This window comes from Hermetia illucens, chromosome 4 (assembly GCF_905115235.1).
Source record: "Hermetia illucens chromosome 4, iHerIll2.2.curated.20191125, whole genome shotgun sequence".
Classification (NCBI taxonomy): Eukaryota; Metazoa; Arthropoda; class Insecta; order Diptera; family Stratiomyidae; genus Hermetia; species Hermetia illucens.
In genome coordinates this window covers 116642327-116750478 of record NC_051852.1, presented here as the reverse complement: position 1 = coordinate 116750478, position 108152 = coordinate 116642327, and the positions used below count along the sequence as shown (strand labels likewise).

The following is a 108152-nucleotide window of genomic DNA, read 5'->3' as shown; positions in this document are numbered from 1 at the left end:
CAAAGTGTTGCAAGGGGAATTGGAATACTGCGAGAGCGGTGGTTTCCAATGAAAAAGTGAGAGCTGCTATAGCGTCCTTTGAACACTAAAAAGCACCTGGCATGGATGCCATTTATCCCGCGATGTTAATTTATTTAGTAGAAGTATCATCTTTCATCTAATAAACCATGTATCAACATGTATAAGGTCGTGGGTATCTGCAAATCGCAAAATCGACAATACGCTCGCGACATTTCTTTTGACCTGTTGCGGTTTGCCCTTTCCACCACGCGACCACCAAAATCACTTGCAATGACAATATATAGTAGTCTTCAGTGGGCACTTTACAGGTTTTTGTGTCAACTAGTTGCCAGAAGGCATCTTTCCCGGCATTGGGTCGACCTGTCTGCGATATGTATGTGGTAGAGGAACTATTTTTCCGACCATCTAAACGAATATCGGGCTTTATCACCCGATCATCATCTATGTTTGGGAAGCTCTATATGAAACAGAGCTTTGACTTCTGAACCGAGGCTGAGAGTTGTATAGTATGTGTGTTTGTTTGAGGTGTTTGGATTGGGCTACTAACCGGTCTGTAGCTTCTTAGGGTGGTAATAGATGGCTGAGTTGGTTGTTGTTAACTGGCTCTGGTCCTAATGAAGAACGGGTAGCCACGGTAGGTTGCTGGGTGGGACCTGGAACCTCAGTTTACACATGAAGGATTTTCTTCTTCCATTCATCCGGATAGCTCAGTGGTTAGAGCACTAGGCTGTCATACGGAAGGTCGCGGTTCAAATCTCACTGGTGGCAGTGGAATTTGCATCGTGATTTGACGTCGGATACCAGTCGACTCAGCTGTGAATGAGTACCTGAGTCAAATCAGGGTAATAATCTCGGGCGAGCGCAATGCTGACCACATTGCCTCCTAGTGTACCGTTACGGTCTTGAATGAAGTGCTCTAACACACTTCAAGGCCCTGATCCAATACGGATTGTTGCGCCAACGATTATTATTATTATTATCCATCCATGGGAGTTTTTGTATTTGACGCATCGGCATGACCAAGCCTCTGGTAGTTTTGACACTGCATGATATCTTTTGCTCTAACAGCTTTAAAGGACATTATCGTATTGAACGGAGCGTGAAACTTAGAGAGTTTGGCAGTTTGAAAGCATGGTTTGAATGTATGTAACTAAGAATAGATGCAACTCTTTCTGATTTGCGACGTGAATAGCTTGTTTTGTAAAGATGAAAAACTCTATTATTCCTGGATGATTTAGTTTTTGTAGTATCTCGTCATTACAGTAAAAGTTGTCTAACCCATCTGTTGGGGAAGTATATGTGAAAAAAAGGGTGGTTACCTTGTTCAAGGATTTTTTCTTGTCGGGTTATATTCTTCTCTCATTATGATCAGCATTTGAGTTGAAGTGCGTCTAAGCATAGCTTTGGGGTGGGTTTCTAACATTTGTTGGGTAATCTTTTTGTGACTCGGAAGGCGAACCTCTCGTCCTTTTATACCTCGCGGAACATTCCGGAAAGGTGCGCGAATATTTTCCTAGAAAACTACTCTGTCATCTCGACAAGATCTCTTTATTGATGTTAGAGGTATCTGTTATTAATCATACCAATTAGATATCCGTCTTACTGTTATACAATTTTGATGTCCTGATTAATTGCCAAATGTACAGCCTACCTTCATCCAAATCGAGCAGGCGGCGCGAGGTCTCAGCTGCACATTAATGAAGGCAAGACGAAGTACATGGTAGCAACGGCAGCGTATAACTGTGAGACTGTTGATAATATCTTCTATCTAGGGTCGAAAATCACAACCGATAACAGCTATAACGATGAAATCGGTGCACGGTTGTTGGCAGCCAACAGAGCCCATTTCAGCTTACAAAAGCTGCTTCGCTGGAAACTTCTCACCATAGGGTCAAAGCTCTTACTGTACAAGACTATGATCTTGCCAGTCCTTATGTATTGCCCGGAAACCTGGGTTCTTAGCAAAAAAAAAGATGCGAATTCTTGGCCGTGTTCGAGAGAAGAATCCTCAGAAGAATTTTTGGCCCTCTACATGAGGATGGACGATTCCGTAGCCTACACAATGACGAAATCTATGAGTGATACCATGACCGTCCGGTTGTGGATAAAATCCGGCTCAATAGGTTATAGTGGGCGGGTCACTTAATCCGTATGGCTGAGGATGATCCAGCCCGGAAAGTCTATAAGGGCAATATCTATGGTAGAAAAAGAAGACGAGGCAGACCCTGTCTGAGGTGGAGCATTGGCGTGGGTCGAGACGCCAGACAGTTTTTAGGGATATCGAAGTGATGGACCTCCGCGCAAAACCGGGATGTCTGGAGTTCCTTACTAAGGTAAGCCTAGACCGGATACCATTTGTTGCGCCGTTCATGATGATGATGACTAATTGTCATTACATCGATTTAAATTCACGTCGCACATATTTTTCCCAAAGTGGTTTTAGTCACAATATTTTAGAAGTAGATTTATGTATCATATACCATTTTATTGTGCAACTATTAGTGAGACTGAGCATATGGTAGTTTTTGTTTTGGAGCTTTTGTAAAAATGCTTTTTAATATTTGTTCAAAGCTTTTATAAACATTTTATAATAAATTTCTTCAGCTGTCGATAACGAAGTCGAGTAAGAGTTGCAGACTAAAACATAACATAAATGCATTTCTTAAAAATATAATTCATTTGCATTTGTGGAAGGTATACATATGATCTTTCGTACAATAAAAGGATTAGCTGGAAGAAAGGAGAATTGGAAGAGCTTAGAATGCGGATTAACGTTCTAAGGAAGAAAAGTGTATTCGTGTATTCAAGAGCAGAAGTCGGAAACATGACACGACTTTCAAGGATAAATATGACTTTAATATAGTTCATTATTATATATATGAATGTACACAATTTCAGCAATGTTAGAAAAATTGGTAATATAATTCCGAACTAGATGCAACCGCATCATATGTATCTAATTGTAATTTCTATTAAGTCCCAAGACTGGATTAAGTAAATTTAATTGTTGTCTGTATTTATTTTCCTTCAAAGTAACAATTATTTCGCAGGATTTGTAACAGTTTTTATTTCATATTTCATCTGATTATAACCAAAACCTTAGACTATTTATATATTTAGTCATGAATTAGGCTTTTTCAATAGATAAACGTCGGAATATCTATTGTTTTACCATTATCAACATCATAATTTGAGGTAGTCTCTCACGTCAGGGAGAATATATTTGGGCTTCTTCATTGCTACCTTCTTCAAAAATATGGTTTTGAAAGTACTGCACAACGTTAATTGTTTATTTGCCATTCGCGATAATGAGGCCTTGCATACAAACACCTTGGGTTGTAAAGATAGGAATGCGGGACATACTTTCGGAGATTTATTCGTTGCATTCAAATAATATTTGCGTTGAATTTCATATCAGACAGTATGTACCATCAATGCGTCTATTGATAAGAAGATATTCACATTTTTGATTGTCATCCACGTCTGTAGAGAGGAAATCCGGCCCCTTTATTTCAATAACGTCTCTATTCTACGACTATTCTCTCGTGAGAATTCTGGAACCGGAAGGATTCAAGCCTCCTTCATTCATAAGGTTTCCTTGGAAGTGAAAATGGTGATAATAAGCCTCTAGTCCACTTACATTCTTGAGATATGAAACCTGAATTGCTGGGGGACGAATGTTTTACCATGCGATCAAACAACACAGTGAGGTCAGTGTGTTACATTTTTAGAAAATCTAACTCTATGGGCAGCCTCGTTCCAAGGAAGAAGTTTGGGCAACTTCTCAAAAAAAGGAAAACTAAAACTAGAAAAATTTTCTGGAAGCAGACTCAAGTGTTTCAAGGCATCTAAAAACAACTCATTCTCAACGTTCTTACATGTGGGATAATCTGGTATATCTACGCCATTTGAAAATTCAATCTGCCCGGTTTTTCGAAGTTTTCCTTGAGACTCGGACGCAGACAAAGAGGTTATTGCTAAACGCGCATGGCTTTCAAACACTTCTGCTCAAGAATGAACAACGAAAAGAAAATTGGCTGAATCGCCCCAGACCTGGAGTTTTCCCAGGCAGCTAAATAACGGAGGCAAAATTTTCAGTCTGAGTCCGGAGCTTCATCCTATCACTCTGGCTGCCGGTCTACGTAAGGATTAGCATAGATTTCAGTAAGTCTCGTTGAGCATGAAACATTGACTGCGAAACCCCCCTTAAGTTCATCCTAGAATCAATCAGAAATTTTGCAGCGATATAAGTTATAACAGAGGCCATGCTCCTACGACATTTGCTGGAAATCGTACTATTACCAACACAGTTATAATAGGTCAATTTGTAGTTTCTGTGCAAATTCAGGGCTATGAATATCAGTATGACGCGAAAGTGGATATTCTCACATATATATGCAAATATTACATGTTAGGTATTAATGGGACAAATGTTCACCCAAATATTTCTATAAAAGAAATACATAAAACCTTTCTTACCTGAAGCATCCAGCTCACGGTTTCCCGCCTTGTTTCGTTTGTATGTAGCTAAAAGATCAAAATATATTTTCCCACATTTCGAAATACCAAGATATGAATATTGCAGGCATAATTACTACGTTCACTATAAACAAACAAACATTGGGCATTGCTGCTTTCTGCGTAGATACATATATACGCGCCGAAATTAAACAGCGAATAAATGTATGAATATTTCAATATTACCGCTTTACTTCGTTCGAAAAACGTTTATATTATACGTCTCCACGCAACGAATTTGAATATCGTCCCGTACTGATGGTTTGTATGTACATAAACAGTGTTTTTCAAAAAAATCGGACAAGCTGTATGCCTGCCGACTTCTCATGCAATTCTAAAGTATCTAGTATTTTTTTTTCATTTCCTAACGGAAACGGTTTAGTGGAGTCAAGCAATGCACTGAAGAATAGACTGACGCGGAATATAGCTCCCTGGGGCCAGCCGGTCCTTCTCTGAGGGTGATCCGATTCTTTCGATGGTGATATGTGGCTCTCCAGGAGTTAAGCCTCTTGTCTACCAATACCGTCAGTGAGTGGTGATAGCCACACACTGTACGAAGTGACCCTACTATTAACAAAATGGTACGGATCTAGGCTGAGGGGTCGAAAAACACCTTCCCAAATCAAGGGTGTCTTGCGAAGCCTGTCCATTGGACAGTTTCCAGTCTGCGGTAACTGAATACATTCAAACTGGGCCTTACCGATTCCTGGTCGCCTCAGTGAGTATGTTTGACCTTACCCTGCTACTGCTATGGTAAACCCAATATTTGTGGGAAGCTAAGCGACGGAGGATACTGCAGAGTGGCTTAGGACTATAGTTCCTAACGAGCAGAATTGTCGACATGTGCTGGGGATGATATACCAAGAGCACATATGGTGACAGCTTCTCTTCCAAAAGCCGCAACAATAGAGACTAATGATCTCATGAGCCTCCTAATCGTTCAGAATGAGGATCTCCATATGCGGTTATGGAGAGTCTTCAGAAGCAAGGTGGAAGGTGATATTGAGGTAGACTCCTCACTATCCGATTCTTGAAGGCATTCAAACTTCGAAGTTACCATATCAAATATAGATTTGGCAACATATTTGTGCACGTGCACAGGGAAAAACCAAAGAAAGATACTTTGGAGAAGACATCGAGTGGAAAACTTGACGAGCTCCCCGAAAGGCTCTCGGAGGCCATTGAAAGGGCAAGTTCCAAGGATAACATGGAAATAGTGCTGGCTCAGGGGCGCTGGGTGTACCGGAGGCGGATTTGTGGTCTGCAAGGAGGAAGCATGCACTGTTCTTGTGGAAAACCAAGAGTTTGCGTCATTTTTAAACGTAATTTAGAATTTACATATCTTTGAGTGTTCCTGACTGGAAATCTTGTGGCTATCCAAATCGCACTGGAAGCAGAGGGGAGCACTATGTGCGTCACCCCATCTCCGGGGTGGAATTTTTTTTCGAAATCGATTAAATGGTCGATTCTAAGCAAAAAATATTTATTGAAAATTGTTCGTACAAGTAGTATTTTTCGAGTTATTCATGTTCAAACATGTCCTGTTTTCATCGAAAAAAGTTTTTTTCGTAAATAATTAGCTGTCTGGAGCTTCTGGTTTCGGGACTTTCCGGATAGGGCAGTGAAAGTAAATCCAGCACTGTTAGTGTGTCAGGCGACATCTAGTTCGGTGCCACCGTCGGCGCAAATCACGTATCCTAGATGTAGAAACTGATCAACCCCTTCGCTGCTCTGTCCATTGATGGAAATAGGGAGAGTGCTATGACCCATCAGGCTATAACGACAGGGAACACGCAGATACTCCTCCAATTGTTACACCCAAAACGGGTCCCTTTCTTTGGGATCTTAACAATCATCCCCTTCTTCCACTATCCGGGAAAGGTCTTGAATTCCTAAGATTTCCGTACCCGTGGAAACAGCAAGTCAGCAGTAACTGCATGTGCAGTGATAAAAAACTCTGCTGGGTAACCGTTAAACCCAGCGGCTTTACTCCATTTGAATGCATTGATGGTTGGACTAATTTCTCTTCTGACTGCCACTTCATCCACATGAGGAGGAGCTTCACCGGATGTGATACAGTTAAAAACTGTCGTGAAATGTGTTCTTTCCATCTTTTCAGCTTTTCATCATTCTGGATGAAAAGTCGACCGTTGACGTTCTTCACAGGAGCATCGAAGGATTTACGACCACATGTAAGCTCTTTCGCGATGCATTATACATTTTTGAAATCATTGCGATCTGCGACATCTTTCGCTCCCCTGACCACCGCAATAGTAAATTCTTTCTTGTACACTAGGCTGAACTTCCTGGGATGTCGGAGTTTGAGCGCGTCACTTCCGTCATCACTCGCGGCGGTCAGTAGAGCCTTCAATCCGTTCCCTTCATCCATCCATTTCCACGATCCTGCAGTCAGCCAGATCTTCTGGCATCCCTTCACCGCAGAAAAGATTATTTCTAATGGTAGCCCAATGCTCATCGATATTTTCATGCGGTTTACTCAGTATCTCTACCGTCCGGTCTGCAAGATAGCTCTGTCGGACGATAGATGGGTCATACAAGCGGTCGATGTTAAAATTGGGGAGCGCAGCTCCCTAACCCTGTAAGAAGTGGTGGACGCAACACACAAGCGAACTTTATCGACCATCAGATAGTGATCCGTTTCGAGGCTGATGTCAACGTCTGTCTCTCTTGTTACGCACATCCGGGAAACAACTCCTAAATCCACTTTGCAAGTGGTCGATCTGATTGCTCGTACGGCGGCGGCCAATTGATACTCAACTGCCTCCGTTTTGGATAGCCAAAGGTCGTTGCCATAAGGTCAGTCACTATTGGAGGCGTTATTGATGTTTCAGTAGCATCAGTTTCAAAATTTACAGGTTGCTGGACCACAAATTTCTATCGCTTTTGTTCGCCTCTTGCGACAAGCAGGGAAGATGTTGAGTGTATTCTTATACCCCAACTGTGAAAATTCATGACATCCCCATATGTGGACAAATAAAGTTAACTGTATTTTAGAAATTTGGGAGTAAACCGAAGAATTTTCTAATGAAAAATATAAAAACTGAAATTTAGTAATCCTTGAACAATTTTTGGAATTATATGGATTCCTCAAGAAGCCAACAATTACTAGTTTTCCGTCAACGCAGGTTTCAGTCGTTGGTGAAATTTGCGCCTGAATAAAATACTTCGTGGCTTACGGACGCTCTCAAGCAGCACACGCAACTGTGTGTGCAATCATTCGTTTTTGTGTCCACTCCGTAGTTTCGCAAAAGGTTATGGTGAATCATGCACGTCACCTCACCAAGCTACGTCTAAACTTGCGTCCGGCATTAGCAACCTTACACAATAAGTATTTCACTAGTCTAGCGTCAGTCAGAATGACAAAATTATGGCAAGATGATCGTCTAAGGTATTATATTTTTATAGCAATAACTGTAGGACTGATAAAAATTCAAATTTTTAAATAAAATCGGGCAATCCGACTGAGTTTAATGCAGTTGCCATTGTCTTATTAGTCGAAACAAGATTTCCGATTCGGATGTTTAAATCCATTCGACAATGACTCTCTTTTGACGTCTTGTTTATACTAAAATATTAATCCATAAGTTTTTCATCACTCCACTTTCGATGGATTGGCTTATGACAAACTGATAAAATACTGATGTCAGCCTATTGTCAAAATCTTACACGTGTTTAACTCGAAACCACATTTTCAAAGTTTCAAGGAAGCTCTCGCTGAAAACTATTTATCCGATTAAGTTGGAAGTTTGGTTGCTTATTCCTTATTCTTCCATACCGATATATGAAACCGCAAAATTAATTAATTTGATTAAAAAATGTTTTTTTTAACTATAACTTAACTGACATAAAAAACAATAGTTTCGGAAATAAAAGTTTTGTATTTTCCATTTTAAGATTTTTAAAAAATATTTTCATATTTGAGGTTCTATATATTATGACAAGCCTGCAGAACAAAAGGCTGTGTGCTTCGCTTAGTGACATTGTCCTTTCTTTAAGGAGTCTACTTAGAACATAAAGAATACAAATTAATTAACGCAAACTAAAAACCAATTTTTTGATATTTTTTAAAATTCCATTAAGGTAAGACATTGTGTTTTTCACAACTACGCTCACTTGATCAGATATTCCAAAATACTTTTTTATAAACTGTGTCAAATTCTTACTTTATAGCAGTATTATATTTGTATATATTTGCATATAATGCTTAGTCCTAAGTCTGTACAAATATAGGATCGAGGATAATAAACAGGGTGCGTATGGACAATCTAAGAATAAAACTAATTATTATTAGCTTTTACTTTGGACAAAATTTAATGAAATTTCATGAATTTTTTACACAATATTAACATATTATATATCTATAAAGTCATTCAATAAAATTTCCATTAGCTACAATAACTTCCTCGATCTGTGCCCGGAAACGATTGCACGCCGGAATCAAATGCTCCTTATTCAGAGAAGAATTGGTGTTATGAGGATGCTTATTGGCTTCATGCTCAACTGCGTCCTATATGTAGTAATCCAGGGGATTTAGGTCTGGGGAGCTATGCGGCCATAAATTCAGTGTCATGTGGTCATGGACATTTTCGGCCCTCCAATCTTTTGTTGCCATCGATTTGTGTGTAGGAGCAGAATCTTGCTGAAAGATGTATGGGTTGTCGCCGCGTACACTATCAATCCAGGGTTTCACTATTGTCTCTAGAACCTCGATATATGCAGCAGAATTCACTTGAAGTTCTTGAGTAAAGAAGAAATCATACCAGTGGCTGGAAACTTCGGGTGCATGACAACAGAAACTGCTGTAGAGTGGTCACATAGCCATTTGTCATTTCTGCGGTTGGTTTTTCAGGCACTGGAGGATGTTTAATTTTGTTTATAATGCGTTTTGATCGGATAACTCGCTGTTCTCGTGTTTGCTACGGCATGAACTGTCTTCTGCGCATAACGTAAGATTTATACCGGAGACCTTCGTGGACAACTTGGATTGATTTTGAAGGGTCCTCGTCAACGATTGCTTCCACTAATTGAATAAACTGTGCAGATCGAACAGTGTTTGAGCATCCCTCTTTTTTTTTTGCGTTTTGCAATAGATTCTGCATCACCACCTGACGCTTCCAAGTCACTCACATTATGAACGAATCAACGGGCGCAATTAAGATAATTTCTAAGTTAGTGTCATTTGCACATATAGCGGCGATATGCATGTCTCTTCATTTCTTGAGTTAAGATGTAGTTCTCCATGTCTTATTTGAAAAGGATCAAAAGGAAAAATAATGGTTTCGGGAAGCCATAGCCACATGTATGCATGTCCTCAAATACCGTACGCACCCTGTATAAAAAGGACAATGGGAGCAGCTACTGCCGGCTAATTTCTTTGTTTATACTCACTGCGGCACACAATATTCTATCCGATGTAGCTTTCGAAATATTTCGAATTTGAATCTGAAATCTTGCCAGTACATTTTCAACAATTCATATTTTCAAAATATATGAACAAATAAAACGGTTCTTTCAACCCGCCGCAATGTACTACTACCTCAATGTTTGTTTTAATGTTAAGTGAAAGGAACACAAATTAATTCTTGTAAAATTTAAGGAATTAATTTCAGCTGAGGATTTGAAAAATCGATTTTTTATTGCATTAAGTGTAATTATGTGGGAATACATAGTTAACATTTTAAGTCGGTCCAAATAAAATTGACTGACGATGATAACTGATAATCGTTGAAAGAGCAGAATTCATACTGTAAATAACCTCAAATTGAAACTTTAAACGCGTTTTTCTACAAATGATATGTTTGAAACCGACGATGATTCAATATATAACAAATAGGACTGAAAATTTAAAAAATAGTCCGGCCAGGGCCATAAGTAACACCCAAAATAAAGAAAAGTCCCCCATCAATGTATATGAATTAAGGGCTCGCGCTTCGGGTATGAACGTTTTGTGTTCATTTTATGTAGAAAACTTCTATCCGTATATAGCTAGAAATCCAACATATTCATATTCCTTCATATAACAACTACACAACTACAAGATATGCATACATATTACAGCATTGATATTATTCTCACCCTAAACAAACAAACTGCTTTGTACCGAATGCTGTACATATTCATCCATATATAAATTGATCGTACTTATATTTCCAGTTTACTTCATGCACAAAAGTATACATATATAGTACATATGTTGAAACGGCTGGTTTAATGTGCAAATGTATCTATCTAAATATAATATATAAACTTCATTAGCGCATATATATACCTACATACAAACATATGTCTGTCTGGAGTAATTAATGTTGATATACTAATGACTAAAAAACTTAAAATAAAATGTTTCTTTGTGACCCCCCATTCACGTGAGCTCATTTTGTTGTGGTATTGACGAATTGATATTGGATGATGACGTCATATACGTTGTAGAATGCACGAAATTCACAACAAATGGCAAAGTTTCTCCCTCTATAACTTTAATAATAGTTGGATTTTCTTCAAATTTGACCAATTTGTGCCTTATGTTGTTCTTTATTCAAATTTATTTAACTAAATCCATTGACATTTTTGGGTTCAAATGATCCAGTTCGCTACAATGTTGGTCACCGCAAAACAAAAAATACATTTTTTGGCGGCCATTTGTAACATTACTATATATAATAATATTTTTGAATAAAAAGAAATTCTGAAAGTTGTTCAATGTAAGCGCTTTAATATAATTTAATGATGGTGGGATGGATGGAGGGTGGGGTGGTTTTCCACCGACTGTAATACAATTTAGAAACTTATTGAAATGTCTTTTGCGTTTCTTAAGGGGGTCATCCTGTGTGACGTCCGTTTTTAAGGTTTTGTGTAAAACGAAACCTTATTAAAATCGGTTGACTGTCTGTGTTTAACAACTTACATCTCAGAAACACTTACTCCCATTGATACGAAATTTGGTGAAAGATGGGAAATGCGAATCCCATTACATGCATGGAACAACATAGTTCCACGTTGAGTTCAAGGGAGTCCTTATACATGTAAAAGGAGGGTGTAAATTTTTTTTTCACCGAGTGTAGTCGTGTGGGGTATCAAATGTGAGTATCATACTAAAATGAATGGTCCGAAAAACTAAATGCATAAACATTTCGAGTTAGGTACAAATGGGGTGAATGGCCACTCAAATGTGCTTATGTAAGTAATACACAAAACCTTTCATACCTCAATCATTCAGTTTCCGGTTTCCTGATGTGTTCAAGGTTTGCACTTTTTTTGTGGCGAAATGAAAAGATGCAAAGTTTCCAAATTTTTGCTATATACTTATTACCTCTTAAATTATATGTGTAATTTTTTTTATTAAAAAATATGGCACATATTATATGTAAAAAAACACTCAATTGATGCTCATGATTCTGGCTGATTGGTTTATTTCAAATAAAAAAATCGAATTGCATTTTAATCTATTGGCGAATGGCTATCGTGAAAACTAAGTTTTTTTGAAAAATTTAAAAATTCAATTTTTTGCATGCTTTTGAAAATTATAACTCAAAATCGCATGTTTTTTGCTATTTTTTTTTGCGGACAGAAAACAGTTGAATAGTGTTTAAAAATTCTAGTTCCAACGATACCCACATATGTGCTGAATCTTCCATTAAAATTTTATTTAAATCCATTCAATCATTTTCAAAACATGATGGGCACCATTTAAAAAAATCCAGTTTTGAGAAAAACGCGTTTGAATGCATATGCTCCGAATTTCGACCAATTGCTTTGCCAGTATATTCTACCCCTGCTCTAAATTAAATTTATGTAAAATAAAAAAAAACCATTTCTTGAAACCGTCACAAGGGATGAGTAGTTTTCATTTAGATCCTAACTCAGACTAATCACAGTTTTGTTACCATCTTCCAGTTCTTACATGTTGCCTTATTCGGAGCCGAATGGTTTTTGCTTTATTTGTGTGATCGGACCAGCCAGATAGAATGCAAGCCAAGGAACCGTAAAACAAGTTTTTCTTCTTTATTGGCAGATTTTGCCTAGCCGTTCATAAGAAACATCGAAGAGCTCCTAGAAATATATAGTTACCACTTAATAGTTATTTGCATTTGCGTGCACCAGAAAACTTTCAAGTTTCAATGATTTTTGCATTACAAAGCTTTAAGGGATCTGAATCTAAATTCTCTTGCAGTCATTGTGCAAAAAGCGCTCACAAAATGGTGAGGGATGATTCATTACTATAGAGTAAACTCCAAGGTGATAATTAAAAGTAATATATGATGAACAGACTACATTTATAATCCCATTATCAAAAGGCTACACATTTGAATATGTTTACTATCTTTTTGCGTACAGCAGTGTTTGTAGCTTCTTAGCACTTTTCACCAGTGGCGATCACGGAATCGAATGAGATGCTCAGTTATCTTAGGAAAGCGAGATGCGGTGACGCGATTGCAGCTTCTTTTGCGCTCGGGAAAATTCAAAAAGTTTACTAACCGTATCAATTCCGTTACAGTCTTCAAGTTCTGGTGCGCGAGTGTTGTTGGTTAATCTTAAGTTCGCTTTCCATTTTCCAGTCTTTCGATTTTTTCCTTAAAAGGCCGCGTGAATGATCTTTGGGATTTAAAACACAACCTGTGGATGACCTTGCGTTGACGAAAAATCTTTTGTGATTAGGTGGGTTAAGCTACTCTATATATGAGCGTATATCCGAACAATATTGAGTGTACACATGTTATTAACACTTAGCATTGGTGCCAGAACGGTTTACAAATAATACTGATCGTCTTCCAGTCTCAGAATTTCCAGCACAATCAAAACTGTCTCAGAATAGTAAGCATCAACTTTCCATATTTTTTTAAGGATTCGCGTTGTTAGTACAGCTTTCCTTTGGGGAAGCCGCTTCAAAGTCGTTGCAAATTGACTGGGCATTGTTTGATTGTTTGGTTTTTGCATAACAATGCAAACAGACACGGTACAAATGTTTGATAAATAATATCAAAAAGTTACTAATTTTTGTGCGCATGTATTCGTATTCTCTTATGCTATAATAAATTAGCTGTTGTATCTTGCTCTTTGGCAACAACTCAACGAACCCAGTTTTTGCAGTGGCTCAGACGTATTTGAAATACAATACAAAATTAAGTGAGTAGATGTGATCTATAAATTAGGTCTACCTGGAACTAATATTAAAAATAATGAGAAGCAAAAAGGAGCCTTACTACCTTTACCAGAAATACCTCCACTATATCTAAATTTGATGCTGCATAGATATCACATAATACTGAAAAGAAAAAAAAGAACCAAACAATGCTAACTTAATCGCTGGTTATACGCGTATGTACTGCATTTCGCCAGAAGATTCTTATAAAAAATTATCTTGATTAAACTGAAGTTAAAGTTATCTTAGAAATGAGATAACTTTTTTTACACACTTTGTCTCTAGGAAATCACAGTTGTTTCATAATATAATTTGTGCGCATTCGCACGAAAGGCTCTAATAAATCTTATTATCACGGCACAGTTTGTAAATATTTGGAAGATGTAAATCTCGATCCGGAAGTTGCTGAATCAATAGATAAGTAAGCTGGACAAGCAACTGAATGACTTCTGATAATACCCTAGCCAACCATAATAGTAAAAGTGAAACTCGACTTTAATATATATTGACATATATTACATATAACTCCTTGTAGTAATATATAAAAGATTGAATCAATGACTCTACAAACCACCACATACTGCAGCACTAATCTCGTCTCAATACTTTGCCGATGCTAGCTAATTTGTTTTGCGAAAGATGATCTGCTATCAGTTGCCCAAAAACTCTCTTCTACGAACGTATTTTTGGAAGACCAATGTTTTTCTCACTGAGATATGCATGTAAAACTTGACCAGAATTAATAATATGAAAATAGTTAATTTTTGGAATTCCGCAATTTGTTAACGGGGCGACTATTCCAGTTTAACAAGACTAGAGAAGAGGGGAGATTGCATCGCAGTTGCCTTTCTATAATCTCCCCGTCTCCCTTTTACAGTCTAGTCACTACCTACGAAGATAGAGTTGAAAAATCAGTCTTTAACATTGTGCCTCCTTATTATATAAGTGGTTTCGCCGAGACTTCTAACTTCTACGTTACCTGTGAAGAACGCTCGCCATCCCAAACAGAAGAAACTCCTCTCGGAATTGAGGTGAAAATCGTCGACGCAAGGGGAGCAACAATGAAGGAATAGAGAAGAATATATTGTTAATATTAATTGAAATCTTACAGAATTATTTTTTATCAGAATTTGTTGAGTAGAAGCATAGTAGCATATACATCGCCAGACCCTTGTAACACGAACCTTCCTAAACTAGCAGTCTTACCAGCTAGTCCATGCATTGAGGACAGTGGTGAACTGTAGATAACGCAAATTCATACTACAATATAGACGGCGAATTCAAACAGCCAAAACCTTGAAATAAAATAGGCTTGAATGAAATTCTTGATGCAAACATTTTCATATGGACTGCTTCGCGTTCTTACAGAGGAAGCACAACCCTTGCGAAACAATCCCTAAAGAATAGACGTATTAGAATGAACTGATATATTTTCCCCTTACCCTGGTGAGTTGGACAGGACTTTTCATATAAATGAACTTTGGTAGAACAAACTATTGACATGGAGAAACATAACCCAATCTTACACAAAGGCCATTCATCGATAGAGGAATTAGAGGGAAGGGAAAGATTTGAATTGTTAAAAACTAATTGTCTGAGGAAAGTAAAACGAGCACGCCGGGTATCAGCCTGGGGCGGTTCTCAATCTGCGAGTGAAACTTATTGGAGAGTGCTTTCGTTCTAACCTATTACTTATAACTAGAAGTACAACGCTTCAGGTATGAAGGGTTTTGTATATTTCATTTGTAGGTTGCTCAAACTTTTATTTGGAATAAGCTATATGCGTTCAGTAAGTCTCATTATTCACTGCAATGTGATATTGCCATTCTGCATATGTGACAAAGAGCAGTAAATATTTGCGAAAGTGACTTTTTTGCCCTACTATAAGTTTCGGGAATAATAGCTCACCAGCAAATAGTGCAATTATTTTATGATTTTAGAATAGAATCAAAGAGTATTTCTTATAAACTTATATTTTTGACATACGTAGTAATATAGCCTAAATGTCGTATATGGTATCATATTTTTTGCGATTAGATGTCATATGAAGCTAATTCTGCACCTGTGAGGATTTAAGTTTCAACACTTTCACCAAACTTGATTTAAATACAGTTAGGCAAACAGTTAGGAAGACAGGGGAACAGACAATCTAATCTAGTCGAATTATCATAACTGCCGATTAGGTGTCGAAGATCGCTCAGTAAATATATTGGACATGAGATGCCCCATATTACCAAGTCTAAATGTTGGTTTAAAGCAGCGTCCACAATGCCAGTAAGATTGTCTGTAAGCCGCAGAAAGATATTAATATCGAAAAAATACTCCAGATTATGAACCGCGCCTTCACCGTCCAAAAACTCACATAAGAAATTGCAATGGGATATTTATTTGAGAAGAAAAGATTACTTCAAGCACATTTGCGAGGAAGCAGATTCCGACATACGGGGAGGCACATATACATAAGTTAGTAATGCCAATCAATAAATGAAAAGGCCTCTTCTTTCACGTGCCTCAGGTTGTAGCAGTAGATAGTCACGGTAGCCTCAACATCATGACACTCTTTTTCAAATGGAAAGAAGAGCTTCGGAGAAATTACCACAAGTTTTGATTACAACAATTCCCTAATAAGGCCCTTTGCAGTGAAGGCGAAAACATACATATTGACATTTACAATAAATGGAAGTGGCGAAAGCTGGTGCTGATCCCAAAACAGAATAACATTCTAATTTGCCTCCTGAATACAAAATGCAACATTCTCGAGACAATGGCTCATAACCGACTATATCGAATAATTAGTTGCGGGGACTGCTTACCAAAACGGCAGTCTGAATTCCAGAAAGCTCAATCATCTGTTGGCGCAGCAAGAATGATGCACAATGTTCCCAAAAAAGCCCTCGATAAGAGAAATCATCAGTGTCCCTCAACATAAAAAATGCCTTTAACTGTTAAGGCGCTTATCGTTGCAAAAATGCCGAGCTATTTCCTGAGAATCATCATAAGCTACTTCTGGCAGTTCTGGCACCGAAAAATGTGGGGCTATACAGATAAAGGTTAAGACACTTATATTATAATATAAGGATCGCTACTATGGAAAATTATGTAAGATGGTCTCTTATGGTTGCGAGTGCCTATTCAGACCGCTATCGTCGGATTCGTAGATGATGTCTGCGTTGCATCTGGGGAGATGCGAGATGTTGGATAAAAAGCGTATACTACGAGGGTACTAGGTATATCAGGAATGGAAGTTGAAAAACGATTTGTGAAAATTACTTAATATTTGCTGTGTAATCTCCCTTAACTTATTTCAATGATTCTCTAATTTAAGGATCCCATCCTTCTAGGGTTTTCTGCAAAATCTGCAAACTACCCGTTTACCGCATCTCACATATTACCTCTTAAATTGATGAAAACTGATATTCACGTAAGAATTTTTTTAGCTGTGGTAACAGCCAACAGTCAGAGCGAGTTAAATTTGGTGAATAGATTGAATATTGCTACAATTTGTACTTTAATTTCGTGAAAAATAGCTATAAAATTAACAGCTTTATTTTGTTCATCATATTTTCTTAGTTGGGAAATAACTTCATTGATATCATTAACAATGATAGGCCTCTAATTTGGCTTCAGTTTTGTGAGCAGGGACATTGTCTTGATGCAAAATTACTTTTTTCTTCTGCAAACCATGAATTTTCATGTGCAGCAGGTCCAGAAGATTACAGCGTTATTATTTTACTATTTTGAAGGTAATCCACTAACGAAATTCCTATAGCACCCCAAAACCCTGACAATAATAGGTTTTTAGCAGATTTTCGCTCATAAACTTGCTTCGGTGCCGATGATTTGGGTGAATGCCACTCCTTAGTCTCCCGTTTTGATTCAGAATCATTGTAATAGTTCCAAGTCGTATTCGGATGCGTTTTTGCTTCATTATGAAAGAATGCACTCACAACTTTTTGAAATTCAAAATTTTCCCTACGACGTGGCTCACACTGCCCTCTGAGATGCCTGTGGCCCCCGTTAATTCTTTCTGGATCGCTCAAAGACTTTCCAAAACCATATCCTGTGTTTTTCTTATGTTTTCTGAATTTTATGCACTTTTTCGGCGTTCTGCACGTGTATCATTTTTATGCTCGTACAACCTCATTTAGATTCACCTGCCCATATGTATTCCATTGTTTTTGAAAAAGCAGGTTCACCTAACACATTTACCATTTCGGTATAAATCTTCATTGGCCTCAAACCTTTTTCCATAGAAAATGTAATAACTGCACGATGTTTGATGTTCTCCATTGTTGCAAAACTCTACCAGGGTTAAATCGAGAGAATACGGCTTGCATTTTTGATAAAACTGAACCACCATAAGCTTTGTTTTAGCACTATTAATGATTCTAGGCACGAAATTCCGTTTCCTTTGCGAATTTTAGGCAAAATCTTAAAATTCATTATAAAAATTCGCGCTATCGACATGTACTTATCCAATCAATTGCTGTTAACAAATTGATCAACAGATTGTTTCGAAATGGTGCAAGATAATTAGGTATAGTGTTGCCAGTTGTATTTGTAAAATCATTAGTTTGGTTTATTTAAATTACAAATTCCGGATACTTTTTTGACAGAATGCATTTTGAAGAAGGAAGGGAGAACAGTGAGAAGAGCGAGATAAATATTTTGTAGGAAATCATGTAATTCCTACAGAGTCAAAGGGGTATTTTATTGACCTGGTGCTTGATTTTTTTCCATCTTACAATTCAGTCTCGTTTTCATTACAGGTGTGTTACGTTACTATAACTTTCAAAAAAATTTGCTTCTCTATTACCTTATCCTGAGATGTCGTACTCCTTCTCTACTGTTTTGTGCCAAGTGTTCTTGGTGCCACCCACTCGTAGGCCATCTTGGAAGAGTGGGTTCCAACACATGCGCAAGTAATTGTGGTCTCGCCTTAATGTGCTACCTATTTAATGCCGCATCGCGTACGGGTGACCGAACTGTGCACTGACCAAGTTCTTCGGTTACAATAGTATTAGGCCAGCGTACTCAGAAAGCAGTAGCATAGGACAGTCTCAAATTAATCTCGGTGTTAAGATAATAACATTTACAGATTTTAGACAAGGTAGCGCAGTGTAATGCATCAGGCGACATCCAGTTCGGTGCCATCATCGACACAAAGTACGCCTCCAAGATATGCAAATTGGTCAACCCTTCAAAGCTCTACCTATTAATGGAGGCAGGAAGAGCGCGATGACACGTCAGACTGAGAACCTTGGTTTGGGTGGTGCTTATCTTCAGTTTAACTTTACTTGTCTCTCTTTCCAAATCCATAGCCATTTGACCAAACCCAATAACATGGTGAAAGAGCAAAGAGATGTCATCAGCCTAGTCGGAGTATTTGACGAAAAATATCATCGTACATTTAATTCCTCCCCGTCCTCTGGACAGGACAGCATAAAGAACGTTACCGATAACTGGAAGATATAATATCGGTGACAAGGTGCAACCCTAGTGAATTTCACTTTGGATCTCATGTTCCTCCGAAATTTTGCCTCAATCCAGCATGTGGTAATTCGCGCCATCATAGGTCGCTCCGGAAATAATTATTTGTTTGTCCGAAATGGCCCTACTGCGTAGAGCACCCCTGATACACTCCCTGATCACGATGTCGGAAGCTTCCTCGGAATCGATGAAGAGCAAGGGAGGGAAGATCTAAACACCGTGTACAGTCCAAAATGATACGTTAAGTGTTGATGAGGTCAAAAAGATCCGAAGCGCAAACTAAATTGTTCACTGTCGATAAAATTTTCGAGATGTTCTTTCATGGGTTCCGCGATTCCGCCTTCAGCCAGATTTTATGACGTCCCTCCGGGGAGTGGCCCACGTTTTGAGCAACAAGATCAAGGTAATTGAGATTGGATTTTGAAATTTGAAAGTGTTTCAATGTTGATTGTATCGGGCCTGCCATGAAGTTGAAAGCTATATTTGTCTTAGCAGTATTTTGTAGATAATTTAAAGGAAACTATGCGTTAGTTTTTCAATCAAACTCTATGATAACAGATGGCTTTGGTCAAAGTTGATGTGGGTTCTATGCCTATAAAATATCCTATAACTAAAGTTACCTGTTGTTTGGAATAATGTTGAAACAGTCGAAGAAAAATTTGCTTAGTACCTGATGCGATATGGTCAGTGATACACACTATTCTACATTGATAGCATAACTTTTGATAGTTTCTGGATTTACAAGCCGTCTTAGCTTCATGAAGTACTGTTTGACCTAGCGCCATTGTTGAGTATACATTTTCGAAACCATATCATCATCACAAAAATAATAACATTTGTTGGCGCAACAGTACATTTTCGACCTCGGCCTTGAACCGTGTTATGACGAGAGACCGTGGTTGTACGCTAGAGGGCAATGTTGTCAGCACTGCACTCGTCCAGGATTATTACTTCGATTTGATTTTGTTATTCATTCACATCTGAGCGACTGATATTCGCCATCCAGTGTACTATATGATACGAATTCCTTAGCAGCCAATAAGATTTCAACTGAGACCTTCTATTGCATCAGCTTAGTACTCTAACCACTAAGCTATCTGGACAAAATGGGTGGAGGTACTACTTGTAGTATATTAGGAGATCAAGAAAATCATAAGAAGAATTTCCCTTTTTCACTGTTTACTATATATTTTTTTAACTAGACGTGGTTGATTTTTCCCGTACTCAGTGGACTAGAATCAATCAAAAATACATGTTTCGGTGAAAGTATAAAAATCGTGTAAACTAGTGTAATCAGCAATCCCCACATATGATATTACCATATATGTAGGTACCTTTGAGTAGTCTATGCGCATTTATATTTATATTATAGCAACCCACGACAGAAGCAAATATATTTGTAAAAAAATCAGAGGAGCGCTAAATAGATAAGGACGTAATTGGAATCAACAATTTTTTCCTAAGGCTGTGTATGCTAAGAGGTTTTCTGCCATACTCTCTCGCCTGGTATCAATTAGTTTAAAAGAAATGTCAACCCCGCTACTGTTTTTTTTTCGTCTTGATAATGAAAAGCAATATTAATTTTGATATAGTTTTGCAATATTGTTAAAAATCCAGAAGACTTGGATGAATGGGAATAATTTCGGATTTAATGGTCGGTGCTCCTAGTTTGATGATGACTTCAACGATAATACATGTACTAATCCATCAATATACAATTCATATTTTTCTAGAGAGAAAAAAATTGTTAATATGAGAAGTCAAGGTTGATGTCAGTCAAACTCTGCATTCTCAAGTTAAGAAATTTAATTGCTTATTATCACATTTTTTTGGCAGTTTTTACTTCATTCATTATATTGATTTATTGGCAAGATATAGAGCTCACAACTTGATGCCAGTTATCATTTTCATTCGCGTTCTAATCCCAACACTCGAGATTCAATTTGTTAATCAATGTATCAAAGTTCCATTATCGGTGAATTCGAGTGATATGTTCTCAAATTAATTACATATGACGAATCTGAATCTATTGCATGGGTAGGCGACAAACAACTAAGTCGCACATATCTGAAGCCGTGTCATCCTCAACGTAGATTACTTTGCATGATGTTTTAATTTGTGAATGAAATATATTGCGTGTATGCACATCATTGATATTTTGATGTTCTGAATGAAAAAGCTAGGGGTCAATAATTCAAGTGAATAGTTGAGACAATTGGTCACAAACAAATTTTGAAAACCTGTTTGGATGGGTGTAAGAAACATGATAAACGTGCCATCACTGTAACATCACCGCATTACTCAACATCACCACATTACCTAACATTACCGCATTACGACAATTATCACCTTTCGTAATTCAAGTGGCGGTAGCATTTGATGACGAGTTTTTATTATGATTGTCTGTTCTTTTGGCTAGCTTAGACCGGCATCGGCCTGGCTTTGAACTGGCTTTAGGTTAGAAAATAATTTCGCTCCATGAGAATGTGGAGATGTAGATTCTTGGCTTTAAGTAATTGATTTGTAATATTACCTTAGTAATTAATGTCAGCTGCTGATTGATGTGCGCATAGCGATTTCCTAGTGCAAATAGTTGGGGTAACTGTCCGACGGTCGGTTGTCAGCTTTGTGCGTGATAGACAAGCTTTCAATTATGACAAGTAAAGTAACACTCGTTCACGAAAATCATGATTTCCTGTTCACTGTATGTGAGAATATTGTACTAGTACTATCTATTCGGTCTGAGTATATAATAGTCCAATGGTGTTCACTGGGCAGCAATTAGCCGTTTCATATATTTTGGAAATGCAATGTACCCTTTCTGGATCCTTGAGCCTAACTTCATCTTAATTAAGCAATTATGTGATTTTCAGAAGACAGGCAACTTCAGTAGTGAATCAAATAATAAAAGTAAAAGGGGCTTCTAGCTTCTCGCTTATTCCACTGCTTCAAATTGTAGTTTTAGGCTTCTAAAAATTCAGTTTTTAATAGTCCGTGTTCACTCGTATTTTAAAATGATCTGAAAGATTCGTTCCAAATTTGGTATGTACATTGTGCATATAAAATACCAACCCCAACGGTGAGTTTTTTTTTATTTTGGGGATTAATTATTTACAAGGTGGCGGAGTTTTGGTGAAAAAAAAGGATTTTCACAGTAAATAAAATTTTAAAATGAAAAAAAATAATCTGAGACTGTTTCGAGTGGATTTATTAACACTTTGACTAATTTCAAATGGTTTTTTCTATCAAATAATGTTCAGCTGAGATACAGTTTGCACGGCAAATCGTCTTTTTTCAAAGGCACCGGGTTTCTTTGTGAATATTTCGTATCAAAATTTGATACAATATACCTAAAAGCATATATAATAATGTACAAAAAGTTTCAATGAATTTATTCAAAGCATTTTTCTATAAAAATTCGTAAAAAGGTGCATTACCGTCCCCCTCTCCCGCGTTAAGAAATAACACACTTCAAAGAATCTTTACTTTGTTATTGCAGACTAGTTGTTCAACAAAAGATGCAACTATCATAATTCTTTTACTCAAATGACAGAAACACTATTTTTCAAGGACAAACTATTCACTTCATTAGTGTGCTCTAATTTATTTTTTATTAAAATAATATGAATATCATATTTCGGGAACCATCTCTCCCTTCATCAGTGAGCTGTGTGCAGGGAGGGTGCACTGATGAAGTGTGTAATTGATTCCAAAGAAAAAGAGGGCACATTGATGAAGGGGACAATTGGTTCCCGAAATGCAGTGTTTGGTAATTCTCTTAACACTTGTATTTTCTGCTGAACCATTGGCTGGCACATTCCCTAATGTTTCCGTCAACGATTTGATGTTCGATGAGATTCAAGTCAGGGGTTTGTACAGAGCTTGAAGGACATTTACGTGTATGTCGGCTAGGCAACTCATCATCATTAGAACAAAAAGCTGCAGATTATTGTACCGCACAAAAATGCCACAAGAATGAGATGATCTCAAAGATCTCGAATAAACTGCAGTATTTGGCTGCAGTCAACATGGATAACTTCATCACGAGAAAAAAATAGATCGGAAGGTCATATATGCCTCCACATGTTTGACCACCGGCACTGGATATTTGACGTCTTAACGTTTTCCAAAAGGTCGAATATAACGAATCCCTTCTGTTGAAGAGAGCATAAGATCGCGAATTGCAACACTTAGTTTCCGATGTCAATGGCTTTCAAGTGGGTCGAAAAGCAATCGGTTTTGCATGCCTAGACACCTAACAATATAACGTAACATAAATAAGACATAAAAAAACTAACTTCATTGTCCACCGCAAAATTATTCTAGCCGCACCTGTCGTCACTCCCGGTTGAAGGTAAACACCAACAAAACCTAATTTCTCAATCTGAGGAATGATGGGACTCTTCCTTTTTGCATTAATGAGCAGATCATCAAAGGCGTCGAACAAATTGTATATCTAGGAATCGTTGTTTTTGCCGACAGCGGCACCAAATGAAATATATCTCGACACATTTACTGCGTCAAGTCGGCCTTCCCAGTTCTATAAAAAATCTGGAAATGTAATTGTCTAAACACTAACATCAAGTTGACACTGTTCCTCGCAATATTCTTTCGTATTTTCGTAAAAATTACGGAATAATTCGAGCTTGTTAATTTGACTAGAAAAAGCGTTAATTTCACTTGGATGGAGTAATTATTGATTTGAAAAGAGGTGAATATTTTGCTATATCCGGGAGTAGTAAGTAGTAGAAAGTTGTGTGTTACGGGCTATGTCATGCAATGGAGCTCACTATCTCAGCTTGATCAACGCGTGGCGTAGAACTATTGAGGAATACAAACTTCTCGGATAATTCTGGGGGCAGTTGAGGCAGATTGCCAGGAACCGAGGTGATACTACAGCTTTTTATTAATAGTGTATTTCTTACTGCTGCACTGGTATATCGCACACACATTTGACTGAAATACGGTGTTGAGTTGCCTTAGACTTTCTTACATATCATACCCTCGTGATTATTCTGCATTTGCAAACTTTCAATATATGTAATTCAGAAATTTTGTCTTTCATATTAGTCTGCTTCCTTTTCTCACGATCTTTTTGATTGATATCTCCTTATTCTAAGATCATATTTCTATGTTTAAGGTGCTTCCTTTTGAGTTGTCAAGCGAGTTTTTATTCGACATTTAAGGATGGTGCATTCGACTTAAGAATAATCGATTCAGTGAGGTGATTTAGAGTGCCTTCAGTTCTTTTGAATTAAGGTGCCTTTGGTACTTTTGACGCACTAGCAAGATGTCACCCCATCGCATCAAGATGTTACTCCACTTTACCTGAAGATGACCTATCATAATCACTGTGTGCAATTCGTTGGAATGTCACCTAACGTTTCGTACATTTTGATATTTTCTAGTGGTATATCCAAATATTTTGGTACATTTATTTTGATACAATGTAAATAAAAAATCGTAATTATAGCGGATTTTCGTACAATAACATAAGATAACAAAAATCACAACAGTAGCGAAAAAAGTTATGAATCTTATAAATTTCTGACCCCATTTAACTTTGATTCCTTTGCTTTATAAACTTTATTATTTAAGAGTATGGATCACGAAAGTTCAATATTTTGCCTAAATTAGTATAATAATAACAGTTAAGGCGAAAGAAAATATTTGGAAATAACTATTCATATCAACTTAGAGTTTGACTGGGGTATGATAGCGCAAAATTTATACTTTCTCGTCATAACAATGAATGATGGCAAAATGTATTTATAGATCTCATAAATGCATTATGCGATTTTCATGGTATGAGCATGATATTATTTTGTGATAATGGAAAATATTTTAGGAGTTCATTCGTCATTTTCATACAAATAATACTGCAGTAAATTGCATCATTTTTCAATGTCGTATCAGTCAGATTTATTATAAAATGTATTTAATGTTTAATGAATACTTTATAGTAAAATCGACGAATTGTATAAACTGGAGGAGGTTGGTTAGGGCAGACAACCCTATATGGAAAACAACTTATTGCGAAACCACAAAACGAGCTTCGGACTGGAAAGGTATTACAACGACGAAGCCGGCAACGAAAATGGGTTTTACGCATTTTCTTATGGATAGTTACAGACAAGCCGGAACGCCTGGTTTAAAGATGAAAGTAAGTTAGCAACGGAATGGAAGAATACTGCATACCTGACAATGCTGCACCCTTAAGGAACGCGCACAGGGGCCTTTCAAGAATTCTGTCGCGTGGAGACGCGACATTTCGGGTAGAAAACGGTTGCGGAGAGAACCAACAAGTTTATGCGCTCTAGAAGTACAAAGAGCAACCACAACAGGCGCGCAAATTTTATCAACATGACGAAGATCAATATATTTCGAAAGAGGGAAATATGATTCCCCCCGTATAGGCCTATTGAAGCAATGGGTTGATTACTGCGATTATCAACTCGGCAACAAAAATATTGGCGAGTTGGAGGTCCCCACCAACTGAAGGCGATGGAAAAATACTACCACCACCAAGTAGTCCACGTAATTCATTGACTTAAAAACCATAAGTCGCCAGGAGCCGATAGAATTACAGCCCATCGGTTAGATATGGAGGCGACTAACTACACCAAGCAGTTCATCAACTGATGCTCATGGTGTCGGACAGTGACTGGCAGCGAAGCATTATCTGTCCCATGCATAAAAGGGGGGATATCCAGCAGTGCAGCTGAGTACCATCTATAAGATATTCTCCCCTAATTTGTTAGGTCGGATAGCCCCATACGCCCAGAAAATCGTCGGCCCATACCAAAGAGGTTTCACTCTACGGAAAACAGCAACAGATCAGATTTTCTCTCTGCTGCAAGCGATGGAAAACTTTTGGAATATGGCCATCAGTCGCACCGTCTTTTCATCAACTTGAAAGCCGCCTTTGATAGCACAGCCATGGTAAAACTGTACACTGCCATGAGAGAATTCGGTATTCCGATGAAATTGATAAGACTGACTAGGCTGACCCTGATCAATGTGCGAGGCCAGATTAAAGAACCAGGACCACTAACGAGAGTATTCAACATCAGCATGCGTCCTCTTTAACCTGGTCCTGGAGAACGTGATTCGCGATTCTGATGTCAACGCAAGAGGCACCATCCTCTTCGAGTCCACCCAACTACTGGCCTACGCTGACGATATTCACATTATGGGAAGAACAACTCGAGATTTACAGTCTATCTTCATCTAGATGGAGCAGCTTGCGTGAGATCTCGGGCTGCACATTAATGAAGGCAAGACGAAGTACATGGTGACAACGTCAGGACCGAAAAACAAAGAACCAATAACATTAAATGGCATTGGTCGAATGAGAACAATAAAGATAGGAGACTACAACTTTGAGACCGTTGATAATTTCTCCTATCTGGAGTGGAAAATCACATAACAGCTACAACGGTGAAATCCGTGCACGGTTGTAGACTGGCAATAGAGCTTATTTCAGCTTGCACAAACTACTCCGCTCGAAACGTCTCACCGTAGGGTGACGGTTCTTATTGCACAAAACAATGATGTATTTCTCGGAGACGGATTCTTAGCAAGAAAAATTGCCTGAGGTGAAACTATGGCGTAGTCCAGGACGACAGGCAACTTTTAGGGATATCGAATTGGTGAACCTCGGCGCAAAACTGAGATGTATGGGGTTCCTTTTAGATATTTCAGTTTAATGGTAAGGGGGGGGGGCGAAATTCTGGCCTTTGTTAGATCCACTGTACTATCCCCGTAAATCGAATATTCAATGGCTTTTTAAGGGACAACAAAAATGCCGCTCTTATAACCCCGGGTTCTTTTAAAAGGATCTTCGCCTCCCGGCAGTAGTTCAAATTTCCCCAGTCTATCAGCTTCTTAATTCCCAGCGATGTTTGAGTGTCATAGCATCCATATCAGGAATATATTGTTTAGTTGGACAAGTTTCAGCAGCAAGTGGTGGCAACCACATAGCCACTGGTCTGATATGCTGTTGCGGTTTACTGCTGATAACGCTGCCCGCATCTTCCTCTGCGATCTGAGTAATTGGCTGTTTTCCGTTTCATTTCCAAATGAATGGGCGGCAGATTTAGAATAGGAGTGTCACGGTCGACATAGTACTGTCAGTACTATTTAGGTAACGGAGCCTTTGTATCGGCGCTATCTAATTCCTATTGTTAGCAAAGTTCAGTCTTTTTAGGTTGTATTATGGATGTATACATCCAATGACTCCGTGGCCTTAAAAGTCTCCAGGTCTTATCTATCGTAATCCTACAGCAACAGAGCAATTTGCAGGATTTTTGATATTGTTCCTGGATATGTAACTTTCACATTAACTAAGAGTCGAAGTGTGCTTCTGAATACTTGACTGTTTATACCAGCTGCGTAGCGTACAGCTGTCTCACCTGACGTTCATAGTGAAAGTAACTAGTCCAGTCTTCCTAGCGTTCACCATGAAGTCGTTGCGGAAGCAGCAACTGAGGATTTAATGTAGAGTTGTATTCAAGCGGTCATGTACTGTGTCTGCAACCCTCCCGGTAATTATTACGGCTGCATCGTCCGCAAATGCGCTCGTGAAGACCTTTGCATCCCCTAGGAGCCCTGGCAAGGTTTACATTACTAGGAGGCATAAATGAGCAGGGAAAAGCACTCCCTGTTGGCGGTCTATAAGACAACCTGCCTCAATGGACTTCTGGTTGACCAGTATGTGGATTTTTCTCCACTCCAGCATGTGAACAATCCAACTGATTAACAGCGCATTGATTCCATGCTCTCTTACTGCGAATGAGGCATAATTGAAGGCACCATGAATGCGCCTAAAGCGTATTCTTGTTTGGACATCGCCTTCTCATTTTTTTCTGTGAGCTCATGGAGTGCTGCGTCCGTGGATTTGCCTTCACGGTAAGGGTACCGCCAATAGTGAAGTGGCCCTTTAGGAGTGTACGTATTCCTTATGAACCGATCTACTAGCCTTTCCATTCCCTTTAGGAGAAAGGATGTTTCACTAATCGGTCGGAAGCTTTTTGCGTCCTACTTTGGGGATAAATATCACCTTCACATCACTCTAGTTAATTGAAATATAACCTTATGCTTGGCATGCACGATATATATTCCGAATATGTAGACCCAGGGTACCCATTTCCTCTGTTACTAGCACAGGATTGATGCCACCATCAAACTTGTAACTATGGAACCAATTAAATGCGAATTTTACTAGCTACAGTAATACTATATTACATGCCAGATTCCACTCCCTGGGTTAAGGGCTCTATCCATCTGCTGGTCCCGAAATGAGATTTTAGGTGTTTACTGGGAATTGCACTTCAATATTATTCTGTGTACTTCCCACTCCGTAAAGATAGATAACCCACCTTCTGGCTACGTTCTTTGAAGAGGACCTGTTTCAGCTTTGAGGTTACCTCAAGAGAATCGGTCTCTTCGCAAAACCGTCTCCATGATGATCGTTTACCCGATTTTATGCTGTTTTTATAACTTTCTCTACCTCTTTATATCCAAACTTTCTCCGCCTCTATATTCCAAACAGCGGCTGAATCAGACTTCGGAGCACGATTGAGGAGCATCCTTGTGTTCTCCTCGGTTTTGCCGAATCCGAGTTCCACCACAGTGTTTTATCTTTCTTCGGAGTCTAGAGCGGATAGTTTTCATTGAAAGCTTTTCACATACTAGGTGTGATCATCTTTGTTGTCTTTTTAATTCCAGCATTGGATTTGATGCGTCTTGAAGGGATTGTAACTCGGGCACTCAGTTTTATTTTATACGTCTCCCAATCTGCCTTCCGGGGATTTTGAAAGGAAGTGACTGGAGGTGGATCTATGCTCGTTACGAAATCAATGTGCCTGTGGTCCGAGAGTGCGATATCATGTGATACTCTCCCCTATGCGAAAAGGGCCACAATGTCAAAGAATGTCACCGGATGTCGATGATCTCTAGCCTGACCACGTTGAAGAAAGTGGGCTCGTAACTCAAATTGAGAATCTGCAGATCGATTCCTACTAGGTATTCTAATAGTCTCGATCCTCTTGCGCTGTTATTGGAACTTGTTCAGTATATGTGGCCGCCATTGGTATCGCATCCTGCTATTACCCGCATGCCTTTAGTACTCCCGTAATTGGATAGCTCTTATGAATGTTCTACTGGGAGCTTCTTCAGCGTCATTTGGGGAATAGGCAGAGCTCCACAGAATCTCCTTATCGCCCTGTTAACTTTTTGGGGTTGGTTTATCCATTGTGGTGTTGCCATCACTAAAGTCGTTAACCAAATTAGCTCGGGGGTTATTTTTAGACCACAGTGGAAGAATGGGGCCTGTCACTTCTATAGGTGTACAATAGGTCGGCATGTGCAGAGTGTGAGCGCCTGGCTACCCCACCAACAACCCACGGTTCTTGTATGCACTATATAAATGTCTTAAAGCTATTAATCAGACGATTGGTAAGCGCAGCGACCACTTTACAATGCTATAAATTTATTTGAGCAATATGGCACTTTATCTACACTGGAGATGGAGATGGCGAGGACTGCACTTCCCCTTCAATGGTTTTAGGAGCCGACAGTTGTAACATCATATCAAGGATTTGCCCACCAAGCCCTCTTTGCTGGTTTTTGTGTCGTTCGTCCGAGGAACGTTGCCCCGGAGTCGGTTTGCTGTCCGAGAACAGATGCTTATCCGTAGACGAGACTTTAGCTCAGTAGGTGGCGTCGTTTGGAGCCCGGGGTCAGGGGTGCTGAAAGCAGGACTCTGTACAAATCAGATTAGTTCCCACTTGAGTAAGTGGAGAATCTGAGTATAAACTCACCTTTGGCAACCACATCTTAACCTTTGTGACCTTTCAGTCCTCGGTAGACTAGTCATAACTTGGCTTGGGATTTTGATTACCATTTGACTTCGGGTGTAACCTCTGGATCATCTAGGAAACTAGAGGTTCAATTTCTAAGAGATTAGATAGTGTCTGCTATTTGTAGTCCAGCCTAAAATTGATAAACCAGTAGCTTCCTCCGAACTACAATTTTTATTTTTCAGTATATATCTATTCGGGAGCAACTTACTTCCTACACTGAAAAATAAAAATTGTAGCTCGGAGGAAGCTACTGGTGTATCAATTTTAGGCTAAACTACAAATAGCAGACAATATCTAATCTGTTAGATATTGAAACTCTGGTTTCCTAGAGGATCTTCCTTACTGTATGTAATCGTCGAGAGAGCTGGACTTCCTTACCAAGGCAGGCCTAGACTGGGTACGGGTTGTTGCGCCCTTGATGAGATGATGATACTTTCGAAATATGTAAAGAAACAAAATTGATTTCTTAAAATCGTCATACTGTACTTCTACCATAATTACTACCAGAAAGGAGCTTTTCCATTTTTTTCAAAATAAGCAAAGGTTTCTTTCTTCAGTAGACAATCAAATAAAACTATGTAACTAATTTGACTGAAATTTTGAGAGTTATCTGGAGAGAAACAACATTTATTAAAAACTAGCTGACCCGACAGACTTCATACTGCCTCAGTCGATAAATAAAAGACCTAAACTTTTGCATAAAATAATTTTAAAACCAACCGTATTTAATAAAAAAGCATATTGTGAAGCATTCCGTCTGCGGATTCGATCAATTTCATTATGTCGTGATTGTTGTTGTATTTGACGTGCACGAACTCGTTGCATTCTAAGCCTATCTACTTCATTATCGCTCACTAAATAACGCAATTCTGACATAGCAATACGACTATTTTCTTGATCTGTCTCTTTCTGGTCATCAGTGCGGTTAGCACGTGAGGTAGCTCTTCGCACATTGGATTGACTGCGACGACCTAAGTCTTCTTCTCGGCATCGTAAATTGTAAATAATCAAAGTGAGAAAATTTTTCGAGTGTTACAATCACAAAATATCAAAAAAGCACATTACCTGGAATGTCACTATCACTAAGCATCGCCAAAGTAAAGAAAGTTCTCGCGCACTCATAGATATCGTGACGCAATATCGTAATACTGGATTGACATATTAGTTGGTTGTCAAATCTAATGTCAAATATTATCGTTGCGTTCAGAAATTTAATTTGTAACAAAACTTAATATCTAGTCTAGGTCTAGGTAGTCTAATTTGGTCTTGAAATATTTATGGAAATTCAGAGAAGGTTTAAACGGTGAGAAACAAAAATACTAAAAACAGAAATTCTATTTTCCAATACAACATGCTCTGAGCTGTGAAACATTTGATGTCTTTTGTTTTTTTAGAAATAAAAGATTGTCACTTGGTTGTCAAATATTTCTAGTTGCGTTAAATAGCTGTAATATGACGTCCGATGAACACAGTGAGTGATTGAACTTTATTGAATATCAGTAAAGTTAAATTGACTCTAAATTTTATTTAGAAAAAAACGTTTATATGGGAAGAAGAAAAGTGCTGGTTTTAGGGTTTTACCGGCAATTATTCGAATTTTTCTCACCTTTTAAACCTTCCCTAGACCTTCGCGGACATTTCAAAACCAAGATAAGATAAATCCGTTCAGCCGTTCTCGAGTTTTAGCGAGATTAACGAACAGCAATTGATTTTTATATATAAGATAAACCCTTCATCATGACATGACCGCCTTCCGAGTACTTATCTAATGCCCTTCGTATCAAAGATCTCATTGTTGAGATTAATATACACTAGTTAGAAAAAGTTAGTGTACATATGAATCTCGTAATGAAAAAAAAAATAGAGAAAACTAGTATTAAGAAAAGTAAACTTATATTGTAATCATTAAATGGAATCCATTCGTTAACATAAATAATTTAGAAGCATTAAAGGAAAAATAAATGATACATAAATAATAATATAATAGAGCGCTTGAAAAATTTACGCACAAAAAGAAAGAATAATTAAAACTGCGATTATTTTCGTAGTTGTCAATAATTAATGACTAGTTGGTTATCCTTTGTATTTGATAACTTCCTCTAAGCGGGTAGGAAAGAAATTTATCAACTTTGTTGTGATCAATGCTCAATAGGATTGAGATCTGGACAATGTAGGGGCGTATGACGCGGAACATTATACAATATAACAGCTTCCACCATGTGTTTAAGGTGGTTGTCCTGTCCATAAATAAGTAAACAAATTCTTTAAGGTCCACCATTGCCACCAATATTTTGCAACATCTTTGTGACTTAGTAAGGACAGCACGTACTTTATGAATATTTTTGGAGGAAAAAAAGACCAAATATCTAAAATGAAATCCTTTCATGTGACTAAATTTTAACGGCCTCTGACACTTGTTTTTGTTTTTTTGTTACGCCCATCCATTTTCGATGGGCCATAAATTTTGCTTAGATGTTGCCTCCCCAAAATTATGAAGTTCATCTCAGATATCTATTTTAAAACAACATCGGCCATGTGAATTGGTGCGTTATCCAGTTGCAGTATAAAATCTACACGGATTAGAGGCGTCCCCTTCGGCGCTATGGTATTTTTCATCACATTAAGATAAACTTCAGAATTTACCTTGCTTTCCAGTATCACTATCAAGTCCTTATCATCAGACTTAAAGGTTGGTGTTGTACATTTAAAGGCCAACGCTTCATCGTGTTTGCATCAAACTTATATCTGGCCACCTCTATACTTTATGTGAATTATCGATTCGTCCTTCCAAAGTTTCTTATGCCAAAAGATTTCCGATTTTATGACATTATCTGCATAGAACTTTATTTTCTGTTGCAAGTTTACTTATTTTATTTATAGAGTTTTTCGCATAACTTGACTATGTTTTCCGTCTTCATAGGCCCTTCTGTAAATAGTTGATAAAGATGGTACTGTTTTCCCTTCTGGTATAAGTTTATTTAACATTTTTGGAGTAGAAAGCAGGGGATCCGTTGCTGAGATGCTTTTATTTCTTATGTCAATCCTTTTTGTTGCAATTTTTGGTTATCCTTTAGAATATTTACGCTCGAAGGATCCATACTTCTTCTAAAGTGATCGTCAATAGTTGACAATAATTATCTATTAACAATAGAGGCGTGTGTTTTTCCTGAACTCCATGTAGCCTACCGAAAATATATTCAATTATCCGACACAGACTCTTTATTCTACAGAAGCAATAATATGTACACAAATTCATTATGCTACCAACAGTTGTTATCGAGTTCGACTATAGCATCAACTAGTAATCACATACATACATATAAATGAAAATTTCCTTGAAATAGGGCAATCAATGTCCGGAACAAATTGACAAATTGAGTATATGGTATATGATTACTTTGTTGATGTTATCAAAGCCTCGCGGGAAATTGTCTCACACACCATCACAGCGAAGAATGAATTCCCATCTGAAGTTTACATTCAAACTTCTTAGAAAATCGTTACAAAATCACAATGATAGTATCACTATATGAAATTGTCGCTCCCAGACATTGTGAAAATTGCTTTTCTAGGAGGTCTTAACAGCTTTTGCACAGTAGCCTCCAGTAAGCCAACTGTAAAGTGTAAAGTGATTAGGAGAACAAGGTCAGTCTTGATAACCAACTTTTTCACAAATTTATTTTCTAATAGTTGTTAGATAACGAACGTAAACAGTTTTCAAGCATATGACATTCTCGTATGTACACATATTGTGTAATGGCATTGCACTAATATTTTAAGGGGATGTTCTGATTTGATAGAGTAATCTCGCATTTAGTTTGATGCGGTGTAGAATGTATCTGCATCTAATTATCAACGTGAGGCCTTTAGAAAATGAAACTCAAAGCATCTCAAAGCATTAACAAGGACTTGCCGATGTTCGAAAAATTATTCTGTGGCGGATTTCAAATAATAGAGTAAATTTTATTCATCCATAATAATAAGCTTTTAAGCTTATTCCAATAGCTCTTCGAGTTATCGTTACATTTTTGAACTCTTTAAGTATCATGATCATTATTTTATATTGTAGATTCAACACGACCTACTAATTGATTATGACTGCATTCCCCACATCAATAACTTTAATATGGGCTATTTTACTTACCACCCTGCAAACCGTTCAACCTAGGATAATACCGGACACAAATGGAGGATTTGAATTTATAATTCTTCACAATAATGACATGCATGCCAGGTTTGACCAAACGGGTCGAAATAGCGTATCTTGCTCACCGAAAGATATGCAGAAAGGTCGATGCTATGGAGGATTCGCGAGAACAGCGAATGTGTAAGTTAACTGTTGCCAGAATGTTGTGCAGAAATGCTTATACAAGAAGTGCTGTATCGCAGGATAAGACGATATCGTGAACAGGCTAAACAACCTGGAGGAACACCGGTTTTGTACTTGAATGCTGGGGATACGTACAGTGGGACATCGTGGTTCGCAATCTTCAAAGACAAAATTACCTCAATTCTTCTTAATGCATTGGAACCGGATGCGATAGTAAGTATGAGTTTTTATTTAACAATATAGTAAATTTCTCGATTGTTCAAGTCGTAATTAAATTGCTTCTCTTCTTTGAATGTGACTAAAATCCTCATAATCTTCATTAGTTGAAAAATAGTTATCATTCCGCTGCTTGTAGTTCTATGTAGTAGACTATGTAGTTTCACCAACTACAATATATTTTTATAATTTGTGGATACGTATTTCGAGAGCTACTTACTCTCTTCCTCAGTATTTTAACTAGCTCTCCAAATATCTACAAATTATAAAAATATTCTGTAGTAGGAGAAGCTACCTAGTTTTATTTTACCTCATTAGTTAGTTAATTACTAATTTATCTTTATAGTAGATTATGCTCTTACCTATGTAGCTAGAGCATTTAGCAGTGGGTTTCAATGGTATATGTTTTTGAGAATTTTTTGTGAAATGTCTTGATATCTATTTAATTACAAAAAAGGGCTCTAATTTTAAAGAATGTATGGTTACATTGTTAATTCTGAAGCAAATTTCCTATAGTTCCTTCTCCTTCTTCGCAACGTTTCAGCCCGTTTCGGGTCCTCGCTTTTTGTTGCTGTCTGAGTTAATGTTCATGTACCGCTGTTACTATTTACCTCTTCTAAAAGAATTGTCGAAGTTCTGGAGTCACGAGAAGTATAGCATCTATTGTTTGTATACCAAATCACCCCTGCTGAATCCTTGTCTATACAGAGCCTAGTCTTAGCTTGAAAATCATTTTTGAGTGTGCTCTTTACTTCGTTACAAAATTATTGCAAATGTTCCATTGAGACTACTCAAAATGTTCCTGTTCATCATCTCGTCTCTCAGGATATCAATCGGCATTATTCCCGAGTTAACGAACGCTCCATCATCTGAGACGGTCGTGAAGGCAGAACATACCCCTAAGGCTGTTCTTTTGTAGACTGCACTCAGTTTATGTGCATTGCCTAAAACATACAGCGCTTTTCCTCAAACTGGGACTACATACAGCAATTCGCCATCCTGCTGTGAGCAGCCTGCAAGTATGCCGTGGCTCTCCCACGTTCGGCATCATCCTAGAGCCTTACTCATAGTTTATGCTTTTTCGCAAGTATGCTCTATGTGCTGCTTAAAATTGAGTTTTTCATCTATCCTCACTCCCAAGTATTTGATGGTCGGCTTGGAGGTGATTATACGATTCCCAGTTCTAATTCAGGCGCAACTTTTCTTGCGGCACTTAGTGATGAGGACGACCTCCATTTTTTCCTCCAAGAGTGCCAGTCCAGCACTCTCTAACCACTTGATGTTCCACAGTAGTGGACCTCTCATTTGACTATTTTGATGGCATCAATCTGGCTTTACCGAACCCATACTACCGACCTGAAAAGTCTCTTTGGCTCTCGACGACCGGAAGTAATTTAATATAGATTATCCACTCCAACATTTTCCTCATAGTGTCTACAAGACATATGGGTCCATAGGAGAACGGTTCCTCTGGAGGTTTGCCAATCTTAGGCAGCAGTACCAGCTTCTGCCGATTCCATAATGCTGGAAAGATACCCTCGGACATGCACCCTGCGAACAATTCCGCGAACTAATCCGGTCTACATTAGACGGCAAGCTGGGTGGCCATATTCGGTATGCCATCCAGACTGGGGGTCATGCTGTTATCTATTCTATTGCAGATATCCAGAAGCTCGCCCTTGGTGACTGGTGGAATCAGCGTCATATTGGCGGCTGGAAGTAGTTATAATAGGTCAAACGTGTCGCTTATGTGCAAATTCAAAACTTTGAATGACAGTATCACTTGAAAGTGGATGTTCTCACATAATATAATTTCTCTTTACAAGTTTTCTTTCATAAGTGGGGTCGGTTCGTTGTGATTGGTTCCACCATTTGCTTTTACCAAATGCCTGATAAGTATGCAATCGCGAGGCTTTTAAATCCCCAGCGTATTAAGTCATTGTTGTGTCGGCCTGCCTTTTGGTTGCTTACCATTGACTTCGATGTTTACACCAATTTTGGCAAGTGAATTGTCGTTGGCGCGAATCACGTGACAATAGCATCGAAGATGCCTCTCTCGCAGTTTTTCCACGATCGGGGCAACCTCATATCAGTCACGGATATCCTCATTTCGAATGTGATCAAAACGTGTCACGCTACTACCGCAACGCAAAATCTTCGCCTCAATTACCGCAAGACACCGTTCATTGTCTTTTATAGTCCACCAACACTCAGAACCATAAAGAGCGACAGGACGGACGACATGACGGTAAATTTTAGATTTGGGACGTTTGTTGATACGTCGATCACAAAGAAAATTAGTTGTGGAACGCCTTAATCCAGGTTGGACTAATGCATGAAATAATTTCATAACACAGTTCTCCACTGGGTGACAGCGTTGACCCGAGGTATTTAAATCGCTAAGTTTTGGGAAGATCATTGCCGCTGACAGTGATTGTGCCTGTTTCATGGGGATCGGTCGTCAAAAATTCAGTTTTATTCTGATTCAATATGAGACCGTGTTGCATGGGGTGATCATTCCATTTTTGGACAAGTTGTTCGTTTTTGGTATTAGACGCTAGGCATCTGTATAAAGCAGTGTATAGGGCGCTGGACGCTGGATATCCCATGTGACGGTGTCCATAACAAGAATAAAGAGGAGTGGCAAGAGGGCGTTACCTTGATCAACACCAACAGAGACACGAAGCGCACGAGTTCTTCTGGCACTAAGTGTTATCGTAGAGCATACTAGATAAGTTCGTGTGGGACACGGTCAAATGCTTTCTCTAAATCCAGAAATGCAATGTAATGGTTTTCCATGAGTAACAACACAGCGTGTGTTGCGTTAGTAGTTTCACAATTGTTGACAAATCCGGTTTGATTCACGATTATTTCGAGGATTTCGCGGGTTGTTAAGAATGCGTTCAAAAATCTTCAAGGTATGGGAGAGTAACCATATGTGGTACTTGCTTGTCAGTCAAATGGTGTTCTTCCTTCCTGAACAACCCGAATAAAGAATTCACTGAGCCACAGTATTGGTTCCCAGCTCTCCCTTTTTCTGCAGAGATCAGATGCGATGTCGTCACGTCCTATTGCTTTCTCCGATTTCAATCGTTTTATTGCTTCCTCGACTTCGGTTGCACTGACAGTTACGTCATCGGGTTTTACGTGGGTACCTGTCTCGTGCACTTAATCCCACGCTTTTCTTAAGAGACGAATTGATTTTGTAACCACAATCAGAGCCGCGCCGCAGCAAGCTACGACGGTACCAGTCTATACTGGTCTATACTGGCGGATGCAAGACTACGGATGCACGACACCCGTGTTGAAAGGCAACAGTACGCTGAGAACCGAAGGTCTCTGTTCGCTTGAACGCAACCACAACCCCCAGGAAGCTCCCATTAAGGGGCCAACCGCAAAACAACCGAGCGGAACGCACATACAACAGGAGTTCACTTGAAGTATGTGAATTCAGGGGATATACCGGTTCCCATGGTACCAGTATAACCCTGATAAGGTTCCATGACTATTGCCACTTCAGATGAGTTGCCGTGCAGCCTTCTGCATCACGGCCGGCAAGCAAATGCAATACCGTTGCGCTGACAGGTGGAATTGCTTGAAATGTCGACAATGATTGTGGTAGTGGAGGATGAATAAATTCTCCGGTTGAAATGTGCTCGAAATATTCTCGCCATCTATCCGCCCCGGTTCGACGATCAGTGAGCAAAGTACCGTTCTTGTCATTAACGCAACAGAAGTCTTGGATATCTTGTTTGCGTTCCTGTCGGCTTTTGGCAAGTCGATATAAATCTCTCTCACCATCCCGGGTATCCAGTCTATGGTAAAAATTTTTGTAATGGCCCGCTCGGGTGTCAGCGATTGCTTTCTTTGCTTCCCGATTGGCATTCTTATAAATTCACTGATTTGCCAGCGTTTGATCGTCGAGAAACTTATGGTAGAAGCGTTTCTTTCCACGGATCTTCATTTGAATATCATCATTCCAAAGCCAAATATCTCTTTTGATGTACCGCTTACCTGACTTGGGGATTTCGAGGGTAACATCGGCTGCTTTGTTGATCATGTCTTTAATTTGGTTTGACGATTCTTCCACATTCGTATTGGTTGGTAATCGTTTAAGTGAGATCATTTCATCTTTCTTCTCACGAAACCGCCACCATCTATTGCGGCCGAGTGCGTTCCTCACGCTGTTTTATTGGTGGCTTGATTCGTAGAACGGCAATCACCGGCCGATATTGAGGTGCGATGGTCTCATAGGAAACAGCTTTGCGATCAGTGACGGTGGTAAAATGTCGACGTCTTATGAGAATATAGTCGATTTGCGTTTTACAATTCCTACTATAAAATGTAGGAAGATGAGACAATCGTTTGATGAACCTTTATTCATAAGTACAAGGTTAAGGGTGTCCGGAAAATTCTACGCTCGCCACCCTCATTGAGCGCTTCAAACTACTTTCCCTCATGGCACCTGTTATCGTCTGGCTTTTTACCCACGTAATCATTAAGGTCGCCGGTAATGATGATATAGTCATCAGCAGGTACGCTTCAGGTCTTTTCATCGAGAAGTTGCGAGAAGGTATCTTTCTCGGCATCAGATCGACCTGTCCGTGGTGCGTGAAGAAGTGAATAGTGTAATCAACTGAGATAACGGTAAGCTTTATCAGCCGGTCATCAAATCGTCCGACTTCATTAATGCCATCACGGAAACCCTCTGAGATGGCAATACTAACACCGTATTGAGTGTCTGGGCTACCAAAATAGAGAAGGTTATAGTAATTTTTATCACGTTCGCGTTCTAAGTCGCAGCTTTTAGCCCCATTGGGTTTCTTGCATTGCGCAGATATCAATGCACCTTTTCCGAAGGGCTCTTGCGAGTTCCTCGGTCTTTCCAGTTAAGGTGCTAGCATTTAGCGTGCATATATTATGTGCTAGGTACTAATGGGACAAATATCCACTTAAATGATTTTATCAAAGAAATACACAAAGCCTTTCAAACTTGAAGCGTTCAACGTCCGGTTTCCTGACTTGTTCAAGATTTTGTGTGAAATGAAACCTAGTTAAAATCGATTTAATGTCTGCCTGTCTATAATACCTGATTTACTCGGAAACGGCTAAGGTTATTCTCACGAAATTTGGTGAGAATGTGCGGTCTGTGAATCCTTTTACATTCAATGAGTAAACTCATTTTGTGCTGCCTTTGAGGGAAGCTCCCCAAACATGTGCAAGGGGGTGCTGTTTTTTTCACAAAATATAATCTGTAGGATATCAAATGAAAGGGCTCAATTTCCAAAACTGATCTCATTTCTGATGCTTTGTGAAACATAGGGGAGTGAGAATACAAAATGTGTGACCTGAAAAGGGTAATAGAACTCGTTCTCATATTCAACCGAAAAATCTGGAAAAAAATTACGATGGTGCAACTGTACAAAATTGTGGCGTCAAAATACATCCCATTACGATATCTACCCAAATGAAGTTAATAATAGCATATTACCATATTTTTTGGGAATTTACCCGAAAATCCCCCTTTTATTTCATACTAGCAGTAGAATATTTGATACTATAATATTATAAGTAATGATATAATAAGCAATTTTGGAAAGTTTTAAAAAAATGCAGCCATAATTAATAAAATTATAGAAAGTCAAATTTGCGTATTATATTTCTCGGGAATTTATAGCACTTTAACTGGTGTATTACATCATCATATAAAGGGAACTCATATAAACTGTAGAAATGGACTTTGAAAATACGTATATTAAGGAATATTTCAAATTTTTACTTATGTACGATTGAGAAAACCTTTATATCCGAAGCGTCCAGCTTCCAGTCCTTTGACTTGTTTAAATATGATTCCACGTTTCTCCTTTTTCACATTTTGACTTTATTTGAATTGTCCTGGTCCTGCATGGTTGATCCAAAGTGTGCATAGGCTGATACAGAAACGAACCGATCTGGTAAACATAAGCGTTTTAAATAAGTTCCATTCCTGGAGTTAAGATCAAGAGGTCTTTACGCATGTTTCCTTCGAGGGTCGTCGAGTGTATTTGAGTCGACTTAACTGCCTTTGGGAATTTTAGTTCTGGAAATAATGCAAGCGTTGTATGAAGAAGTCGATCTAATAAAATTGCTCAAAAGTCCACGTGGTACAGAGTTATTTAATGCGCATGGAATACGAGGTGTGCTCAAAAAGTGAGGGGAATTTTGATTTTTATAAAAAAATATTTATTTATTCACCAATATCATAAATATATTGTCCCTTTAAAAGTAATTCCCTCAGATATATTGCAAACGTTTTTCCAGTCCTTGAAGCATTCCTGATAAGCACTTTTTGGTATAGCCTTGAGCTCTTCCAGCGATGCAGTCTTTATCTCGTCAATCGTTGTAAATCTTCATCCTTTCATAGCTCTTCAGTTTTGAGAACAGCAAAAAGTTGCAGAGTGCTAAATCCGCATATCTGGATCGCCGTTGACCTCATTCAGCAGCTCCTGAGCAATGCTCATGCGACGGTTCTTTTGGTTAAAATTTACCAGTTTTGGGACAAACTTCGCTGTCACACGTCTCTTGCTCAAAATATCCGAAAAAGATATATGACACAAGCCGACTGATATGCCAGCATCCTCAGCAACTTCTCTTATGCTAATTCGACCATTTTCTAAACCAATTTTCTTCACAGTTTCGATGTTATCATCTGTTGTTGATTTGCTGGGGCGTCCAGAGCGAGGTTCGTCATCGACATCTTCTCGGTTATCTTGGAAGAGCTTGTACCATTTGTAAACAAGTTTTGTACTTAGAGCCGACTCACCGTATGCCACTGTTAATATCTCAAGTCTTTCAGAGCACTTGATTCTATTTTTTATACAAAATTTAATACAAATCCGTTGCTCCATTTTTTGTAATAATGGAAAATTGCCGAGCAACAACAAAGAGCGCAATTTGAAAATTCACCTTACTTTTTGAATGCACCTCGTACTTTATTTCAGCACCGTAATTTAAGATAAACACTTCCTAGTATACATATATAATCTTTCTATTTTTAAATTCGAATTTCATTTATTTATATTAATACTTTCAGAGTCTTGGCAACCATGAATTTGACGATGGAATTGAAGGTTTAGTACCATTCATCGAGAATGCAAGATTTCCCATTCTGGCAGCGAACTTAGATCTTTCCAAAACTCCCGAAATGGCCAACCTCCCTCGTTTGCAGAACTCGACTATCCTAACAGTTGCAGGGAACAGAGTAGGAATTGTCGGTTACTTGACACCTCAGACGAAAGTCTTGAATAGAAGGAATAATATCGAATATTTAACTGAAATCGAAGCTATAAAGTGAGTATGGGATTTATCTTGAATAAGAGTGTTTATATGCCTTTTATCGACATACATTTTCTTTCTAGCCGGGAAACGGAGAAGCTAAAGGCAGAAGGAATAGACATAATCATAGCACTGGGTCATTCAGGATACGATACTGATCAAGAAATTGCTCGATTTTGCCCTGATGTTGATATCGTCGTTGGAGGTCATACAAACACATTTTTGTATACAGGGACTCCTCCAGATATCGAAAAACCTCAAGGCCTGTACCCAACTGTTATAGAACAGGACAATGGCAAAAAGGTGCCTGTCGTACAAGCTTATGCATTTACGAAGTACTTGGGATATATTAAGTTAAAGGTAGGAAGCCCAAAAATATTATTGCTTTTCGTTTTTTTTTTTAATTTAAGGGGCAGACATGGGTTGTTTTATATCTCCCGCATATCGATATTTCAGAAGCCAGATATCTTTCTTCAGGGAGCTATTACACCTTCTCCAGTGCATTAACAATATAGCATAATAAAGCATAATAGCACAATAAAGAAAGGAGCGTCTGACCCCCGAAATATCGTTAGATGCAGAGTATAAAGTAAACTGCGTCTTCCCCTTGAAAAAACTTTAATCAGAAAATCGCCCAAAAAAATACAAAATGGAATTGTATTATTTTTCTTTCTTGCAGTTTGATACCAATGGTACTCTGCTAGAATGGGAGGGTAATCCAATTTTACTGGACTCATCAGTTCCACAAGATCAAGACATCTTGGATATTTTGAACATTTACCGCCCAAATGTAACGGCAGCCAAAACAGAAGTTTTAGGTAAATCAAAAGTTATCTTAGATGCCAGTAGGCATGCTTGCCGAAAGGATGAATGCAACCTTGGGAACATGGTGGCAGACTCCATGATATACGCCCGTATCAAAGAGCTAGAACCAACTTCGTATAAATTTTGGACCGACGCTGCTATTGCATTTGTGCAAGCGGGTGGTGAGTTCTGAAATTAACTTAGTCATGATGAAAAACTAATTTTATTAATACTTTTCCCCATAGCACTGCGGTCCTCAATTGAACGCAAGCCAAACTCAACAATTACACGGAATGATATTCTTTCCGTGCTGCCATTTGGAAACGCATTGTATGTTGTGAAAGTTCCAGGGCACGTTATACGCACAACCTTAGAATACTCAGCCACAAAGTATGATTTGATGGAATCGAATGGAGGCTATCTGCAGATGGCTGGAGTTCGTGTTGTTTACGATATGACTAAACCACTCGGAGAGCGAGTTATTAGTGTAGAGGCTCTTTGCGCGGAATGCCTAATCCCAGAATATCGTAATCTAGATGATAGGAAAACATACAAAATAATCATTTCTTCATTTTTATTGATGGGGGGAGATGGTCATTCAATTGTGGATAAAGAAAATCCTTTGCACGAAGCTATCGATATGGGTATCACAGATACAGATGCTGCAGCGCAGTATATTAGAGCAAAAGAACCTGTAAGTCCCGCTGTAGAGGGTCGGATTACAATACACTGTGGAGATAGATGTTTTTGAAATTTACTTAAAGCTAGAATAGATTAATTAAAAAACACATGAAAATCTGTACATAGAGAAAAGCGTTTTTCAATTTGTAGTACATTTAGTTCCAGATAAATGAATGTAAAAATCAGAGCAAAAAGTCGTCCAAGTAAAAAAAGAGAGAAGGAGGAGGTCTTATTGTCACATTATTTCGAACCACAGTTCATCAGAATAAACGCGCATATACATATGTATACCACCTAGCTGAACCCAGCAGACGATGTTTTGCTTAAGTACATTCGCAAAAGCTGTGGATTCTCTACTTGTACTGGAAGAAGTATACCAATCAGGTGATACACTTGCCCTTACATTTTGTCCCGTCGTACTCGAACAGTCAGAACAGACCCGAGTCTGCAATTGGACTCATCCGAGGTTTCGCTTGCCATGAAGCTAACCGGAGGTTATTTAGTACCATCGGAACCGCGATTGCGTCGGAAGTGTTATGTCTCAGAAGAATTCTTGGGGATGTACTCTCGGCCCGATTATTTGTGGTTGACCCCGTTAGTTGTGGCAGAGGTATCAGATAGGCCTCTCATGCACTCAGTGTAAACCAGTACCATCAGTGTGCCGGCGGGACTCTGATGTGGTCTCCACATTAATTCGTGTTCGAAGAGGATCTTGGGATTATGCCTTAACTTTTGTCGCAGATTGCATATTATTGAATGCATTCGGGCGAATTGATCGTGACAGAGGGAAATGATTTGCAGCATCCGTATGTTGCTGCAACATAAACTCTCGAAGTTCAAGGCGAGCGTAGTGGGCATCGGGATTGGTTCGTGGGTGGACAGCTAAAAAGTGTGCGGATTCTGGCAGAATAGATTATTCGTTTCTGTAAAAATTTAGGAATACGCCTGCTTGGTGCCGAGTGTTTCCTATTTCGTTCGAGAATGAGTCGTCAGGTTATAAAAGTTCTTTTTATATGGTCCGCGGTCCACCTTCGAGGATATAGAATAATCCTTTCCGGCTACAAAGGGCGAAAAAGAGCAGAAGGATTGTGAGAATGGCGAGGAGACTTCCAAAGAGAAAGGAGTTGGTGTTTTTGTAAGCAAAATCAACCCTAAATCAGTGCAGCAAATCTGGGGAAAGAAAAAGTGATAGTGGAGAGCTGACAAATGGCGGAATTAACCATCGAGGACTGAGGTCATGGAAGCGAGGCAGGAAAGTTGGGGAATTTTAATTAATTTTTAATAGCCATCGGTGGATAGTTTTCGATTATGTGACGATGTGCGATCGTTTCTATTTTATATTTATGAATATACATATGTTTTAAAACGTCATTAATTAAGTTTTAGGAAGTTCGTACATGGGCGTGAGGCGAAAAGCGAAAAAAAACATAGTCTGCCAGGAGGACAAAACATTTGTCGAGCTTGCTTTGTCTCTGCAGCTATATGGAAATTTCCTCAGTTTCTCGCTGGAAAAATTTTGCGCTTGCCGAATGACATTCCGACTGTGGGGAAAATAGTTAAAATAGTTTCACTATAGTGATTTGTGGGGGAGCTTTAGTTTCGTGAAGCTCCAGGGACACTTTCTCCATTGAGTGTGCAGCATACGGAGAATATCACTTTTGTAGCTTCAGAGAATTTATGGTCGGAGTGCATGCGGGCATTTTTTCGTTCATGTGTACGGCGCTGGGAAAACTCCGGGAAGAAAACAAGGAAGAGAAAAACTTTATTTTTTACCTACGACCTTACCTTGCTTGTTTTACTTGGAAAAATGAAATATGAATGGAGGGTGCAAAATTATTTTTCAAAGAAGGTGGCCATGTCGTGTATCAAATAAAAGGGCTCAATTTGTACTGTTCGAAACTGGTCCCATATTTGATCTCGGGTGAATTGTAGGGGAGTGAAGGCTCAAAAAGTGTAACAGGTATCGTTCTCAGAACCCAACCAGCCGAAAAATTTGAAAAAATCACAGTGGTGCATCTAAACGAAATCTAGCCCTCAAAATATATTCCGTTCCAATATCTGCACAAATAAAGTTAATAATAGTATATTAGCATATTTTGGAGATTTAGCCGGAGACCCCCCTTAAGCTCAGGCACTTGCATAAGGGGTAACATAAGGCATCACTTTGGGAAGTTTGAAGGATATCCAAATATTATTAAAAAAGTTATAGAAGGTGAAACTTTTACATTTGGATTGATCACGTTCACAAAGTAAATCGAAAATAGGTCCACGATTAATTTATATATATGCATATAGAATACAATATTCGGTAATCGTCTGTAATATGTACGTATTTCTTGTAGTTTGCGAAAAATCTGAAAGAAAATTTTGGGTTTTTGGCCATAGACGAATGGAAAAATGTGCGTAGAAGGTTTCCCACATCAGATGAACACAAAATCTTTATACCCAAAGCGCCTGCTTCCAGTATTCCGACTTGTTTTTTTTTTATTTCATTATTTGCTTACAGTATATCCATTTTATTTTACGATTTTGGCTTGTATTGAATTTAGTTATTTTTAATAATTCTTATTTTTTCGCCCGGTTTTCTGTTTGGTTTTTTTGGTTCCTACTTTATTTTATATTTCTTTTAATTCGACTGCTGTTTATGGGTTCAAAATATAGATCATACGATGAATTCTAATTAAATCCTTTTTAATTTGGGACTTCTTCCTTTTTCTCCTCCATCTTGACCCCGCAAAACCTTTACTTGGGGACTCGTCGAAATAATGGCCTGAGAATGTCAACGATAGGGGAGACCGTGTGATCTGTCGTAGATGAGTGGCCTGTCTAGTCATTTTCACGCATTAAAATATTATGTATATATACTTATATTGCTGAAGCTATCAAGGAGTACTACTTCTTTGAAGAACATGGGGAACTATAAAGCACTGAATACTTTGAAGCATCGGGTTGATAGGAAACTCCGAAGGCTTTGCTTCATATTATCTACAGGTGATTCAAACGAGCACATACTCTGTCATCGCTCGTTCCTAAAGCTCGGTTTTGTGACACTATGATTGGACATTAGGTTCAAGAATGTTGTTACGACCGAAATAATGCAAAACCACCTCAAACAGGCTAGTCTCAAACCTGGAGTATCTGATAAACCATCTAGGGGTTGATAGTTTAGTTAAATATTCAAAGGAAATTTTTCGAATTACATGTGGAAAAGGGTGTTTCAGTAGTGCTTTGGGTTTAATGGGTACAGATATTTATATATTATTATAAAAATATTTTATATTTTAATTATACAATACTGTGCATTGATGGATCATTTCGACATTGTGGAAAATGAGTCTTTTTAGAATAATTTAATGAAAATTATACAGTATATTGACTAAATTTGTGATTGGAAGGCCATCAGAGTTAGTCGGAGTCGATTTAAATGCAAGTGCTATCCCAAAAACCTAAAAATTTGAAGGACCGTCCGCAAATATTAAAGTTCCAACTGAAGTGCCCCGTCGACACGCACCGGCACGCATCTGCGCTAGCCAGATTGGCGAATATGGAGGGTCCTTTTCAACACTTCAATCCCTCACGTGTCATTATACAAAACTTTACTACACCTTGAATCAGTGCGTGTGTCCGCGCTGGAATGTGAAACACAAAACACAGAGGATATTGAGCGTTCCTAGCGGTAGAAATGCTCTAGCTAATGCTGAAAAATAACGGCTTGACCGTATGGGTACAGCCGTAAAACTTCGGACTCGAGTGCCGCGATCGAGAGAGAAGATCCGCGGTAAATGTGATCTTCATTTGATGCCTCTTCTGCCTCATATATTTATGAGGTGGCGGCTTTGGGATTCCCATCTTACCTTGGAATCCTGAGGCCATAATATTCGAGGATATCCCTTCCAGTATTCCAGTATTGGCATTTGCATTTGCATGTATATGATTTCTCCTTAGTCCGAAGCGAATGTTAGAAATGCATTTATGTAATTATATAAAACAGTGTATGATGTGGAAACAATAGAAAAGGTAGTGATCATTTTTGGGATATTTGTAAAGTTATTTGCTATCATTAGAAACATTTAAATGAATTTTAGAGTTACAGGAAGTTTAAAATCAAAAGAAAAATAAAGGTGATAGTAATTTACTAATAAATGTAGGGATCGAAAGTGGGAAATTGAAAGGAATGTATTGGAGGTGTTGAAAAACATAAAGTGAGAAAAGGTATTGTTATTACGAAGATAATTTCACCCATCAAACTATTATGCACATATATTGCTGAAACTATCAAGGAGTCAAAATTTCTCGAAAGTCAAGGATCAACGTTTATATCCAATTCAATGAGGCTTAATCTTTCATCCCGTAGATAAAATAGTATATGTTTTGGAAAATGTAGTATATCAAAGAGTCCAAGTTATAAATATCGCCCGGAAAGACCCCGGGTGATTAGTTGGGACCAGAATACCTTATTTGGAGAATTCTGGGATGCAATCAAATGTTTTATCGGATTTATTTATTATAATCTGTAAGAGATCGGGGACGGATTTAATTGGTGAGAATCCCATGCTTTAGCAAATCTGAGCTAGAGTCTGGAGGCTTTCGTTTCTTTCAATGAAAAAAAGCCCGGGGGAAATATGGACATGGTTGTTAACCTTTGCAGATTTCCCATTCATTATTTATCAGTTCCAAAAACCTTTACCAGTACGAACGCTTGAATGGCTAAGGTCTACTTTAACAACGAAATTCAGCAAAATCTAAAAGAGGGCTAGGATGAACAGAGTGCATGTAAACGGGGGTGGTATGAGCTCTTCATCAATACTATATATGTATAGGGTAAAAAAGTGAAAATCGAATTAAGCAATAGCTGAAATCTACTGTTCCTTGTTCAAAATATAAAATTTAAATATTATAAACGTTAACGGTTTTCCCTCTCAACAAGGAAGGCAATGACAATTATTCAACAATTGGAAGTGAAAATAATTACATTTCACATAAAGGAAAGATACTTTCAAGAAGCCAGGAGGGTAAAACTTTGCCGCGTAGGACCACACATACCTGTATTGTCAAAATCTTGTGGAAGGCAGCTATTTGCAAAACCTAAATCCTAAAAAGAGCGCGAAAGTGTGAATCTTCTGTAGTAATCGATCGAAAACACTCTAGAAACCCCAATTTACAAGTCCAAATAGACGAGGTGGGGATGACCATAAATTACGAACGTTATTACTTATGTTCCAATCTTAGCATCAAATTTCCTGTCAATTGGCACGTTTTATAAGGATAAAGCAGAACAAGAACACTGCTGTAATTGTGTTGACATCTGGAAATCCGATAAGCAAGTGTTTCAAGAAGTGCTGTAGCAGGATACGATACTGACTGAAAACAGAGTGGAAAACGTGTCACAGATTCTTGAAAAGATGTACAGAGCATATGACACTTCCATGGTGGAACCCAAAAGCGGATGTCCAGTTTTTGGTGGAAATCAGAAATTGAAAAATGTCGCAAAGTCTGCCTTATAGCCAAATACGCAGCCAACGTGGCAGGATTGGCTGGTGCCAAGGTAGATATCTTTAAAGCCAACTGCGAAGAGGATTAAGCAAAATATAGCCCGAAGCTCAGAGGACTTCCAAAATAAAACTCTGTTAGTGGCCATCAAGAGAGTATCGTATTTATCCTTTCAAATGCTTACCGCGTGCACAGCACACGCAACAGAAACTAGTACCAATTCCAAAGCCACATAAAGGTCTGAGCGAATAGTCCTTATAGGCTTATATAATATGTCTATTAAAAGGCATCAGCAAATTATTTGAATGAGTCATCTTTAATAATCTTACACCGATCGCATAAAAGGAGGGTGGTCTTCCAGATAGTACTATTATTGGTAGTAAAAATTGCGAAGACAGCATTGGAGGTCAATAGATGTTGCGCAATGATAATTCTCGATGTGAGGTATGCCTTTAATTCTGTGGATAAAAGTTATTGAAGCTTTAGTCGAAGTAAACACTTTGTAATATCCTTCTAATGTGTAATGGTATTTTCACAAAACGGGGAGCGTGATCGTCATTAGTTTTGCCGATGACATTGGGGTGACTATTGTGACTATCGAACACAGAAACGAGATTTTCACAATCGAGGCAATTTGGAAAATTGGATCATCACTTGAAACTGTTGGGATTGCGTTCGTGGAGCATAAAAAGGATGAAGTTCTAATCACCAAACAAAATAAGGAAACCGTCATATTGACGAGCAAACCATATATTCAGAACCACCATTCAAACACTTCGGAACAATGACTGACAGAAACTAAACTTTAGGACACATCTTCGAAATTTTCCAACAGAATAGCCTGGACTGACAACATTACTTGCGAGGATGCTGTTAAATGTAGTCCTGGTGGCGGATAGGGGCATATCTATTGATGCGTAAATACGTGTTCATGCATTTTCTTTTCAGACTGTGCATGGGCTAGTGTTGGCTCATTTCTGGTGCGAGGATCAAAATGATACCTAGAAGTAAAACTACAACGGAAGATGAGAGAAGGAAGAAACTTATGGTGCTGGGGCTCGGAAACGTTCAGGCGGCTTCCCGGTCGGCGATATCCGTCGATGGCAACGGTGGACAATTTGGTTTCCATGCCATCATATGCTACCAGCGTTTTAAATTCGGAGAAAGAAATGTTCAAACGTAGCTTCATCTTACCGAGAACATCAGATTGCTGGACTACAAGAAGGACAGCAGGCCGTGCTCCAGTACCAACAAAAGGATCCATTCAGAAGGAGCTCGTCAAGTCTAAGATCTCCATCCCTGCCAACGACCGTAAAAGAAAGAGTACAAGAAAAGTCTACACAATTTAATGGTCAAGAAGCGTATAAAGGGGAAAATTCCGTCGGAGCTCCAGAAGAATAGAGCCCTGATCAGCAGGAAGCACCTTTCACCCAGTTTGGTGCAGAAATGGTTTAGCTGTCTCATTTTATCAAGGACAAACACAATGCATCGAGCTATAAAGAATATGGTAAGCGCTATCAGAGTCTTCTATAATAGATCGCAGGACGACGAAAGAATTTCCAAGTAAAAGCCGAAATCTGCTGTTCCAACATTGTGACAAGCCAATCAATTGACACCTAACGATATTGTCATTGAAATGCGGTCGTACGGGAAAAGGAAGTGGACTTCTGTTGAATAAAATGCCCCCAAAGGGGAATGACGGCATATTGGCAGTCCTGAAAAGCGGAACCAGAATTTCTGAAGGGGGAAAAACATGGCCAAAACGCGAACGTCGGCTAGTGGGGATTATTCCTCCAGCGAGAGAGGGGCACTGAAAACTTCGAGCGTCTTTTGAATGTGACGGGGATTCTAGCAGTTACCAAAGAGGAGTTACTGAAGATCTGTGATAGAATAGGTAACAATAAAGCCCCGGGCCTGGACGGGTACCTACTAAGGTCCTTAAGATTGTCGTGAAATCCAGATCGGATATGTTGGCTGAATCATTCATAGCGTGTATGTCTGAGGGGATATTTCATACAGTATGGGAGCGGTAGAAGTTGGTACTGCCTAAGTCTGAACTTCCGGGTGAAGAGATACATATGTCTTCTGGGCACTGTGGGGAACATGCTAGAGCGGGTGATATACAATAGATTGCTACCGGTTATCGCGAGCCAAAAAGGAATTTCTGATCGACAGTATGTGCTCCGTAAAGCCAGATTAATCATTAATGCCATTAAATTGGTTACTGGCTTAGCCGGAGACGCAATTCATGGAAAGGACAGTTCTAGTAAATATTCCATGGTGGTGAACCTACTATGGAAATGCCTGGCAAAGACTAGTATTCCCGAATATCTTGCTGTTGTAACCGATAGCTATTTACAAGAAAGGACGCTCTGGTATGACACCGGCAACGGACCCCAGGAATACGCTGCCTCCGAGGGTGCTAGCCAGGGCTCCGTACTTGGCCAACAGCTGTGGAACATTATGTGCAACGAAGTGCTTAATTTTCCCGCGAAAGTCAAGGAGGTGGGTTATGTCGACGATATAGCACTGGTTGTAGTTATAAAGCTGAGATGCTAAGTTATACTCAGGCAAAGTAATCAATGCTATTCAGAGTTGGCTAGAGAGTTCACCAAGCGCCGTTTAGGAAATTATGCCCGCATTCAAATTGGGGATTATATCATCACAGCCGACTAGCAAGGAATGATGATTGACACGAAGTTGAGTTAAATGCAACACGTGCAATATGCTTGCATATATACCATGCAAGATCATGGTGGAAAAAGTATTGCAGATTTCATAAAACGCTCATAAACAGAGTGCGGTCTACAGAAGCATAGCCCTAAGCGTGCGCTCACCTGCAACACTGTCTCAGGCGATGCATTACTTGTCATCCCGGGAATGGTGTCGATTGACGTATTCGAAGATTAAATGAGGAACATATACAATACGAGGCTTATCTCTCCTTAATGGCAGACGAAAAGCACCGAAATGGAGAGATCTGTAAATAGATGGTAAGAGCGTTGGGAACACTTGAGAAAAGGTTGGTAGACACTCAGGCTCATCCCTGTCATCAAGGCGCGGTTGGAGAGAAGGTTCGGTGAGTTTGATTATAATCTTACCCAGTTTCTTACGCATGGAGGATTAAACTAGATACCTCATGCACCGTCCAAACTGCGCGCGTTTCTTCTTCTATCTAAGACTTGCCGAGAGGTTCTGGTACCAGAAATTTGGTACAGAGAATACTAGCACAGGACGATTGGGATGCGATCGACTCCATAATTGCATCTATCCAGAGCACATTACGAAAGGCAAAGGGGACGAGAAAAGCGGGGTTACGTAGGGAAGAAGGGGGACCAATATTGATGATGTAATACTTTATGGTAGTTTCACGGGATTTGAAGGGAGTCGGGGGTCATAATATTGGGTAAAACTTCCGCACGATGTCGTGTCCAGGCCGGTCTCTTTAACAGATTTTTACTTCCCCAAAAAAAACGTGACATAGCTTGCATGACGCAACACATGCAATCGGCGAGTTCCATATCTATTATCAGCAATTAATGCGGACTGAATCAATTCAAAAATGTAAAAAAACATGGAAACGGTTCAGCAAAAGGACGCTAGACCTACAGAATTATGCCAGAAGTTCAAAGTAGATTAAACGACGAAGTAGAGAAGTTAGCTATGACGTAATGACATTTTTTAGTAGATACGGAATGGATGGCGCATACCTTAATCGCTTCAGGCAGGACGACTCCCTACCTTGCCCGATATGCCAGATGATTGCGTAGAATGCGGAACATATTGTTTTTTAAATGCCAGAGATTTTTGGGAGGTGGGAAGTGTCGCTACTGGCTGATATCATCCGATAATATCGTGGAGCACATATCATCTACTTCAGCTTCAGAAATGACTGTAGGAGTGATGGAAAAATTTATAAAGGTGATTCACAGTGCTCTGGAACAAGAGGAGCTTCGAAAAAAGATAATGAATAACAATACGTACCGCACCCAGTTGGGATCCACTCCCACGTAAAACCATAATAGGAGTCCCGCGGGATAAGCGAGGGAGAAAGAGGTGTTTGAGCAAGTAACAATCTCATACACCCGTATGGGGGGAGTTAGCGATAGATTTCCATCGTTTCTTTCCACATGTGATCCGATTTTGCGATTTTACGTTGGGTGGTATTTGCAGGACAATCAAGGTTGTGTTAAGAAGGTAAGTGCCAAATTACATACCCAACCCCTGACAACAAAATATAGATGTAGGCTATCTGGTGCCAAAGAACGGAACCATTCCCATAGTGAGTGTAGAGTGGACACTGATTTTCAGAACAATTTATCACTCAGATCCTGGAGGGTATCAATGGCTACGGTGGTAAGGGAGTGCAAGTTACGCTAGAAACATTTCGAAGCGTTTTATTCTTCCAAATAATATGAAAGGAAACAACTGTTTATATTTATAATAAATCGACAAATGTTGTCCGGTTTTTATTATTAATTATTATAAAAGTTTCTATGCATAATATTATAATTTGTGCTTTTTTTCTTGTTTTTCTTTTTACATCAGAGTAAAATGATAGATTTCACGTTGGTTTGAAATAGCGTGGTTGAACACAAAACTAAAATCTTGCAAAATATTTTGGAATTGTGAAAAGTTACTCTTAATTTTCCTGTAGTGTTTTAATAGTTAATCCTATTTGCTTAAATTTGCTGACGCCCTTCCCTACGTTCGGAAAGCCACCAAACGTGTATTGCATTAAAGTGAAAATTTCATTATAAGCCGTTATGAAAACCCAAGCGCAAAGATTTGTTATGGATGACATGGTGCAAGGTGCAATGTTGCAATGACTTGCGAATAAGATGACAATGAGACCAATGATGGGGTTAGTAGCTCGACAGAGAAACGTACATTGCCGAAATGAATTATATTAAAATGGGTGCTAGGAATGCGAACTTTTGCTCAAGCAGGGTTCTGATTCCTAGAACTCATTTATAGTGAATATACATTCCTCCGTCCAAGCGTGCTGAGTAATGACGGATTATATGACGGGTGAACTCTAGTTGAAAAATTTATTCGCGATAGAGGATGACTTGTCTAGAATAAGGCTCGATTAGCTTCCGCGGATGTTTCTTTGAGCTTCCTGGATTCATCGCTTCCACTACTAACTATTGATGATTTTTCGCCAAGGACTCGCATTGTGTTTGAGTAGTCTGAATCGATTTGAGGACCCTTCTTGTCATTTGGCCGGAGAGTTTTGATCAAGTCGGAAAGTGAGAGGAAGCTTTGGTGTCCCAAATCGCCGTCGTTGTTTTCACCGCTGCCTAGTTTTTCAATTTGTTCAGAGATCTGCTTTAATCGTTGTTCGACTGATGGTTGATCTTCAGCAGCCTTGGCTTTTACAGCTGGTCCCTCTGGAGATTCGTCGATTGTTTGAACCACTTCAACTTCTTTGTCGTTTTCTGCATGAAGGCTGCGGGCTTCTTCCTCCTCTTCAGATTCGACTACTTCCTCCTCTTGTTCATGCTCTTCAACCGGCTCTTCATCTGATACGGGGACTTCTTCTTCATCCTTGGCGGCTTGTTCTTCTTCAGGTTGGTCTTCGTTGTTGCTGGCTTCATCCAATGCATTTGCTGTTTCTACGGAAGCGGATTTTGCCAAAGGAGCATCTTCAACGTTGTTGCGTCTGGCGAGCACGGAAGCTAGAGTACTTGAAAGGATATCTGGAAGGGGTGTGGTGGTGTAGGGGATTGGTTGACGGGCTGTTGTTGATGTGATTGGACGTCTGGAAATAATACAGTTATGATTAAATGTCGAATAAGACGTGATTATTCTTCAATTTTATTCTGAATTTTGCTGCCAATTTGAACAATGATTAATTGTTGGTTAATAGGTTAGAATAGAACCATTGATGGGGCAACAGAACGAGGCGCCAAAATTCAGACGATGAAGGGAAAATAAAAGCTAACCCCAAACTACTACTATGAAATCGACAAATTCAAATCTTATTTCCATTATAAATATAATTCTGAAGTAAAATTCTTATACATTTGAGGTTAACTTTACAGAGAGATAAAAAATAAAGTTAATTGCTTGTGGATTGAAATATTTTTAATTTTTATATGACCTCATATACTGATGAAAATATAATTTAGTTTTGAATTTCTGAAAGTTATAAAAGAGCAATACAAGTATTGTTTAATTATCAACTCAAGAAGTCATCTTTTTGGTGTTTCGGGATACTATCCCACTCGCAAGAATGTTAAACCTGACTATCTTCACCTAAAGAATTTTTCTTTTCTGCCGTATGAAGACGGACTTAGATATTCTTAAATTTATTCTTGATAAACTTTTGAACTGGGAGATTTAGAAGGAAGTACATTGGATGTTGCAAAATCCATTATATGATTGCCGTTGCTATGGATCTCGCCATCTGTATAAGGCCACATCTACACGGCATCGCAAAATGCATTGCGTTGGCGAAATTAAGTTAATAATAAACAGAGGCAATTTGAGATGTTTCGGGGAGTCGAAAATAAACTCCAATAAAGCGTTAACGTCCGGGCATCCATCAATCAATAATATTTGCTTATTTTGTTAGTTTTTCCCAAAATATGAACCATTTGTTAGAAATAACGACTATCATGCATCTCCTATCTCCAAAGTAGCATTTCCACGATATCGGAAAGTAAATTTTTACAATATTCAAATCCACTGCAATATGTGTATTATTAGATGGGGGTGATCAGTTAAAAAATGCAAAGTGTAGTGAGTAAGAAAAGCAAGGATGAAATAGTTGATTTTATAGTATTCTAGTTGTTTGGGGTCAAGCTCACCTATTTATTTAACTAAAACACTTTTTTGGATGTATTTTCATTTGTTTGTTTGTATTTATTTGCTTAGATATGGCGGGCAGTTTTACATAGTAGATGTTGATTGTCCACACACATTGTCCTTACCCCTGCGCCGATGAGACTGGAATGCTTCCGTAATTGTAATAGTAACATCTGGTTTGTTCGCAAATGAAGTCTTTCACAACGGAGCAATCTTCTGGAACCCATCGTAGATTTGGTCCACGCATCATGACACAGTTCTTGGTAAGGGCGATGCTACTGCAATTTCAAAGAATGTTCATATGTTAATATTGCAGAAATAAGACAAATTTTTTGCTTCAACTTACCTGTCGCGAGCAGTTCTTTGTGGGGTTGTGTTGCTGTTGTGATCAACAGGATCCAAAAGACCAGCCTTGGCGGAGTCTTCGGCATTTTCGAAGAAATCAAATGTGGCATTGAAAGGTAATCCGGTGCTCATCCAAATAAACATTCCCGTTCCAAGTCGATTTCCTGATGTCCAGAAGTCATATTTACTATAGCCTGCATTCTGCAGGTATGTGGACATAGACTCGACTTTTTCTTTTGTTTCGAATGATGCCAACTGCAATCCTAGTGATCTACAATATTGGTATGCGAGGAAATAATTCAATTCAGGCGAGTAAGGGTTCATCCGGCTGATGAAGTATTGGACGCCATCCAGTTGAATGGTCGTTATACGTTGAGCTGAAAAAAAATTAATAATGAGTGTTAAAATATTTGTTCTAATTTTGTTTGATTTGTTTTTACGGTGTTTAAGCAAAATTGTATCAGCGTAAATATGATCACATTTGGAAGAAACTTCTTTTCCCCAGCTAATCGAAATATAATACAAGAATATCATGCGTGATGTTACACGTAATTAGCAGAGAGTAAATTATCTACGCAAACAAAGTAGAAGTGGAGTTATCTATACAATAATGTAGAGATAATTTTTCATAAGAAATGCTCCCGAAAGTCAATGGGAACAGAACCATCTATCGCTATCTCAACATTCGGAACGTACATTCGATGTCATACTATCTCCAAAGATACGCTTTTTATCGCAACTTTCAACCCCCAGAATATTAAAATATAATTCCTCCATTCCTATACCACCATATCTTCACCCGCACCGACGAATACCCTGTGATAAAAAGGACAGGGCATTTTTGATTCTATGGATGGCAAAGTTTTAGCGCCAATACGTCATCAGTATCGAAAACTCTGGCCATTCTCGCCAAATACTGACGAAAACGTTAAAAAGGTGAAAGAAATGGTGCTCGAAAATCGTCATACCAGCCAAAAAAAAATTACTAGTTAACTCCTTACCCCACACCGTTGTGGAAATTTTGCGTATGAAACGTGCCGCATCCCAGCTCGTCCCAGCGGTCCTGAATCTTGTACAAAAAAATATCGAAAGACGGTTGCCGATGACATGATATCTGAAGCGATTTATGAGTCGCATAACTACTAGTGATGAGACGTGGGTCTACAATTTTGACATGAAGAAAGGTCAACAACCGTTTGAGTGTTGCTAAAAACCGTATGTGATGAGAGAGCTAAAAAAATGCCATCCTTTTGGTGGACTAGCAGTGCATAGACGAGTGGGTGAAATGAAAATTGATTTGTTTTCCTTTGATTCATAAATTGCCGATAATTTTGGATCACCTCCTGGTACACATTCAACTCGAGCTCGATAGTCCTATTATCCCTAGATTCACTCCTGTCACTGTGACTTCATCGAAATATTAAGAATGGTTTAAAATAAGACCAAATTTGATTTGATTTGATCACATGAAATGAAAAGTCAATCAGACGTAGTGTAAAGTTCCAAAAGGCGCAGTTTGACCAGACGTCGACGGTACGATTCATTTCATATCTAGCCAAATTGTGGAAAATATCGTACCGTGTGGATAACAATCATTTTCGTGGAGTCAAACAATCTTCGGTTATTCATAGTTATTTACATTAATTTGGATGAGTTCCTCTTGCAGCCTTGGGTCTAGTAGCCTTTCTAAGATCGTAGTTAGTTTACAAATATCTCTCCCAAGATATCTCTCCCCTCTCACCAGTGAAAGAAAAATCACATTTTAAAAGAAGAGAATGTCTGGATACCCTAACCTCCTTAAAAAGTAACCAGGTGGCACTCATAGCGATCACTTTTCATGCATCTTAAATGTTCTGGTTGATCACATCAAGAAAAGAATCTGGTAGAAGCTTGTTGGGAGGCACGAAAAGTATGGAGAACTGGAGGAAAATTAGTATCTCAAATGTTACCTTGGAAATCTAACATCTGTCTCGAACCAGGAAGTATTCCATTTAGATATGAGCACTTCTCATATTGAAATTCCCAAAAAAGTGCAGTTTAATATATTAAAAATAATTACGCCCGCAGAATGGGTTAGCAAATACTCCAGTAAGTTATTCAGCGGAACATGAAAATTTTATTTATAAAAGACGACATATTCTCTAAAACTACATCCGAATTACTTGGTCAGGAACCTTGCACAAGACATCACTATATGTCGACCCTGTTTGAACAGAATATGTCCAAGTGATTACCAGGGTTGATAATCAACCTCGAGGACTGAGGGAGGAACTAGCGTTTCCACGCCTCTATTTTAACCAGGCTCGGGAATGTGGGAGGTGGTATTTTCAACACTTCAATCCCCCTCATGCCATTAGCAAGATGTTCATGTATCCTTGATTCCGTGCGTTGGAACGGCACCACCATAAAACCCGAGAGGGAAAATCTGCGATAAACACTGTTTCCTCAATAGACATTTCCAGTGCCACATATCTTGAGGAGGCGTCTCTCCCCTGTTTTGGCATCCTTAACTATAATGTCCTATTGGTCTATAAATCTTTTTGACTAAAGACAAAGCGTCTGCAGCTGTTTCCAAATTCGCCAATTACCAAAAACGGCAATTGAAGCATGTTACAGATTTTGTTTATTTTTAATATCTGATCCTGGTGTGGTACTGGTACCCAAATAGGAAGTTCTTACACCTAATGTGATACTGTCAGTTTTAAATAGGCACTCGCGATTATGAAGATGAGGATGTTGCTATGGATTAGTGGCATACTTAGCATGTCTGAAATGAGAGATCGATGTTTCGACTTTCAGATCAACGTTACGACCAAGAGAAGTGACAAGCACTATCTAAACGATCCGACCTCTCTGGTCGAGTTGCAATAACTGAGTTGGTTGGGTGACACCTCGCCAAACTCCTTTACCTGTGTCAGAATCTTATTGGCCTTGGATGTCTTTACACCTTGCACAATGTCACAATGGTCGCGAAATTGAAGGGCAGAATCATTTAAAATGAAGTTTTAAAAAATTAAATGGATTTTCACTTGACTTTTTTCCTTTGAAATCTAGAACTCAACTTAGCGGATCTATCCACCCACCTAGCCTGCCCAGTCAGGACCAAGCTAACCAAACAAAGCATTAACGAAACAGACAGGGAGTAGGTCTTTAGACCCAACACAAAAACTTAGGAAATCTAGTCATGATATCCCACCAGAAAATCTCCCAACTAAGTGCTGAACACTAAAGAAGGGAACAGAAGGTAAGGTTTACAAAACCATGAGAGAAAGATAGTAAGAAGGGCAATCTATAACTATGCTTGACTATATGGTTTGAACAGTTTCGAAACGGTGTGGACAGTATATTTTAATACGTTTTGGTGCGGTGAGCTACTATTAGATGTAAGAAATTGGATGACGCGATCAATAGGTAGACGAGGACAGTTGCAGGCAAATATTGAAGGAAGTCAAGGCATAAAATGGTCTGTCCCGACTCGAAGAAGAAGGAGGATTTTATGTGATGTGAAGGCTCCGAGTTCGAATCGCAAGCTATCGATGTCCCATATTCAAAAAACTTCCTTAAAGGACATGCCGAGGAGTATTTTTGGTTGCTATTGATAAGTTTTTTTGAAAAATGTAAAGTATTTATTAACCAGACGAGTTCATATTCAACCCACGATATCTCCGCCCCCTCCCTTATGAACATATGTTTACTTTCGAATGTTACCCTGCGAACTCGTTAGGCAAAATCGACTATCCATGTTATATGAATAGCATAATTAAGAACACATTATTTCCGTTTAGGGTGCTGCTGCATTATCTGGTGATATAAAATGTCCTAAATTTCTCCAAACACACATTGTAATAACTGGCATAAGTACATATATCCATAACTAGGCAGAACGAAACATTAACAGTAAGAGAAAAAGTTGTCGCCAATAAAACTTTTTGAATACATTACTCAGAAAATGAGCCATTCAACCTACAATCCATGATTTATGCTTTGCATTTTTTCAGAAATTTCCAAGGCGACTAAAAGTATCCTTTATAGCCATATATTTCACATATGCACACCCAATCATTCATCGACCACAAAAGTCCATCCAACCAAATATGGTAATCATTATGTTAAAACTCTTCTACGTGACCTTGATGAGTATTCAACCATCTGCCCTTAAATTCCTAACATGGCCATATAAATACATTTTTTGTTTCTTTATATTCCACTCAAAATCAAGATCGATTTCAGTTTCGAACCTGTTCTCCCTTGGCCAAAATTCATTATGTATTCCGTACACAAACTACGTTATGTTCCATTTTTCACTCCTCCATCCCGAAGGAAGTTAATCCAGAAGGGCTGTTAGCATACAAAGCGGCCTGCAACCATAAGAGTAGAGATCCGACGCGATTTAAGTATTCCAAAACGATCAACCAAAGGAGACTGGTGCCGAGAACAACCTACGTTTCTAATTTACCAGACTGGGTGGAGTGCGGGCAACAGTTGTTTCCTTTATGAGAAACAACCATCTTTTTACTTTTTCCAAGTCAGTCCTCCATTTTGCAACAAAATGAAGAATAAAATAAAATGTTTTTTAGATTATGATAAAATCCGTTGAGCATCTTCACAGGAATGTTCCTTAGAACGGAGTTAACCCTCATCAAGAGCCGACTCGATCCAGTCAGATGGCTGCTAAGTAGCAGGAATCTAAAGAAGACCCTGCTGGGAATAAATCCTTTTGCAATCTTTTATCTCCATTCTCATATCACATCGGCAGAGTCAGTAAGAAATATTTCATCAGAGAATTTACAAATAATCTCGCGTCTTTCATTTTGTTATCGTTGAAAGGGTTAAGGCTGCGATTGCACAAATGGAAACCTGAGATCCTCTGGGCGCTGTTTAGTGTGCGCCAACCAGACTCCTATGGATCAAGCCGTTACCTTTAGTTTTTATACTTTGCAGCATCTATATCTCATCTATGAGTATATGCATAGATAAAACGATCTCTGGCAAACGAAAATCATCTTCTTATTCAAGTCAGGTACAGGCTAAAGCCGACATTTTCAATGCTGATACTGAATTCATCTCAGCCACCTCCAGAATGTCTTGAGCGAGAAGATCTTTAGTAAATCTTTGAAGCACCATCAAGCGGTGTTCTAAGGCCACACATGTTTTTGACAGGCCAAGATCTTCTTGATATAATGGTAAGCATAGAAAGAGCAGTGAATGCTTCTAAAGTCACAAAGATGCAAAAAAATGGAATGGCCGTTGCAATGTTGAGAACATTTATCTATTCCAGTTCCTGGTGGTATCCACATCTTCTATCTTAGTCTGAAGAAACAGGTACTTAAGGTTAAGTAAAATCATGTCTAAAGGCAACTCATGTCTAGACGATTGACAATGACCGATAAATTTCTGCGATGCATAGATGAATACGAAGGATATTTCCATGGACGTGGAACAGGGTAATGTATGTTTGGTCGGGCTTGCAATGACTTAATGTTATTCTTTATGATTAAGTCAGGGAATATTTCTTTTCTGCATGGCTAATGGAATCCATTGGAATTTTATAAGATATGGGAACTTCTCCTAATGATACCTATTTACCAGTGTTTGCTGTACAGAGAATCTCATAATTTCAACCGGATTAAACTTCTATATTGGCTTTTGGTAAATGTGGTTGCAATTGAGTATTGAAAAATATAAATGAAATCATTTAGCTTCTTCTTCTGGTTTTTCCAGTCTGTACAGATTGCCGTGACTAAATTGGATAATGTTCCATTATAATCAAAAGAGAAAAGCTGAACCAACTTATTAGGTGATTGGATATCAACCCCCTGCAGGTGCATACTTTTTCGAGGTATCTTAAAGAAATACTGTACTTAATTTGAAAGCGCTCCGATATCTATTCACATAGGTGAATAGTCTGTTATTTTTTTATAAAATGGTTGAGTAATGTAACAAATCCCTGTTTCAGAAAATTGCCAACTAGAAAAGAGTTTATAATTATATTCTGATACGCAATCTGAGCATGGGGTTAAATTCTGAGACTTATTTTTTCTCCAAATTTCGGAATTTGGCCCCAAAGCATCCGTTAAACGGCTTTGAGTACTAAGCCGTCGCAACAGTCGAGGTTCAAATTTTACTGGTTATCGAGGGATTTGGTTGGTGATTGAATGTCGGATACCAGTGGACTCCGCTATGAAGGTAATAATAATGGGCAAGGGCAGTATTAACTACATTGCCTGCTAGTGTACTGTTACGATTTTGAATCTATTATGATCAATCAAACCCCTGATCTTGCTTGCTTTTTTGCTAAAACGGATAGAAATTGCTGCGCTAGCAACATAACAATTTCAGAAAAAACATCAGCATCGCAATGAATATCAACTGACTTCATAACAGTTGCGCAAATTGCGCCAGAATCACATTGGATTTAGGCTGGACATTGTGAGCTTAAGCGAAGTGAGATGGTGACTCCCCTTTGCAGCATTGTGCTTCCGCACTTTGAAAAGCCTTGTGGTAGCAGATGCAAATTCGGCAATGAATTGATGCTGACCGCTACTGAAAGGCGCACCCGCTAACCAGCTTGTTACAAGATTTTTGAAGGTTAACACAGTTGGGCAGTGCTAAGCTCCACCGGAGATTTTCGATACAGGGGAAAAGGACGCTTTATATGAGCAACTTCACTCTGTTCAGGAGAAACTTCCTAATGGTAACATTATGATCATGTTTCAAATTTTGACAGCATTTTAATATTTTTTTTTATTAATCACCTGCTTTTAAAACTAAAAACTCCAATCATTTTAAAAATTATTGAATTGGGCACATCTTGAATTTATATGTGTGCTTGTTTTTTTGTCTAACTTACATTGTGAAGACTTTGCCAATTTCTGGCACTAATAACATAGTTGAACTTAATAATACAGCAGAATGGCATAACGTTTAGAAAGATAGCATAATGGGCGATTGTTTTTGGTAGAATCTGGTTATCCCATTATTCCGACTTTGAAAATGGTAAACTTTAGAATCAACGGCTGGGGCAGAGGCTTTGAAAATATAAGTCTTCCTACTCAATAATTTTTACAAACGCCTTCTTCAACGGAATCAGCGTAAAATATTTTGCTTTTTTGGAATTTATCTACCATACAAATTCTGAAACAAAACATCAAAGCATAGTAAGGAAAATGCCTTAAAAAAGTACAAGTGCAAAATAGTGAGACTTTAATATTCTGCATTGGAAATTATGATTACCGTCATTCGGAATATCTCAGACTATTTATTCTGCAAAAAATTTAAACTGTTTGAGAGGAAAACCTTCTGTGATGCTGTCAAATGCGTGACAATTCTCGCCCTGATTCTGCTATAAAGATGAAAAAATTTAAGGAAACATTCGATTGGGCATGCCTCTGACCTCACCCCAAGTGATCACCATCTTTTTCTGCTTGAAAAGAGCAGAGGCTAGACGACATACACTTCAATACGAAGCAGTAGTATGACATATTAGATAAAATATTTTGAAAAGTTTAGCGCAAATTTTTGGCGTTCTTCATACTATACGACGAAGATATAATTGATTTTAGAACAGCTTTCTAGGAACATGAGGAGTCTTAAAAAATGTGGGAATCAAATTCTTGCGAGTTGAGAATTTTAATGCAAGCACTGGTACACGTAATTTGCTCCATAGAGAAGGCTTGGTTAGTTTTCTTTTGTCAAGGGTGGAGAGAGGCCTGGGTCCGTTAGTATCACTATTATTATGTAGCAACCAAACAAGTGATATGCAATAACATAAAAACCAAGACAGTTAATAACTACTTTTTCAAGCTAAAGCCTGGAATTTTGTACATTGCCTCACTGTGGCCTTAACTAACTTTAATATTTTTAAACCTCCTAAAAATATTTCAATGTTATGCAATCAGCTTAGATACAACATAGTAATCCAGTAATAAGACCGGCTAAACTGTAAGCAACAATAGAGGAACTCTTCCCCCCAAAAAGGGAAAATATGTGTCTTTGGTTGGGAAACTGATGACGTCCCTTTTCTAGATTAGCCATGGAGTTATCTTAATCGATTACCTCGCAAGATTGAAAACCAGTAGACAAGTACTTGTATCCTACATAAGAATTATTGTTGACAAGTTGAGGAATGAAAATTGCGGAAAAGAACCACCCCTAGGGAAAAAAACAATGTTTAATCTACAAATCACTACTCAAATTGTTTTTCTGCCCATCTTATTCACCAGATTTACTCCTTAATCCAGGTTTGGTGAGAGGAAGGTGGAAAGGGGGGACCCCCGCCTGGTTCGGACTTTTTTTGGGGACCATAGACCAATTTTTGCACGTAATTTTCATCCGGGCCCGAATTTCCTATCTACGGCCCCGCCCTAAATTAAAAGTTGCGTTCGAAGGCCAAATATTTCGAAACATTCTCTTGAGGCCATTACATTCATAAAGTAAATTCAACAAAAAAAAAAAAAATTTCGTGTTTCATCTAACAAGATCAAAATTAAAATTTTATCCTTGAATTTAATAAAAACCTAAAAATATAAATTTCTTCATAGTTGACATAGGATACGCAAATTCGAAAGGAATTTTTGCGTTAAGAGCTGGCGGGTTTTTTCTCAGAAAACCTTCAAACTTCGCCGAAACTATACGAATCAAGAAAAGATGTTTTACTTGAAATTGAAGGCAGTCTTTTTATCACGAGTATTGGTCAACAAATTCCTAAAACCCTATTCACGATGCTCTGCCCAGAGCGAATTGTAAACCAAGAGCTATCCAGCAACAAATCATAAATCCATAACCGAACACGTATACCATAAAGCATAATTCAGATGAGCTTGAAAACTCAAAACGATTCAAGATAATGTTGAACTGGCTTGAAAACAGGAATTCGAAAAGATCCTTTACTCTATGTAATAGAGAAAAAAAGGCATAAATTATGCAGTCAACAAAAACATGACTGGATATATTGCTAATATATTATAGAATAGCGCTCTCTTAGCAAATATAACCTCCCAAAGAGAGAGATATTGATTGTGCTAAAGAAGATATTCAAAAAATAAAGATACCAAAAGAAATGCGAAAATTTCTGAAAAAATCTTTGTCATGTCAACTAGTCCCTCACTCCACTAATCCTTCTCAGAATAACTTCAAATCCTTATTATAGGTAACTTTAGCTTACAAGGGCTATCATATTTCCAACAGCATTTAATTGACCCACAAGTTCAATTTTTTCCAAAATTTATCAAAATTACAGATCCATGATCACAATAAGCTGTCGCACCGGGGTTTCGCCGACTTCGAGGTTAGAAGGAGAGATATCACGAAAACATGGTGATCTATATATTTTCCACTTCCCTATTTGAAAGAAGTTTTTACCGCATTTAGTCTTAGAATATTATATATAAATTGGTTGTGCTCTTCAGTCTAATAGGTTTCCCTCGCTGTTTTTTCTTAGCCACGACATTTTACCATACTATCAAGGAATGCGTTACTAAATTACCTACAGTAATTGCACCTATTTCAAGATTGAGAATTTTCAATGAGAACATTTTTTCACAGATGCCTCATAAAGCTTGCCTCTGCTTTCCCCTACCACCCCCTATTTCTCAGAATCAGAATAAAGCATTCCGAAACACCTTGCATTCAAACCCATCACGAACAACCAATAATACGAAACAGCCATGCAAAATCATCATTGCAGACTCTTTGAAGAAATAACAAACCATGAAATTGCACATGTAATTATTATGATTTCTCAGATACCTTTGGACTTCTGCACCGAGTCTGTAACATAACCATCGGGAAGTATGAGGCTATGCAATTTCATACATTTCTGTCACGCCTACAATGGTGCCTTGTGGTACAACGCAATAATTTCGTCTTGAGTTCCTTCATATGACTAATCGGAGCCCCATTCATTCCAACAGTCAATCCTACGTTACTCAGCTGTCAGACCCCTTTCAAGTCGTCTTAGCAAACAAGTCAATCAAAATGAAGTAAAATTATTACTTTAAATGAAATGCACAGCAATAATAATTACCTAATGGTAGACGTTTACAATAAGAATGGAGAAAGCTTGATGCTGGAGTGATGGGGAAGAATCTTCTGATGCGAATGAAGAATTCAAGTCTGTTCTCATGAAACGTTCATTGATTTTCAGTCAACCTGGGTGAAAAGTGCCCTTTTGGCATGCACCGGTCGCATTGCTGATCCCGGTAGTATGTAAACCGTTGACCATATCATCCTCGTAAATGTAAGCATTGCATGCACCAGCATATGGGCATGCCCCCGGCTGATATGAGTAACAAATGTTACGCACATGTGCTAACGCTAGAAAAACCATTAATGGAATGCGAGTAGTAGCAGCCATCTATTCAGTATTCACGCAAAGTATTAAGAATAATTAAATCGGAAGAGGAGGAAGTCACGTTGGGGAGGCCTTCTCGAGTTAGTAACGACTAGTCGGCTGTCGACTCTGATGATCAGGTCAATAACACTTTTGTCATAATTATTGTTTAATTTGATGGATAGTCTTCATTTTGGGAATGGAGTTAACTAAGCGGTCAGGTTATTTCATAAAATTTGAACGGTTATCCAATTTGAACGGGATAGTAATAGATTTCACGCTTCTGGATAGAATAGATAGAATAGAATGCAAAACGTTAATTTACGGAAGTTCAAAGAAGTTCTGCTCCGATGAACAATAATTAACATAAAATATTCTTGGACTCAGTGGAACTTTCTTGAATGACATGGCTCTTCTACCTAAGGGAGTTGTCGTTGTGCAGAGAGACAATAGGATAGACGCAGACCATAGCCAATGGAGCAATTTTCTGAATGGTCAATCACAATGAACTGTAGCGCCGGGAAATGATTAATCTTTTTATGGAAGTATCTACAGCATACGCTCTGAGTGATTTAATTAGACACTAGAAAGGAGGAGTCATATTAATTAGCCAAAAGTTAATAGTTCAGATAGTGAAGGGTGGATCATTGATCATTCTATGATATTCATTCATCGAACTGAAATACAGAGCACCATTCAAGAAAACTAACAGATTTCAGGGACTGAATATCCCCAATCATCATACAATGGCTAGTCAGTCCCTCGAGTTAGCGTCTCTGGTCTCGATCCTGATTTATTGATAGTTGTTAGTATTTATCTTTGTATTCATCCGTTTCTGCGGACTCATTTGGACATATTCACAATGTTTTTAATTAAACTGAAGTACAACTCTGTGATAAACAAACAAATAGGAAGAAAAAAAATGAATAAACTACTGGTATATTCCACAGGAGTAAGTGGGAAACAAGAAGATCCATCATTCGAAGGAAGGAGCTTAGAATATGCCACTTATATATGGTCCTTTCTTATGGATGGAATCGAATGCTTATAAATGTTTGTATTTACTGTATTGGTATACTCTCATATGTGTAATCCATTACAAAGATTTTAGGATCAGGCAAATTTTAAGTTGAACAAAGTAAGGATTAAGAACGAGCACAAAGCCTGAGCTTGAGAGAAGGCTGATTAGGAAAACTAGTGCCAGTTGGAAGAGGGTTATCTGCAACTAATTATAGGTGGGGGTGGGGGATGGCTGAAAAGAAACTAAACGGCAAATATGTACTTTATTAACAAACAGTTTATGCGCAATCGCGGAGATTAACAGATAATGTGCAATTCTACGAAATAAAATCAGAAAATCACTCCTAAATCCAAAAATGGTGCTCACCCCAATCTTCGTTTCATAGCAAAAAAATTGAAAGTACCGTCAAAATTACAAATTAAATGATAATAAAATCTGTTCCAAAATAAAGTTGGCATATCTACGAGGAACTCCTCGTAATTTCAATTGAAATTATGGGACAAACCTCCACGCAAGGCAAATCACACTTTAGACTTTCACCAATTAATGAGTTATAATTTGATATGGAATTACAAATAAATCCTAAGCTTTCCAAGTAACCGAAAAAATGTCAAACCTATGGATGATGCAATGACGAGACGGACTGTTTGTCGCTCTTTCAACTTTGATCGAGCCCTGACTCCTGCACGAATGTTTATGTGCCTTATTACACTGATAGGAGCTTAAATTTTGAGAGGACGTTAAACTAACATGATTTCCTATCAACTTAAAAAGACTGATAGCCAACCTAGTATAAAGCACTACTACCCAAAATTTAATTAGAAACATTATCTCAAATCTTGTTCGCGAAAGATGATAGATGATTAATACAGTTATCTTCGAATGAACCAGCAGAAATTTGATAAATTCATGACTAACATGATTGAACCATGCTTAAAGTGCCGAAATACTGGTATGAGAGAAGCTCTGTCCACTGAAGGGAAATTAAATTTAACTCACTATCATGCAATTGAGATTTTGAGGTTTATTAATGGGATCTCACCAACGTCATCATTACTAAATCGGGACATATTTAACTCCTTCCGACAAAACCCAAAAGGATGTTTTGCCCAAAATCCGGGGTAAATAGGCCAAAAAGTGAGAGACAGTTGTTTCCTCATTGGTTAAGCCTATTATCAAGCGAAGGTGGTGAAGGTACAAACTAGGCGGTTTATAAATCCTTGAAATGTTTCAGGCTCATTGTGTCTGTGGAGCAAACACCGTTTTCAGCCCATTGTTCCCAGGCCAGAGGTAAGATAGCGTCTAATAAATTTCCTCTGTGCTGGACAAAACTATCGGTGGCTTTTTGTATCGTCAAGTATTTTACGAAGTTGAAAATACCTAATCAACGCCCCTGATTCATGTCGACTCTATTCCTTGTAAGAGCTTTAATTTTTTAACAATTAAGATTTACTTCAAGCTATTGAACTGAAATTATCTAAGCCTGGGAAAACTGCCATGGCATCAAGGAAATTATAAAAAGGTGTCGATAAATGTTCTCAATTTGACTAAATTGGAAACCAAGACATTTGAGGCGTTAATTGAAACTGTAGGAGTTAACAAAAGCAGCACAGTCGAAGTGCTCGATAAGGAGGACTATGAAAATAAACTAACTGATTTCTCAGAAAAGGCTTCGTCATCAAGTAAACCCGAAACCATTTCTTTTCTTCCTAAATTTGTATAATCTCCCCAAAGCCCACAAATGAGAAATGCCCCTGAATCTGGTCGTAAGCTCGGTTCAATACCAACTGTAAAATGCAAATTATATCGCTGTAAATTGCGGTCCAATAAAATTCAATCAAATTTATAGAAAGTTAAAACCACGGGGCGCCAAAAGCCTGGTTAAGCACCATCGCAGAGGAAATCATCCGAGTGTTGAGTGCTATTCTTTCCGCGTAAAGTATGAGTTAGAAATTTGCGCTAATCATAATTTTTTCTTGATTTTGTTTGGGTGGATAGTATAATTTTCTTCAACCATTTCTCTCGTTGATGTCGTCCCACACTAATCGGCAACCAAACGCTGCTTCCAAACATCATCCAACGCAGAAGAGTGGTGTTTTCAAAACCTTAACTCATTGTACCATGAAAATCCTCTAAAATGATCAATGAAGGGTTACAGGATAATTGGTATGAGAATAAGCGTCTAGACAGGGTATTCTCACGTAAGCAATATCCGATCCTTTAGATGTACCAATCGATTGGGTCAAACTACATATATATCAAATGTATTGGTAATCAAATATGGAAGGCCCTATACAAACTCGGAATAACCAATATACCAGGGCGCAAAGTATCATGTGTTGGATTAGCGTGAGGTCAAAAGGGATCTCCGCAGTGGAGTTCATGAAGATTACATTATATCTCAGTCTTAACACATGTATGAAAAGTTCAGTTCAATTCAGTATAGAGCGGTTAAACAATAAGTAGATAGGCAAAAGATTTTCTGGATTTTCAATCCAAATCGAACCAGGTTTCACATTAGGCGGGTTTATCAAATACATATCCTACATACATCTTTTCAATGTTAACAAGTCGAATGTACGAAGCCTCCAATAATTTATTTATTGAGTAGCGTTGGTTTTACTGAAGCTGCTGATGAGTATAATATCGCTTCACGCATTGATGCCGCCAAAATAGCTTCAACCATTGTTATTCGAAGATATCCACCTTCACACAGTATTCAATGTCTGGGAATACCTAGTTGTTGACCATGTGGATCACACCTATTCCGTCCAGTTAAGAACTTGAAAAAAAAATATTCACTGAATTCCTCTCGTGATCGCTACCTTGAGTTCAAGTCGGAAGTAAGATCTATTTTCACTCCACTATCTAATAGCTTTGAAAACTTTCATATCAACCACCAATGCTTCCGAGCACCCCTTTTCGACCAAAATTATTAGTTGTGTTAAACGTACACAGCTGGGTCCAAAAAATAAGTGTCTAATGCATCACGGATCAATTTATTTCATTGCTACGAACACAAAGCAGTCCTGAAGGGCACATGGCAATATTAAAGTTTAACCGGTGGTCCAAAAGATTGAACCTTGTCCATAAGCTCCATGAAAGATAACCCGTTAATCAAACTTCCCTCATGTGAAGATATAAACTCTGCTATCAGCATTAAGTTAGCATTATCACTACATATCAACAATGAAGTATACGAGTAAATAAATATGGGGTTAATGCTTCGGCCACCAACAGTCTCAATCAACATGACTTTATAATCAGCAACAACTGCAGCCAGCAAGCCAATAAAGTAAGAAAAAGGATAGCGGAACATTCAGTCAATGAGACTCATAATAAGCAATCAACCTACTTCTGAATCGTCAAAGAAACGAAGCATAAGCAAATGAAGTAATAAAATTTATGGATAAGCGCTCGATTACTCGCAATATCTTAAGATGAGCCCCAGTATTGTAACAATAAAAGCGGTCATGTCTTCCCAACAATGTACGCTGGGTGCTAATGAGTCATTTTAATATCTCCTTGTCTTTAATACCTACGACATTATCTTTATCTGACTTCGACTAGGCTTATTTTTCCGAAGTTCTGAAAGCAAAGAATAAATCAAATTCCATCCAACCTATCCAACACGAAGGAACAAACCTGCCGTATTCAAAGCCCCCATAAATTAACTTAACACTTCTTTGAAATTCAATTTTCCCTTTTTCTATTTTTATCCACATCGCTTAAAGGTTAATTAACTCGACAATGCAATGTTCCCCATTAATCATCGCATCTATTTAAAACACTAGTCACATTTTCAACTTTTCTTTAACACCTTTCTAATTGTCAAGTTAAAATGGTGGTGTTGCGGTAATCGTAGGAATAATGATGATTACATTTTACATGGCATGGGCAGTTGACTTCTCGGCGGTTCAGTGTTCTGACCCGCAAGGAAATAACTATTTCCGTTCATCCATTCTTAATTATTTATAGATCCATTTGCAACAAAGTTGAAGGTAGGGAAGTATCTTCATGCTGGTGGCTGGTTTATTAGCTGAAGAGTGAAAAATTGCTGTTTGCACATGGTTGTGAATATGGAGTAGGTATGTTGGGTGCAAGCATGCGAAACTACGATTTATTTATACTTTTCTTATTAGCGGGTTTTCTGCTCTCAATTTATTTGACACAATTTCGTTGAAAATTGGAACAAACCGAGAATCAATTTGGCCGGAAATCAATTAAAACCCGTGCATGAAACTGATGGGAAATAATCAGCCCGGAAGAAACTTGAATTAAGGTTGAAAGACACTTTGATTTGATTTAGGTTCAAAAACAAGATATCAAGAATTAAAACCACAAGACGATGAAGCTTCCACTGGTCTGATGAAATAAAAATTAAGAACGCATCTTGGTCTTAAGAAAAAATGTCTCCTTATACTAAGTGCATTGGTAAAAGTTTTCACCAAAATTTAATTATTGTGATATGTACTTTTGGGATCTTAGACGAGTTGACCTAAGAACCAGATAATATTTTTCTTAACCTCAAGCCCGGGTCGGGTCTATAAAAAACCGAGGATCATACCTGACCGTTTTCACGAAGGAATCCTTATTTCTATAAGTTTTACGGATACGCTGCCTACCCCTTTGCTTTTCGAACTTTGACATATAAGCGAGTGCCCAAGAACAGGATATACATACTTCAAAGTCGCAAAAAGGAAACCATTCAGCAAGTTTGAGCGGATCTAGGTGAATCTAGAACCTCTTCGGCAAATTCAAATTTTCGACCTCCACATGTACATCTGAGTACTTGGCGTAGAAAAGTAGAGGAGAAGTGCGGGCGTCTAGGAAAATCGTGGTTACGGCTTGGGCTGGTATCGCCCTGTAAGACCGTTTATTTTCGCAACTAATCGCGCCTGAACCATAACCGACAATTCAGACCGGTATTTGACTATGCTGATGGATGTTGTAGCTACGAATTCGCAAGACTACAATGAAATGTTTAGTTCCAGCAGAATAGACCCACGTGTCAACGTTAAAATAGGAGCAAGTGTGTGATAAAGGATATGTTTTTTCAAATCTGATCCCGTGTACCGAGGAGCCAGCAGACTTCTTTCTATGGGTTCACTTCACTTCTTTCCAAGAGAAATTTTTCTGAAAGTTTTTTACAATTTGCGTACTCGATTAAAAAAGTGTTATAATCGTCAAAGTAGAGATTTTGATGATATCATTTTTATAAAATCAACCTTAGATTATAGAAAATTAGACGAGTTCAGATGCAATAGTTTTCTTTGTTAGAATTTTCAAAAGTTCATTCCTTCGGGATGTTAAACTTATTCTATTATCCCTCAAAACAACTGTTTCCTATCTGCGAGGTTCGTCGCTTCAGAAGACACGTCCAAAGTATCTTTGTCTTAAAACTAAGGAAGCTGTTTATAATGCTTACAAACTGCAGGATTGCACCAACTTTATCTTCACTTTATCTACAAATGGCCGAGCCCCTTCCCTCCATTTACTCCAGATAATAGTCTAAGGAACAATATCCCCTTGGAAGTAGTATTAGGTTCCATATCTTAGTTTTAAACAAAAGTAAAAATGTCACTGCAGGTCTTGAATGAAGTGCTCTAACACACTTCAAGGCCCTGATCCAACATGGATTGTTGCGCCAACGATTATTATTATTATTGAAATGATCTGCAGGTAATGGATAAACATATTGTTCCTTAGGATTCTGCGTTGGAGCAATACGACTGAATTAGTACAAAAGCCAGCTGAAGTATCCAAGTAAATCAAATCAGTCAGCAGATTGAATTGGATCAACAATATCGATAATTCATACATTCATTCATATATAGTGAAAATATTCTACAATTTATTTTCGCAAGACCAAAACCCAGTCTACCATGTGCAGGTGCTCTTAAACATATAAGAATCCAGAACACCTGTTTTCAGGGCGCTTACCGTGAAAATGCTCTTAATGAAGAAATAAAAATGTATCATTTCCATGCCATTGCCACCTGACAGAATTATGTGGCTAAGTTCCAGCTAAGCAGCAGTAACCAAGCCCATCCCAATCACCTGTCTCCGAGCGATTATGTTACCTCACTATCTGCTAGAACGCAACGGTAGTATTCTATATGTTGCTAGTAGTGCTGCATTCTTAGCGTGCATATTACTAAGCGGTTGATTGACCGCATGCATCAACCGCATCCACTGAAAGCACATGAGTAAATGTTCTTACGCGATGCTGCTAACGTTGTAGCAGAAAACTTGCATGCATGACGTTCCTCTCTATCCAGAACCATTAAAATAAAGAACAACCAGGAAAAGAAGCCGATGAATGACATCTATTCAGCCTGTAATAAAGTATCTAATATCTATAGTCAGTGAGACAAAGTAGATGGTAACCGATAAAATTATCGATTACTGGGTGTACCACAACAGCCTTTTTGCATAATGTTTAGATTGAATCTTGGGTGTGAAATGCTAGAAGTCTGCCCATAGTAAAATAATGAAGATGAAAGGTTTGATGTAATAGATGTCAGCTTCTTGTGGTTATGAATTCTTAGGCGAACGTTGCAAGAAATATCTTCTACAAGGAATGGTAGCTAGAGGCAAAATTAAGACAAGTTCGATACCGTTAACTCTACTTGCGGCTTGCGTAAAATCGACCAAGAAAGCAATTCTTTTATTTCAAGTAATTAAATGAAAACATTTTGTAGTGGAAGCAATAGAAGAATGTGGCACAGGTTGTGTGAAACCAAGGAAAAATTCCAAAGAAGTGTGCCTTGAATAAGATGCTTTTATTATTTAATGCACAATTGTGAGCACTTGAAAAATGCATATGACCTGGAAACCAGTGAAAATGAAAATATTTTGAAAGCTTGAACAAAACTTGAAAGGTGCATTGCATTATCTAAAGTCTTGTGAGACACTAGCTTATTGTGTATTATTTACATTGAAAGGAAAATTAAAATTTGCAACAAAACCGAGCCACCAGCTTAGATATTTAAATTGACGCATGCACAACTACTATAATGAAACTGAAAGGAACTGTGCACACATGAATTATTCCATTCCAAGCTATTCATTATATGTGAGAAAAAATCTTTCCTTATGTCTGCAGATAAGTTAAGTCAATTCTATCTGACAAGAATGAATTGTGCCTTCTCCTGAAAGCCACAGATATTCGATTAGCTAATTTGCTTAGGTGAAGGATTGCGTTCATATTAATTTTTCGAAAAGTGTTTTCATAGATATTCCCTCCCTCCATCCTTAAAAAAGACAAAAGAAAAGATAGATCAGTTTGCAATGTTTGCAATGATTGGTTTGGGTTTCGGCCACAATAGAAACGAAACCCTTTCGAAACATAATGGCTGCAACTAAAATAGAGGCTTTTACTAATCAGGGTACTAGTTTTGCTAAAATACTGTAAAAGTGACCCCTTTTTATATTCACAAATGTAAAAATGTTAAATGCTTAAACATTTCACAAATCTCACAGTTAGTTTCACTACCAGGTTAGTTAGGTATAGCTCAGAGAAGTTTTTTCTTACGAAATTGTTTCGACGTCCTTGAAATCTTACTTCTTAGAATGTAGAAGAAAACTCGATGCAATTGCTCGATACAGTTGCCTAGACCTTTCCAATTTTTAACTTTTATAATGGTGGAAGTCAGCCTTTACCGGAATTTGTCTCATTGCGCAAAAAGAACCTGAAATCTTGCGCTCAGAAAGAAGCGGTCAACAAGATCATCAGAAGGAGGGTACGCCTTCTTAGTTGCAATATTTGCAGTGCAGACTTTCATAGTGTTGCGGCTAAAGCCAAATGTTTCAGAAATACTAACAAATATTTTGACTGGCCACTGGGCTAAGATTTGTAACACCGGTGAGACTCCACTGGTGTTTATCGAGCTAAATTGCAAATTCAGTGCTACTAATTACCGATAATGGAGCGGTATTGAACCACCTCTTTCTTCTTTTATAACAGAATTGGGTCCCGATTATTGGGACTGAATGGCAATCGCCGGTCTTTGGGGGAAAGGCGTTTGGACTTTAAACTTGGTTAATTTGAATGGAATTGAATACACAGCATGATTCGTTATAGATTAAAAGATCTCAACATCCTGAAACACTAGATTCGACACAATGAAAATGACTTTGATCTATACCTGGAACAAGTTTACGAAGTAGTAATATAGGACAATGCTTACTTATTTTCGAAAGCAAATTAAAAAATGTAATAAAGATCAAAGCTCCTAATTTTGAATAAATGATGATATTTTTTTAAAAGTGTTTTGTGTGAAAACAAATTTTGACACGAAAAACACCTCCTGTGAATATTCTTTGGAAAAGAGGTTGAATTACCGTTCCTGGATTTTAAAATTTCTATAAATTATACTATTTAACTTCAGCTGGCCAAAAATTTGAATTATGCTCAAATATAATTAACGTAGGAAGAAGATTGAAATCGAATTCAAACAAAAGATTTGAGCGAGTAACTTGAAATTTAGGTCGAAAGAAAGCACACAAATGACTGGCCTCTCCATTTTTTGACTGCATTCCTTTTAGTCACATGACTATTTTCATCAATTGATTGAGTCGAATAGTGGATGGCCAATATTGCTCGTGGAGTTTTCCTATCTGTTTCGGAGTTTTCGTGGGGCTCATTTGCGTTCACCCTCCATTTCAGTAAAGGGCTGGAAATTCTTTTGCAATCCATCTGCCCGATATTGGCCATAAGTGAACCTCTCTCGCGGGGTCTAACAATTTTATGAGGACTTTCTGCTCAAAGGCATTGAATATAGGCAAGTGGAATACGATGTCTTTAGAAAAAAAACTCGTAACGTCACTATGACACTGAACCACCAATCATGAGTTCAACAAGGAAATGGCGGTACACAATACTGCGACCCGTATAAGGGAAATATCTCTCTTAAAGGAAGGATATAAGTAGGTAAAAAGTATACACATATATCCTAGATGCCGAAATAAAAGAGTAGATTCCGAAAGGCATCATCATGAAACAAATAAAACGGAAGATACGCCAAACATAACAATTTCAGCTCGCGACAGTTTTAGATATCTAATTAGGACTTGTTTTTGCTTTTCGCTAGAATTATTTATTATACTTACAAATACCGATATTTCGGGAACCACTTCTGCCGAAAGGCAAAAATAAGCCTTAATTATTTGAAATAATTCTAGATAGCTACGATAATTTATAATGAACAAGAGACTGTGGTTCATCTAAACGCAGCGAAAAATACGGAAGAGTACGTAATAAATAGGTTTATTTCCCCAAATACGGAATTTCATTCGATTCAATTGAACATCAACCGCTCTATTTCTTTATTTCAGATTTATTTGAATCCGGTTTGTCATAATTGTTGGTGTTCATCTGCTGTTGTCGGCTTATTTCTCCACGCAGTATTGAGTGTGATGAAAATGAAATTGAGGTGTCTTATTGGGAAAGGGTGGGCAAAATGATGAGAAAGGCAAGATTGTGTGGAAGGCTATACAAAGAATTGAACAAGGAAAGAAAATCATTCACGAAGTACATCAAACAAACGGTGTGCGCAATAAGGTACATCAGTACATAACTTCTGACAGGCTGACCCAAAAAGGAAAGGTTCCATAAAAACATAAATTTTAGCCAAAAGCAGAAAATTCTTCTTCAATTTCGTTCAATTTTTTACATTATTGGAAGCATGCATCGCTTTTAGTGAAAGTGTTATGTAACTATAATTTCACGGCCTGAATAAGCACGGATAGCCTGCAAAATGAATAGGCAACTTAAATCCTTACTTCGTGTCTTGATAAAGAATGTTCAGAAATGCCAAGGACTTGGCAATATAAATTGAATCACCATGTATGGTAGATCGCTAACCAGCAGAATTGACTCAAGCAGAGTTATGGTTTGGCCTCACTTTGATTCATTTCGGCACTAGTGAATGTTACACAGAAGTTAACCGTAAATCTCAAAGGTGCGCTGTTCTACAGGTCTAACCAAATAGTGACCTACACGGACAACATTAACATTATATTGCGGTCATCCATGTCTGCGAAAGAGATTTTTACATACCTTGACCAAAAGCTGACGAAGTTGGCTTTTGAATCTATGTAAGCAAAACAAAAATAATAAAGGAAACCGGAAAATTGACGCCCCTCAGACAAATATACTATAGAAAAAGTAGGCAGCTTTATTTACTCTTCGATATGTAATTGGTAAGGAGTTTCAACGAGCTTGACAAGAGTAAGAGATCGATCTAGTCCGTATATAAAGTATTCTATTCCGTCCTGGTAACCTTGATTCATCCTGGTAATTTTAAATGCTAGTTGCATATACAGGAATACGAAGCTTTGCGTCTACAAATCAATTGCAAGACATGCGTTATGCTTTGGATGCAAAACGTGGACCCTCAAATAAGTATCTGAGAAAGTATTGAATGCCTTTGAAAGAAGAGTTGGAAGAATAATTATTGGATTGCAGCGCAATCGAGACCGATGGCAGATCTGGTGTAACCACAAAATATGTAATGAACTGGAAGTCACCAATTTCTTCAAAATGGAAATATTCGATGGGCTGGCCAAGTGCAACATATGAGCATTACTCGAATATCTAAATCAGTATCCGAGAAAAAACCTGAAGGACAAAAATGAGAAGGAAAACCAACATGAATTCAACATTCGAACATACCGCATTACTCCTGGGATTCAGGAATTAGAAAATGCAATCGAAGAACCCAGATTTTGGAAGCAGTACATGAAGAAGACAAAACAGACTATAGACCCAACGAGAAGGACTCCGTCAACAAGAAGCCTTTCTGCAATATCCGAATTCTTACAAGGAGGACATCAACAATTTATGAATCCCATGAATCTCTAATAAGACTTCATAGTTTGAAGGCTTTCAATTACGTAATTTTTCATTGTGAACCGCGAACTGATAAAACCACGTCACTCATCACCAAAGTGATACATTTGTTGTTACTTACTCCCTGTTCTGGTGCATCCGTCAGAAATAATATTGCAATACTTTCTTAGTGGTATACCATGATGGTAAGGATCGAAAGTAATATATGTTGCTTGCATATTCCTCCAGAGGCTAGCTAATAATAGGGTGCCATAAACGAGGAAAATAGTTTTGTCGGTTATACAATCTACTTTGAAAGTGGGCTAATCTTTGATTTTCATTGGTTTGATTTATAATACACTTCAGTGTCCTCAGTTGGCAATCATTTTCAACCGTCTAAATGCCTACAACTTTAAACGTTAAAACTTTTATGGAGTAGAAAGGCATTACTTTTTTCGCAACAAGAACTTCGGTCAATACATACCTAAAGTCGCGTTAATAAATAGTGTAATATTGAATGCGCTCACCACAAAGTGTGCTATTAATTGTATTTCTTACCCAGACATAATTTAGAATTATCACACAGAATTGAATCGTATCAAACTGAGCTAAGTTGCCATAATTAAGAAGCAAGAAGGTATTATGTTCTTTCAATAAACTTATGAAGAAAACTCAAAACTCATCGGAAAAACGTCCGTAAAACTCTAAAAAAAAAACGATTTTTGGTAAGCACCTTGCACCAAGTCTTTTAAAATGATTTGATACGAGGCTTCGAATAGTTGGGAACAGAAGAAAATGCTGACAGTAGTAACGCGTTCATAGAAATTAGTTTTTACCATTGATAATTTTACTCACTGTTGTTCTTAGGTGCACTAAACACCACAAGTAAGTCTGTTTTCTTACAGAACAGATAATGGTAGTTAAGCCTTTATTTTTAGAAAAGTTGGACGCCCGAATAATTCTTTTGTTGAAAATATCCTTTACACAGTCGCAAGTGGAAACTATTCTATCATATCCCGAATGTAGCTATTGATTCAAATTCTAATTTCAGTACTGTATACCGTCGCATCAAAGGAAAGGGAGGCTGAAAATATTACACAAGTTGAATATGAGCATACATCGGGCTTCTCCCACTTCTTTACAGTTTATTAATATGCTATTTTTGCGTGTAGCTATAAGCAAAAGCAAAGCTAAACGAATTAATTTCAGTAAAGTTCGAAAATTTTTCATTTACACGTTAAGAATTCCTAATTAAGAGCGTTATTTCGCTAACCACGAAGGATAGGTAGCGTAAACTTCAATTGAAATAATTTAACCGTGGTGTTTCCTATATAACCAAGCTCAAGGTCTCTTTAGAGAATTTCAACCCAACAACAGGTAACAAGTAATATTCAATATGCAGCCAATTGATTTTGTGATAAATATTCAAACGGCGCATATCTTCAATAATCAAATTCTATTGTTCTCCCAAACGCTCACTGTTGATTTCCAAATCATTCGTCTTTTTGTCACATTCATCATCCCGCCAACCACAAACGACCATAAATAATACCCAAAAGTAATGAACCCAGTAACAAGCTTCGTAAGTGATAGAAACATCCGCCGAGACTGGATTTCTTCAACGCTTACTTCAGCTAAAACTTAGAATTGTACTTAAACATGATTAACGTAAACCAACTTCAAAGAGGCAGATTGAAATTGAATTCAAACAAAAGATTTAAGCGGCTAACTTTATAAAATTGAGGTCGGTAAGAAAGCTTGTAAATAGTGATCTAGGCGCGCAAAATTTGCTGAATGCAATATTCTAGAATTATTATTATTGAAAATCAAGATGATCGGATTTTCGAGGCATTCATCAGTAGGTTTCTGTTAACTTAAAAACGGATCACTATTAAGGAAAAGTTTTAGAGAGAATTAAGACCAAGTAGGTAGCCGTTGGGCATGTGGAAGAATTTATTCTGAAAGTATGTTTCGTATGTGAGTATAAACACAAAAACAAAGCCATCAATATTTGTTTTTGGAAGGCAGTTCTTCCGAAAAAGTGGTAAGGACATATTAGAATCTCATTCCATATCTAAAACCGCTTTGTCAATGTTATACGTTCTGATCACAAAGGAATTGAAAAATCATGGCCTACCTCTGGTCGTGATAATTTTAAGATGGTTTAGATTTACAAAACAGTTTAATTCAGAACTGCAATTCATGTTTGGCGCAAACATAAATACACTTGCTACGATCAGCAACGTCAATACCAAAGGGAAAGTATCTGTTGTAGGCAAATAAAAGAAGATTTATTGGATTCTAACTGTTCACGGTATAATATAAGAAAAACATGAATATTCCGAATTTGAAGCAAAGAAATGAACAGCTCTAAACACCCATCAGTTTCAATGTACATTACATTGGAAACTCATTTCCATTGCTTATTTCAGCATTTTAGAATAACTGAAAATAGTTGATGTCTTACACGATGGGGAATAAATATTGCACAATAAGAAACTTTTAAGATAATCTTCACTCATCCCTAGAGCCTAAAAATGCTGTGTAACCAGCAAAAGTTTCACAACGTCCCCTGTAGAGTAGAAAAGTGAGTGAAAATGGTAAGCTGGTAATCAGTTCATTTACCCTAGATGTGGAAAGGCAGGGAAATGAATAAAAAATCGCTTAAATGCAGTTCAATACGAAGTTCATTTTCATGTTTCACTTGAGGTTCTTGAACCATAATCTAGTATCTCCATTGAGATGTAGAGAGAAATTCTCTGCATTTTACCATTTTTAGCTAAATATGAATGTACAAGCTAGTCGACCGCTCGGCATCATTAGCTCTTTGGAAATTTCATTCAAGGGTTTGTATACATATTAGGTTAGCACACCTGAAAACCTCTTCCCAACAAAACCAAACAAATCCTTCAACATGACCCTCATATTTATCTGATTTCAACTTTATGAATTGATTCAAGAGTGTCCACTCGGACCTTTCTGTTATCTTCCCGCCATCATCAACACTTCCAGAATTTATGTATTTTTTCCCTTCACATTCTAATAGATATCCTTTTTTCAATTTTTTTCCAAACATTGTCATCATACTTTTGAGAAAAGAAACAACAATCTTTTTACCAACCTGCAACACAAGCCAGCACGGCACAACAGAACACAAGAACAAGTTTTGCCATTTCTACGAGTCTATTTTTCCGTTGATTTCGTCGCCTATTCAAACAAACAAATAAACCGCGATAAAGTCAACACCCGATTGAACTAAAAAGGACAACCGCAAAGAATGAGACTTTTTGTACGTTCTACACAGTTTTCACCGCAATAGGATATTTTTTGTCACTTGGATTCGATCGAGGGTATGTTGCTGAGAGTCTTTTTGTCTTCGGACGACACTTTCTTCTTTCTTGAAGAACTGATCACAGAACACTGAGAACGATTTGAAGACGGACGGTTGGTTTTTAGTAACCACACCGCGAGCAACGAAAGAACCTCGAGCAAACGTACAAACAAAGAACAACGCTAACTTCAAGAAGTGAAGAAAATCACCGATCGTTTAAAGAAGTTGTTCTAAAGTCAAGTTCACGAACAAAAATGGTTGAACCTGATTCCAGTGTTTAACTTAAAAGGAAATTCCCCCACCAAGCTCACCTGGAAGTTATTCTTCTTCTTTGCCATCATCATCTTCTTCCTCTTATCATAACTTCTTCTTCCTCAGGTGTGTACTAGCATAGCACACAGGTATTTTGTGCCATTAGAATGTGGAGGAACGCACGAGACCATCATCAGCATGATGATGATCATCATCATCGTGTTCGTCGTCATCATCTTCGCGATGTTGTTGATGATGATGATCATGATGGTCATCATTTTGTTGGGCTCTGATCGTCTTCGCGCATCATCACGACCCCGGAGCTAGTAGTAACAAAACATCACAAGAACATGGTAGAAACCAACCAAAGTCTTGTTTCGAAAAGCTTTATCGCTCCGTTCCAAGGCAGCGCAACCTTTAGGTACACATATCTGCAAGATAGAGATGTTTGTAATAATTACCAAACGGTTCATTTTCGTTACTATTCGATTTTCAGAAAATCTAAATTAAAAATTAAGCTGGACTAATGTTGTGTTTATTAGATTTAAAAATAATTTAAAAGAATTCCGAACCTTTGATCTAAGAAAATGAAAAATGCTTGAAATGGTTACAATGCATCTTCACGTTGGTTTGCAAAAGTGGAGTCTTCCAAATAATAAGTGTTCAACATCAACATCAGAAAGTGACAAAAAATTTACACAGAAAGCTGTGCACCCCTCGAGGCAGAGGTTAAGTGAGAAATTTAGAAGATACATATGAATGTTACTTTTTCGGCTTTTCTAAAGTTTACAAAAGATTAAAACCTCGAGTACATTTTCAGCCGTTTATTTTTCGCCTACGGTAGCCTTTTTATGTGGAATTCCAATTTGTTGATGCAACATCGTGCAGAAGTGTTGGGGACCATATCTAATCGTGTCCGAAATTAATTATTACATTTTAAAACTTTATTGGTTTTTGAGGTTCTTAGCAGCTGTTGATTATGGAAAAAAATACGAAGTGGAGATACAAGAACAAATAATAAATGAATATAGGTTTTCAAAGAAGAAATTATTACTATCAATATAGATGGGGATGTCTTAGAAAAAGAACTCTTCCAGTATTTAAAAAAGAGAGCTGTTCGTCTGTTGACTCGCCTTTCGTAAATGTTGTCGATGAGATCGCTTATCAATCCATCCCTGTGTGTGATACGTCCGCCGCTTAATTAGGAATTTTTCATACTTTTTGCTTAGTTTAGTTTCCTCTGTTGTTAGCGCTAACTAAAATTTCATCTCTGAAATACCAAGCTAGTGAGGACGTAAGTAAACGTAACTGAAAGGTCAATTTTTGTGAACTCCATTCTAATACTGGTTCGAGCTTCAGAGTGGGATTAAGAAGGATTTTACTGTGTCGGCCATATATTATGCATAAAGCTCCGAAGATGACCAACATAAACTCCCGTATTCATTCGATAGATTTGTTATTTGTGTAATTCCCACGTTCTTTGAAAGATATACTAAAAATGAATTTAGATAATAGACCAATGTGAGTAGTAATATATTATTTATCGTATTAATGAAAGTTCAACGTTCCTTTTATCGTTTCTAGACCTATGGTTAGCAAATTAATTTCCGGCAAACTCAGGTCAGGAAAGTTTGTGAAAACACGCGTGTTTTAAATTAAAAAGACTAAAGCTTGGGTATTCAATTTCCTGCCCCGTACTATTTGGGACAATTCCATTGGTTTGTTTCGAAATATAGCCGAAATATTAATCACTGCTGCTAAATTAATTTTACAAGTGCGCAGGTTTGCCTCGGGTCTATCATCATTTAAAAAACACAACCATTGTCGTTTGTCTTTTCGAAGAAAGGCTTCCGTCTGTCCAAAAAGATTGTCTTGGGCTTGCTACCGAAGTTCCTTTAGTCTGGACGTCATGTGCTTCTCACGTTCGAGGATGTGTTAGGGACTCTCGTATGTTGATTGCAGCGGCTTCCGGATGGCATCAGTTTTCATCAGACTTAAAGCTCCTTAGGATTGTGGATTGCCGGCTGCGCGTGAGGAGTCGGCGGGAGGCGGTTTGAATTTGGAAAGCGGCCATCCACGGAAACCGATCAATGATCGTAAAGCAATGCGTATAGCCGCGCGAGTCTCCCAAAAGGCCTATAATGTCGAGTTGTAACATGTGGAAGCACTTCGCTGACTTTGGAAATACACTAAATTCTTTCCTAGAATGTCTAATTGCGTGCTCACTAGGTATTTGGCATTCGATGCACTCTCTGACCCAAGAACTCACGTCCTTACTTATGGAAGGCCAGAAATATTTGCTAGAGACTAGCCGATTCATTGTCACCCCCGCATTCGGTGCGCTAGATCGTGCGCCGAGCGAAACACTTCCTTACTGGAAGCGGTCGGAATATATGGCCTACGTTCCTTTTTAGAGATCCCGTAGCAGATAGCGCCAGGTGAGTTGAAGCAGGGAAACTCGTTATACTTGTATTTGGAGTTCGGCTGGAGGCTCTGTTGACCTGCGTCATTTTTCTAGACTACAGCGATTGCCGAAAAATCGACTGTGGCTGGGATATTAATGTCGGAGATCCGGTACAAAGCGTCAGCGACTAAGTTGTCTTTACCGGACACATATTGAATGTTCCACGTAAACTGGCTAAGTGCCGAAATTGGCGAGGGGCCGCTTTGTCGGAGACCACATTAAAAGACTTATTTCTACGCACTTCTTGGCAATTTTTTAATAAGAAGAATTAGTTGAAATTCAATAAAATTTGGAAATTAGTAATATTCCAACAAATTTAAAATTTTTTTTTAAATTTGAAATACAATTAAGGAAGCTATGAAGCATTAGTTCGATGAAGGTCGTAACTAGAGTTTTCTAACTGCAGGACGTGGAGCGACTTCAACTTTTATCTGAAACCAAAAAGGTTTTGCTTTGATGGTATATTGGTTGTTTATTTTTTGAGAATATAAACCTGAATGCAGGCGAAAATAATCAAATTAAAAATATTGCAGCTGTTCAAATTATTAATTATGCAAAAAACAAGTCGGGAAACCAAATTTCGTGTCAATCGGTATAGGCGTTTCTGAGAGAAGTGCGTGTGACAAACAGACAGACAGACACTGAACCGATTCGGAAACAAAACAACTCCTTAAAAACATGATATCATCCCAATTGTTGGTTCATGTTTATAGAGAATCATACTTCCAAATTTCGTAATGATCGGTTCATTATTTTTTGAGTTGAACTTCCTGCAAATGTAAACAAATCGGGAAACCGGAAGCTTGACGCTCCAGGTATAAAAGGTATTCTGTTTCCCTATGTGAGGAGCGATGAGTGCATGACAGTTCCATGTGTACATAGTAAAAACTTTCCATTGCCCTCTATTTCTTAGAAACCGTTTAAAATAAATCATTTTATGGAAAGCACTAGACGCTTCACATTCGCATTTTAATATTATTAGCAAATGTGAAGAAATTAACCTAAAACAGATACAAAAACGGGCTGGGGAATAGTAGATTCCTTAGAAATTGAATTTTAATGTTTCACTCGAATGTCAATTATTCTCGTTAATTATGACGTCAGCATCTCCTTCGCATGGCTTTAGAAGCAGTAAATTCGCGCGAAAATTTGAACTACTTTAACTTTGTCATTAATGGCCAGATTTCCATGAAATTTGGCAAACGTTGTGTTCTCTAGGCTGTTCCAAACTTTGATATTCCTAGGAAGTTTTTCAGTCAATTTCCAAAAGTTGATAATATATTTTCAGTGCTTTTATTTGAGAAGATATGAAATGGTACATATTTTAAGGCCCAGATTTCATCTAGTGGCGCCAAACTGATTTTTTTCGGATTTTTGGGCCGGGTAGTTTCGGAAAATGAGTTCTGTCTCACTTTAAGTGTGTACATTTTGACTCCCTGCTCGTGCACTTCACAATTCAAGTCGAAACTAATATCAGTTTCAGAGACCTTTCAAGACCTTTCATTTGATACCCCACACGACTATATCCAATGACAAAAATTTGTAAATCCCCCTCTCTAAACTCCACCTAAATTTATGTCACTCGCTGTATGCGTGGGATTTCATAGTTCCCATCTGTCCACCAAATTCTGAACGGATCGGTTTAGCCGTTTTGGCGAAAAGTGGGTGTGACAGACAGACAGGCAGTGAATCGATTTTAATAAGGTTTTGTTTTACACAAAAACTTGAAAACGTAATTTTGTAAAAAACGCATTTCTCACTGTTAATTAGAAACAAAATACAATTCCAACAAATACAAATGCATTCGGTGAAATTGTTGTAGCGTATTCTGGAATAGTTAAGTTACCCATCTATGCAATGGTAAAATTGATTCTGAAAACGTACAAATGTGGTTTCCCCCTTAAGTCAAAAGTTAGAGGCTTGTAATGAATAAGTGTGGAATAGGAGATCAGGCCGATCATCCTGAGTGGCCGATAACGACCTAGAGGGCAGAGCTATCCCAAAAATTTAAACAAATTGGCAAAATTGACCGTGAAGGTCCGCCCACAAAGTTTGAAGCTCTATCAAAGTGCTCGGTCGACACGTTCTTGCACGCCTCTGTGCTAGCCAGGCTCGGGAATGTGGGGGGGGGGGGGGGTCCTTTGAGCGCTTTGATCCCTCACGCTTCATTACTTAAAACAATGTGCCTTTTCCGATGCGTGGGTCCGCACCGGATTTTAAATTCGATTTTATAAGGAATTTCGCGACGGCCTATCGATGGACAAACAGAACGCGAGCTAAATTGGAAAATAAAAAAAAAACCGGCTCGACCGCGCGCGTGGAGCCGTAAGTCTCCGGACCCGAGTGCCGCGATCAAGGAGGGGAAGATCCACGACGGATCACCGTCTCGAGTGCTGTCTCTTCCGCCTCAGATCTTGTACGAGGCGCGGCCTCTGAGGTTCCCACCCTTCCTCGACATCCTCCGGCCAGTTATTCGATTAGAGGATGTCCCTTAAATAGGAATTCTACGGGAGTAAGGAGGAACTAAGGGGAGGAAGTCCTCAAACTACTTCAGATTATTCAATCATTATTATTCAAGCATTCAACACATGTTAAAACAAAAATTATTACAAAAAAAAAAAAAGAAATGAAAATAAAGATAACTAAAAGGTAAAACTTATAAGAAAAGAATAAAATAAAATAAAAATCATAAAAAAACAAGAAGAAGAAGAAAAGAAAATAAACAAAACACTTACCCAGATGTCACTCCGAGCTCGGATTGATGCTTCTGGTGCCTATTTTTTTTAAAAAATTCAAAATATTAATAATTACAAAATATATAGTCCTTAGAAAAAAACTAACGTTAATTCACTTCCTCTCTATAATTTCGTACTTCATGTTTTATGAGTTTGTTTTGTTTATACACAGCGCGGGAATTCCGACACTTTACTTCTGCCGCTAAATATTAACTTCATTCATTTGATATTTCGATTATCTGTCTTTTCAATTGTTTTTCTACTTTTTGCCCTAAATCACTGTGCATTTATCATTTGTTAACGATTGAACGATTTGTCAACGATTTGAACTTATTCGCGGAATCTTCGTTTAAAAATCACTTGCGTTAGGATTTAGCACGAAATGGTGTTAGCTTTATTGATTGAATTCCTTTCTTTCGCTCGCGAAAACTTTCACATCTTCGGATTAATGATCCTCTTCTCTTCTCCAAGACTTTAAAAATTCACTTTTGTTCCTCTTCCTCCTCTCCAAGACTTTCCAAATTCAGTTTTTCCTCTTCCTCCTCTCCAAGACTTTCCAAATTCAATTTTTCCTCTTCCTCGATTCTCAAGCAAAAAAAACCGCTCCTCTTTTTTTCCTCCGTCCTCACTCAGCACCAAAAACCAAAATCCCCTGCCGCCAAAACTCTTCTCCCCAGCAACATCCTCGCTGTCTTTGTTCGTGCACCGCTTCTATTCCCGCTACATAGCCTTTCTCACTCGGCAATGTTGCGGCAACATGCGCATGCGCCTGCAGATGCGGCAAATCATTCGCCTCCTGTCAAGATCAATTCGCTCGTATGCATTGAATAATGTGCAATCTGCGGCGAACATTAAGGCAATTGCACACTATTAAATGCATTGTTTAAGCAAATTAATTAAGAAAGAGCCGAATGAAATTCCGCTCCCGTCGCGCAGCCGCGGTCACTACAGGCTTATGGTCCGTGAACACGGTGAACAGCCTGTCTTTAAGGAAGTACTTGATGCTCAGATGGATGCCTAATAAAAAGTCATCCGTAGGCATTCGAAGAAAGATGCCTTTGAAATATCTTCGGGAGCTGTAATGATTTGGTGTAAGCTTTTTCGAGATGCAAGGTTAAGAAGCCAAGACAGTTTGCTAAATAATACGCAAAATCTTGGATGTGTGGAAGGTGGTACCGCTCCAGATTGTGTGAGTATTTAGGTGTCTATAATTTCCGCAAGAATTTCATTTGCTATTTCGCTTGGGGATCAGATGGAGTGGAAATGATCAACTGCTGTTGGTACATAGTTAAGTAGTTGTTCACATACTTTCCGTGGAACAGCGAGCTTCTGGTGAGCTAGCGGGCACACCTTCGAAAAAACTAGGGAACCAATAATGTTTATGTGATGCTGAGCATCATACTTAACTCGCTGAGATATACTACATCCGATATAAATGCGTCGGTTGGCAACGTCGTCAAAAATGATGGAAAGAAGGTTGACTGGGCAGGCAGAAATTTTCTCTGACGACTATTAGGGACCTACAACCCATAGTGGCAGAAAAATTCTGCGCCTAATATGACAACCCTGGTGTCAGGTAAAATGAAATAGCACAAAAAAGTCCTACGCAAGCCAAGAATCACGTCTACTTGCCTGTAGCCGTTAGTTGAGATAGGAGTTTCCCGAATTCTAATTTTGACTGCAGGGGAAATAGTTTGAAGGGTCTCGAGAAGAGGAGGACCGAGACATCCGCGCCTGTGTCTACCAGATAATTACATTTGCTAAGGGGGTCGTATGCTGTAAGGCGACATGTTGCTGCACTTCGAATAAACGTCGTGGTGCCCCCAGCGCCAGCTGCCAGCGAATTCAATTTTTTGAAGCCATGTTAAAAGTGCACGGGGTGGTACATTTCATGACCTGATATTCAAACCTACGATGGTACCAGCATTCGCCGAAGTTTCACCACGGGACCCGATTATCTGAAAGCCCATTTCTCGAGGTGGAGGTCGAACGTGTTTCAGACCGCCCTTTCAGTGTGGCCACATTGGACGGAAGCGTGGCCATTTGGTGTCTCAGTTGTGATGCGTCGGCGGCCTCACGCAATATTTCTCGGGACAACGGGGCGCGCGTGCACCTCGTACATTTTGTCCGCAGACGTAACTAACACCTCCAGAGATCCGTCATCGGCATCCACTAGTATGGAATACATGCCACAAGGTCTTCTGCAGTTCTGAGATAACCTCGTCCCCTCCCATCATCTCATGGAGTAGTTGGCTGAAAGTTCGGTCACCAAGCGTCAGAGCCGTCAGCAACTGGTTCAGCTTGACTGCCTCACTTACCCACAGGTTGCTGATGAGCTATTCCTTAAGCCTGGTACGATTCGATTAGGGCGAACATGACGCCAGCAACTTTGTCTTTATTTTCGTGAATTGTGGTCACCACTATAGAATTTAAACACCACTTTTAAATTTATATAATTTTATTAATTCTTTGAATCCTTATTTTTATTCTTTCTAGAATTGGATATAATTGAATGGGTTTTACTAATTATAACATTATTATTTTCTTCCTTAACTGCTTTGATCTCACTAATTAGTCGAAATAATTAATTCAGCCCGTCTTGAAATTTGCATGTCTGTTCGAATATGGTTCCGCCACATATCAACGTTACCCTAGAGAAAAGTGGTTGGAATTAATCAGGTGTAATCTGCGCGATGCTGACCACATTGCCTCCTAGTGTACCGTTACGGTCTTGAATGAAGTGCTCTAACACACTTCAAGGCCCTGATCCAACATGGATTGTTGCGCCAACGATTATTATTAATCTGCCAAAACCAGCTTTGTACATTTCAATTACTGCGTAACCCTTGTTATTGCCCGGAGGACATATTCCTATGTCATATTCAGAAAGAAATGAACCACATCATCTCCATCCTTCAATCATAAATTTGTTCAGAACCTTCCATGAGTTCACTATTGAGTTTACTTGGGATACCGTCTTTGCCATTATGACTTTTCTTAGTCGGACAAGATTTGCTAATTCCAAAGTAAAATATAATTGTATAAAGAATATCTCTATTAATTCTATGATATGCTCGCTAAAAGTCGAGGATGATTTTTTTGGATGGAGGGGGATATTTTAGAAAGACACTAATGTGGCAGGTTATAGGCATGAGTTTCATAGTTCAGGAAAACTAATCTCGCTTTCCGCCTGTACCATCCCGGTGGACTACTATGAAGTACTGCTTTCTGAGGAACGCCCCGGTTTAAACCAGTCCATCGTTGTTTGCCGTCGCTTTCAGGAAGCGCTATAATTTCTGCAGGTTGCTTGTTCAGTGAACAAATGTTGCGTTTGCCACCCCTTCTCTAATTTCTTCACAGTTAAAGTATAGGGCCGTATGCTCACCAGAAGATACTTCTCAGCCTCCTCACCTTCTATAAAAACCGTTAAGCAATGTACGCGCTCCAGGTTCTGGATTATTGCAGTGTATTCAGAGTAGTCGAGAAAATCATCCAACTTAAAGTGATACAAATACTCTCCATAACCGTCGTGTACCATACGTACCATTATACTAAATAATGCTTTACTTTTCCGCTCTTCCACTGGATCCATTTTTCGGTACGTGGGGCCACGGCATGGGTACAGTAATCTTTGTTTTGTTTTCAACAAAACCTTATTAAAATAGATTTACTGTCTGTCTGTTTTTTTTTTTGTAGGGAGGTGTAAATCTTCAAAAGGCGACAACCCGATTCCACCCCCATTACATTACGGGATGGAGTTTGCGTCTACTCGCGGCAATCTTAACCTAGATCACCTCTTCCGCTTTTTGCAGTTTACTTTGGATCATTGCGATCATGGAGTTGATCGCATTCCAATGTTTCTGACAAGCTACCATTCTCCGGACAAAACTTTCCGATGATAACATTTTACCTAGAGTTTCCCCCAAGTTTTTCCTTTCTTCTAAAACCTCGAGCATTGGAAGAATGATGCAGGGGTCAACCTATGTGTCTAATGACCCTTGTTGGAGTAGTATCAACGCGGTTGCCATCTAATTATAGAAATGTTATATATGTTCGCCACCTTATCTGCTAACATCTCAATCGGCATCATTCCTGGGATGACGAATATCTCATCATCTGAGACGGTCCAGAAGTCAGAACACAGCTGTTCTCTGTAGACCGCTAGATAGTCTATGCACGCTAGATAATATATGCAGCGCTATTACCTAACCTGGGATTGCATATGGCAAGGTGGAACTCACCATCTTAGCTGCAAGTAGCCTGCAAGTATGCTGTGGACCATCTGCTTTCGGCATCATTTTCGCCAGATCTACACTGACGGGGAATGCCTTTTCGCAAGTATACTCAACGTGCTGCTTAAAACTAAGCCTTGTACTTATAATCACTCTCAAGTATTTGATGGCAGGCTTGGGACTGACGATATGATTCAAAATTCCAATGTGAGCGTAATTTCTCTTCCGGCGCTTGGTGTACCACCCTTTTCATGAAAAGCATATTGTCTGTCTATCTGACGGACGGACGTCTGTTGGTCAGTCTGTCTGTCTATCACACCCATCTCCTCATGTTGATGCTAAACTTGGTGAAAAGGTGAAAACTATGAGTCTCCTTGCATGCAGTGCGTAACATCGCTCTACGTTGAGTTTAAGAGGGCGTCCCCAAATATGTGAAAGAGCGGTCATTTTTTTTACCGAATATATAATAGTTATGTAGGGTATCAAATGAAAGGTCTCGATATGCACTTTAGGAAAGTATGGGGTCCGAAGTGGACCATACTTGAAGCGTCCGGTTTTCCAACTTTTCCTACTGTACTCTCCAATTCCTTGCTAATAACCTCTCAGAAATCTACCGTCACACCAGGTATATTCGTTTTCTTTCGCACCCGTGTGCCTCATTGCGGGATCATTTCTGCACCCGATCCTATGGTCGAATTTCTATCCTCCATTACTAGGCATTATCTTTGTTGATTATGATATGGGCACACATTGCTTCCTCCCAGGCATGCTCCAAGTTACTTCTGAGGCACTGGCACTCCTGGCTAGTGTGGAACACCCCAGGAACTTAATTTTCAATTTCGAGACAACATCATATTCACCCGCGAGGATAGCGATACCTTTGCTTTCGTAAGGGTTATTAACAAAAACTCCGTCTTTTCTTTGCCAGATTTAGTTTGATGATTCCTAATATTCGATAACTATTGACCACCGGTAGGTCGTATGCAAAACTCATCGCTATTATCGCTTTCTGGTATACGAAGTCCGAGCACTCCATTATACAAAAAGTTACCAGTATGAAACTTGCAGGAACTCATGCCGCAACAAAATAATATATTTCTTCATTCCTCTGTTCCCCCCTCAATCTCCGCTGAATGGAGGGACAAGTTCCGTAGAGGTTTTGCAAGATTTACTGAACGGAATCCAGTACAAAGACTAGGTATTTCCACCCTCTATATATCTTCAACAACTTCGGGAATCTAATCGCAAATTAATGATGAGATTGCATTTAGAATGTGTTGATGCTATTGCAACTCCAGTCGATTAGGTTTTGTGGTGAAGTTGAGGCTGTCAGGCTGCGCAACCAGAAAATCCGGCTTGAATGAAAAGTTCAAGACATTTCAAGTCGGTGAGATTCATTAATATAAAATATTGCTAGGCGGAGTAGAATTAATCTTGATGATTTTTACACTAGTGCAAATAAGAAGATTTACCGAAATTGCTACGGAAGCGGCTACCACGCCCCTTAATCGGACTAATCTTTCAGTTGCGGCCTTCTGCTTTCATCAGCGGTCTATGGTTCGGTTGCTAGGCTCCTTAGATTGTTACCTTGCTCCAAGTTTCACTAATACAGGGTCGATATTCTGGGGTTAACTGAATTCAAATGGCGGGGCTCTACGGAGTACTTCTCTGCCTATTACGGCACTGTGCAATTGCATTGTCTAAATTTAGTGTCTGATTAATGGTTACTGCATCCACTAGGCATGCTCTCATGTCCCAGGAGCCGGAATCATACAGAATATTGATTTCGAGATTCCGGTCCAGGATGATGAACATCACCAAAGTGAAGTATTGCATATCATCGGAAGCTTCCGATACAGAGGAGAAGGAAGTTATCTACGAGAAATCGAACGCAGCCAAGGAAAGACTTCCTAAATGTTATCTCGTGGCCGTGATTTTTGGGCTGTGATAACACCCCGCTCCGACATTTGATGGGTAAATACAATTTTGGCGACTCTAATGAAAATGGTGGAAAGTTTGCGACTGTCTGCACCTTCCTCCGTCTTGTCATTGGCGGCACATTATTTAAACATAGAGTTTGTCGTGAAGTCAGCTGGGTTTCAACATACTTATATCTTATCAGATTGACCCCAACACGGTCAGCAGTGGATTTAGAAGATATCTCTGAATGTTCTGGATGTACGAAACAAAAGAAGCGTTGACATCCGCCTCGAGTGAGATCATAACTTTATGGTTAGCTGCCTTCGCTTCCATATCGCGCATCCTCTCTCAGAGGCCAAGCGGCTCGCTTTCGGGACCCGATTGTCGTTCGGCAATGGGAAAATGATCTTGTTGATTAGACGGCAAACATCTTAAATAGAAGAGAATATTGATGAGCACTGCGCTGATCGCCAGGGTTTGAAACTGTTTCGAGGAACGTAGGGCACTTTGGGGTCCTATTGCCACAGAAGGTGAGGGTAAACGTGATGCACTTGAGCTCTAGGATCGCTGTAAATCTCGGAAAGTTCAGCTTGGTGAGCGTCGTGAAAAAAGGGAATTTATTATTGCGTAAGTTAGTGAAGCAAAAGCTCCCACAAATAAAACAGTATATATCGGTAGTTTACCGCATCACGAATGAATTTGCAGTCGCCACAAGTTACTCGTTCGTCTTGTAAGGGACGTTAACGCGCTTAAGAGGTGGAAGGAACATTTCAGCATGGTTTTTGACCGTATAAAAATCTGGTTACGCTCCACCTTCGTGGATGAGATGACTAGTCATAATAGTTAAAGTTAAAGGCTGCTCCTCCAAATAGAAAAGAAAGCATCTCGGCCATCAATGCAGAACTATCAATCGCAGTTTCTGCTGTCTCTGCAAAGCTCCTCCTTTCGCTCATCCGTAAATCCTGAGAATCTGAGATGTTTCCCAGTGAGTAGAAAAAGGGGATGGTTACTAAGATGCCGATGACATGCACCCGTCTTCAGTGTAGCGATTAGAGAGTTGTTCGCATGTTTCTTACATTTGCAAAGAGAATAGCTGAAATTATCTTGCCCTTGAAAGCTTGATCGAGAGAGAGAGCAAGCTGGGATCCGCTCTAGATCCTCATGCACTGACCATATCAACACCCATCGGACCATTTTGGAATAGTGCGCAAAGTTTAGATTTCCACCTTATCTACTCCTTATCAATTTCCAACGGAAAGCTCTGCATAGAAGAACCATTGTACACAAACTAGTAGTATTAACGGAGTGACATATGATGGTGCAAAATGTCTCGTGTTGTATCGAGGAAATATTTCATATGAATTTGAAGTTCAAACCGAAGTACAACAAGATTGCATTCTGTCACTAATACTATCCTATCCCCTTTTGTTATCGGTGACGTTCTCTATGTCGCCCTGCCCAAAGGACTTGAAGGACTTCAATGCCTTGACCGCACAATTATATTTCGTCGAACACGAAACGATGGTGTGTAGAACTGATGGACGCGCTATGCTCCATTTAGGGAATCTTGTCCACCTTGTACATTTGCGTCAATATATTTATCAACTAATCAGCAGCAGGTTTTCTTCATTAATGCTAAATATTAAAAATTGGTGGCAGTTGAATTTGTAACGTGATTTGACGTCGTATACCAGTCGACTCAGCTGTGTTACGGTCTTGAATGAAGTGCTCTAACACACTTCAAGGTCCTGATCCAATTGGATTTTTGCGTCAACGATTTTTATTATTATTATTAAAAATTTACTATGTGTTATGTTGTTCAATTTCTGTTTCTCAAATTGACAATAGTCACAAGGTTAACGTCTACTCTTTTCTGTTCACTTTATTTTCTACTAAACACAATCTCTTAACTGAATTTAAAAGAATAATTCGTCGAATTCAGAAGCTAGTTTAGCTATTATGTATTGGACAAACCTTAAACGTGCGCATATACTATTATTTAAGCTTTTCAAAAAGCTAAGCACTTGCTTTATCCGAAAATACAGTAAGTGCAGCAGAGTACATGCATGTATTGAATAACTAACACTAATTTAAATCTGAACTATGCTCTACCTTACACAAAGTCTCAACCCCCGCATTTAGGTGGATCCTTCAAGTGGGTCTTTAGTCTTTAGATAAAATATTCCCCAACATTGTGTGTTAACAGGATCTCCACCCATGTAAGCTCCTTCTTCATTGCTCAAGCATTTTCTGCTATTCAAGTCGCGTAAACTACCACACCTTCGGGACATGAAATTAACCAGTTCTCCCGTTAAGGTTTCACCGAAAATGTTCAAAACCTTATTATGTGAACAGCCCATACCACCGAATCCTGTTTTACATCCTGACTGATCTTTCCCTCCATTTGGATAGAAGGATGCATGTCCAATAGGCTCGAATATTCCCATCGAGCTGGTATGGATGCTTTGAACATACTCAGCGACAGATTTAGTTAAACGATCCTGATGGTAAGTGGAAAAAAGCGGTCCTGCTGCATCTAAAGCTATAATTACCCCTACACGACCAGAACGTACATGCTTTGCTGCAATACCGCATATGTGGGCTCCGAGACTGTGGCCAATCAGATATAACCCACTTGGATGGGCTCCACCGTATGAATAAAGGAAATCTATGAACTTAGCCAGTTGCCTTCCAACTTTACCAATACTTCGTCGAACTGTAATATAATCATAATTCCAAGCAATATCTCCCCAATCCATAACTACGATATTATATTCGCCTCTCTGATGATAACTCTGAGGTAAGATATGATTGATGGGGGAACTTCTATTGGCGATCCATCCATGTACTAGGATTTTTGTAGGATGCTCTGGATTGAAATTTGAACTGCATAAGGACTGAACATCGCCTATAACTATAGGCCTCATCTCGTTAGGATAATTCCGAGTCACAAGGAGAAATTCAATGCTGTCGGCTGTTTTGTATACAGTTGGAGATTGCAGTTCCCGCTGAGATACATTGAGCCGATAGAATTTTCCGTTGCTGTCAGCCAAGAAATTGAATAACTCGTTACCGCTACTATCATTCGCCACATGAAAGTCCATTGTTTCTGAGAATTTCAAAACTAAAAACAAAAAATTATATTCATTGGTTAAAGCGTAACGTTAGTATTTTCTGCTTATAAATTGAAAAATTTTAATTGAATAGAATTTCGGATACAAATTTCTAAGATTGACTTACATAGAAATAAGACCGCTAGCGATACGACTACTACTGCGCTTTCCAACATCCCCATTTGGTCTGTTTGGTGAATTACCTGATTGAAGACTGTTCTGATTGTTCCTGCCCTGAATTTCGTAATATCATTTTTAATGTAATCTCATACTACTACTACTTGGTTTTGCTCATTAGGATTCAAATACAGACCAATGGCAAGATTAAGGACATATTGATTACTGTAATCAATGAACTTTCATCGGAAGAAATAATATATGTCTCAACCATGATATTAATCAATAAATGGACTATGCCTATTTACATGTATAGTTTGCCTAGAGGAAGTTTTTATATAGAATAATTTTCATGATTACTTTCGAAATTTCCGGACACTGATCACATGGTTAACTATTAACTACTGGCGGCCGGTTGTTGAAATGTTATAATAGAATTCTGGTATTTTTTACCGTTTGTACTTTGTATGTAGTATAATTGACATGTATATATGCTGGTTGGGTTTTCTAGAGTATATAACGTTTTTTAAAAGACTGACTTTAATTAAGCATCACAAGTTTGGGCCATTTGTATAGACCAGCTACTCCCAGGCTTTATGCATCAGCAACTCCTGGAATTCTAACTCAAATCAATGATGAGATTGCGTCTCGACTCTGTATTGATATGTCGTGACTATAACTACAGCCACTTTTGTATTGTGATGCAGTTGCGGCTGTCCGGTTGCACGCCCAGATGATTTCATCATCATCATCAACGGCGCAACAACCGGTATCCGGTCTAGGCCTGCCTTAATAAGGAACTCCAGACATCCCGGTTTTGCGCCGAGGTCCACCAATTCGATATCCCTAAAAGCTGCCTGGCGTCCTGGCCCACGCCATCGCTCCATCTTAGGCAGGGTCTGCCTCGTCTTCTTTTCCTACCATAGATATTGCCCTTATAGACTTTCCGGGTGGGATCATCTTCATCCATACGGATTAAGTGACCCGCCCACCGTAACCTATTGAACCGGATTTTATCCACAACCGGACGGTCATGGTATCGCTCATAGATTTCGTCATTGTGTAGGCTACGGAATCGTCCAGATGATTTGCTGCCATGTAATTGGTTTGAATGACCGAAAGGATGCACCATGGAAAATTCCTTTCGAACGTAGCCGCGACTAATTGATACGAGACAATGCGATGATACGACAGATAGGTAAAAAATGAAGTGGAATTCTGGACAGACTCAAGCAGAAACTGTTTGCCATATGCAGCCTGTTGGCAAACGTTACTCCAAACATGCTCATTGTGCAGTGGAACTTCTTATATCACTCAACGAATCGTAACAGAGCTTCCGGCTAGGGCAATTTTCATTAACGGAAGTTAAACACAGAAGAAAAGGATATCCTTTCAGGGTTGCCCGCCCGGTATGCTGACCAGGCAAACCAGCAACATAACCCGAAGAACTGGAAAGGCCTGATTTGGATCGATTGCAGAATTTCTGGAACGAAAGTTCATCATATAAACGGCTAGTTAGCACGTATAAAAAATAGGTCATCACTCGGCCAGAGGAATTTCAACGCCTCCCGCCTCGTCCCAAAAATGGACACTGTGCAGAACCCCTGCAGACACCAGGACGATTACATGTTTGCTAACTTCCTACAAATTCATATCCTCCATTTTTAGCGAAATCTTGTTACTAAGGGCATTCTGAACGAGCAACAAAAGTGCTTACGGGCTGGAGCATAGGGGTTTTTCGTGTGCGTATAAGGCAAAACCTCTGAGAACTCAGACCCTAGTGGTCCATTGTACTCGACGTTCCGTTTTATTTTCGTAAATTTATGTGCAGCAGCATTTCCGCTAGTGTATGTGATGTAACCCACTGCAGCTGGATCACATAGGCATCAAAAATAGGTGGGGGAAATTGAACCCTTTCTAGCTTCGTTCGTTATTTTGGCCGGCCTTTGGGTCGTTTCCCTTCCACTTCGATGCTCAGGAAAAATTAAATAAAATGAGTTCCCGTCTGCGCGAATTACATGTCTATACTATAGAAGACGCCCCTTCGCAATTTCTCCCCACACGGTGCCACCCCAAAGCGGTCGAAGATTTTCTCATTTTGAATGTCTAATGCATCATCTTCATCTCCATTAACACGAGGCGCCGTTCCTTCATAGTTGACCTACACTCAGAATCATAAAGAGCGACGAGGTGGACGACAATGAAGTAAATTTTGGATTTAAAATGTTCGTTGATGCTTCGATCAGAAAGAACGGCAATTTGTGGAAGGAAAAGCTCGCCTGCAGAGCCCATACTAGTAAGTTGATGAATATTCTCCACAGAAGTGATGATAGCACACTTCCTTTCATTGCTTTTGTTGTCAAATCTTACTTCATCACATAATTATCTCTTTGTTGGTAAAGATCTCTCTAATGTTCCCTAGGTTAGTCGCCTAGGGAGCTGTTAAAGCTAAGAGTGCCCTTGAGTTTTCCCAGGTTACTGATGCTTCCACATAACACTTTTAAACCAGTTGTGCTCATTACCTGCTTTCTTTTCTTTCGTTTTACCTGATAGAGGTGGCAAAGAAGTTTCCGATTGAAGTTTCTTTTTGCCCTTTTATTTTCTGGAAGAAACATGCAACAGGTCAAAATCATGCCGAAATGGCCATATGTTATCGATAACCGTGCTCTTCTTTGGAGGACAGAAAGAATGGGAACAGAAACTGGCCATCAGAAGTTATTTTCAGAATAATTTTCATCAATTCTGAACGTGTCTCCTGAGATTTATTTATTGCCTTACGATTGCAAATACTTTTGAATTTCACAAAATCCTAAAACCTACTTAAATATTATTTTATTATAATACAGAAATTCTCAAATATTAAGAATGATCACCATAATCTACAGCGCAACAGCCGGTAACCAATCTAGGCCTGCCTTAATAAGGAAATCTTAATAAGGTCTGGCACGCTACCATAGATATAGACTTTGAAGACTTTTGGAGCTGGATCATCCTCACCCATATAAATTAAGTGACCCGCAACTTATTCAGCCGGATTTTGTCCACAATCATTCGGAATTCCAGCGAATTCTCTTAAGACTGTGTACATGTCGATACAAAGATGGTTCAATTGATGACCATATTCCAACAGTTTCCATCCATCCAGTCCATCGGTTGTCGCACGGAGAAAATCTAATCGATTTACTTGGAATGCAGTCTCTTTGGCATGGGCCTATGATGTTCTTGGCGTATCGGGTTATGCGGATTAGCGAGATAGAGGGGAATGTCTTATAGATGGTACTCAGCAAGGTAATACCTCTATAATTGCTGTACTTCCTTATATAGGCAGTCTATGCAATTCATAGGCTTAAGAATCGTAAGTCGCCAAAAGCCGATGGAATTACAGCCCAACTAGTTAAATATGGAAGCGACCAATTACACCAAGCTTCCTCAACTAATGCTTAAAGTCTGGGGCAACGAATTAACGCATGGTGATTGGCAGAGAATGATCATCAACCTTTTTTGTTGTTGTTTTCTTTACGAATGTTTTAATAATGATTTGTCCATATATACGTGACAATTTTTGTGCCTCTTGAGCAATTGGGAAAATTTATTTATGTCATCATCATCATCAACGGCGCAAAAACCGGTATCCGGTCTAGGCCTGCCTTAATAAGGAACCCCAGACATCCTGGTTTTGCGCCGAGGTCCACCAATTCGCTATCGATTTCAGGATGTCAGGATTGCTGTAAAATTAGCTGGTGATATGGCCGGCTTTCTTGCCTGCTCTACCCACAGGTCTCTTTTGTTGTATAATATTGCGATGACGTTGCAGGCCAGGAAACTGATCTACGCAATTTATCGAGTAGCATTGTTAGCGTGTCCTCTTGTATATTGCAGGCACCACGCAGATATGGTTGGGCATTCGTAATCTAGAGGTAATTCAGCGTGCAACGATCTACAGGATCAGAAGGGATGCACCTTTGCTGCAAACAGATTTACCTAGTAGTAGTTAAGCGGATAGTTTTTGTATCTGTACGATGTACTTAAGAGTGGTTTTCCTGTAAATTTTTGGAACATGGTAATGGTAATAAATTTAATGTAGCCTCCTTGAAATTAACGAAAAATCTTTGGAAAATCTCTAAGGACGCTTGCCAAACCAACAAGCCACATGACCACATTCAAGCGAGAAGTGCAAAATGTACTTCGATTCTGAAAATTGAGTTTGATTTGAGTAGGATGCGACTAATCTTCTACAATAATGAGAGCAAAATCGCATGTAAAACATGTTTATAACACGAGTCCCAAATTTTTACCATTTTCGTCTTTTCACTCTTGCATGACAATAACACTGATGGAATTTCTTCTTCATTCCAAAGTGGTGACGCTGTGAGTATTACGCAGATTATTTGCAGGTTGAAAATGGTCTAGAAAGTGAAATTTATACCCATTTATGTTTCAAGTAACTCGAAGTTTCTTCGAATCCGAATAAAAATTTTACACAAAAAAAGGATAGTATAGAGCCCGCATAATTTCCATTTCATCCATATTTTACGCCCTTCGGGCCTAGATTTCCTATTCAGGGCTCTGGTTATCTTGCTGCCAGATAACAGGTAAAATAAGAAAACGATGATTAACCTTGAGCAGTTTAATATCTTATGTAAATGAAATGGAATATAAAACATTTATAAAGTAAATTAAGAAATAAATATCTCAAATGCTAATCCCTTTTTCTTTTCTGTCTAAACACAATTGCTTTGAGTTTTTTCTCACTTTCCGATACCATATGGTTGCTGAGGATTGGTTTTCACATAAAATATGCCTTGGTAACTTTTATTAATTGGATCTCCACCCAAATAAGCAACTTCTCCGCCACTTGTGCATTTTTCATTCAAAATTTCTTCAAAGCCAGAGCATTTATTTGAAATGAAACCAATATTTCCATGTGCAATAGATTCAGCGAAATATTCGACACATCTTCGGTGTGCGCAAACATAGAACAGGTCCAAACCACATCCTGGTTGCGTCTTGCCCCCATTTGGGTAAAATGCTGCGTGGCCAATTGGTTCAAGGATACCTTTGAAACCTCCATTCGTATGAATACTTAGAACATAGTCGGCAACTGAGTTGGTGAGACGGTCACTATGGTATGTAGAGAAAAGTGGCATAGCGGCGTCAAGAGCTATGAGTAAACCCAGACGACCAGATTTTATATGTTTCGCTGCGACACCACATACGTGAGCTCCTAAACTATGGCCAATCAAATAGACCGTCCTTGGATCAGTTTTTGCATGAGAGTTAAGAAAATCTATCAATTTAGCAATTTTCCTTCCTATTTTACCGATTGCTTTCCGGGCTGCAAAGTAGTCGTAGTTTTCGGCGGCATCACTCCAATCTACCACTATTACATTAAAATCCCCTTTTTCGAGATATGCTTTTGGTAATACTTCATTAATAAACGAATTTTTATTCGACATCCAACCGTGGACTATGATTCTTGTAGGATTTTTCGGATCAAAATTGGAGTTGTTCAAAGAAGTGACATCGCCTACAATCACAGGCTTTCCGCTGTCAGGGTAACATTTTGTGAAAACATAAAAGTCGACTTGGTAGTCAGTTTTACGCATTGTAGCGTATTCCAGTTCTCGTTGAGTAACGTTTATTTGAAAGAAATTCCCATTGATGTCTGGTATAAGTGCGAATTCATGGTCCACGATTTTGCTGAAACGCCCATCACGGCCATTACTTCTTCCTACAAATATTGGAACAACTTGTTAATTATACAGATATAAAGATGAAGCTTGCAACTAATGTTACTTCAATTCTAATAGGTTCCTAACTGCACATGACCATTTTAAGTACAATTCAAAACTAAATATAAATTATTGTGATGAATGAGAAATTGGAGCTGATTGAATGCCGAACAATTCTTGGTGGGCACCTCACAATTGATGAATATTTTGTCACTAACACCCTTTACTGTGAAGATTGAATTTGATTCACTAGCATTGAAAAATGTTTTTCATTTATTTACTTGACAATCACACTGGAATTTTAGGAAGTTGTTTGCGGCTTTCAATTTTTATTACATGGAAAACTTCATGAGTCCTGCTATTTTCGTACCTGGGGTTGAACAAATCTTACTCACTTTATATGGAAATACGATACATCATTCGATAAAATATTAAATTCGCTCCACATTTCAGGTCATGGTTTATGAAAAATCTATTCTTGCGATTTACCAAACTTTTATTAGAATGCAGGACTTATAATTGTGACAAATGCATACCTATAAATACTGATAATGCTAGAATCAGAACCACGCGAATTTTCAACATCTATGGACAATACTCTCATCATAGTGAAATTTCAATGAACACTGATAAACAACTACCCAAATTTCACGGAAACTCATTTTGCCTACGATGGGTGATCAATGGTGCTGAAATTAGTGTGATTTTATCAGTCTGATTACTCCATATTCAGATAATGACAGAAAATGCTATAATTGCAGGTTTGTTAGTAATGGCACTCGAAGGCAGCCTATGTAATAGGATAATATTGATTAATTAATTTTTGAGGATTCGTATTTTTATACACGAATTTATTTAACCCACTGTGTAATTTTAGCGTTATCATATCGGCGACACATATTTCAAATCAATATCAAAGACTTTTAGTTGCTTAATAACCTTTAAAAGAAATGAAACTGAAATAAAATATTCTTATATATGTATGCTTATATTACATATGGTCAAACAAGTCGGGGAAATACGAACTAGGCGCTTTGAGTACGAAAGGTTTCGTATATTTCTTATGTGATGATCTTTATTACCACTGACTTATTTGCATTGCATTTGCAATTTAGCATCGTTTCACCATCTATAATATTGTTACGAATATTAACATGTATTCGAAACGTTATGCATCTATTTCATGAATTAATAAAAAAAGAGACAGAGTAAAAATACAACTTTCCCTCGGGCCCCCATCTAAGTAGCAACCATTCTCGACAGTGCCTAACCTTGGCAATAGGGTGTTTCAGTAAGTGGTGATGATATGTTAGATAGCATTAGGTGATTATTAACTTGTCTGCTGAGACTTTTTTCTCGAAGTGATTATCATTTTGTACAATCCTTGGTGGTCAGAGGGTTTTGCGCCGGTTTCCACCAATTCGATATCCCTAAAAGCTGTTGGGCGTCCTGACCTACGCCATCGCTCCATCTTAGGCAGGGTCTGTCTCGTCTGCTTTTTCTATCATAGAGCAATACCCTTATAGACTTTCCGGGTGGGACCATCCTCATCTATACGAATCAAGTGACCCGCCCACAGTAACCTATTGAGCCGGATTTTATCCACAACCGGACGGGCATGGTATCGCTCATAGATTTCGTCGTTATGTAGGCTACGGAATCGTCCATCCTCATATAAGGCGCCAAAAATTCTTCGGAGGATTCTTCTCTCGAACGTGGTCAAGAGTTCGAAATTGTTCTTGCTAAGAACCCAAGTTTCCGAGGAATACATGAGGACTGGCAAGATCATAGTCTTGTACAGTAAGAGCTTTGACCCTATGGTGAGACGCTCCGAGCGGAACAGTTTTTGTGAGCTGAAATAGGCTCCTTTGGCTGACAATAACCGTGCGCGGATTTCATCATCGTAGCTGTTATCGGTTGTGATTTTTGACCCTAGATAGGAGAAATTATCAACGGGCTCAAAGTAGTATCCTCTTATCCTTATTCTTCCCGTTTGACCAGTGCGGTTGGTTGGTTGGTTTTTGGTGCTGACCACCATATACTTTGTCTTGCCTTCATTGATGTGCAGCCCAAGATCTCGCGCCAATAGCCGCCTGCTCGATCTGGATGAAGGCAGTTTGTACGTCTCGGGTCGTTCTTCCCATGATGTCGATATCGTCAGCATAGGCCAGTAGTTGAGTGGACTTAAAGAGGATCGTACCCTTCGCATTTACCTCAGCATCACGGATCACTTTCACCAGAGCCAGGTTAAAGAGGACACATGATAGGGCATCCCCTTGTCGTAGACCGTTGTTGATGTCGAATGGTCTTCAGAGTGATGCTGCTGCTTTTATCTGGTCTCGCACATTGGTCAGGGATAGTCTAGTCAGTCTTATCAATTTCGTCGGATGCTGAATTCTCTCATGGCCGTGTACAGTTGTACACTGGCTATGCTATCATAGGCGGCTTCGAAGTCGATGAATAGATGGTGCCACTGTTGTCCATATTCCAAAAGTTTTTCCATCGCCTGCCGCACAGAGAGAAACTGATCTGTTGCTGATTTGCCTGGAGTGAAGCCTCTTTGGTATAGGCCAATGATGTTCTGGGCGTATTCGGCGTCTCCGGCTATCCGACCTAGCAAGATAGTGGAGAATATCTTATAGATGGTACTCAGCAACGTGATAACTCTATAATTGCTGCACTGTGTGATGTGTCCCTTTTTATGTATGAGACTGATAATGCCTCGTTGCCAATCGTCAGGCATTGATTCGCTGTCCCATACCTTGAGCACAAGTTGATGAATCACTTAGTGTAACTGGTCGCCTCCATATTTAACCAATTCGGCTGTAATTCGATCGGCTCCTGGCGACTTATTATTTTTTAGCCGATGAATTGCGGGGACTGTTTCTCCTATACTTGGTGGTGGCCGTATTTCTTCGTCGTCTTCAGTTGACGGGATCTCCAACTCGCCGATGTTCTGGTTGTTCAGTAGCTCATCAAAGTACTCAACCCATCGCTCCCATATGCCCATTCTATCGGAGATCAGATTTCCCTCTTTGTCTCGATAGGATGAGCATCGAGGTGTATAAGGCTTTATCCTGTACTTTTTGAGTTCAAAGACCTGTTGGTTCTCCCAGGCTTCCTTTTTCCGTCTGTGAAGTCGATTCTCCGCTCGCCGGATTTCGTGCGCGTGCCCGCGTTCTTTGAGAATGCAACATTACTCAGGATGTAGCATTCTTCAGTTCCATTGCTAGCTTACACTCATCATCGAACCAGCCATTTCGACTCCTTTTGCGGCTGGGGCCAAGTATGTTTGTGGCCGTATTAATGATAACGCTCTTGAGGTGATTGTGAAAATCATTTGTTGATGTTTCATATCCAGGACACGTGTTGACTGCGGTTATTGCGGCATCCATTTCGCCTATATAGGTGTTACGGAGGGCTGCGCTGTTAATGGCTTCAGTGTTAACTCGCACCTGATTGTCAAAGGGGATTCCGGGTGGTGTTGTTATTCGAGATAGTGATACGAGCGTATAGTGGCCCTCTTATATGTTTTGGCATTCATCAATGCTGAGAGATGATCGACACGTGGTCAATTTGGATGAAACTGGTCCCATTTGGAGAGGCCCACATTTGTTTGTAGACCGCTATCCGCGCAAACTTGATACTTCCAACAACCATTTCTTGTGACACTGCTAATTGAATAGCCCGCTGTCCTTTATGATTTGTATTTTGATACCTTAGGGTGCCAAGGTATCGCCTGAATACGGGCTTCGTTCCTACTTGGCTGTTAAAATCTCCAAGTATAATTTTTATATCATACTTAGGACAGGCTTCAAAGGTACGTTCTACTGCGTCGTAGAAGGTATCCTTCTCCGACTCTACAGTCTCCTCTGTGGAGCGTGAACGTTAATGAGGCTTATATTTCTAAATTTGCAAGCGCAGAGTGCATAGTCGTTCACTTATGTTTTCAAAGCATAATATAATTAGGTTTAATTTTTTGGCTGACTAGGAAACCTACTCCGAGCACGTAATTTACTGGATGGCTAATATAATATATGGTGTAGTAGCTTTTCTCCAGAAAACCGTTTCCTGTCCAACGCATCTCCTTTTACATCAGCTCTATATTGGGACAGGGTATTGGCTAGCTGCCTTGGTAACCCCTTCTCTGTCGTTATTCCGTTTACGTTTCCAGCTACGTCGTTGCGTTGTCAGTCCTCGCCGAGCCTACTTCTGTGGCTTCGTAACAAGTTGTTTTCGTTGTAAAGTTATTAGCGGTACCCAACCCTCAACCTGGAGACCAGTTGGTAGAATTTGCCTCGTTTTTAGGCGCAGAAGACTCTCCCTTTTCCGTTTGCAGCTTTTCGTTAAAAAAGAACTTTCAACGATGGTTTGATAGTAGTTATTGATGTTGGGTAAGCATTTGTTTCCCAGGTTTTATGCTCCATCGTGGGTACAAATTCATATTTCGCCCTGGCTTCCATACAACCCTTTGACCATGAGTGCATTTTGCCCTGGACTAATCACAATGTTACTGTCAGCTGACCCAAATATCGAATTCAAACATTTCAGACATGGACCAAGATCTATGATGGAGTAGCAAAGTTCCGCCAAATTTTGTACTAATATATTTTTGCTCTTTAAAATTGTAATCACTTTTTTAAGTTAATTTTGCATTTTCTGACTGAAAATACTTACTAATTTTAAAAAGAACAATGAATAAAAAATAATTTTGACCGCTTGAATCGGGCAAATCGACCTACATATGTGCGTCGGAGCTGGAGTGGGTACGTAAAGGAACTTGATCAAACTAATGACCTTGTAGGATCTGTGCCTAATTTAGCTAGCCATTGTCCCATGGACAGGTACATAACATACTTCACGCTATGAAACTTCTTCATGCATTAACGCAACCTGGATGAAGTCGCGTTCCACAACTCGTGTTCTTTGTGATCAACGTATCAACAATCGTTTAAAATCTCAAATTTACCGCAATGTCGTCCGTCCTGTTGCTCTCTACAGTTCTGAGTGTTGGCCGACTATAAAAGACAATGAACGGCGTCTTGCAGTAATGGAGACGAAGATTTTGCATTGGACGAGTGGCGTAACACGTTTTGATCACATTCAAAATGAGGCATTCCGTGGTCGATTTGGGATTGCACCGATCGTGGAAAAACTGCGAGAGAAGAGTCTTCACTGTTATGCTCACATAATTCGTTTTAACGAGAATTCACTTGCCAAGATTGGTCTGAACATCGAAGCCGATGGTAAGCGACCAAAAGACAGGCCGAAATAACGGTGATTTGATATGCTGGATGGGAATCTAAAAGCCTCGCAAGTGAATCCAGATGAGGCATTTGGTGGAGCCAAATCGCGAAACTGATTACGACGATCCGGGACAAATGTTGAAAAAAGAAGAAGAATGTACTATACTGATTAGGGTTTCCCTTGCGCCTCCAAGTTTCCAGTTTTGTTACTGTCCTCCCCCTTAGAACTCTGCTGAGAGAATTGTAATTATGTATACTTTGCTGGCTCATACTCATTTAAACACCTCGTTCAGATTTCCTTCGTTCGTAAATCAATTCGGAGAATCATTCGCTACAAGGCAGTGCAAATACCATTATATCTTTTGATAAGTATGCTGTGAAGCGCAGTTCAGCGTCAATTGTTGATTGCAGGTGGTTGATTGCCAGCTTGTATGATCACCAACAATGATTCTTTCCACAGTTCGTGGTCTAGCCCGTGTCGTTTTTTTCCATCAGGCAGGGTTAGCTTCGCCAACTAGGACTTTCACTGTCTCCGTCGCGTAAACCTTCACATACAATGGATGCTTTCATGATATCCAGTCATTCTCATAATTACAATAAGAGTCTCTTCTAAGTAGAAAGCACATACCCTATGTTGAATACCACATTTTACAGTTAAATACGATGAAAGGAGTAAGCTGTTTTATTTTGCTTCTTCTAAATGTTTTTTTTTTGTACTTCATCTCCATCATTCCTTCCGGGTTGCCCACTAAACCTCTAGTAAAATCATCTTTCTCTA

At 38.8% G+C, this 108152-nt stretch overlaps 3 protein-coding genes across 7 annotated transcripts; 1 reads left to right on the top strand and 2 right to left on the bottom strand.

Moving 5' to 3' along the window:
* The first annotated feature begins 12926 nt into the window (after positions 1-12926).
* Positions 12927-43531, top strand: LOC119655539 (protein 5NUC-like). 2 transcript variants are annotated; one of them, XM_038061454.1, is made up of 8 exons: positions 12927-13215; positions 13288-13371; positions 34124-34381; positions 34444-34597; positions 41673-41929; positions 41998-42274; positions 42594-42900; positions 42964-43531. In XM_038061454.1, the coding sequence occupies exons 3-8, from the start codon at positions 34149-34151 to the stop codon at positions 43467-43469; spliced, it is 1734 nt and encodes a 577-aa protein (XP_037917382.1). In that variant the 5' UTR covers positions 12927-13215; positions 13288-13371; positions 34124-34148; the 3' UTR covers positions 43470-43531. The 2 variants fall into 2 exon arrangements, with proteins under 2 accessions (XP_037917382.1, XP_037917381.1); XM_038061453.1 differs by lacking the exon at positions 13288-13371 and having other exon boundaries at positions 12928-13215.
* Positions 43532-53320: 9789 nt separating this feature from the next.
* On the bottom strand, positions 53321-81815 carry LOC119655117 (histone H3.v1). Of its 4 annotated transcripts, none has more exons than XM_038060839.1 (4): positions 81354-81815; positions 56049-56424; positions 55828-55980; positions 53321-54653 (listed from the first exon to the last, which is right to left on the bottom strand). In XM_038060839.1, exons 1-4 carry the CDS (start codon positions 81403-81405, stop codon positions 53966-53968), a joined length of 1269 nt encoding a protein of 422 aa, XP_037916767.1. In that variant the 5' UTR covers positions 81406-81815; the 3' UTR covers positions 53321-53965. The 4 variants fall into 4 exon arrangements, 3 of the variants coding, with proteins under 3 accessions (XP_037916767.1, XP_037916768.1, XP_037916769.1); XR_005249880.1 differs by having other exon boundaries at positions 54517-54653; positions 55705-55980; XM_038060841.1 differs by having other exon boundaries at positions 54527-54653; positions 55817-55980.
* A 13489-nt stretch (positions 81816-95304) lies between these two features.
* LOC119654034 lies at positions 95305-102228 on the bottom strand. The gene is made up of 3 exons (XM_038059196.1): positions 102216-102228; positions 101285-102127; positions 95305-96290 (listed from the first exon to the last, which is right to left on the bottom strand). The coding sequence occupies exons 1-3, from the start codon at positions 102226-102228 to the stop codon at positions 95305-95307; spliced, it is 1842 nt and encodes a 613-aa protein (XP_037915124.1).
* Between the last annotated feature and the right edge of the window lie 5924 nt (positions 102229-108152).

Bases quoted from the DNA above. Each gene is read 5' to 3' on its own strand.
- LOC119654034 (XM_038059196.1), bottom strand. The intron at 96,291-101,284 runs GCTTTGAAGAAA...TTTTGTTTTTAG, and splicing joins CATTTCAAATAAATGCTCTG to TTTTGAAATTCTCAGAAACA.
- LOC119655117 (XM_038060839.1), bottom strand. From the start codon at position 81,405: ATGGCAAAACTTGTTCTTGTGTTCTGTTGTGCCGTGCTGGCTTGTGTT. The intron at 55,981-56,048 runs GTAAGTTGAAGC...TTGAAATTGCAG, and splicing joins CAAAGAACTGCTCGCGACAG to TAGCATCGCCCTTACCAAGA. The intron at 54,654-55,827 runs GTAAGGACAATG...TATTATTTCCAG, and splicing joins CCAGTCTCATCGGCGCAGGG to ACGTCCAATCACATCAACAA.
- LOC119655539 (XM_038061454.1), top strand. From the start codon at position 34,149: ATGACTGCATTCCCCACATCAATAACTTTAATATGGGCTATTTTACTT. The intron at 34,598-41,672 runs GTAAGTATGAGT...TAATACTTTCAG, and splicing joins CATTGGAACCGGATGCGATA to AGTCTTGGCAACCATGAATT. The intron at 42,275-42,593 runs GTAGGAAGCCCA...TCTTTCTTGCAG, and splicing joins TGGGATATATTAAGTTAAAG to TTTGATACCAATGGTACTCT.